This window comes from Dioscorea cayenensis, chromosome 9, assembly GCF_009730915.1.
Source record: "Dioscorea cayenensis subsp. rotundata cultivar TDr96_F1 chromosome 9, TDr96_F1_v2_PseudoChromosome.rev07_lg8_w22 25.fasta, whole genome shotgun sequence".
In the NCBI taxonomy this organism is placed as follows: domain Eukaryota; kingdom Viridiplantae; phylum Streptophyta; class Magnoliopsida; order Dioscoreales; family Dioscoreaceae; genus Dioscorea; species Dioscorea cayenensis.
In genome coordinates this window covers 1,185,041-1,317,825 of record NC_052479.1, presented here as the reverse complement: position 1 = coordinate 1,317,825, position 132,785 = coordinate 1,185,041, and the positions used below count along the sequence as shown (strand labels likewise).

Here is a 132,785-nt window from a genome sequence, read left to right as displayed (position 1 = left end):
TTATCACCACTACATAAGTGGATTTTTAATTTGAAATTAAATATACTAATATCTTTTATAACAAGGTTAATCGTTGCTGACTAATAACTCATTAGCATAATCAGCTAATATGTGAATCCCATTTGACACAGTGTGCAGATTGATAAAGAGTTTCAAATAAACATTGCAATTATTACTAAAGAATTTTTAAATGTGGATTTTTATTTTTTATAAATAATTAGTGGAAATATTTAAAAATAACATAGTTTTAAAAATTAATTTCACCAGCCACATTCTTTGTTCTAAGTGAGTGCATATAATTGAGAATTTAGATGCCAAATGAAAGATTTAAGATTGGCATCTTTGAGTTGATGGATTTCATTAAGTGTATGATGTGGTGCTTCCTCTGCTTCACATTCCTTATCCCTTTCACAAATATCTATATTTATATTTATATAAAATGAAATTTAAGTATATTCAACTCAGGAGGGTAAGTGGTGCATTCACATTTATAAAAAAAATAAAATAAATAAATAAATAAATATATATATTTATTCATTCTCATTAGAAAAAATTATATCATATTCATATGCTAAAAATTGTTTTTATGATTATTTTACATATCCATATTCTTTTTAAATTGAATACATATATACATACATACATACATATATATATATATATATATAAAATTATTTTTTAATGTATTCAAAACAAATAAAACACTAGGAGAAAATGGGTAATTATTAATATATATTGATAAAAAAGTTTCCTTAAATGGCCTTATAAAAAAGATTTTATTTATTGTTTTAAAACAAGATGAGTGAATTGAGAAGGTAAAAGATAGTTAAATTTTTTCATAAATTTTTTTAATTGATTTTTAATCAAAGAGTTATATAAGTAAATAAGAACCATTTATAGAGATACATAATTAAATATTATTTTTACAATACAATGTTAATAACTATCTATTTTTACAGAGGTATGCAATTGCTTATTCAGTTCATATTTTTGTATTAATTAAATAAAAACTCTGCATAAAATTATAATTAAAATCAACAACATATGTTTCTTTAGAAACATAAAATTTGGAAAGTATATATGAACAAGTCATCACACACTTATTATTATACAATCATGCATTTAAGGGGAAGTTGAATTTTTAATTTTCTGCATAAAGTCAAATGTGTTACCACCTAACTATTTCATGATTGAGCTTAAATTGATTCTGAATACATATGTGTGTGAATATAAATTATGAATTAATGGAGAAGCACAGAAGTTAGAAGAATGAGGACAGAAACAGATACAAAATAATGCATGCAAAGCATATTCATACTTCAAATTGATGAATGTAAGTGTTGGAATCCAATGAGGGTAAGTGAGGAAGTGAATGGATGTGATGGAAGTGATGTATTTTTGTTTCTCTACTGGGGGACCAATCCCACTGGCAAAGAAATAAAGAAATAAAGTCATTAATGCCTTTACTATTAAACTATGATGATTGATTTATATATATATTGTCTAACTATATATACATTATATTTATACACTCAGAGAAGCACTGAAGAAGAAGAAGAGGAAGAGATTGAGATATATAATGAGTGGTCTTGAATCCATTCAATGTCTCACTCTCTTTGGCATTTGAATTCTTCACCATATAAAGAACCTTTCTTTCTAAAGTGCTTATCTTTCTATCTTTCTATATGTTTCTGTATTTGTGCATATCTTTTTGAAAGCTTTTTTAGATATTGTCTTATGATTTCTCTCAAAATTCTTTTTTCATTTTCAAAGCTTTAATTAATCCTCTCCCTATCCCTTTGTATGGCTTTCATAATATTACTTTATATATAAATATATTTCATACTATTGTTATTGTGCAACTTGTAAATGCTCTCCTGGTTGGAATAAGGCCTACTGGTTTATTTAATTATAGAGGAACTTTTGAAAAGAAATGTTTCACGGTAAATTAAGTGTTTTTTATTTTTATTTTATGTTTTAATATATTAATATAGAAGTAATTTTATATTTGTGAAGTTGTTTGGATGTGCATTTCTATAATGACTTTTTTGGTAGTAAATTCTAAAATTAGTATTCATTGAATTATAATATAATCATAATTGTTATATATTTATCACACTGGACGGTGACAGGAGCGGACGGGAGGAGTGGCATTCAGATCTTGGAGGTAGAGAAAATTGAATAGGGATATAAAACGTTTGGAGAAAAACCTTAAAACCTAAGGCAATTAAATAATTGTGTAATTCAAAACTGTTTTTCACAAGCATCACATTACCAACTTATGGAAAACAGTGTTTTTGTTTTTTTAGCTTCTGCCTTTTCAAATAATTTAATCTAAATAACTTTTTTTTAGCTTAGAAATACTTAACTTATAAAAAAATGTTTTTAGTCTTCGAAACCAATCGAAATAAGGCCTAGCCTTTTGTTGTAAATGTAGTGCTTCTTCTTGTTAAGTTCCTTTTCACTTTTTTTTTGTTCTTCCCTTATTCTAAATAAAATTAATGGTACATCTATTTTTTAAATACAAAAAATATAAGTGATTTAGTGATTAACTATAATTTATTGGATGAATTTGATTGTAAAATTAAAATTATATATATAATACAATCCTAAATTGCTATGATTATGAATTGAGACTTGCTAGATTTTTTTTGTTTTTACAAACCAGACAAACAATGTCAGGATATGTGCATGAATCGAGAATTGAACATTCAGCTTATGCATCTTTATTTGGTTTGCGAATTATAAACCCACATCCATAACTGGGGACTTATTATCACTACTGTGTTTAGTGGGATTCGAACTTGAAATTTTTTTAATGTCCTATATCAATATTTTTCGTAGTGGGTCAATATTACTGAGCTATGAACACTTTTAACAAAACTGACTAGGTATAAATAGAGAGTTTGATAAAAAAAAATTAAAAATATAGCTAAAATAATATAATCTCAAAGTTATAAAAAACAACTGGCATTGGTTTTCTCAATTTATTTTTTTAAAGTAAAATTTATATAATATGTAACATTTTATTTTGAAATTCTCAAGTTTTTCCAATTGGTATAAAAGACATATTTTTGAACCACGTAACTCTTGGCATTTTATTTGTGATTATTTACTCATTTTTAGACGCTGAATCCACAAAAGAGAGCAAAATACTAAAAGCTTTGTAATAGATAAATATTTTTCGGTGAGTGTTTTTATAAACATAAGTATTTGAACTCAAAAGCACTTGCTTAAAAAATCAAACTGAATTCTCCTTTTGTCCCCTTATAAATGTTCATTTTTAAAAAAATTTTAAATCTCAAATTATTTATTGATATAACTAATATAATTAAGTGTTAATTTTTAAATTTAATCTTATCAATTTATTTAAATATATTATTCTCCATCATTATTGTCTTAAATTTACAACTTTAGTGAATGTAGAAATAAATGGGCAAAATAAAAAAAAATAAGTTAAATGTTTATAAGATTTTTAATTTTGATTAGTTTTCTTATTTTTCACAAAACGGTTCAGTATACCTTTAAAAGCCAAAAATAAATAAGTATTATAGTGTTTTTCCCCTTCATGCATTTATGGTGGCATTATCACTTTAATAAGCAAAGAGATTCTAAAGAATTGTCTCTTAGTTGATGAAGCAATCCATTTTAACTTGGAAGATAAGAACATGATAAAGATTTTAAATAAAGATTGTCAAGGCTTTCAAACTAAACTTATTTAGAATGTTTGTCTTTATTGAAACTTCTAGTTTTGGAGACATACATATGTGTAAAGTTTTCTAAAGATAGAGACAGCCCAATATAAGTGCATTTTAGATAAGAGTCAGTGATGATGTTGAGAGGCACATTGAAAACTAATAAATAAAAAACATAAACTATAATTTTAATGAGCATGTGAAAAGTGAAAACTACATGTCAAAAACTCAATAAATTGAAGAACTAAAAGCTTAATTATATTGTTGTTCAAATAATAATAATTTACACAAAGAAAAGAAGCATGATATTGTATATTATCTACGAAAAGAAGTTCATTGTATGAAGTCTTTTGCCAATTTTTCTTTTTGGCTAACTTATGCTTTTAAGAGAATAAGACTTGAATGGTTGAATTTCAAAGCTCTTCAATGGAGTTCATTTTTTTTCCAAAAAAGTGTTAAATATGAATTAAAAACTGTGGTTCTTTCTTTCTCTTCTATCATGCTTGTCCCTTTTATTATCATCTTTTACTCCTTTATTTTCAATTTCTTATCACCAACAATATTCCCACTGTCCATCTATCTATCTATATATATATATGGCCGTGTCGCTGTAAAGCATCTCTTCTTATGAATAATGACTATATACAGTGCTCAGATCAAGTATGTGATTTGAGTTCTATTTATGCTACTGTTTCTGCACTGCTTTATGTCTATATCTTACTATCTCTATCTTTTCCCCAACTGCGGACGTTATGTATGTATAAAACATTTATATTTGTACCACTACAAATCTGATATTTTTTTTTATGCATCTTAGTTGGTGTTTGGTAAATTTTTATCGAAAATTTTCTAAAAAGACTAATTGATAGAAGAGTGATTCATATGAGTTAAAATCTTAAGAGAGTAAGATGACAATGTTTAATATAGAAAGTGTTGATTAAAATTCATGGAAAGTCATATTCTAGTGTTTAATTTTCTAATTTACTCTTCAACTATTTAACTAGTTAATTTAAACAAAGTTAATATTTAACCATGTCAAATAAAATGGTATATTTTTTTTAAATCGCTATCTCAATTCTAAAAGATGAAATATCTTTGATATTTTTATTAATATTTATTCATGTTTAGTATTTCATATTAATATTATTTATGTTATGGTATTTAAAAAAAAAAAAAAATCCTAAAAGAAGATAGAAAACACATGCAGAGGAAGGCTATTTTTTTAAAATATTATATTTTTTTTAATTATATATCAAAATAAATATCTCTTAGGTTAATTACCAAAATGAGCAAAAAGTGTACTTGTATGATACTTTTTGCACATGGGTTATATTTAAATTTTATTTTTAATTTTATAATATTTTTTATATGAAATTTTACATTTACAACCTTACAAATTCTTTAAATTATTTTTTTTTCACAACTCTATTTAAATTTTACAATGGTTTTTATATAATACTTTACGTTTTAGTCCTTATAATTTTTTTAAATTAAATTTATTTCTCACAACCCTATTTAAAATTTACAATGGTTTTTAATATAATATTTTACGTTTAAGTCCTTATATATTTTTTAATTTAAATTCTTTCTAACATATATCATTTGTAATAAAAAAAGCTGATATCAAACTCTAAACTGATGAAAATGATAACATATATTATAAAAAGATTACGACAATCACATATTACGAACGACTACTTGGACCAGGTGATTTGGGACAATTTCGACGACTATGACAATCAGAAATAGAGCTGTGAGAAAAAATTTTAATTTAAAAAAATTATAAGAACTAAAACGTAAAATATTATATAAAAACCATTGTAAAATTTAAATAGAGTTGTGAAAAAATTAATTTAAAAAATTTATAAGGTTGTAAATGTAAAATTTCATATAAAAAACTATTATAAAATTAAAAAGAAAATTTAAATATAACCCATGTGCAAAAAAGTACCATGCAAGTACACTGCATGGTACTTTTTGCGCATTTTGGTAATTAATCTAAAAAATACTTATTTTAGTATATAATTAAAAAAATTGCAATATTTTTAAAAAAAAGCAGTAGAGGAACAAGGGAGAGAGAAGAACAGGGAAAATAAAAAGGTAAATTGAAGAAAAGGAAAAAAAAAGAATTTTCCTTACCGATGAAGGTATTTTAAACAAAATGTATTTTTTTTTTTTAATTTTTCTTCTCATTTGAGAAAGTGATTCCTAGTCCAACCCAAAAAAAAAAAGTTTTTATTTTAGATAAAAAATAATAATTTTATGCGCCCAGTAACTCTCATTACAAAAAAGTATGCCAAATTTTGAAAAGTGATTCTATATAGTGTTATTTTTCTAGCAAAGTTATAATTTTTCGTCGTACCAAATGTGTCTTTTTGGTAAAGTTGAGTTAATAAAATAGATAGTAAAAACAAAAACAATAATGGTTATATGTCACTGGTTATGAGTACGGGTTTGTAGCCAAATTCCTCTTTCCTAATTGAGAGTACTCGGATTGAAAGCTTAATTTTTAGTCTGTGCATACGCCCCTGATATATATATAACATTTATCACTTTCAGAAAAAACAATCATGTGATAAAATAGTTACTTGGAACAATATAAATAAATATGTAAAGTATTTTATTTGGATAAATTGTGGTTCGGAAGACAAGTAGATTTTGTGTAAATGATTGTTTTGATTGTCTTTAGGGTGATTCCTCGTAATAAAATCAGATTTTATTTTATTTTATTAATAACTCTCAACCAATGAAATGAAATGAGTGTTGATAAATATATATTATGTTAATACTTTTTATATTATATTAATACTTTTTAAAATATTAACATAATACATATTTATCAACTCTTATCACACATAGACATGATTTTTTCTATACAATTATGCACCTTTAATCATAGAGTATTTATGTAATTATCCTCTAAATGAAAACATATCAAAATATAGCATTATTATCATGTGATTTGCTAGTTATACAAGTTTCTTTGTTTGAGTAACTAAGAAAAACAATTTTAAAAAAAAAAAATTAAGTTGCTTTGAGGCTTAAACCTCTCATTGTTTGCCTTCTAAGCTCTTGCAATTCCATTAAATCATGATCACATAATGAGAAGTGCAAATGAATGCAAACAAATATAAAGTCATATTTTTTAGGGGTCTTGGGTTGGGCCCCTATTTGTTCTATTTAGATTGAGACTCTTGAATGAGGAACCAGAGAAAATTAAAAATTTTTTTTTTGTGAAAATGAAAGCTTGTTTTTACATGAGATTGATATTTTAATATAGTTCTATTTTGGTGGAGGTGAAGGTCTCCTCTCACAACATCCATGTTTTAAGGGTTAAATTGCTTGTAATATTAATTTAGTTAATATTTTTATGCTATTAATATAATATTTCTTATTGTTTATTCTTAAAAATCTTATTTATTATATATTTAAAAAAAAATTGAGAATATAAGGGTATGAACAAATGTCATGACAAATCCAATGATGGTTTAACAAGTGATAATTCTAATTTAAAACTATTGATTGTAATTTATAAATTAGTCTTAAACTTGTAGATATATATATATACTATATATAGGGTAGATTCTCTATGGACGTTCATAGGATATAAATCTATGGATGTTTATTCTCAGCCGTCCATTTTAATCTAACGGTGACGGAGCCTTCCTAAAGTGTGTGCGCGAAGACTAAGCGGAATCCAAATTCCTAAACCCCAAATTAAAGACGAAGACCAAACACAAAGACGACCATCACCCCCGATCCCGATCCCATCAAGTCCGATTCCTCGGAGGATGGAAGTGCTAGCCCTTTGATTCGAGAGAAGAAGAGAGCGCGTCGGCTTTGGGCGGAGTTTGAGCATGTCGTTGAGGATGAAGGGATTGGTTCTTGAACTCGAAGCTGAGCTCCAACTCCTCATCCTTCTAAGAAGAAGATGAGGAAGGAGGCCGTGAACTCGGAGCCTTGCCGAACTTTGTAGAGAAAGAAGAACAAGGTTTTGGTTTAGAAATACTTGGTTTTTAATTCAAAATGAAATTTTTGAGAGATATTGTTGCAAATTGCAATGCTAGGGGTTTTCATTCAAGTTTTTGTGAATTTGGTGTTTGTTTAATTTTCAATATAGATTTTGGATCTTGAGTTTTTAGTGAATTTAAATTCCTAAAAAAAATCTATGAGGAATCGGTTTTCTAACTGTCAGTGCTAATAAGAGTTTTATTGGTGAAGGTTGTAAACATTTCATCAGTTGATCAATTTTAGAAGCAGAACTTGAAGCAATTCACACGGGGATGCTAGTTGCATTAGAATGGAGAATCCCTATCGCTAGTATTTTCACGGATAGTTATGAACCTAGACAGATATTGGAAAACAAGAACCGGATTTATGATTACAAATCTAATTCAATTCAAGAAATTCTCAGCTGTAGTAATGCCAGTATTGAAACCATTAGCAAGATTGGAACTTTGTAGAAAATTTGCAGCTATTGCCTGGACGAATCACAAAATCTCTATGTTTCATTATGGCCAAGACCTCCCACGATGGCTTATGAAAGCGCTTAAACATTTTGGTGATGGTGTTTGATTTTTATTGTTTCCTTTTAGTCCTGAAGTTGTTCAGCGGTTGTTGTAGTGGTAGTTGATTAATCAAAAATCTCCAAGCAGTTGTTGCCCAAAATTCATCAAACAAGGGCATGTAAAGAGAAGTTCTTATGAAAAACAATATTAAACCTGACAAGACTGATTGTTACAAGTTGTATTTGATTAAACAAGTTGTATTTTTGCAGCTTAACAATTTCAAACCTGACAAGCAGCTCATGTTTGCTTAAGAAGTACCTGCTTAAGAAGAACCTAATTAAATGCAGATAAAAGCTACATAACTTTTAACTCCAAGCAACAAACAACAAGGGAACCTAAAAAATTCACGTTAAAAAAAAATGCAGCTTAATAACTTCAAACCAACCATCAATTTCTGAACATTAATTGCATATCTCATTCAACATTCTCTCCATTAGGTACAAATGACATCTAATTCAACATATTCATCCAACAAAAAATTATAGATGAACATAAACAATTCATCACAAATTCAATTGCACCTACAACAAATTAAGAACAAAAACAAATTTGCAGCTTGATAAATTTTGTATCTTAACACATCTGCAGCTTAACATAAATTAAACATATAAAAAATGACAAGTAATGACAAACAAAAAATCTGTAACTTAACAATTTCAATCTAATTAAATCAGTTCCAAATTAGTTCTAAATTAAAACAACATTTTTCAAAATCTTCAAAAGGGCAATAAGCAACAAGAAGTGACTGAATAACTGCATCAACAAGTGATTATTTCTTACAACTCAAGACACATTTCCATATAAAAAGTCTCATTAATAAAAATAATGATCAATTGAAAATATGAATTAAATTAACATAACACTTCAAAGAAATTGTCCTACTGAATGTGCATGTAGACATGTATTGACCCCTTGTATTCACGTTTGGCTGACCTTTGCTTTTAACATGTTTTGGATCAAGAATACTAATGTGTGACCCATAAACATCATCTCCACCTGAGGTGGCAAGGAAAGAAGAGGAACCAATAATCTCCTCATTTGCCTTACTTTTCTCCGTGCACAAGCCATGTTCTCATGCACTAGAAAATTCACCAACCATTTTGAAGATGTCATTTAGCTTAGGCATAATTTTTTCGTACATCTCTAAGGATGATATAGACTGTACAATATGAAAACACATATTTTTTGCACTCCACTTCATCAAGGGCAAGGGTGTAAAAGCATTGTTACTTGTATCAACCATCATAACATTTGACCTATATCTTGCAACCATAATCTAACAATGAAGAATATAATTTTTGGCAATCTTTGCAACCTCCTTTTTTAAAAAATATTTTCAATATATGACAACACAACACACCCTCAATCTCAAACTTCTTATAAGTACATGTAGCTGTAGGTTCCCTATCTTCATTGCCATCTCTCCTAAATATAACAATGTGATTGCAGATTTTATATTTAGCATGATCAGTCCCATCACAAATGCGTTCATCTAGCATACCATCACTTTCTCGCAATTATGCTTGGAAGGTATTGAACACAGCTCTTGTATATACTTCTCTTGCATGTCTCTCAATTGGATGACCTGTGTGAAAGTTAGGTATAGAGTTTAAAGCCTTGATTTCTTCATTTTCTTCATCATTTCGATGAGCACAAATTGCCTTATCATACTGCATAACAAACTTATCCAATGGAGTTTGTGAATTAACAAAGTCATCAAAAAATAAGTTGATACTTTCACTGCGTTGTGTAGAGGTCATTCCAGCTGTGAATATATTTTGCCAATATAGAAAATCCCATTTGTGTCGAATTTCATATATTTTACTCAACCAATGTTTATCATCAATGTTGTATGTTGGTTTAAGTTCACCTCATTTACTCTCAAATGCTTCAATTGATGCACTACGGTGTAACCAATTATTGTAGTCCCCATGAAGCCTTCTTTGCTCTTCAAATCTACTAAATACTTCATCGAATTTCTCCCAATGTGCCACAAGCACAATCAATGACCAGAATTTGGAAAAACTTTTGCAATAGCTTTCCCCATAGTCAAGTCTTGATCTGTAATAATGGTTTGTGGATGTCTTCCTAGCATAAATTTCATCCATGTTTGAAATACCCATAAAAAGCTTTCTTCTTTTTCATCTGCAATTAGAGTACAACCAAATAAAATTGATTGCTTATGATGATTGACTCCAACAAAAGGAGCAAAGGGGAAGCAAAATCTATTCATTTAATAAGTAGTATAATAAACAACGACATCTCCAAATTCTGAATATGCTATTCTGCATCTCCCATCTGCCCAAAAAACAGATCTAGTCTGACCGAACTCATCAAGATCCATATTAAAGAAAAAAAAAATCATCATTGAGTTTTTTTTCCTTGAAAAACTTTACAATAGCAATGCATTCTTACCCAATATTATTACTTCGAACTGCCCTTAAATGATTTGAGCAATCTTCTCAAGTAATAGACCCCATATTTGAAAGTGTTTCATTCAATATTTGAGACATTTGGCTCGGTCCCACTCTACTTTTATGCAATGCCTCCATCAAACTTCTACATGTATCACTAATATGGCGATAAGACAGCATCTTCATCACCTTAGAGGGACTAGTTAGTAAATCATGGTTATGTGCATCACCAAAGGTTTTTATAGTCCATAGTCCACTCTTCATGTTTGCACTATTATTCGAGCTTGGCAATTTATCCTTGTATCTCTGTGACTATGAATAGTTTTTTCTAGTTGTCTTTTGTCTTTCATACACTTGCTTCCTTCCTTATCACAAACAAAGTGTCGGCATATAATTAATTGAGAATGAGACGAACGATATATGTGCCCTCTTCTTATCCCAAAACCTCTAGACTTTGCATAATCTAAGTAAAATCAAAATGTTTCCTCTTCATCGTGGAACTCCATACAAACAAATGGAATTCTTTCTGATTTCTGTTCATCTTGAGGCTGTGGACTTTTTGCAATTCCTGTCCATCTAAAAGTTGTTGGTTGTCACCACTTTCTTGATGTTGAGATAACTCAAGCTCATTTGGATCTATTTCCATATCCTCAAATATGAAAGTGTCTTCTTTGCATATTTCATCGGTGATATCCTTCATCCTATATATCCTATCAAGAAAAATACAACAAATTAGAATGTATCAAAGCATATAACTAATGGGATTACTTGTCATTGCTTATCATTTTCCACATTGATTGTTGTAGACAAGACCAAGAGAAAATTTTTAATGGTAATTGAGTACTAATCAAATCATCATATTCAATAAACATTAGTCATGTTGATTCAGGGTGCAAAATAAACACTAATCAAACATTTGATTAATAATTAAATGATCAGATCAGTTATTATGCATGCAAATATGTAATGTTGTGATTTGTAGGCTTCCAAGGAAGGCTGTATATATCTATGTATGACTCAAAGTGTTCAAATGAGACAACAAAACACAGGGATAAAAAAAAAAAACAATAGTGTTCAAGTTGAACAATAACTTGATCACCAAAATGAACATGCAGTTAAAAAAACAAATTATTAAATTCTATCTATTTGTGAGTAATTTTCAAGTTTTAATTGTTATTTATTTATTTATTTATTTTTCAAGTAAAGCTAATACAAATGTCATGATTGCATGTCCTGCTTATTTATTGTTGTTATAAAACTATCTTTAATAGCTAGCTCAATGGCAGAATTAGGCATCATCTTAATAATATATGTTCAATTGTCCAAGGTATCATCGGTGCGTGATCAAATTACTGCATTTGAGAAGTTAAAGAATGGCTAGTTATTAAAAACCTTTACCTTAGAATAATTATAACTAGGAACCCGGTGGGAACACCGGTGGCGAAGACAACCAGAAGGTGACCTGGGCGTTGGCACCACAGGGGAAAGAGAAGAGGAAGCTGTGATGAACGACGATGGGATCCAAGGCCTTGTCACAAGGACGAGGAAAGAAATGGGAGATGAGGAGAGAGAAAGGGATCCAAGGCATGGTTTTCATCAACATTCTGCAACTGTTAAATGATAATCTAATGGTTGCAAGAAACGTCCTTAGAATTGAATTCTAAGTATATACATAGTTGATGAATTTCCATATATATATATATATATATATATATATATAAACAAATAAGCAATAAGTGCTCTTGCTTAAGGGAAATCATGAATGTGCACATGTATGGAGCAAGTTTAACAAACACTTGTGCCTTTACTTTGCATGGGCTTTGAAGTTCGATCTCAGATTTTCGGCAAAACAAACATTCTATGCAAAGAATCCAGTGCCAATAGGCTAATAGGCCGTTGGCATATATATATATATATATATATATATATCATGCAATATAATCAATGTTAAAACTATAAGTTCTAATCTAATTTATATATGAATTCAAAAGCCGAATAAATTATACTAAAACAAATAGTTTTAGTATAAAGAATAAATCTATCAAGAAATTCAAATGGTGGTTATAGCAAGTAATATAATATGAAGCAAAAACAATTGGTCTTAAATAAAAATAAACTAAAATAGTCTAAATATAAAATATAAAATAATTCAAGAAAAAAAAATGTTAAATGGGTTGAAACTATCTAAAATTTCATTTTATTTTTTAATATATATATATATATATATAAAAGTTTATTTAATTGATGGAGATTTTGACTGTGAGCCACAAAAGTGGTGACCTTTTTAAACAGTGATGATGCCCAACCAACCATGGGCCATAATTTCACTTCTCTGTCCAATTTTAAGCCTGCATCTTTTGAAGCTTCCAAGTGTTCTCACATCTCTCTTTTTCTTTTCTATTTTTCTTTTTTTTTTTTTAAGGGTTAGGGTTAGGGTTAGGTTTTGCATAAAAAAGGTGTAACCTCATTATCAATTTTCAGGTTGGCCTGTCATTCCAAGTTGGATGGATCTCTATTTAATTTTCAAAACTCCAAAATAAAATATTCTTAAATTTATTATGTTCATAAAATTTCAAAAAAAAAAAAATGTCTCTAACTATTATTGAGTCAACATCAAATGTTGTATTTATTTAATTAAATTATTCGATCGGGCCTATTGTATATGTCTATCAAAGAAATCAACCTTATTTTTCTTTTGAAAATGTAAATAATAAAAGGTTCATATATATATACACATATACAAACACATATAAAAATTTATATATCAAAGAAATCAGCTTTTCTTGTTTGGAAGAATATTATTAATAAAAGGTTAATATATATATATATATATATATAGATATATAGATAAATCAAAATGTTAAGAATGAAATCAGATTAATCTAATAAGGGTGGTGCAAAACATTTGGTAGGCAAAGTTTCATTATATCATCACAAGTAAGACAATGTAATCATCATCATCATGTGAAAGACAAGGCATCTTTATTAAAATAAAAAAAAAGAATTATTTTTAATTAAATAAATAAATAAATAAAATTTTTAATTCCCATCACCATCCGGTGTCACTAGCAATTAGCAGAAAGCATTTCTCAAAAGCTAAAGATACATTTAATAAAAAAAAAAAGAATGTTTTTCACAATGCAAGATTTTATAATTTAATGTTTATTATTTTGGTGTATGTTTTGTTTGGATTGGGGGGCTAAAAAGGAAAACAAAAGAAGGAAAAAGTGGAAAGTGAAAGGTAAAGGAAGCAAAGAACTTGAGGTCCTTCATAAGCTTTAACACAACATAAAAAATTTTGGATTTTTTATAATACAAATAATTTTTATTTAATTAATTTATCTGATATTATTATTTAAAGGTGAGATTGCCCACAGCTGGAAAATGAAGAAAAAAAATGATTAAATAGTAATTTCCTACTATAACATTTTTCATAAATTTTTCAAAAATATTTAATATATGAAAAAAGAAGCACTCGATCATCTTTACTCAATAAAAAAACCCCATAAAAACTTTTTTAAATAATATATATATATATATATATATATATATATATAAAAATGCCAAGGGAATACAATCATTTGTGCCAACATTTGATTAGAGCAAGTGGTTAGGCTCTTAAGTAGTTTGTATAGGCGAGTGTCTGGACACCTTACACTTACATATTATATTACTACTGTTTATACACTATTTATTGGAATCCTCAGTATTGTAGAGCATTGTTTATTTATTATTTATTTGGTGATATTGTGAGTTCCATCCTTCCAAAGTTACTTGATATATCACGTTGAGCGCACATGATGGGTCTTTATTATCTTATGTATTAGCTCATCCTATATAATAAATCTTTAAAGAATCATTAAGCCACTATATCAGGTACATCACTGTATTTGTGTATTTTTTTTAATACGGCTTATAATTTTTGATTAAAAAAAAAACAACATATTTGGTCCCCTTAACTCATTTAATACGTGAGTTCCCCCCACAAGAGATACAACCAAACCTTTCCCAAAACATTGACAAGAGTTTCACATTCATGTTGTTAATGTAGGGCTCTACTTATTTGTCTTGTATTCTTGCACATTATTTAATCAAAGAGTTGCCAACTAAGGATTCATTCAGCATTTAATGTATTAGTTCTGAAAAAGGGGGAAATTATGTCTATTTGTGTGCATTCAAATGTTGAATACAGCTATGTATTTTTTTTTTAATTGTTATTTTATTTAATTGTTATTTTATGAGAGTAATTTTACTGACACTTGCCATAAAATTTGCATTATATGATATATACACACATATAAATTTGAATGAGATGCTGATATGGTAGAAATTAGTGTCTAGATACTTAAAAAAAATTAAAGACACTACTCCATTTGTGCCATTTGTAATGTTTAATGTTTAGTTTTCATTTTTTACATTTTTTATCATTCTCTCTTTATCTACTAAAGTTATTGAGACGCCTTGAATTCCTCGATAATCAGTTTTAAATTATGACTAGACCCAAAATTTTGGTAGCTCTATCCGGAAAAAAAAAATTAAACGTCTGTAATGGTAAGACTTAATTAAATTTTCTCATATATTATTTGGAGCAATTTGAACCAGTTTTTCTGAGAAGGGTTATATTATGATTTTTTTGTTTTTTTTATGTCTTTTGTATCAATTTTTCTCCAAAAGAATAAAGGATCTCTTCTATCTGTGGACATAGTTCCCATCAATCAAACCACATAATTGTGTTGTTTTAATGTTTTGATTATTGTACAACAAAAGTTGTGCATTTATGGTAACAACAGTAGAAAACATATTGTTGGTAAAATTAAATTTAAAAATTAATCCTTACATTAAATATGCGGATTATTAATTTGAAACATAAAAAAAAAAAAAGTTTTTAGAAATAGATATTTATAATGGGAGAAAGGGAATAATTTCACCTATTTATGAAATATCACATATCATAAATGCACTCATATACGGAGAGTACTCTTAAATAAAAGTATATACTTTTGAAACGAAAATAATTTAATAAATATTTTTTTTTTTTTTCCGAAAACTTTTGAGTTTTGAATGAGATAAAATAACAAATTTGTTATGGTAAAGTTGATTGACTTCCTAAAACTATTTTCATAAACTTCTTTATACTTTGATGGTGGTATCATTGAGAGATAAATGTCACAACTCTTTGCTATGCTTGAATGGTAGTATTATCGAGAAGTAAACACCACCAACATCAATAAACCATTAATTTTGACTATTTTGGATCGACTACATAAAATATTTCGTTTTTATGTTATTCTATCAAGAGTTAAATAATTTGATAGATAAATTCAGTCATATTCATAAAAATTTTACTAAACATTTTTATAAGTTTACCTCTGTGTCTTCTACAATCTTTTATATGGTCGTCAAAACATATATTCATATTATATTTATCAACTTTTTTTAACTTGTTAGTAATATATGTTGCTCAAAATCTATTTTTAATTAATTCTTTGTAATATTTCATATCCATCTGAATATTCTCATCTCTGCAACACCTCACCACGCTCATCTTAGTGCAAGGTAATTTACACATAAACTTATATACTAGAGCGATGCTATTTTTATCAAATAGATTTGCAGAATGAGGTGAATGCCGACCTCGCCGCACCCACCCTAGTGCAAGATAATTTACACATAAACTTATATAAATAGAGCGATGCCATTTTTATCAAATAGATTTCTCAAATAGATTTGCCGGATGAGGTGAATGCCAACTTGCCATCCACATCATCATCCACGCCATTTTTTTCTATATAAATTTTAAATTTAAATCTTAAAATTATAAAAAAAAAAATATAAAATAATATCTTAAATCTTAAACCCAAATGCTACAAAATCATATACCCAAAAATTTAAAAACTTAAACCCTAAATAATAAATACTAAATCTTAAAACCCTAAACCCTAAATCCTAAGCCCTAACCCCTAAATGACAAACCATAAACCTTTCTATTTAGGGTTTAGGGAGAGAGTTTTCGGTTTGTTGTTTACGATTAAAGGTTTAAATTTAGGTTTTAAATAATAAAAAGAAATAATTTTTTTTTTTTAAAAAGAGAGAGAAAGAATGACGTGGATGCTAACATGGATACCAACTTGGCATCCACATCATTGAAGAAACCTATTCAGAAAATCTTTTCGGTAAAAATATCATTACTCATATTACATATATATGATACAAGTAGAACACAGTTAAGGATAGTAATAAGGTACAATAATATAATAGAGAGAAATAAATCGGTTTCGAAATGGGTAGTGAGTTAGTGTTTTGATTTTTATAATTTTTCTGTAGGTGCTAAGAAAAATAGGATTTGATGTTTAAAATTGATTCAATTACTATTATAATCAAGCATCTAAAATTAAATTCGTTGGATTTAAATTAAACGACCACTTGTGAACTGTGAATATTTGTAGATGAAGAATCTCGTAGATGACACAACCTCTTTTATATATATAATTAAAGACGCACAAACTTTTAAAAGTATTATTATATATAATTATAAAAATCCTTAAAGAATACTTATAATACATGTTTAAGTAATAAACGGCAGCAACTTATTTCATAAATTTGTTTGTAATCTTGGCAGGTAATTGTGACCGGGCGGTGACTGTAAACTAAAGGAGACAAAGACAGCAGGGACAGTAGTTGTTACGCGGACCAACCGCCACAAGACCTCCTACCAACTTGGGAAACGTTTCCCAGATCATGCTTTAGTTAATTAGTAATGCGAAGGGAAACGGTATGGGAAACTCATCATTTGAATATAGTTTTTCCTTTTTCCTCTTTTCAATTATGGGACCAGTAATTTAATTTAATTTAAAGTGGAAAAGATATGGCCAAGATATCACGAATATTTTTTTAAAAATATTCCATAATACTAACCTTTTCCTTTTATAACTTTTAGGGTATTTTCTTGTCTATATATATATATAACAAATCATCCAAAAATTTATTTAAATTTTAAATATGAAGATATCTATAATAGCAGTTGGATTTGCATCTAACGATTATAATCCGTTTATATACAATCTTTAACAATATATAATAATATTTATACAGTGTTTATATAAATAATAATATTTAGATTATGATTCAATCGTAAATATCTCTAATAAACAATGCATCTCTGGATGTCGACTGATGACGTGTATTGTTGAATAATTTGGTTTTGTGAGAGGAGGGTGAAATGTCAAATCTAAATGATGGGTTTTATTTATCATATTAAATAATAATAAAAATAATAAAAATAATTGGTCTTACAATAAAAAAAAAACACTTAATTAAATGTTGTGTCCAGTGGCTAATAATGAAAAGATGCTGATTAAAGTTTGTGTCTCAAAAATGAAGAGACACATAATTTCGTGTTAAAAAAAAAACATTTTGAGATTTGAAAAAAAAAAATCATTTAAATTATGTCCTTTTGCTTAATAACTAGTATTCACACAAATATCAATGTTGTAAATAATCAATTTACAGGGTTATCAAAGCCAAAAAAAAAAGCAATAAATAATACAAAACTTTTCAAAGGGGTAAAAAGTAAAAACGCATAAAAAGACAAGGGCCCACCGCACGATAATCATAGTCCACGTAAGCATCAAATTCACTCGTGGGACCCACACTCCATCCTACGTGTCATTCTATTACATTTACCATTTTGCCCTCACGTGTTCTTCTTCATCGCGACGAATCCGATCCCTTGTTCTTCAAAACCATGTCCTTCTTCCTCGTTGCCCTCGTTCCCGCGTATCCCTCTTCTCGTTTCCCCGTTTCACTGATGCCGTTTCCCTCTCCTCCTTGACTCGCCTGAGCTCCGACGACGACGGCAACGATGGCGGAATCCCCGCGGCTGCGGGAAGTGCTCGACTTCCTCAACGCCCGAGGCTTCTCCCTCGCCGCTGCAGCACTGAAAGACGACGTGATCGCACTCGGAACCGACCTTGATGTGTCCCGCCCTCCTCCGGTGCGAATCACGCCGGAGAATCGCGCTGCTAGCTCCACCTCCAGCTCCGGTGATGCGTTTGTTAGCATGGGTTCTTCTCCTTCGGGTATGGCTTTGAACTCGTAGCTGTTCGTTGGTTTCAATTCGTTTGGGGTTTTAGGGCGGGCTGCACTGATCGGAGAGTAAATACTTATTCAATCCTTGGAGTTTTAACTTTTAATGCTATTTTATCTTCTTTTTTTTTCTCTGTTTGAGAACTTTGTGAGATTAGTTGAATGGAAAGATTCAAACTTTTGGCAACTAGAAGTTATTTTTTGAATCAATTGTTAGGATTATTAACAACTTCTGGGGAGCATCTTAATTTGTACATTAGAGTTTGGCTTTCTCTTTTGTATTTTGTGAAGAATTTATAGGATTCGATTGAATTGCTGCAAAGTTTAGCTTTTCATCAGCTCTGGTTGTTGGGTAGATTATATAAATGGTATGTTTTTAGTGTTTATCAAAGCAAATCTAAAGCTGAAACATTTTCATTTCTTTTGCTTAATTTCCAGTCCAAAGGATCAGTGAAAAGTTTCTTATTTTTCAATGCTCACCAGCTCATTCTTGCAATTTGGGTTGTTGGGTAGGTCTAGAAATGACAACTTGTTAACACATTGTGATTGTGATTGTCATCTTTTTTTTTCTCAGAGTTTTTGAATCCATGTGCACTCTGGTCTCCAGTTCGAGCTGGATCTGAGGATTCATCGGGTAGGTATTCAGAATTTCAAACTGCTCGTGATTATCATAGTGTGAACCCCTTTAGTGATACTCATTGGTATGATGATCCATTTGAGTATCACCTTATTGATTCACAATTCTTGACCACAAACTCTGCTGGATGGCATGGTGAGGATAAGTTTGTGATGTCTATTGAGGCCGAGGAGAAGTTCAGGAAGGAGAACGATGTTTCTGTGCATGATAAGAATGGTCATGATAAGGATGTGAAGTGTGAGGGTTGCACTGAAGTTTATAGCTACTCATTCCCAATTTGTGATTGCTGTAGTGGACTGAAGAAAGCACATGATTTTGAGAGAACTGGAAACCCAGATTCAACTGTGTATGAGCGCTACTTGATAATGGATGATGAGACTGAAAGATTAGAGGAATGTGGGGTTACTGAGTATCAGTTAAAGCGAGTAGATGGTCCCCCTGAAACTGTTCACCTGGTTGAGAATTCAGTTCATGATCCAAAACTGGAAGGAGAGAAGAAAAGTTTAGAACCAGGTTAGTTGCAATTGGGTTGCTCCTCATTTGCTGTTATAATTGAGTGTTTTTACTTTCTGATTTCTGGTTCATTCTCATCAAAACATGACATTCTTTAATGTTTGATATTGTTCTTGTAGAAGCTTTCCTTGAATTTAGTTTTAGTGGTACTTTAAGTAAAATAAATATTTGCTCTAGACTTATATTCACTATTAGTACCTGAACGAGCATAAATTGTAAATGTCATGAATTGAATGGTGTACTCATTTTGCTTATTATATTTTTTATGTAGATTGAAATTGCCTATTTCATCTAGTATCAAATCTTTCCTCAGGATTGCGATTCCTATCTGAATTAGTTTTCAGCTGTTAAAAATATAGATTTAGCTTAAAAGTGTTTACCAAAAATCTCTGTCAATTTTATTCCTGGGTTCCATTTTTCCCATGTAGTTTCACTTCACTACCACATAGACCTGATGTTTCTTTTTTACTTAAGCACATTTCAATCTATGATTCTGTGTTCTTCGCCATGTCTGTATCCATCCTTGCTGAGTCTTGGTTCTGGTGACTGCAGGTAATGACCCTACATCTTACAGGAAGGATATCATAAGCTCAAAGTATGTTGTAGAAGGATGTTTTACCAGTACACATCATGAGGTTTTGCAAAGCAAAGGCGTCGATATCCAAAATGTAAAGGGGAAACCTCGCCAACCTGTTAGAAATGATGCCTTTGATATAATTGACTATGGAACAATGAACGGAGAAATGAAAGATTCTGAATCTGTTGAGGTTGGTGATAAGGATCATGGTGTCATCGATGAGCTTCCCGCTTACAACTCTCTTGAGGAAGAATATGAAATCTTTGACCTGAGAATCGTGCATCGCAAAAACAGGTTAATCTAAATTTTTCCTGTTCAAATTTTTCATGTGATGCAGTCAATGCACCTTATGTTCTGGTGCTGACATTTTTGGCAACAAACAACAGAACTGGCTTTGAGGAAAATAAAGATCTGCCAATCGTGCTAAATTCTGTTATAGGAGGGAGGTATTATGTCACTGAATATCTTGGTTCAGCTGCATTCAGCAAGGTTGTTCAGGCACATGACCTTCAGATGGGTGTAGATGTGTGCCTTAAAATAATAAAAAATGATAAGGATTTCTTTGACCAGAGTTTGGATGAGATCAAGCTTCTCAAGTATGTGAATAAGAATGATCCTGCAGATGAGCGTCACTTGTTGCGTTTGTATGACTATTTCTATCACCAGGTAGTGATTCTAATCTTTCTGATCTTTTGTTGAACATAGTTTGCTTCAAATTCTAAAATCTTTCGTTTGATACATGGATTTATCTTTTGACGCAATTGAAGGCGAGTTTCCCCAAAGATGTCTTCCAAAATTTTCTTTATGAAAAATGTTATACAGTTAGAATTGAGAGCTTGACGGTGAACCACCCCTATAATAGCAAAGTTGGTGTTTCATTTCCCCCCGAATCAAAGGTTGAGGTTTGAATCTGTGGGTTGTCCACATTTCCCCAAAAAAAAAAACAAAAAAAACAAAAAAAACAAAAAAAACAAAAAAAACTTGATGTTGATATGAAACCTTTGTGGCCTTTGTGGCTTGATTTCACATATCCGGATGTTTTTAAAAGCAAAGTTGTAGGACACCTAGTCCTTGACTAAGAGGGTGTATTTGCAAGAAGCGCCAAGGTGCTATTTTCTTGCTTGTGAATAAAATGCGGAGGTCTAATGTAGGCAAGACATTGATAAAAAGAATAAATAGGGATTGGCCATATTTAGTAGAGATCAGCAACTATTTTCCTCAAGGTGCAAAGAAGAGTGTCCCATCCCTATTTGGTCGGATGTTTTATGCACACACACACACACACACACATATACATCAGGAAGTTATTTATAGATTGCACATTGATAGAAATAAAAAGTTGGCAATACCTTTCTTGGTTCAATGCCACTATAGAAGTTTATACTGTGTAATATTTTATGGAAATATCAGAAAAGAGAATCGTCCAATATGCTTTTGCTTATTATAGTCAGAGAGATGAATTTTGCTAAGCTAGCCAAGAGAATAGTTGTGAACATCATTATATAATATCACAAGTAAGACTTCCCTTCTCGGCAAAAAAGCTAGCTCATATCTCTTCCTATGAGAGCTCTGATATGCTACTTTCTTTGACAGCAATTTAATTGTGCCAAGTAAGCTATCAGTATAGTAAGAATGGTCTGTCATATCTTAATGTGTTTGAACAAGATCGCTTCAGTATAGTGCAGGTTTCTTAAGCTTATTACCTAAACTGATCTTTGTGGAGGTTGTTGCATGCAATTTAGTCTTCTACTAAAATCAACCATATGACTAAAAGGTTTACTTTAAGTTTTTGTTTTTCTTTCAGAACTTGATCATGTTGCTGTGCTGCAGGAACATCTCTTTATTGTTTGTGAGTTATTACGAGCCAACCTTTATGAGTTTCAGAAATATAACCAGGATTCTGGTGAGGATGTATATTTCACATTGCCGAGAATACAGGTAATCTTCCCTATTTTGTGATGAATTGTATTCCATGACTCAACTTTGTATGCTAGTTCGAACACATCTAGTTAACAGAACATGATTCTGAATTTCATCCTAATATATTCTTATGCCATTTTTCTATGTTTAAAATCCCAGAAATGCATATGTATTCTCTCTTGAATGGTTGCATTACGGCATTACCTAAGAAACATTAGGATGAAATTTTATTTTTGTTGACTAAAAGAGCCTATTTAGTAACAGGAAGAACCTTTAAACATAGTTCTCACTTCTAGTGGTGGTTTAACATACAGTTTTCCTTTATTCAGGCTATAGCACGCCAGTGTTTGGAGGCCCTGGAATATTTGCATCAATTGGGAATAATCCATTGTGACTTGAAACCTGAGAACATCCTTATAAAGAGCTACAGTCGATGTGAAATTAAGGTCATTGATCTGGGAAGCAGTTGCTTTCTGACAGACAACTTATGCTTGTATGTACAATCACGTTCTTATCGGGCTCCTGAAGTCATTCTTGGTCTTTCCTATGACCAAAGGATTGATCTTTGGTCTCTTGGTTGTATACTAGCCGAACTTTACTCTGGCGACGTAAGTTGACTTTCTTTTATGTATCCATAGTCACTCTTGTTAGTAATTTACATACTTCTAAATGCCCGGATCTATTTTGTTTGCTGTTGCTTTACTTCATCAGCTAGATTATTAATCATTACATGCGACAAAATATAATGTCTGATTCTTTTTTTCTTGTCTGAAATCAAATACAGTGGATGATGTTATTAACGCACTTTTGTACCATAATAGGTTCTTTTCCCAAATGATTCAGTGGTGATGATGCTTGCCCGCATGATTGGGATAGTTGGCCCAATTGACATGGAGATGCTTAAGATGGGATTGGAAACACACAAATACTTCACAGATGACTATGATCTCTACTATACAAATGAGGTTAAGATTATGTTCTTCTTCTTGTGAATTGAGTATATTGTTGAAATTTCAGGTTATTCCTCTGTATGCATACTGCAGTTAACTGTTTTTCATATACTTGCAAATTTAAAAACTTTACATGAACGTAGTACTTTCACTCAACCCGATTACAATGTTTATAATGAGATAATCTGTTTAACTCTGTGCTCTTCTGCTCTCTATACTTTTTAAGTAAAGATCAGTTGCCTTCTTTACTTTCCGCACATATACGCAAACTAGACTTCTTATTAGCAATCTTTACATGAGGCATTGAATTCATTTGTTTCAGGAAACCGACCAGATTGAATATTTGATACCTGAAAAATCAACTTTGGCTCGAGAACTGCAAGTATCAGACAAGATGTTTCTCGATTTTCTCGAACACCTCCTTCAGATAAACCCACAGAGAAGACCAACAGCAAAACAAGCACTACAACATCCATGGCTTTCCTTCTCATATCACTGAACTGAGCCAGCCAATTTTCACCTGAGTTTGTTTCTTTTCGGGATTTTTGACTGTTTGTTTACTACTTTTGTGTTCTTGATTTTATCTGTATATATTCATGTATCAGTCTTGTAAATGTACCATGAGTGTCCTTTTCTTCTGATTATTGGCTCAAACAGTCAAATTTATGTCTGTATTGATGTGTGTTTGCATTGAAGGAAAATAGGCAAAAGGAAAACAAGCAAAAAGAGGAAGTTGTTTAACTTGTTTTGTTATGACTTATGAATTGGTTTTTATTTTCATATACACCCCTTAGAATATTTGTATTTGTATTTGCATTTGCATTTGTATCGAACGGATAAATATGAAAATTTTTTAAGAAGATTTTCTTCTATACCTGTAAAGATGGATATTTTCTAATATGATTGCTCTTGTATGAATTATATTTATGTGTCCATGGATAATATCAATTAACTTGAGAGGTAGTTTGGTTTTTTTATTAAGTAAATATAGACAAACCTTGTCTCAGGTGTACGTCTGTTTTTTAATTATATCATATCACATGTCCTCGTTTTATAGCAGTAGCCAGTAGGGAATTTAACTCAGGTGTCAGGTTGTTGGCTCAGTCATAAGAGTTTTGCAAGCAAAAAAAAAAATTTAAATTAAATTTATGGTGGATATATTTATATTTATATTTATAGAACAAACATCAACTGCGGATGCTCATCCGCAGGATTTAAAAAGTAAAAGATAGAGAGTTAAAAAAATAAAAAAAAATAGAGAGTTTAAAGAACAACTTGATATATAAACAGTAATTATAAGAGTGCTAAGTTATGTACCGGCAAAGAAACAGATTGATATATGTCTAGTGTTTTTATTAATTTTTCCGTAAGTCTTACAGAAATAGGGTTGGGCAACTCTGATTGATTAAGTCACTATAATTATTATGATTAAACGATTCATATCAAAATATTGCGTATCCCATTTTTTTACTGTATTAATATTTATAAGCACAATATCACTATTTGTGTGAACAATGGAAATGAATAAGAATTTCTTATGTAATTCTCTGCCTCTGATGGAGATCGTTGGATTGAAATCCAAAAGTAGACAATGGATAGATGATACAGTGTATATATATATATATATATGTAAATATAATTTTTAGAAAGATATTATTTACTTTTACTAGCCACTATTGAGATCCCTTCATCACCAAATATGATTCCATGGTTCTTACTCTCCTCTAGTTCTCTCAAATAAAAAAAAATTTATAAATATATAATATATATATGGAATGTAGAACAATTTTTTGATACTGTTTATAATAATCAAAACGATCCGATGACAATTGTAGATATATCTAGATTATCGGTCATATATATATATATATATATATATATATGAGCTTCAATCATCTACGGATGTTCACATATTAAGTGAACGTTGCTGTGGGCCGTTGGATTTCAATCCAACGGTTCTTTGCTATTCGATAAACAGTAAATAATGGGATGTACTCAGCACAGTAACTGAAACAATTTCAGCCGTCCAACCCTATTTTTACTACTAGAGCCACAAAAAACCAATAAAAATCTAAGCCTAACCTAATTAACCCAGTTAACCATTTATTATACCTCAGTGTAGCACTGTATACGAATGCCCGCAGATGATTTATTGCCTCTCTCTCTCTATATATATATATATATAAATTTTTATTAGGATGCTAATTACCTATTTTTGTGAGGGTATACAACCAAAAAAAACCCATCACTACCTTGAATTATCTCTCTTTTGTAGATGCTCGCACTGAGAAGCTCTCCGCTTGGAATCCCCCGCGTCTCGTCTTCAACCCTAAGATCGAAGGTAGGAGAAGCCATGAATGGTTGTAGTTTTCCTTGAATTTGTTCTTTGATTGAGCTTCTTGCTTGATTTTGTTGTGTTTCAGATGAGTTCTTCTTGTGCTATTGATTCTAAGCCGAGAATTGTTAAGCTTAAACCCATCGACGCCACGCCGGAGAGCTTCGCAGAGTTTGGTCAGGTGGTGTTGTCCTCCTATGATGGCAAAGGGTTTGGCCCTGATGATGCTCAGTTGGAGCTCCACCGTGGTACCCCAAGGTCCAATTTTTACAATCTTAAATTTCTTTGTTTTCTTAATTTTGTGATGATTTTTTTGTATTTAGTAACTCCATTGTAGAATTTTAGCTAAGATCTCCTCACTCATGTGAATGAAATTAGAATGCTTTACAAATCCATTGATGTACTTGATTTTTCCTAGGATGATGAATGTGATCTCATAGCAGATGCAAACAAGAGTTCCTACATTTACAGAGATATGGAACAGTATACAAGTTATCATGCATGTTTATAGATCATCTTAATTTTTGTGGGGATGATGAACTGTGAACTCATAATAGATGCAAACTGAAGCTCTTAGATGCATAGAGATATATAATAAGTTATCATGTTTGCATATCGATCAATTGGGTCTTATACCATTCTAAATTTTGCTATGGATGATGAAAATGTGAATGTATAACAAATACAAACCAAAGTTCCTAGATTCGAATATATGGATCATTTTAAGATTTTTTCTCTTCTAAATTCAAGAATGATGAAAAAGTGAACTCGCAACAGATGCAAACAAAGTTTTTAGATTCATATATTGTAAAGCATTATGTTAGTTATCATGCTTGCATGACAATCATTGGAGTTTTGTTCAATTCTACTTTGTTTGTGGTACTCCATTAGGTTTAGCTTTACTTTATTCATCCTTTTGTTCATCACAACTTTAATGATACTGCCCTCTCAAAGAGGCTACTCTTCTCAAAAGATGCTGAGTTGGAATCCTCCTATCTTCTCGTAGGTTTTATATCATGAATTTGAAAGATCGAGCTCTTAAATTTTCTAAGATTACTCATCATGCTGGTGTGACCCAATGCTTGGGCTCTATTGGTGGTGAAGAATGGTATCTTGGGGTCTCTAAGCCCACTATTATTGATGAGGGTGAAATAAAGACTGATAATGGTGGGAGAGTAGTTCTCTCATCCTGTGGGCATTATTACACACCTCCTCATCCAGATGATGTGTATGTTTTTCGAATAGTTGGTCCAAAATTTCTCAAGCTAAATGTAGGGACATGGCATGCTGGTCCTTTGTTCAAGCTGAAGACGATGGATTTTTACAATCTGGAGTTGAGCAACACCAATGTAATAATCTTGCTCTCTTTCCTTATATTCATCTTTTCATCATGTTCCTGCCATTTCCATTTTACTTTCATATTATGATGCACATGAAATTTAATGTAGGACCTAGTTTAGTTGCTGTCCACTGCATCCCCATAGTAATTGACTTTGAATTTGAGGTCTTGCCCGTCACTAATTATTCTTTCATTTGTTTCTTCCCACTGCTGCAACACATCTCCAATGTTCTAGTCTTGAGAAGTAGTTTTATATTCAGTTTGTATTCTAGGTAAGATAACAAAACTTTTTTCTATCAGTTCATATTTGCTACAAATTCAAACAAATGCAACATGAAGTTGTATTTCTCATGCACAATGAACTACGAAAATAAAAATTTAGAGATTTCAGTACAATTAATGTTTTGTTGGAAATAAACTTTGCTTGATTGTCTTGTAGAACTGAAAGCACTTGCTATTACTGATATCAGTTGGTTATTTAAGCATAGAACCATTCCTACACTTTTTTCCCCTTCCCATTGTTTCTATGTCAATAAATGAATTTTAGATAATTACATATACGATAAAAGATTAAAACTTATTGCTGACATCTTTTTGAATTTCCCACTTGTTACATTCACAATATGCTCAATTTCAATTCTGCAGACATTGTTTCTTTGTAATATGATTATGCATAATTGTGCAGGTGGTGGATCACACAACACACAACTTCAATAAAGATGGAGTGGCATTTGTAGTGGAGGAATAAGCTAATATTATTCATGTTTTTCCTTGGAGAGTAAAGTAAATAAGAACAAGAAACATTGTTCACATATCTTTTCCTCTGTTTTCTCTCAAACCAAACATTTCCTCTGAGTACATATTGTTTACTTTTTAACCAGAATTACTATGCTCAGAAAATCATGTTGTAATTTATAATGATGTGTGAAAGCCACTTTGTTTTATCAATTTTTATGAATTTGATACTTTAGATTGGTTGAACTATGTTTCCAGATACATATATCTATATTTTTTTTTTTTCTGAACTATATCTGAAAATTTTTTTTGGTCTCTTTAGAATCTTTTTTTTGGTTGAATAAAGATAAAAACTGTTCATTTTTTTTACTAGTTCAGGGATTAGTCTTTGTCTTAATTCAATAATCAAAATAAACATGTCTTGAGTCAAACAGGAAAATGTATACACAATTATAATTTAATCAAAACAAATAATTGTCATTTGTTTATACGCAGTTTATTTTTGCCTTGAATTTTAACATGAAGTATGGAAAAACTGAACTTCTTTTTTTTTACTCCGAAACACCACCAACATTGGTTCTAAGTATGGAAAAACAATCAAAAAGGGAGTTATACCCTTCTCCTCCATTGATGAGAGTAGGTTCTCAGTGAAGGATGAGCTGAGGTGTTTTCCATTTTTCACAGCAAAGAACTCTCGAGGAATTCTCCGGCGGAGGACAAAACTGCTCTGTCGAAAGTGCGGGGCAATAATCGGTATTGCTTATAATATTGCTTCATCTCAAGTGACTTCTGATATCACCTTAAGCTCTAGTTCTTCGAATGAAGTTCGAAAAAAGTATAGTATCAGGATCAGTGCCTTGCAGCCTTCTTCCTCTGATGAATCAGGTAACCGGTTCAGATATTCAGATAAAGAGTTTGACCATAGTGAATTTATTTGCATCTATATTAAGATTCTCCTAAAAAAATTGTTGTAGTCTTTTTTTTTTCTTGTTTTCATTGCAAATTATAGGAATTGACACAAACTCGAATTATTAATTGCCTAAATCTTTGTTCTTTAGGTTGTTTAATTTGATAAATTGAGTGATTAGCAGTAAGCTGAAAGAGAGTGGGAGCATGGAGTGTATATGAAGATGGTTAGTGGTGCTCTTTGTACAAAAGGTTAGTTAAATTTTGTTTTATGTTCTTACTCCTTTTCATATGATATTTTGTGATTGAATGTTGACTCTTGATTGTATAGATTTGTATTCTCAGTTATAGTTTGCAAATTTATGTACAAGATTCCTTTCTAAATTGTATTAAAATTTCGCCTTTTTTTTTTTTCGGTCTGTTATGCATATGTCTTAATGCCAACACTGAATTAGCATTTTAATCATATGCTCTGATTGTCATGTTAAATCTGTATAAAATTAACTTCTGAAAACTGTTGATCAACAATAAACTCACAAAGAAAGAACTCCAAAATTAGGGTATGATAAGTTAGCACACACATGATATAATTAAATAGATCAAAGTAAAACATTTACATAATTAAAGTGAATAGAATTTTGGCCATTGCATGACACTGATAATAGAATTTACAGAGAGAAATTAACACAATTTACATGCACATGTTTTGGAAATGTTTGTTGAGCCACACAATCTGAAATTACTATACAAGGACAGGAATCATCGGACAAACATCGATGTCAGGAAGTGACAAACCCCTTCAAGCATGCAATAAGAATTTCCCAAATTTCAATCATTTTGCCTTTTTTTTTTCCATTGAGACAATTATCATGATCAGATCTGGAGGAATGCAATTATTTCTCCAGCTTTATCCTAGAATGTGTTATTCATGGCTTTACAATGCAATTGTTGACAAGTGGCCTTAGTATGCATTTTGAAGTAGCAGGCCAACCATATGCAGTAGTATTCTTTGGCAGCAAAATGCATGATGAGATAAATCCCATTCAGCTTTCGAGTGTTTCACCACCATCAACATAATGTTTGTGAACCATTTTCTTGTAATCTGCCAGGTCAGTTACATTTAAAATAAGTACTTATTGTTCAAGTTAAACCAACAGAAGTAATTAAAAAAAAAAGTGAATTATAATCTGAAACCCAATAGAACAAGGGATGGTACCAGAAGAGTTAACATGCAGAAAAGAAGCCACAAATGGTGGTTGATGTGTACTGTAAGGTCAGTTTGAGATTTACGACACAAGCCCTCAGGCCTAACTATGGCCAAAGGTGGGGAAAGAAAATAGACAAACCCTATTCGATGAATATGGTTTACCAAAATCAGATTGTTCAGTCTCGGCTTGCATGTTTTAACTATCTTGTTGTTCAGGCCAACCATAAAAGCCTAACTATGCTAATGCTTGAGATGAAGTGATCAACCATAGATTATAAAAGCAGGAATGGCTAGAAATAGCTAGAAGCTGTGAAAAAATCCGGATTAGTTTATTTGTTAAGGAAAGCATAAAGATTGCAGACTAAAAAGAGCAATGCTAGTTGTACAAACTAGAAAATACAGAATTACCTTCTTGGTTGCTCCATAAAGTTGCAGCATATGTGTTCAATGGACTCTCGGTATTAGGTTCTGCATCAAAGACTCTATTATGTCAAATAACAATTACCTGAATAACAAATATGCAACCACTCGAATGCAGAGTAAAGGAGCCAATTCACCTCCTAATAAGCTCTGGATGGACAAGAGAACTGTTCTGCAATCATAGGCTGAGGACCACATATCCTATCACAAAATAAATAAGATTTAATTAATGCTAATAGAGATTGTAGCATTTTTAGTCTTCTCTGTAATTCAATCAGGCCAAAGAGTACCTGTAGGATGTCTAGACAAATGTTTCCATATTGATCTACATTTGGATGGAAGCATGGTGTCTCAAACTTAACCTGGGGAGGTTTGAAGGGATAGTCCAATGGGAAGCGAAGTGAAAGCTTATAAGATAAACCTTCATAACAAGTTCCTTTTCCTCCTTCGATGGTACCAATCCAGGAGAAGATATTTTCAGCTTCAGGAAATGCAGATACTCCAAAATCTCCACTCATCTAAGATGTGCAAGAAAAATAAATTAGGGCAAGAACAAGAACTAATACTCAGAGAGTAAAGAAAGGTATCAGTGAAATAAAAAGAAACATATTTACAAGAGATCTCAGAACTACTTCAGAATTTGACCTCCCCTTAAAAAACATACCAAATGCATAAATTGACAGTTCTGAATGTGCTGCTACCATTGTCAACATTAAGAAGTATGCATATTAACCAGCATTTGAATAGCATTCGAGTACGTTTCCTAGCTGCACTCACCAGGGTCTAACAATCTTCAATACAGCTACAGTTATCGAACAAAATCAGTTAAAAAACCCCACTTCACCACTAAGTCTTATGTCATTTGGTTCCTGTTGACAGCCAATATGTGATGCGATAAATTGTGTATGTTGCTGTACCAAGAATTAAATGGAAAATAATATGGGTAGAAACAGCTTAAAATCAATTGGAGTCTGACTTCCAATTTACAGTGACCATATCAATCGTGCACAATAGACAAATCTCATATTTGTGGCAAAAATGGGTAAGCTCTGCGGCTTTAGACAGGCAGAGAATGGATTATCTCATTGTTCATGTCAACCAAAACTACATATAGACCTTGTCGATTACAAAAATACTTCCATAATCCTCCTCCAAATAACGTATCGTGAATCAGAAACAAATACATTTGATTATACTGAATTTCAGATGAGAGAAAAAAACTAGACTATGAAAAAAAATAGTCTCTACGCATTTGTTACAAAATAAACCATCACTGACAAATCCAGCCTTCAACATCAAAATAACAGGTCGGGGCGGATCAATATATAGAAACGAAACGAAACAAATACCAAGTTAATTCCCATGAAGTTTGTTTTTAGGTTATCTGCTTTACATAACCTGCAAACAATATCATCAACACTTTGAACCATCTTCAGACAAATCATCAACAACACAACACTAAACACTTTGACATAACCTTAATCAACAATTTTGTAGATGATACTTTTCTCAAGCATATAACTTCACAAGGTAATTTCTATTAGTTCACTCAATTAGTTTCTGGATGAACAACAACTAGTTCAAACATATGAAAAGAAACAATCAAAAGTTTCATAGAATTACAGAGGTTAAAACCCATCTCCCTCTTGATTTCTCTGAAGAAATTCCAACCCAATAATCATGATCCTTAACATTCAAAAAATCCAAAATTTCCAATTTTTGGCAGGCAATTCCTCCATTTTAGCCAAGAATTCCCACTTACTGCATCAATTGAAATCCTGACCACTCTTCAATTCACTTCAGTTTAACTAAAATAAGATCAGAAAACCAAGATCCACACCCCAAATTCCATTGAACAACACAAGTAAAACATCAAAACAACAAGAAATCGAAGTCCAAATCATTGAAAACAAACCATCAGATGCATCAATTCCTTCTGGAGCCTGCCCCAAAAAACAAACCCAGATCGATGAAAAACATCAAAAAGAGGGGAAAATCAAAAGACGAAGAGAAGAAGATGGCGAATCGCGATCCTCACCTCTGCGAGACGGAGGCGGAGTCTACGTGGTTGGGCGGCGGCTTCGGTTGCTTCGACGCCGTCGCCGGCGGCGCCGAGCCGTTATCCGCGTTTCGGACTTCCATTTTCTCGGATCCCAAAACCCAACTCCGATCCGATAACTCTTTTAATAATATATATATATATATATATATATAATTTTTGTGTATATACCCCTTTGAAATCTTATAATTTCATATATTAACGTGTTTTTCACTTTTTTGTGGCTTGAAAATCCTTTAATTTTATTAAAATAAAAACTCACAAAGAAAATTTTTCATTTTCAATGAAAATATCAGAAATAATATTCAAGCAAACTATAGTCTATATCTTGTTTTGAATTATTATTGTTATTGTTATTAAATTAATCATTTTTAATAGTTATTCAATTGTTTTTGTGCGATTTTTTAAGGGTTTTTTTATACATGGATTAATTCTAAAAATTTTGTTTTAGATATACAATTTTTATTATCATTTAATAATAAATGAAAATTAAATGAAACACTTTATGTCTCTATTTATACATTTCCAAAATGTTGGGCTTTATTATACACAAGACAGTTATATATATGCCAACGATTTTTTTGATGTATTTGCACCGAATTCCCTGTATAAGATATCTGTTTTTTTTTTTTACAAAAAAGGTGAATTCAAGTTCTTTGATGTACGCCTCTAGTTTGGCTTGTTCACTTTATCAATGCATATATATATATATATATATATATATATATATATATATATATATGACAAACATATAACAAACACCCCCCATTTAATGAAAATTAGGAATGTGCATAAGTGTGAAGTAAGCTCAATAAATACATGTGTCCTCACCTTGTTTGGGCTTTGAAGTTCGATCTCAAGTCATCTCCGAAATTAATACTTTAAATAAAAAAACTTTACCAATAGGTCAAGCGGTAGTTGGTTGTGTCTATATTTATATATCAACTTTGCATAAAAAAAAAAAAATTAAAAGTATGAAACAAATATGAATAATTATATATCAGAGTCTATATGTATGCTAGAAGTAGAAGATTGTATAATTTTTATATAAAATAATATTTATATTATAAAACATATTTTTAAAATAAAAAAAATCACAAAGAACCATTAAAAAAATAATAATTAAAAAGAATTGCAACAGGGTGCAGGGTCGCACACTAGAAGGTGGTAGCCCTTTGCTTGGTTGCACGTCCATTGCCTTTTGATTGAAATTTTTATCTTATCTTTGTTGTAATGATTCCTTTCTTTCTTTCTTTCTTCCTTTCTTTTTAATATCCAATTCATCTGTTTTTTTATTTTTATTCTTATTTTTGCAATGTTTTTGTCTTTTTATGAAGACAATGAGGTTCATTAATTATATTGATAAATTGTCAATTTTCATTACAAGAATTATTAAGTTGGATGGTGATATTCTAGCAGTTTTGAAAAGTTCATATTTGAGCAAGGCTTGAATTATCTAAAAAGTTATCCACAATTAAATGTGAGAAATTAAAAATAATAATATTAAAGGTATTGAGTTTTTTTTACTTTGCGAGAAAAAGAGAGAGTAGATTTTCAATTAAGTTTATTTTTTTATACCATTAATTATTAATTATTTGTAGTTTCATTAATGGAAAAAATAATAATAATTTGATTTATATTTATTACATATGTAAATAAATGAAAAGGCATGTTTGTTAAAGACATTATATTTAATCAAAAAATAATATATATATATGTAAAAATTATAGAAAACAATATAAGATTATCAATTCCTCTTAATTATACCAGTATTGTATATTTAGATTTTCTTAAAAAAATATATATATAATTTGTTTCATAAAAATGACATGTTTATTGAGAAATTAAGCTATTTGGTTGGTGGTATTTAAATATCATACATGAATCAAAAGTCAATATCTCAATTTAAGTTTTAAATAATAAGATTTAGAGAAGAAATTTCAAAAAATAATTTAATAAAAAAATTTATATGACATCTATTTTTTAATGTCATAATTTAATATATGATGTATAATAGTTCAACAACTTTATATAACATTTAATTTTTATCATTTTTAAAAAAAAATTAGTATTTTATGAAAACAAATAAAAGGTTTCCCGGAAAATAATCAAAAGGGGGACTTCAAGATAATAATTTTTTTTTAAAGGACTAACTGCAAATTTTCGTAAAAAAAACAAGGACTTTTATTGAATTTCCTCATTTTGATCGAACAAGCCCTTGTTCTCCCTCTCAGAGATCGACAATGGCGCGTGGGAGCTCGCAGTCGCAGACGACCTCCTCAGCCGGCGGCGCGGCGAGGCCGGGAACGGTGGGGCCTCGTGGCACGCCGGCGGCGACGGCGGGTATGAGGCGTCGAAGGCCTGGCGGTGGGGGCGGAGGATCGAGTGGCTTCACCGGCGGCGGGGGCGGGAGCAACATGCTCCGCTTCTACACCGACGACGCTCCGGGCCTCAAGATGTCTCCCACCGTGGTGCTCGTCATGAGCCTCTGCTTCATCGGCTTCGTCACTGCCCTCCACGTCTCCGGCAAGCTCTACCGCTACCGCGCCGGCGGCACCTCCTGATCCGCCACTCCCGATCTAGGGTATACACTACACTGTACTGGATCAATAGAAGATCTCAGTTTATCTGCTTGTTTTGGTGATTTAGGGTTTAGAAGAAAGAGGATTTTTTTAGTTCATACTTCATATTCTGATTTCTGGAATTCTTTTCATCTGTGTGATTTTGTTTGCTTGGATATTTTTTCATTGTTCCTGAAAGCATTGATTTATTGCTAATTTTTTATAGGATTAATGAATATCAATGGTGATGATAAGATGATGATTGGACATTTGTTGACATTTTATGGATGTTTTAATTTGCTTGGATATGGTTTCTTTGCGTTCATGATGCCTTGATTTTATTGATTTTGTTTTGATGGTGTTAATGTGTTATCAATGTCATGTTGATTTGCATATGGAGCTTTAGGTGTTTAATGGTGGCAATTACTGAAAGTATTGATTTTTTGCTAATTTTGGATTGGATTATTGATTGCATCCCTAAGTGTAGATGGGGCTTTAAATGAATATTAATGATGGTGATAAGATTATGTTTGAGCATTTTTTGATATTTTATGGATGTTTTAATTTGCATGGATATGGTTTCTTTGCATTTATGATGCCTTGATTTTATTGATTTTGTTTGGATGGTGTTATTAATCTTGATTTGCATATGGAGCTTTAGGCGTTTAATGGGGGCAATTACTGAAAGTATTGATTTATTGCTAATTTTGGAAAGGATTATTGATTGCATCTCTATCTGTAGATGGAGCTTTAAATGAATATCAATGATGATACATTTGTTGGCATTTTATGGATGTTTTAATTTTCTTGAATATGGTTTCTTTGCATTCATAATGCCTTGATTTTGTTTTGATGGTGCTATTAATGGCATCTTGATTTGCATATGGAGCTTTAGATGTTTATGGTGGCAATTACTTTTTGTGTTACTGAATGTTTTGAAGAAACCCTAAGTTACAACTTCATTAGATTGCCTAGAAAAACAAAAACTTTGAAAAATGGTCCTAAGCACTCTCCCACTGTTTATGCAAGATATTTGTGAGCTCAATTCCTTTGTGATATTTGGTGTTTTGGTTCTCTTAGTTACATTGTTTTTTAAATGAACCTTTGGCCTGAGGCCTTAGAAGAAGAGTCTGGCCGCTACTCTTTAAATTATGAATCTTGAACCTTTCTAAACATCACTTCTGGTTGCGTGTGCTCTTCATTGCTTCCTATCTGCAGGTGACCTTTGAAATTTTCAATTATGAGTTGATATTTTGCCATCAGCTTGACTAATTGTTCCTGAATAGAAAGTGCATGCTGACGTAGGGTTTGTTCTGAGAAGTTTTTGTGAGTTCAGTTGAGTTGAAGGATTGGTTGCCACTAGGCATTCAAAAAGTTTTTGGCTTCATTATAAGGTCTCATATTGCCAAACCCCTAACTGATTAGGTTAGGCTTGCTCTTGTGACGTACATGGTTGTAAAATCTGAAAGTCTGTATTATTTAGTTCTTGTTATGGATTCACAATGGCAAACATATATGCAAGGCAAACTTGATTTCCCAATGAGTTCTCATCCATCTAAATGACCTTGACATGTGCTCTTGTACATCTCAGGGAGAAAGCAACAGCCTTTACTCATTGTTGAAGTTTACATTTGTAAGAATAGGCTTAATACATTTATCTATGGTTTTGAAGTACACTGTTATTTTCTGAATGGGTGTAAATTGTTTCTTCAAATTCACCTGTCTATTTCTCAATTGGAAAGTAATTATTTTATGAAGTTTGTGCATTTGTATTATTTGCAAGATTCCTTCTTAGAATACTTTGTTGAAGCTTATAATTTCATGTATTACTCCCCTAAACACATAAGTTCTTGATGTATTGGTGCAATAGAATATTATCCTCATGCTTTGTATTCTGTTGTCCTTTTCATGTCATATTAACTATTTCTTTGATTGTGCTATCTGTGTTGGGTTTCTATAATTGCACTTAATTTCATGTATAACTCTGCAACATACACACAGAGACAACCCCACACATGACACACCCACACACAAACATATTTGTACTTGAGTGTGCTTGATATTTACAAAATGTACAGGTGCAATAACATGTGGGTTTTTGGCATAATGGTGTCAGTGTTATTGCATATCAACTATGTGGCCCTGGCATGTTGTGTTTTCATAACTGTACTTAAATATGTTTTGTTTGTATATACACATGCACTCTAGTGTTATGTTATTTCAATAAAATTGCTCCATAAAGTGGATATTAGGGGATAAATGTGTCTATATGCATGCACACAATGTTTAGCTCTAATTTAATTTTATTTTATTTTTGACAATCTTACTACAAAATCATAATTATAAAAGGACCAAAAGTTTCATATGTATAAATGTCACTGTGTTTTATGTTTTGTTATTTTTTTATAAGATTGTGATCTATAAACTGGTTATAACCTACAAGAAATCAATGAATATGTTAGATAAATTTTTTTGCATATAAAATTGGTTGTGATATTTTATAATTTTGGGTAAACATCAACTGTGTATGTTCATCATTAAAGTTACTGTTCTTTATGGATGTTCTCAAAGATGTCTTGAAGTTTCATCTAACATCTATTATTATATAGAGAAATGTGCAGAATTACTGTTGTTTATGGTGTATAATTAGTGTTTAACATTGTTTAGTATGTGTGTGGAATGACAATAGCCATTGGATGTAAATCCAAGAACATCTTTAAATTTGAAATCTAGAAATCTAGGGACGTCGTGCTCTCTAAAATTTTAGATGATATTTTATATAACTCCCTAAACATTTTCATGTGCCTATATCAGTTTTTGAAAAAAATATTTATTATAACTTAAATTTTATTAACAAAGGAAAACAGATTCATTCTTTATTTTATTTTATTTCCATTTAATGGATGGTTTGATCTTTAATTATACCTTTTCAGTGTGTATACATATATATATATTACTATCTTAACAATAAACAATGGGTTATTGTATTAAATTGCGGAATTAATTTATTAAAGAACAGTTTTTCCCATCAATTAAATGCCTTCATTTCTTGGGTGTGTGAGTACAATATAAATATATAACTCAACGTGCAATAATAATCATGTAAAAAATTGTAATATATAATCCATAAAGTGTAGATAAAATTTCAAAACTTAACATTTTATTTTTCATTAATATTTAAATATATATATATATGGGTTTAAGTCAGTGTATGATTATTCATTAGGGATGTTTATTTTTATTTACAGTAATTGGATAATAATCTAACGGTTATTGTTCACATATAGATACAGTGCAAATTTACTGTACATGATTAATGTGTAATACTATGTAATATTATTTTGCAATGTTTAGAACTATTTATAAATAAATTGTAGTCATTGGGATTAGAATCCAATGATTACGGTGGATTTTCTAAATTTAAAATCCAGGGACGTGTAACTATATATATATATATATATATATGGAAAGGTTTGGGCCATAGAGAATCTAGTAAAGACCCATTAGCGTTAATGGGCCGAAAATAGAAGCCTTTTTAGATCCGAATCTAGATCCAAACTCTAATGCGCGTGCTTCGATCTCTAGCTTCTCGAAATCCCCCCGGCGAGACCCACAAGTCTCTCTCGATCTCTCGATCTCGCGGTAAAATTCATCATCTTTTCGTCTCGATCTCGTCCTTCTAGTTTTGATTTCGATTCGAGCTTTTCTTTGATTCTATTTGGGGTTTTTGTTGTTGATTTTCGGTGGTTGAATTTTGATTTTTGGGTTTTAATTTCTTGAAATTTGATCTTGGATTTTGCAGAGGAGGAAAGGGGATTTGGACGCCGGATCTTCCAAAATGGCCAGCCAGTTCACCGACGGCGGAGTATGATCTCTATTTTTATCTTTGATTTGATGATATTATTGAGAATTAGATCAATCTTGTTATCATTTTGCTTTGTCGTCTCAGATCGGATGTGGGTTCATGTTTAGTTTTACTTTTCAAAATGTTGGTTTGAATTATTCTGGCATTCATTGATTTCGAGGTCAATATATTCTTTTCTTTTTTCTCGATCGCTGATTTTGATTTATAATCGATTTTTATGTGGATTGTTCTTTTTTGTAATTTTTTTTTCCTTCTCTTTTAATCGATTTTCCCATTAATGGATAAAAAATCGACGTTTTGGGATATATATATATATATATATATATATATATATATATATATTTATACCGGATTTAGGTTCCCATTTTTTTCCCAAGTCTTAGATTGCTTTTGGTTACGTGTAGTTGATTATTTAGATTTTTAATTATAGTAACTGAAACAAGCGGGCATTGTTTACTTACTTGCATGTCAGTGTTGTGAGATCTTTGAACTCTTGTTTTCAAGCTCAATTTCATTCTCATTACAACTTCTCCTTGTTGCAGTTGATACTCTTTCCTTTTCAAAATCAAAATCTTTAAATTTTCTCCCAAACAAACACCAAAATCTTTAAATGCCAATTTACAAAACCTCCGAGCTTAACTCAAGATTATCAAAATGTGAATTTTTAAATCCATGCAAGATAATTGCATGTAACTCAAAAGGAAGAATTACGGTTAAACTGTAGACATATTTGGTTTTGTCTAGGATTAGTCCAATCCTCATCCGAAAATCATTTTCTATTAATGCTGCCTTATTGATTTAATCTTTTAAATAAAGATGATTTTATAACCTTTGCGAGCTCACTATGATGTAACTAATGCTTGCTGTGAAATGATAATGTGAGTTTGTTCAGTTCATACGAATGTTTTTTTTTTTTTTTATGAAATTAATATCATAATTTTCATTTACGCTATGCTTTATGTGACAACCAAAGCCAAACATTACCACTTTGCAGCATTTTAAGGATAAAAACTTTTTTGATGTTTAATATCAGTTTTGTTTTCCCATTGATTATGTGTTGTTTCATTTATCTTTTTCCCTGTCTCTTTCTTTCTTTCTTTGGTTTTTCTGACCAGTTTTACATTTGATTAATAGTTTGTTTATCTATCATCTTATTGTGAATTTTGTGGTACAATTCAAGCAATTGAAGGTTAGGTTTTGCTGTCACCATAAAGGCAATGTGCCTTTCCCCCTTATTTTTCTTTTACTGTTTTAACTGGTTGTGGTTTGTGCCCGTCTTAATATACTTTATTTTGGATTTCAGTTCTTGGAAATTTTACATAGATCTTGCGTCATTTGAATCGAGATCCTGCGGTGATGTACAGATTGTATATTGTAGCTTGCTTTATTGCATTCCATAATTTCCATAACTACTACTTCATTAAGTTGTCTTTCTTTGTATGTTTGAGGATTTTGTGAGTAAATATGCCTTGAGAATTCTGTTTAAACTGCTAGTTTGATAATTTAAATTTTTGTTTTGTCCTCATACTGGATGTGCTTTTTGTTCAATTGACAAAACACATCAATCCTCATGAGTTGGTTTCAAGTCATCAATATTTCCCTTAGTGTTAGTACAATTCTTCATCACACACGCCCACACGCACACACAAAACTCTTTTCTTTTGCCCGGAATATTTGTGTATTTAATATTTGACGAGAGCTCCTACAACAGGGAAATGTGATTGTAGAGGAAGCAAAAGGGTTTAATCCCGGGCTTGTGGTGCTGCTGGTTGTTGGTGGCTTCTTGTTGCTTTTCCTTGTCGGAAACTATGCGCTCTATGCCTATGCGCAAAAGACCCTTCCGCCGAAAAAGAAAAAGCCTGTTTCCAAGAAGAAAATGAAAAAGGCAATGCTCAAGCAAGGTGTTTCTGCACCCGGAGAGTAAGAAGACGACGACGTCTCTGGAAAGGTTAAAAAAAAAAAAAACTCAGCTAGGTTAGATTTACTTAACTCAAAAACCTGGAGAGACTTTCCCTTAGGGTTTACAGATGTGTTTAAAGACTATTTGTTGTCTCTTTGGTTCATATACTGTGATGTTGTCTTGGTAGAGTCCGATTATCGGTTAATCCTTGTTCTTGTCATGGACATGTGCATGTTGGAAGACCATCATCTTTTTAAGGGCATTTTTCCATCATTGGGAGAAATTACAGTCCGGTGCAATGCCTTGATTACATTGTATTGCTGAGAATGAATGAAATCTTTTGAGGGGTTGATTTAATTTCTCAGTTATTGTTTTACATTTTTATCCTTACAAAATTAGCAATTGATATATATATATATTGGCAAGGAATTTTTAAGTGCAGTAAAGATATATTAATAAATACTAGTTTTATAAGTATAATATAATATATTAGCAATGAATCATATGGGGGATATGCAAGAAGCTTTCTTGCTTATGTTTGATACAAATCATTTTCATGATGAGCCTTAAATTTTCCTTTGATAAAGGGCCTGAACATTAGTATTCTAATTTTAGCAGGCAGTTAATAAACATAAGTCTTGAAAATACAAAAGCATGAAAAAAAAGGTCGCCTGCCTTTACGAAAGGTAAAGCTCAGCGCACCAAAACAAACATTTTACATCTGGTTATCCGATGAATAATTTAATAAAAAGAATAAAAAAATTGTATTTTTATATATATATTTTTTACATATGTCAAAAGCTCATTTAACACTACACCTATTGCACAGCACCTAAACCTCGAGTGCAAAAAAAAAAAAAACTTAGATGCATGGGCCCCGAAAGTGCCATTTGGTCCTAAAACCTGAAAAGGTTATGTGATGAACCAGCCCTCTGTGCAAATTGAAACGCTTAGCCTCATGCAATTGTGGCTATATCATTGACAAAGTTGAACAAAATGCTCAATTTGTGTAGCATATAAGAACATAAATCCATGGATAAAGAGGTTACATCATTTTTTTTTAATTCAGAGACCGAAATACACTTTCAGGTATATTGATTTAGCCTGACATTATATGAAGCTACATACAAAACTTTGAAAAAAATAAAAATAAAAAGCAAGACTTTGAAAGAAAAAAAAAGCACAAAATTTCAATAAAGAAAGCAGAGAGAATTTAACACACCACACTCATAAGTCAAAAATTAACTCAACTATCAAGAGTAGTTCAGGACCATTAGTATTAGTGCACACACACCTAAAGTCAATGACATCCAAGACTCTACGAAGCCAAAGGTTCAACCACTTGACAAAAAGATAAGGGCCCCATTAGAAAAAACACTCTATATTACACATCAACTAAGATACTCTCAAGGATTTCATAGGGCAACACTCACTGTAGCAGCCACACAAATTCAATGTACACAGCTCTTTTAACATTCCAATTATATAAGGCAGGCCAACCAGGAAACTAGCTGGCAAACAGGGAAACCTTCTAGACTGAAAATTAAGTCATTTGTGCATGCTGACCAGTCCTTGCATTAACCAAAAGAAACAAAATGAATAACATGATGCACTTTTTAATAGTTTTATGGCATCACACCTGCTTACGATTTTAGGATGACGCAATGGCGCGGCTGCAAAAAATAATTGGCACCATTTTGCTGGCAATTATTCATTGATCCCTGCAGATATATATATATATATATATATATATATATATATATATATATATAGCAGATGTGCAGCAACGGGGCTCCTCCACACAAAATGATTCCAGTACTCTCCTGTCATTAGCTCAAACTGGGTGAAGTATTGATCAATAACAAAGTTCATGTGCGAGCCAGTTTCCCTTCGCAGGAGAGATGATGCCGCCCTCGAGTCCGTAACGGAACCGTTATGCTTGGGCTGAGGACAGCATCATCCGGCTTCTGCGGAGGGAACATGGCCACACACTATACAATTTCAACCGATTTTCAGGTTAGTTCACATACCTTAATGTCTTGGTTGAAACTGGTGCTTCTGACAATGATGAACCCTGCCTGCCTTGCTAGAGAAAACACATTCATTATCATAAACATTGACCAGTTTGTTACATAAACATAGAATAATTCACATCTATCAATTGTTGCTGGTGTAGGGTGATAAAAAGGATTGATATATTAGTACTGCCCCGGAGTCATCTTTAGACGGGGACTAATCATCTAGCCCGTAGTCCTCCCCGAAGTATTTATCAACTAACTCATTTGCCATGTTTCTCATAAATTCATTTTCATGGAACTGGAATATTTCCATAGCTGCAATTCCGTCCTCTTGCTCCACAAGCTTTGGTCCTTCCCCATTAGGCATCCCTCTCAGTACCTATAAGCATAGATTATATGCAACAAGTCTGAGGAAAGGCTGTTTTCTGTGCTAATATTATATTTGGATTTCACAAATGCATAGCAAATGACAGGAAAGATGAACATGCCAAGCCTCAGAGAGTTATTTTCATTTGGTAGAAGATAGTAGACAATAACTTCACTGCAATACATGAAATCAATCCCTCAGCCTACAAGCCCAAATTGAGAAGATTTTGGTTTAATTGGAACTAAAATCAACTAAATGAGAACAAAACTGACTGATCGAGGCTGTAATCACCCCAATTTATCTAAATTTGATAAGACCCAAAATCAATCTAGTTTCACATTCACCACAGACTAAACAGTGACAATTCAGTGAGGGAAGATATGAACACAAAAAAATACAAGAGTACGACTGACCAAAAGTACCCTCGATGTTCAAAATTCACAGTTGAAATTGGAAGGGCTACAAACTGATCTAAGATAACAAAACATGCTGACTACCTAACAAGCTTCACTAAAAATGACAAAAGAATAGCAAGCAGCATATAGAAAACTATCATTTGCAGCCATTTACAAATAAAATAAATGTTCATCAACAAAAAAAAAAACCAATAAAAACAGTCCCTGACCCAATGAAAATATTTTTCAGGAATAATTGCTTTAGGTGATTGAACTTGTCATCAATTGAGAGAATAACAACATGGATTAAAGTAACTAGTGATTCCTAAAGTCATTCATTTTGGCCTCTAAAGAAAAAGAATATCAGTAGTGGCTCCTAAAATGAACCTTTCCAACTTTAAGGGTCAAAATAAAAAATGGTCCCCATTTTAGGAGGCCACTTTTGGCTTTCATCCTTAAAATAAATGCGATAAAAGAACCCACAAAAAGGAGACGGATAAAGCACGGAATATGGATAAATAAATTCTCTTACCAGCTCCAAAAACTGGAGTCCCAATCTAGCACTCTCCGTATCCGGAGACTTCAGCAAGTTTATAATCCCTGGCAGGCATCCTTGATGGACTATAGAGACTAAGTGATCCAGAATGATATTTGAATGTCCAATAGTTTCCGTTGGTGCAACACAAAGGTTACCCAGAGCATATGCTGCTTCTTTTCTTACATCAAATGGGGCAGACAATAAAAAGTTTATCAACAAAGGTGTAGCTTCACTAGCATATATCAACCTTTTATGCTCAACTGAACTTGCTGCTAGGTTTGATATAACCCATGCTGCCTCCTGCCAAATTGTTGTAAACTCTAATAAGAGAACTATTAAATTGGCTTTCACATAAAGTATGTCAAGATAAAGAAAAAAAAATGTACCTTCTTTAGGACTCTATTCTCATTATTCATACACTTCACCAATGATGATACAGCAAAATCTGAAAATCGAGTTGTATAGTTATGCAATACATATATATTGAAAAAGTTGATCTTTCCCTCAATATAAGTAGCATTGTTAGGCCTACCAGTAATATCTTTTCCAACACAAAGAATGTTATCTGTGATGGAGGCGTCAGCAGCCACAATGTTACCCAAGCTTCGGAGAACCTGCATAAGATGATTTGATAATCTTCAGCCAAATCTCTAATTCATGCCAAGACTTGATTTCATCCATGAGGCCATAACCAATTAACAACCGCACAAAAATTAAAGCTTAGTATAACCACAACAGTTAAGGTGAAACAAATACAAGAGACTCGATACAAATAACAAAGAGAGTTTATGAAAGATAACATCACGTACAGATTCTGCTTAAAAGTTCATTAACCATTCTTTCACGCTAACTACTATCTAATTTTGGAATAATCCTCAAACTCCATTACAAAAATCTTACATCAAGGAGAGTCTTTGTTTCTCTGCAGGATTCTTCAATAATGATTGGACATGTCAACAAAGAGCACCCTTCTAAAATTCTAGACTTTGTTTCATAGACCATCTTAACCACAGCATTATCTTTACCCATATATTTAAACTTGATGGACTCCCTTGATATTACTTAATTGTTGGCAAAAGCACTGCAGTTTGAGGACAGTGATAAACCTAACAATATCGTGGCTTATATATAACAATATGATAGGTGAAATGTACTTCAACTCCATCAAACTACCCACTATAGCCATATTGAACACCTCTAGTCTTACATTGACTAGGTTCACCAATAATCTCATGAGCTCACTCTTCGAAGGGATGATGTTAGAGAGCTAAATATCAAATAAATGCATCCCTCTTACAGGTGAAACTCAGCACTGAAGGATGATGATGCTGAAGAAGTATGTGGGCCAACGCAACTTTGATTCAATTAGCCACCTAACCATCCATGCCTATATTTTCCATCAGTCCGCTAAACCCATAATAGATCTCCCAATTCATCGGAAGGCTTTGAGCATATATCAAACTTCTATCAAGTATAGACATGACGGCAAACTCACACTAAGAACGTGAAATTCCTACATTTCCTCCAAAAGCAATATCCATATTATTCATCAGCAGATCATATAACATACACGAGCACACAAGCATTCTCTCTAATATACCAAGTACCCAAATCGACCCGACTTACATAAAAATCAAGTCTTACAGAGTACTGCATAAAATTTTGAAATAACATTTTAAAAAAAATAGAAAGGAAACAAAATAGTGAGTAAACATATAGCAGAGAAGACATACATCCACGAAAAAATACCATCAGAGTCCACAACTTTTAATAGTAGGAAGGTAGAAAGATTAATGGTAATGTACAAGTGGTTTGCAAAATTGGGGGTCTTATTTTCATTTATTAGTTGTTGTCTGTATTGAGAGAAGAACAGTTTTATTATCAGTCAAATAGAGAACATTTCAGTTCATAGAGGCATACAAATTCCCAGCATACAATAAAGTACAATTCAGTTCATGAAAATAAATTATTTATTTTATATTTACAGACAACTTTTCCATAAGACAAAGCAGAAAAAATAAGAACTAGGCCCGTCAAACATGACAACAGAAAACTTACAGGCCGGTGCAAAATCAATTAGTTTACAGATAGCAAACACAATTGAAATTTAATGTAAGGCACATGCTGTCCTACAACATCTGATAAGGAAAAAAGTAATCTGCTAACAATGACAAAATTCTCAAAGCTTGTAAGTTTCTACAGTCTGTAATATCCAAATCTAGAAATTTCTAGCTAGAAATTAACACAAAAGAAATACAGGATAATCATGACACAACCATTACCGTAATACATAAATCCTGTGAGTAGCTCATGTGAAGTCAAGCATATAACATAATTTAGTAGGTATTAGTATATACCGGAATTAACAATGGCAAACTCTCAGAGGCTGTCAATCTTCCAACAAGAAGCTCAATGATATTACTTTTTACCATCACACGGACAGCAGTTTCTGAAAGGGCTGAAAGATACACAACTACCCATGCTGCCTCAGTTGCCAATTCATCATCCCTAAAATCAATGACAGCAATCAATCATTTATTCACTATCAACCTACATGAATAGATAAACAAGGAAGCAATAAGATTTATGATATTGTAATTCATGATTCAGGACCCTAAACATCTAATACAGATATTATGCTTCAAGAGCGTATAACCCACATGAAATGGTATCCTGGGAATTATAACCTACACAATCCACCTACTAGTCCAATTGCTAATTTAAAAACAGTAACAAGGCTTCCCAGTTTCAATATTATGCATGGCATATTTACATCTAAAATAATTGATGGTTTGAAGCTTTGAATCTATTAAAATTTTTTGCTTCTGATGCAACAAGAAGTCATGCTTTAGGCTTATTTCCATTGGCTTGGCAAAAAAAAAAAAAGATATACCAATATCCTAAGAAGCTACCATCTTGCTGCCTTTAAGAGTCCCCAGTAAAACAACTCTAATGTCTGAAATGCTCTCTTGGATTGTTAAGACACCAAATGCTTTTATAGTGACTCATCTAAACACAAAACTGCCTAATTCACACGATATGCACTTAATAAATAAATAAACTCCTTTAGAAGCCAATCCATATAAGGCCCTTAATTTGATCAGGTATAACTAAAAATACTGCCATGTCCTCAAGGCAAAAGTGCACAAATTAGAGCAACCTAGCAACTACCATGATTATCTCTACACAATGCTTAAAATGCTTCAAAATTTAGCAAGTAGCACAAATCAACCATCGAAGACAAGAACTATTCACATCCCTCATAACAAGGGGCATGTATACGGAGTTCATCAGAATAAAGATGTAAGCAATAAGTAAGACCAAGATGCACTTCGAACATACAAAATAATAGAATAGTCAGCTTATCTGATGGGGATAAGTATATAAGCAATTTTGGGAGGTTTAGGGGTATATAGATAATTACAATAGAAATATATACACACAAAAAAGGCAACACCTCCCCTCTAACCCAGTCAACCACAAGGAGTGGACCACCAGCCACAGCCCTAAAACCAACACTGTATAAGGACTTGGTGATGGAAAACATCAGTAATTCATAAAATTATGTGAGAAATAACAAAAATGTCCCTGGATACTTTAGAACTCCCCCAACACACACCCCCATAATTTTGTTATCTTCCAGGAGTTCCTGCAAAAGAAAAAAGATGATGGGATTTGGAGATGCTTCTCTTAAAAACAAGAGCTACTTTTTGGAATTTCACATGAAAGGGTGACAAAAAAAGGATGCTAGGAAGTAAAAGACAAAAAAAGTCTGACAGGCCCAAAAAAAAAGAGTCAAAAGGCTTTTCAGTCAGAAAAAAAAAAAGAAAAAAATTCCAAGGACCAAAAATTAATTCGCCTTAAAACTAAAATGAGAATTTGTCTACAGGAAAATCCCTAAGCATCTGGTGAGAATGACTATGGAATGCATGGTACCTAAATCAATGTGGAAAAAAAAAAGCACGGCATAAACTAATGCATACTATAACATAAGATATGTTATCCACCTAAACGGCAAAGAAAATAAATGAATTTACAATAAACAATTAGACAACACAAACCCTTTCTTTAAGTGTCGTACAATTGCATCTGAGACCCCTTCAACTTTAATGAGCTCTGTTGCGGCTTTAGGATCAGGTCCCTGCAAGTGAAAAATATGGTAATCACAATCTGCAGATATAAACGAAATAGTTATTTTCTTAATATAGAAATCCAATGTAAAAGTAGGGCCGCAAACAAACCAAGCCGCTCGAGAGCTGCTCGAGGCTCAAAAAAAAGCTCGTTTATTAAGCAAACGCGCCGAGCTCAAGCTTGACTTTCAAGCTCGACTAGATAATCGAGCCAAGCTCGAGCATCAACATGCTCGGCTCATTACGGCTTGTACTGTACCATATAATACTTAACAATTTAAATATTTTAAATCATTGTAGTTATACTATACATGTTGAAATTACTGTAGCACATATACTGTGTATGCATTAGATCATCGAATATTGTAACAGTATGTACTGTAGCTATCCAAGCCGAGCTCGAGCTTAACAAAGGAAGCTCAAAATAGGCTCGACTCAAGCTCGGTTCAAATAGTATCGGCTCGGCTCGATTATAACCCTAAGCGTAAGAATCATCAACTGCATGATGATTGAAAAATGAGTAGGAACCTTCCTGTAAACCATGCACATATATCCAAACACAAGTAATTGCTTTTAAGAGCGACACATAACACTTTCTATGTACTATACAAATCCCAAAGCAGAAACCTAGCAACTTGTGAACCAAAGAATTCCACCATCTAATTTCAACCATTGATTGAATAAGAATTACCTTTCAAAAGATTGAAGATTCTAAACATGGAAATTCATAGAGTTCAAATAGTCATGGCCACACCCAGGGCACTCTCCATTCTACGATGAAGGAATAATAATGAAGCTCTATACAGTCCACAAATTTTTCACCTCCTATGCAACTCCAAAACTACCAAGCAAGCAATTCACATTTTATACCCCTTGAAGTCTGGAAAAATAACTGCAAGAACTTCAACAGACAGCTCTGAAGAAAATTGACATTATAATGGCTCATAAAGAGAAAACATATAAAAACTAGTAATTCCAAATTCTTGCCATCATCTGCTTAAAAGAATATAGAACCAAGAGTTGGGGAATAATAAATCACAGAGCCTATGACAAACAAATATAACCTGCAATTTGATAAGTATTATAAGCTCCTATTGTCATACACGGTACGAAAGATTACTTCATCACTAAAAGAAATGCAATATAAAAATTTCTTGCAGAAAATGGTCATATTTCAACCTTGATCATATTTGATAATGTCCAAGCAGCTGTTCTTGCTGTTGAGCTCTTATTAGACAGCATCAATCGCGCAAGAGGTAGGAGAGCTCCCTGTGCCAACAGAACACTTCTCAATTCTTCTCCTTCACCAGCCACATTTCCTAGTGCCCATGCACACTGCTCTGCAACAGGCAGAGAACTCTTCTCTACCCAATGTACACATATTAATGCAAAGCATTAATGTAATAACCAGAAAAAGAGAAGCCAAATTATATTCTGAATTGAAAAGGCTAGTTAACAAACCAAGAAACTGTTCATATTTACAAATTTATTATTCCCTTCTGTCCTAAGTTGCCGTGATATAACCATTCAATAAAATTCCCAGTATAAAGTATGGACTCACCTTTTGATGACGATTATTACATCTTATGTGATTAAAGCTTGAACCAGATATTTGAAACATTTTCTGGTGAAAATCTAAAATGGTTCTGTTTGCAGGATTCTCATTAGGGACAGCAAGGGATTTAGTTGAGACCAAGATTATGGCAAGGTTATAAATCTTAGAACAAAAAATCAATTTCATGCTTAACTAGAAACAGCTTATCAAGCTTTCACTGCCATCGGCAATTCCATGAGTGCTTGAATTAATGCCACATCAAGATGGTGATGTGGGAAACACTTTCATTTTTAAAGAATTAGAATGAATCTCCCAATTTTAATTAAACTAAAGGCAAAAGTTGGGAAACCTTTTAAGGGATAAAGTGAGAAACTATATTTTCAGTGATAGTAACCAGCAATTGCCAACCAAACAGATCATCTCTATAAGCTAAGTCAAAGATAACATCATAACATATAGCAGATGTTTAGTTCACAGGAGTGGGCCAAAGTGATGGAAGTGGTGAAATTACACTTCCACAAAACTCCCACTTTCACTAATATATGTGACTTTTGACTATTTGGTAAATCAAGAAGGTGGGAAAATAACAGTAACACCTCAATCACATTTGTTGTTCAAATGGCGAAAGTGATATACAAAAGTGGGATATGATTATGACCATAACTTGTCTATAACTTTATCAAAAATCCATATGTACAAAAAATATTTGAGAAAATTGCATAAAAAGTTATATTTGCATGTATCATGATATAAAATATAATTATGTACATATCCCATAAAATTCAAATTTTTCCATATATGGTTATTAATATAATTATTTTTATAGCATTTAAAACTAAAGCACCTAAAATATCCATCTTTTCTTATTCTTGCCTTTTCACTTCTATCAAATTTAGATTTTTCTCTTGTTTTCTTATTTTTTATAAAAGAAAAAACCAACTAAATAAAAGGAAGAAAGTGACCTCTGTATAATCAGATTGAATTACATTAAACCAAATAAATTTAAAAAACCAAATTTTCTACTTTTCTAGGGATATGTGTGCAAGTGTTTTTTTTTTTTAACTACAAAAAGGGAATGAATTTGATCCAAAGTGGAACTTCTAAAACAAAAAAGTGAGACTTATACAAGGTCCCACTTTGACTTTGAAAGCTACTCTCACGAAACAAACATCACAAAGACTACTGAAATGATACACTTCTGATTTCAGTGGCTTCACTTACATGAAATAAACACACAACATAAGGAAACAGACATTGACAACAAAGATAAAAGATCATTTGCATGCTAGGTTCATTGAAATATATTTTACCAACCTCCCAAGTGAGCAATGAGCAAAGGCAGAGCAGGCAACAATGACTTTGTTGCCTCTGATTCGCCAGCTGCTATATTAGTAAGACACCATGCAGCTTCAAGTAACTGCAATTTTGAAGAACATGAGTGAGAGCAAGTACATCCAGAAAGAGATGAAGCTATGAAGGAATTCAACATATGAAAAAAAAAATTAATGTTCCAAAATAAAGCAAGCAGCTCTGAAAATCAAAACAAAGCAAAAAAAAAAAAAAATGGCACATACTTTCAGAAGAAAGGGTTTCCATCATATGTAAAGCTCATCAATCAAGATCATGAATGACTGACTACCTAGAACTAACACTACCAAGCAAAAATGAAGGTTAGATGCTTCCATATGCAGCAAAGCTTTGCAATTTCCAGAATGAAAACAAGATCACAATGATTGAAGCCAAATATTATCAAAATGTTCAACCTGCTCATCAGGTGTTCCAAAATGCAGGCACTGGACAAGGACAGGGATAGCTCCAGCATGAATAGCTGCATCAATAGGAGGTGCATCAGACTTTGACAACAAACGCCTCAAATCACGGAGAATCTCTCCTTTCTTCTGAGCAGCTCCTTTACCACTATAAAGAAACCACAAAATGTACATTTACATCAACATCAATAAAACAAGCAATCAAACAGGAGTGAGTGAACACCATGTGTGACCATACTAATTGATCCAATTCAATAGGTATATAACTGAAGGTGACTGTATGTGAATGAGACAGAGGGGACTCACTGCAAGTGAACAGAAGATTTCAGAGCTTCAACTAGCTGCGAAGCTTGTGTATCCAATGTAGACTTTTCTTCATCGATAATCATACTACCCTCCAATGAATCCCCTATATCACCACCAACTCCAACTCTACATAAGCGTTTTGTGCGTATAAGTGCCTCCCTCCTTTCCTTCCCTATTGTAACTGCATGCTGCCTTCTCTTATGTGCAGCACTAGTGACCACTGAAAACATAATGACTCATGTTATCTCCATTCAAAAGAAATAAATCTATTAACAACATAAAATTCCCAGAAATTTTCTTCAGAGATGACTGCATAATGCTAACAAGCCATCACAAAATTTACATTAAACTAGCCCAAATTGCAGCAATCCCTGTAGACATAATTGCTAAAGATAAAGAAATGTGTAAAATAGATTGAAAACAAATGGACAAAGTTGTCCTCTAACAGAAAATTTACACCTGATCTTGACTTCTTTCAAAATCTGGTGTTCTTTTCTGAAATGAGGCTGGACATATATAACCTACTAAAATCAAAATAACAACTGATTTCTCCAAAGCAGTGAAAAAAGAATGGGAAAATCAATAAAGTTCCAGTAATTTGGGATCATCAAGGAGGGTTTAGATGAATCTGAAACCCTAAATAAATCACTTAATTTCTTCTACTTTTCTTTTTCATGAGTGAATAGAGAATCTAGGGTTCTATGAAGAAGGATCCCCTCTGAAAAGAGGATCAGGAACAGTGATAGAACTAGAAAGAAAGTGACAAGAAAGAGATAATTTAGCATCCCTTCTACTGCAGCCCAACTGACACCAAAATACCTATCAATTCCCAAAACCCTTAACAAAAGAATAAGAAATTCATCTGATCGCTTTCTAGGGTTCTAGAAAGTCCTAAAGGGATCACTGAACTGGTTTCTTTTTGTTGAAATCAAGAATGATCCAGGGAAGAAAGAGGCCCTCTTTTGAAAAACAAATCAATAACAGTGATACAAACAGAACGAACATGACAAGCAAGGCAGAGAAAGAATGCCCTGAGATCATGATCAAATCACTAAGCTTTGTAGTTTGTCATTCTCTTCTATTGCAGCCCTATTGATATCAAAATACCTATCCATTTCCAAAACCCTTGACAAAAGAATGAGAAAATCATCTGCGTTCCATCTAGGGTTCTATATAAATCCAAAACCCAAATGGATCACCAAACTGGTTCGTTTCTTTTTGCTTGAATTCAAGAATGAAGGATCTAGGGTTCCAGGAAGAAGGCTCTAATCTGAATAACAAATCCAGAACAGTAACAGAAATAGAAATAGAAAAAACAAGCCAAAAAAGAGGCAGAGAGCGTCAGAAGTCATGATCAAATACCATTCCATTCTAACGCAGCCCTACTAACATCAAAAACCCTATCAATTTCCAAAACCCTTTCCAAAGCCTAAAATCAATCACTCAACTGGTTTTTTTTTTTCCCTTTTGAACTCGAGAATGAAGAAGAGGTAGAATGATCGGATGCCATTCACTTCAACTGTAACCCAAAAAACATCATTAAACCTATTTATTTTCAAAATCCTAAACAAAAGAATGAGAAATCATCCGAGTTCCATCTAGGGTTCTACACAGAACTCAGTAAAACAAACCGAAAGAAAACATCAAACACGAAGAAAGCAAGAAAGAGAGACAGTACCTGAAGCCTTGATCGGATCTCTTGGGAGAAATGCCGATGGAGAAGAAGAAGCATCGTGCTCCGCCATTGCCTTCTCCTCCGAGCTCCGCTCTCTCGCCAACAGAGATCGATGAGAAAAAAGTACTCAATTTTTCTTTTTCAGATAAGAAAAAAAGAGTTTTTTTTCGTTCATACCCCTGTGATTTCGTAAAATATTACTGTCATAATATATTTGTTTATATAAACCAACAAATTATTTATAATTAATCCCTCGCCAATTTTTGCACAGCAGTAAATTAAATAATTTTTTTAAAATTAAAGTCCTAAATTACTATTTATTATTTTAATATAACTTGGAAAAGCTACACAAGAAAAATTATGTTTTTTTTAAAAAAAAAATTAAATTACTTTTAAAGGATATAATAAAGAAGTAAAAGAACACTTTATTAATAGTCTTTGCAACTTCACTGCCACAAAATTACTAAAATCTACCTATCACTTCTCCAAGTCAAAATTAGTTACATATTGAGCAAATGTTTTTCTTTCTAACAAATAGTATAAAAAGAATTTGCCTGCAATTGAACTCAGTATGAATAATGTAAAATAGCTATATGTCCGGGAAGATCGACGAACTACTACAAACAAAAACTCGCTTCGATATATCAACTCTCGGATTTCTCAGAGCTCTCAGCAACAGAAGAAACTTCGCTCTGTGCAATACTTGTAAGGCTGTTAAAAATGATGGAAGAACGATTTCTCCTTTCTTCTTGTAGTGTTCGGCACAAGGATTCGAGCTTATCCTTCTGGTTTTTAACTTTCTCAATCTGCATCTTCATAAGCTCGCGCTTTGAACAAAAAAAGGAGTATTAATATGATATTATTCCGCTGAAAAGGTTTCATAAGTTACAAATCAAAGAATCAAGTAATTCTATGTCTATCAATGGCAGCATATGCACATTCTTATTAGCACAAGTACAGTGCCAAGTTCTTGTAAATCATGCAAACAACCAATGGCTAATTAAATTGAAGGTGGACTTAAACAGCAAAGCAAATGCTCTCCTTTCAAAAGTTGAAAGAGAGAAGTAGTTCCAATATGGAGGCAAAAAAGTTAGATTTTTGTTTTCCTAATCATGAATTAAGGAGGTTGAACTATTGTTTCAACTGATATCACATATTAATGGGTTGCATACATTTTTCTACTTGATGGCATGAATTCTACTAGTTCACTCAATGTGCACACCCATGACAACATTGATTCCGATGCGCTGTCCATTTGGCACTAACAATCTTATATCCAATATGCATAATCGATAGCCGACACCAAATGGTTGGGAGTAGCATCTTCTTGTTGTTGTTGTCGTCCTTGTAATATGCATAATCGTCTTATGAAAATTACAAACACTCCCCAAAGTAAACATGTTCCAAGATTATAAGCCTATCGAGTATCAAGCTGTATCAAACAGTATATTCAATTTTTGAGGTTGATTACCATTGATTTTTAGTGAAGAAGACCAGAAGATTTTCACAGAATAACAGTCCAGGACTCGGGTTCTAAAATAACTTCATCATTTCAAAGATAACACAGCGTACCTCTTCTATAAGCTTTACAATGGCAACATCCGACCTCTCACATTTGCTCTTCAAAAATTGATTCTCTTTCTTGAGTTCCTTTATTAACTTGCCCATCTGAAGATTATTCGAGTAAAGCAAACATCCTTCGATTTCAGCTTTTATTCATCTTAAAAGCAAATAAGAGTAAATCCATTAACATGTATTGCCTTATCCAAATAAATGCATACCTTTTCCATCTCCTGCTTAAATGTTTCAAAGACTTCATTGCTTTTTAATAATGCATCCTGAATAGACAATTTCCATTAGTAAATCTGCTTGAGATAAAAAGTCATTTTAGGCATAAAAAGCCAAACTATATTGTATGTAGAAGGGCTACAGATGGAATCACAAGAAGATATAAATGTGATGGCTAACATTACTTGACTCTTCATCTAGAAATGCCAGGGTGGGGTTTTCATACAAATTGCCTGAGTAGTTCACTTCTGTAGAACCACTGACTTGTTCAAAATACTCGTACAAGATGATAAGTTAATGACCAAGGAAAATTTAAAATTAGATGTTGGATGTATTTGGTGAGGCTTGCATGTTACAATTGCTTTAATAACAGTACTCACTTATCACAGTTAAAAAACATGAGTGTTAACTGATATCAGGGAAGAATGATATTAAGGGGACCTTGTTATTTTTTAAATTTGAACTCAAAAGTCACAGAGAAAACAAGTCTTGATTTATCAAGGGGAATTAATACATTTGTAAAACATGTCACTCTAAAGAAAACCCATCATTTTGTGGTTGAAGTTCAGCTTCAGCTGTGCCTTTTACAACGCTTGCCCTAACAACGGTAAGTGATAAGCATATCCTTTATTTGTTGGCAATAGTATTCATCAAGTTAATACAATTCTAAGAACATAATCAATAAACAACTTTAGCTAATCCGCCATGCTTGAAAGAAATACAAACTGAATCAACATACTTGGAATTGCTGAAATTTTTCCCCATCAGCTGCTAGTTGTGATCGCAAAGTTTTCTCAGTGGCCAATAGTTGTGAAACTTGTTCAACATATAATTGCATCTGAGTTTGCTCATGAGATGCTCTCTCTTGGTGTTGTTGAAGCTTTAGATCAGCAAGTTGAAGTTCCAGCATTTTCTGTTTTAACTGCAAGTAAAATTTCATTAAAATAAAGAAAAGATATTAGCAATAAAATAATAAAGTGGTCCAGATTCCACATAGATACATCTAAGAAAGATAAGAACTCATCTCGAAACATATATCACTGGAGAAGATAATATTAGCTGAGCATGTTAATAAACTAAACCTTTTGCTCAAATTGTTGTTCCGTAATAGCATATTGATCAGCAAGATGTTTCAGCTTGCTCCTCAGCCTACAAGTAACTTTGACTAATAAGCGTCAAGTGATATAAGTATGAAATATTGAGTGCCATTGCTGATATACATTTCAATGGAAAAGATAAATTAATTTTGTACTGAGTAGGACGACAGTATGCATTCCTGAGCTTTAAGAAAACACTAGTCTCAGGGAACACATTCTGCATTGAAGAAGGAAGCATCAAAACCCTAATACAAGATTATGGTTGAATTCAGAAGCACAAGCAATTCCGCATGCTTAAATTTGGAGAATAATGGCATAAAACTAAATAGATCAGAAATCAGAATGAGAAAGCAGGCTCGCATTGGTACTCGAGTGAGATACACCCTAACATTGATAATTACTCCCATCGCAAGGTCCTTGCTGCAGTTGCCAATCCACAAAATGAAAAAACGAAAGACCGCTTTAAAAAGCGCCACGATTAAAATCAGAAATACTCCTAGCTGGGCCCATGCAGGTCACATATTAGCAAAGTGAAAAATTCTCCTAAAGGAATAAAGTATCATAATACATTACACTCCACAAATAGAAAAAAAAAATTGAGGGAATATTGTTGGAATGGTGGCATTGTAGAGCACAGGACAATATATAAAGCCCTTTGGCCATTGCTAAAGTATGTGAACAAGACAAAACACAAGAAGCCAAAGGGTTCATCAATTATGCAAGAGAATGAATGATTTGTAAAACTCTAATTCCACCTTGAAGAAACAAACCATCATGTATAAAAATTATAGATGGAATTCCCCTTCCATATTATTGATAGTATTCACTTTAATGCTTATTACTACATGTTAAATGAGCAGAACAGAAACAAGAAGAAAGGTGAGCCAGAAGAAGTGAAGATGTATTGTTCTCACCATTAAATAATGAAAGTTATTCATACACTGCTAATTAGTAGCACAAGTCTATATAAATTTTCCTCAAAAAAATATTGTAGTTGTGACACAAGATCATGATACGAGCAAATAAGGGCCTTTACTAGACAAAAAAGACAGAGAACTTAACACTGAAGCCAAACAAGAAAAGATATCCTTGACGGAGATGTCAAAATAAAAAAAGATCAGCAATTTTATATTTTCATTTAAAGAGCCTTACATCTCATTCTCCTTGAATTGAGAAAGGCATTCATCCTTCTGCTGTTCAAGCTTGTTGCTCACATCCTAGAACAACACATACGAAAGTAATTGGAAAATGAGTATGAAAAACATCCCAAATATAGCAGACATGTGGATGAAAAAAATGCGAAGAATATCCAATAGGAGACCTTCTGAAAATGGGCACCAACCATATGAAAAGATAATTTATCCTAATCTACAAAAGCAATCACCAATTAATTGATGTAGAAGAAAATCTAATAGCCACCAAACAATTGACCTTGATCTTCATATTCACGTCTGCGACCTAGAGGTAGCATACTTCATGAATAAACCCTACCAACAAGAATCTATACAAAATATAGCATTATTACACTATTCAAGCATTCATAAATAAATAAATGTTAATGGATAGAAAGATATAATCAGTAATCTTTGCAACATGCCAGCACTTTTGCTGAGAATACACCAGCATAATTTACAACAAGAGTAAGCCTAGAGGCAAACTGTTTTACTAGCATTACATTTCTTCTTTAAAATCTATCACAGAAAGGCTAGAAGTAGTAGAAAAGTGTAAGATCAAGTTCTCACTTTCGCTAAGTGTCATATTTTGCATCACATCAGTTATCATAATAACAAGTGAATTGAATTCATTTTCTTTCTCCTTTTTATTTTCTACAAAGAAGACCATCAGGAAAAGTAGCTTTCTATCCATTTACAATGATGGCAGCATACAATTCGAAAAATAAATGAAGGTGGCCTCTCTACATGACAAATCCAAATCAATATACAAATTACATTAAGCATGACATTTGATATTTTGATGGAGCAGAGTTTGCTTTCAGTGCTAATATGGAGTTTGGTTGTGATTGGAATTAAGAGTTTGGAATTTGAATTTGCATTTGAAGAAAACCTTTATCCTAATTTATCCATGGGGTTCAATTCAGTTACATGAATTAAAACAAGTTTTCTTTATTTTTTTTTAATTCAAGTTGTACTAGTCTAATTAATGATTAATGGTTTAGTTAATATTAATTAATGGCCATAATAGTCAAAACAATAATGTTGTGTAAAAAGACTTATTCCAATTCTAGCCTAAGTCCAGTTTAATCTGTTTGTTTCTTATTCCAGGATAAATCAAGATTTATTCCCTAACTAAACAACAGCTAGATGCCCTAACTATAGCATGTCCAAGGACAAAATTCAGCATAATTGCATAGTGAAGAGCTGATTGTGTAGTATTTGATATTTTGAACAGGAAATGGAAGGAAAAATAAGCATTTATCATATTACTCAAAAATAAAATGAAGACCTTGATTGCATCACTAAATTTTGTAGATATGTCCTGTCTAAAATTTTGACCCTCCGCTGCAACCCTTTGGCATTCACTCTGGCAAGACATACATAAAGTAGAAACATTTAACACCTTCAAAATTATATATATATATATATATATATATAGAAAGAGAGTATTATAAATATGTGAAAATGATGAAGGAATCACATCCGCAATACGAGGTTCTTCTCATCAATATAAGTAGTAATACAAAATTAAAAACTTAACTTCTATTTTATTCCATCAAATTTAAAAGACTTAATAATCCAAAAGAAAATATTCCAAAATGCCAGAAATATGCTCATAAATAGGGACATAAGTATTGGCCATGCCTTATAAATTAACAGTGCATTTACTTGATTCAGAGAAACTGCTCAGCATAAAGAGTATACACCTGGGAATATATAGAATATACATTTTACGTTAAATTTTTTTTTACATATATAAAAAAAAAAGAACAAGGTTTAATAAGGTTTTGACCAATTATTCAGTGCTCCTATCTACGACAAATGCCTGCATTATAAAGGAAAAAAAATCCATGCATTTACATTTTTTACAATAATATCTAATGGATTAAAAAATAAATTATATTAACCTAGGATGATGGTAAGCAAACATTTCCTCCATTTTTACTGCAAGAAGTAAAATATTTGGCAAACAGGCAAAACATATTCATTAGCTCTGAAAGAAGCAAAATACTTGAATGCTCAACAAAAACAATTGTGAAAATTTATGCTGGTGGTCGGTGAATTTTTTTACAGGTGTAAACAGTATAAAAACACCACAACATCTTGAATTTGGAGAAAGTACCATGAGCAGCTTATTCTGACGTTGCAGTTCCCTACAAAGAGATTCAAGCTTCTCTTTAACCGTAATAGCTTCACGAGAAGAATGAAAATTAAGCAAAAGAAAATACATAAACATAGAAACAAAGTGAAACTGGACAAAACATCTATTATTAAAGAATGTATCTCTTCCATGAAGATTACTAACTGCGCAAATAAGAGAACATAATCAAGTACAGTCAGGAAGGCACAAAAAGCCTGATCGAACCTAGTGTCGTGGAGCATCACCCCTTATGCAATCACACATCCTTGTTGGTTACTTTTTAATAATGTAAAGCTTTGGAATATAACCAATTTCACTTACCTGCATCTCTTTCCACTATAACCTTCTGATACTTGAATGTTAATTCTAACAACTCTTTCTCTGACTTTGTGTTGCGCTTTACAACTTTTCGTTTCACTTCAGAACTTTCCTAAAATTTTGAGGAATACGAAAAAAAAATGTCTCATCAATAATCAACAACCAGATCACCTTTAACAAAGAAAAGGCAGAAAATACAAATGCTTGAAGATAATAAAGTAGGATAGGTTAACCACAATGATTCAGATAAAGGAATTTTCTAGTGCACCATCACATACACAACCTCTCTAGACTGAGAACAATTTTAGAGCATTGATATGTCCAATATTCAGAACAATCTTATATCTTAAAACTCATTGAACAAAATCACAAGAAGCAAAATATAGCCTTCCAAATATACGGTTATCAACAGGGAACTGCATTAGCTTTGCAGTTTGAACGTTGGCTGTAATGTTTATAACATTAGACTTAGTTTGAAAGTACTCACTAGAATGAACAATTCAATTTTGTGTTGTGAATGATGACCTAAAAAACATGTTCTTATCTATCTCGACTAGTCAAAAAGTATCAGTTTGATGAAGAAAAGTCAGTAGTTGCCAATCCACTAGTGTGTCTTCCTTTTTTCTCAGACATAATACAAATATAAGTTAAAATTTATAATCATAAATTTTACTGACTGGCTTTTGAGTTTTTGATCCTTCCACTGGATTAGTGCTAAGCAACTCTGAGCAGCCTTCTGTTTCTGTAAAACTCATGTGAGAAAAATATTATTAAGAAGAGGATTCAAAAAGTTCAGCGCCTAGAGCTAATAAAATATTCTTCCTAAAACTTGCAAATAATACTGTTCGAAAAGTACTGCATATCAAAAGACTAAAGAGAGTTGAAAAACACATACAACTACACAAGGATGTCTGCGTAGACACATAAAACTATAATCATAAATAAACAGTGATGCTTGATGCAAATTTGAAGACTTCCACCATTCAAAATGCCATTGATGTAAAACAACTATCATAAATTTCTCATGCAATGTATCAATCTTATAAAGGAAAATTATGCCTTCCTCTTGTATATTTTACAATCACAAACAAGGTCATCAACTTCTAAGAATCACAATAATGAAAGCACTCGCCAGTTAACACTTAAAAACCGTAAGTCGGGCATAGATCAAGATTTGTACATAGTGGTTCAAAATGGGAAGAAAACAAGAAGGTGCAGCACACTCCATCCAGCAATGCCTTCATCTAAAGTTTATACCGTACCCTGAGGAAAAGGCTTCCACTTAACTACATAGAACTACCAAGCTTTCATCCCACCTTCATTTCTCTACCACAAACCCTAATATAAACAAGAAAAGAATAGATTCCTGGCACAAATATCTTCATAAAATCAAATATCTTCCACCCAATATGATCGAATTACAAGAATGCCTAGATTTTTCTCTTAAATTTCCGCTCCTATTCACTAAAATGGATTAAAATCAGGACTCCAATCATCAATCAATATGAAAAAATTGAAAACATAGACCAAATACCCAAAAACGAAAAGCAAAATCCATACCAGGGTTCCGAGAGAGGTGGTCTACTCGGCTCTCTACGGAGGCTTCTTGAGGAGCAATGCCAGACTCCGCCAAATCACAAAGAGTTCCCAGCTTCTCTGCAGTCTCTGATGCGGCATCAGGGGATGGGGCTCCTTCAGAGATGACGGGAGGGACGGGTTCGTCGACATCGAGCAACGGAGCCTTGTAGTCCGATTCAGAGGGCGTAAGAGGCATCAACGCTGCCTCGCCGGGGCTCTCAACGAAGCCGTCCGGCAAGGAGTTCGCCGCCGGCAGCCGGCTCGTCGGCGAGGCCTCCATCTCGAGAGGGAGAGATGGTTGGGAGATCGACGAAGAACGGAAAAGATCCGAATTGGGTCTTATCAGTGAAATGGGATTTATTCAATTGTTAATAATAAACCAACGACTGACGTCGGGTCTTTTACGTAGGGTGTTCGTCTCGAATGTCAAGTGTGGCTCTCCGAATTCAATCTCCATCTCACGTAAAATGAAAGTGAGGGCACGGTTCGGTGGTGAGCGCGGCTCCCCACGTGTTCGTCCCTGGGTTCCGGCGTTAATCGTCTTTCTAAAACAAAAAAAAATGTTAATAATAAATATTAAAAAATAATAATAATAAATTAAATTCTTGAAATAAAATTATTTAATAAAACAACCTGTGTTTTCCCCTGTTTTTTTTTAAAAATAAAAATAAGTTTTGATTTTTTTAAAAAAAACAAAATGAGATATAAAGTCTGAGGAGTTTATTTTATTTGCTTTTATGTCATTATAGTTGAACAATAATTCAAAAAAAAAAAACAATTATAAAAGTATAAAAAAAATTTAGTTCATTTTTTATGTTTTTAAATATGAATAATCTAGAAAAGATAAAATATATATATATTGATAACGGGGTAAGTTACTCCACATATATTTTATTTTATTATTTTATTTCAATAATCATATAATGGAAAAAAATTAAACTGTCAACCTCTTAGGAGTCAAATGTTACTGCGGTGGTGACATAAATAATTTTTTATTTTTTATAATTATATGCAACTAAAATATAATTAATTTTTTTCTTATAAAATTTTTTAGATCTATCTTAATTTTTAATTTACCCATCCCTCAAACTTTTTTAAAACACTGATATCATATTTTAAATCTTTTATTTTCAATATTTTGTATTTGTTAATTTAAATAATTCTTTTAAAAAATTATTTTTTCACTCTCTTCACTCTAGTGGGTGAGAGCTCGGGACTAAGGAAGAAATAGAGTAAAGAAAAAAAAACAATAATTTTATAAAACCAAGAATATATGGGTATATTAGGAATAAAAATGTTTACTATTTATATATATATATATAGCGACCTAATGGTGCTTGGAAAGTTAAAAGGGATCTACAAGTAACTTCCTCTATTTTAAATTCCTATTTGAAATCTACAACATGTGATTTGGCCCTATGCAAGAGCCCAACCTCTTAAAAACTTCAAGTTAATTATTAAGTTAATTATTATTATTATTTGATAAAATAGACCACAAGTACCTGTAATCCTTTTTAAGGGAATTCAAAGAAGTGCATAATTATAAGCTAAACAAACACATAAGACTTTAACTTATGTGAGCTTTGAAGTTTGATCTAAATTCCTCTCTTACGGAAAAGATATAATATTAATGGATTAAGAGGCTATTGGTGTTAATTATTATTTAAAAAAATTAATTTTTTACTCTTATTTTTCCACCAAAGCCTCTTAAAGACTTCTCTAACACAATTTTAGAGTTAAAACAAATCACTAGATTTTTAGCAAGGAACTCTCCAACCCGGTGCTAAATTACGGATTAGTTACAGTGACGCGCAAATAATTGCACGTCATTGTAGCACACTTGTTTTTTTTTCTTTCTGTTTTCGTTGTAAAATTTGTATTTATAATTTTATATTTTAATCAAATTAATAATTAATAATTAATAATTATATTTTTTTAATAATTATAAATAAAAAATTGAAGAAAATAATAACAAAATATAAATTTATTAAAATTAAGAAAAATTACATGAACAATAAAATAAAAATATAGAAAACAATCCTAATATAATTATTATCAATAGCACTAAAAAAAACCCACTACACCCAAAATACAACTAATGAATTAAAATGGAAAAAAATAAAATTGATTAAATTTGTTGATGGTAAAAATATATAAATTGTGAAGTGGAAAGAATATTTTTAAAATATTTTATTTTACAGTTAAAAATAAAGATGCTAGTTGGAGAAAAACTCACTCTAAAAGCTCTATTTTTGTATATTGAAACTTCAAATATATAGTTTTGGGTTAGAGACGGCCTAATTAAAAAAAAAAGAAATTAAAATAATAATAATATTAATATTAATATTAATAATAATAATAATAATAATAATAAATAGCAATTTTGTAAACACAGGGTATATATATAATATAATAATAATAAAATTACAGTTTAAAGATAAAATATATAAGGATATAAAGGTACTTTTGAAACTTATCAGGGATCTGCAAGTAATTTTCCTTAGCTTTGATATGATTTGGGGCCCATGAGAAAAAGCCCAACCCATCGAAGCGTTTACGAAGACCCGCTTCTTTCGCTCCATCTTCACGCGTTTCCTTCTCCGCGAAGACTCCACTCTTTCTCTCCATAAAAATCTCACCTTTCTCTCTTCGAGTCTCTCAAGCTCCGAGATCTCAGCCCCCAAATCCAATGGCAATGGCGAACCATGAAGAAGAGGCTCGCCCTCTCCTCTCCGGAACCCCTGCTGTCGCCGACGAGAAGCTTCCCAAACCTACTCCTCCAGTTGCGGCCTCTGCTCCTCTTGTGAAAGCGAACCCGGCGCCATGGACTGCCGATGGGTTGCCGGTGTCTCACGGGAGCGTCATTGGCGAGCCTGCAGCCCGTGCTCAGTGGGACTCCAGCCTCTTCGCCTGCCTTGGCCGTAACGATGAGTTTTGCAGCAGCGATCTGGAAGTTTGTACGTTTTCTATCCTCCTCCCTTGCGGATCTATTTAACTTTAGATCTCACTTTGAATACATTTAATTAGATCCTGAGATTATTGATTGAAAATTCATTTGGTTCCGTCGCAAAATCGGGATCTCGAATTTTTGTGACGAGATTACATTCTGGTGAATAGTTTAGTTGATTTTTTTGAGTTAGATCTGAAATTATGTCGTAAATTAACAGTGTCTTCAATTTAAGATTTGAAGGTGAAGTGAATGAAGAGTATCAGAGATTAAAATGCTCTGTTTTGGTCTGTGAGAGATTCAAAATATGTTTGTTCCTGAAAAATAAAATCAAGAACTAACAAAAAAAATTTGGGATGATGGTAAAATGCTGTAAATGTGAATAATTGAAAGGTAGATATGGCGTTGGTACAGCTGGAACCATGAATTTTTTGCTGTTTTGTTTTCTGGTTTCTCATGTTATAGTTGCTGATTTGCTAATGTTTTGTTTGCAGACATGATCTAGAAAATTAGACCTTGTTTAATTGTGAAGAATCCTTTTGAGAAGTCTTGCAATTTCTATATTTGATTTGCATTGCTTGGTGATAACAACTGATTTACTATGGTGATAATTAGGCCTTCTTGGAAGCTTTGCTCCTTGTGTTCTGTATGGCAGCAATGCAGAGAGACTTGGAGGAGGCCCAGGCTCTTTTGCAAATAACTGCCTGCCATACACTGGGCTGTACATGCTTGGGAATATGTTCTTTGGTTGGAACTGCCTTGCCCCATGGTTCTCTTATCCTAGGCGTACTGCTCTTCGCCGAAAATTCAATCTTGAAGTAAGCCCTTATAGTTTTTTTTATTTCAATATGCTTTTTATTTTGTTAATGCCATATTGAATGGAGTCACTTTGTTTCATTCTTGTGCATTGTCTAGCACTCTTCTTTCTAGGTTCATGTTCATGTGGATCCTCTACCCTCTCATTTCTATTCTGCTTCTGTGTGGTATGCATTAATCAGAAATGGCATTCACTTGTAGTTTTTTGTTGTGACATGCTCTTTATGAAGATTGAAATTATATGCTTTTATTTTTACAATTTCATAATGAGATTATGAATATGATACCTGAGTGAAGCTCGGAAGAGTGTAAGATTTTATATTTTATGAGACAGCACAGTTCTAGAAGTTGCTTGATTCTTGAGTGGAGGAATCGTTTTCAAAATAGTTCCTTGAAGAAATCTGCCTATAATTATAGCTTGTATATGAGAAGTTTGTTTAGGAACTTGTTACGCCTTGGAGTTTTGATGCATTTCACAGGCAGTACCATGAGTCCCTTTTCAACTATTATTTAATTTTATTAGGTTCATGTTTCTATCATCTTTTTCTAATCTTGTCGTAGTGGTGGGTATTAAAGACTTGTTGGTCATGATTTAATTGTGAAGATATTCAATTGAATATGCCTAGAGTGTCTCAAATGACAGAATCGAATCATCAATGGATTAAATGAGCTAGAATCATCAAATCATTCGCCTTATAGGATTCCATATTTTCTATTGCTCATCAAACTTCACTTTATTGCTATAGTTTGGTGGCATCTATCTCCATTTATTATTATTTGTCCATGTCCTTCAATGGCAATTAACTATCATTTGTTCATCATCTCTTATATTATGTTCATGTTACTGTACTGAGTAGTCTGATTAAGTTTTCACTTTCGATCTATTTGTTAATATACTCATTAATGATTTGCCTTCATAGATTTCACAATAAACATGCTAGATTCTGAATTTCTACAAACCATCATTATGTCTGAGCAGGGGAGCTGTGAAGCATTTTCAAGATCATTTGGATGCTGCCATGGCATGCTCCAGGATGAAGTAAGACGCGAACAATTGGAATCGGCATGTGATCTTGCAACCCACCTTCTTTGTCATCCATGTTCCCTCTGCCAGGAAGGGCGAGAGTTGCGCCGCAGGATGCCTCATCCCGGTTTTAATGGTCGGCCCATTCTCGTTATGATGCCTCCGACCGAGCAGGCCATGGGCCGTGGAGCCTAAAATCTCTCCTTTTTTCTCCATGTAATGAATATATGCATATGTTTGCTGGGCTGTGAGTACTGAAAAAACTATGTTTGTAGGCATATATATATGAATCTTAAACACAATCTATATTTGTTTGGTATTTGTGGTTTGAGTGATTTATTGTGTCTTACTGGCTATTGAGTATATAAGATGAGGCACCTGTTTTGTTAGTGGCTCTACAGTTATAAGCCTTTTCTTAATTGTCTTATGTTTATATGTTAGTCTAGTAAATTTGGTATGTGGAGTGGAATCAAAATTAGAAAATTAAATTTATGATTTTTTTTAAGATGGATATTTTTGAATAAAATAATTCTCAAATGGACTTGTCAAATCCAGGATTACTCACTGCATTTCACTTGTAAGATTATATGATTTTAATGCTTTCACAAGGAAACATTTCATTTGGTTCTTGATTGTAATCTCAAATGAAGAATATAGCTCCATGAGCAAAGGCTGAATCACTAATTTTGGTTTTTTTTTTTTTTCTTTTACCCCATGTAATTTTCATCGAAACTGTACATATAATTTTCATCTCATTCGGTTTTCCGAAGAATTATGTATAAAATTCTGCATATGCTGGTAAATATGGAATTCAAGCTTGGAATGGCTTCCAGCTTACTATGACAAGAACAGATGCTGATCTTATTATTGGAATCAGGTGCTCATGTGTTTATTTTTCCTATAATTGTTTCTTTAACTCAATAAAGCTATCGAAAATTTCATTTAGAATGTAGTTTATTAAAAGAAGACATTTAGCTTTCCATTGCTGGTCCAACATTTATCATCCACATTGCCAACGACCTTTGGGTCTATTGGTACACGGGTCATCAATAGAGCTCTCACCGAGTGGTGAGAGTTCGATTCTCGGCTGAGGGCACATTTCTGGGAGTTATGAATAGTGGTTGTGTATGGGTGGTTCCAGCGTCCACGTGAGCGCGGCTCTATCCCCATTTATTCCACCGAGGCTTGTACACGTCCCTGGATCTCTAGTGGGTTCGTCCCGCTCCTCTTTCCCAAAAAAACATTTATCATCCACATTCATCCTGTTCCATTCTGGAATCTAAAACCAGCTCATTGTGGTGCTTGAACTAAAGAAGAAAAGTGAAGGAATACTCCCTAAACTAAGAAAAATGTCAGCAGTTTTGGCCTGTACTTTTTCTTTTAAATTCTGCACCCAAACCCAAATGAACATTTGGGCAAAGTGATGCACTTGCCTTTAAAAAAAGTTGGCTTCAAAAGCACCTTTGCCCAACCACCTCTTCATCTACTTGCATGACATTAGATCGCCTGCGTAGAGTGTTTGAGTCCTGCAGAAGAGACGAGTTCGACCCTCAAGCTCAACCTTATATGCCAACATAGCTAAGGTTTGAGCATGTCATGGTTTTCAGCTAGAAAGATAACTTAGAGGCGGATTCTTTTCCAATTTGGCTTCTTCTTGGTGTGCTTGTGGTTGTTAACTTGAATGAATCTTTGCTGCAGTTTTAATTGAACTCTCATGACACTGGACAAGGTGAAAGAAGCACACAAGGTCATGTTAGCCAACCATCCAGATGCTGTTTAATTACCTTGCTTCTAAAAAACATATAGCATGCTGTCGATGTTTATTTATTAATACATTAAGAAGTTCTGCTTATTGCAGATTAGCATAAACCAGTCAAATTAATTATCAAAATTATACACAACCAAATACATGCAGATGAAGAAGATGGAGAAGATGAAGAAGAAAAGCTGTATTCTTTGCAACCCAAATGTTAACCACACACACACACACACACACACACACACACACACACACACACACACACACACACACACACACACACACACAAACAGAGACCTTATTTAACAAACACCAATCTCTGCAAACTCAGTTGAGGTACTAAATCATGGCACTCAAACTCAAACCTTCATACAAACAAGTTAACTGCTGTGAATAAAGCAAACAAAAGCTCAGTGCACAAAAACAAAAGAAAAATTCCGACTAGCCGCTGCATTTGCTTGTATCATGCTTGTGGGTGAGTAGGCAAATCCTTTTTCAAAGTGTTGACGTCTATCTTAGGAGGCCCGGAGTGTCGCCGTGGCTGTGAAGGTGATATGCTAACTTTTTCTGCAGCGGTGAAAGATAGTCGCTTCTTTGCTGATGCCGGGGACTTATTCGGAGATTCTGCACGCTTGACCAATGGGCTCTGAAGCCGAGACCTTGCCTTTGTTGACTCTGTGGATGCCATGTAACTTCGCACTGATGAAGAACTTGCAAGGCTCTCATCGTCCCTTGCAGACGACGCTGTCAAGCAGTATCGTCTGTGTCGCTCTGAGTTCATGCTGAGCACACTCCGTGAATCATCATCGGGAGTTTTCCAGCCGCCTCTTGGGCTTGCTGGCTTTGTTTTCCTGCCCACAGTTGATGATGCCTTCGATGCGGGAGTAGAAGGTGAGTGGCGATCGAGAGGACGGACTGCACTTTTGGTCGAAGCAGTCTCACTGCCTACTTCCTTATCTGTTACATTCCGACTCTCCCATGGCCTTGCTGCCATCCATCGTTCCGTCCAGCTCCATCCCCAGTTGGGATTACTCGGGTCTGCAAATGTTGATTTTACCACTCTCGATCCTGTCTTCCACTGTATTCAACAATAGTTTAATGTATAATTGAGAGAAGAAGAATGATAAAGTTTTATTTTCATGAATGTTGTCGGTACCTGATGAGAAAATGCATAAGCCATTGCTCTCTCTCGTCTTATAGCAGCTTCTTGCTTACTCACCAAATCAGCTTCGAGTTTCTCTTTCGATTGCGTACTGACATCCCATTCCTCGCCCAACTAGAACGACGACACATGAGAAGTTGCAATCAGTTATATTAAACACTGACTAACAAGAACAAATTAAAGACATTGGTGACATGTGTACCCTTAATTTCTCGAGTTCTTTTTCACGTTTTATCTGCAGTAACTTCTGCGAAGCCTGTTTTTGCTCCAACATCTGCTTTCGTCTAATATGAATTTCTGATTGAATTCGTGCCATTTTCTGCGTACAATGTATGGTATTGGTGGTTTGACGCTTGAAATTATCCCCTTCAATCAATGACTTCAGCCTAACTAGTCCTCTTAATGACTGCAACGCTCTTCGCGCCTAAATACGAATCTCAAAATTAGAATGTATGCAGATATAGAAAATATACTTTGATAAAAAATATCTTATAAATCACTGAATTTGTCAGCACAACAACCACAACCGAAGATGTGATTAACCGAGCAAAGAACTTCCAAAAACAAATTATATAAACATTCTTACTGACTTGGCATAATCAATACAAGATGATAATGTTAATAATAAGAAAGGAAGAACAGTTGGATGAGTTTGTATACCAAATGTCCTCGAAAGGCAGTTTGGATCTTAATTGCGGCAAGGCCCTCCTTCGATGGATCAGAGAACTTCGCTGAATTGGTGAGGCGAACAACCTCCGCAGCTGCCTGAGCAGCAACGGCAGCAGCCTCAGCCGCAACAGCACTCGCAAGTGCAACAGAGCGGGCATGCTGACTCTGATCTTGTCCATTGATTGGTAGTTTAACATCCTGGGCAGGAATTGGAGGAGGAGGAGGAACAGCTGGATCATCACTGACAGAAGATTCATCGAAACCTTTGCTGCAGCATGCCTTCCATTTTCTTCGTTTCTATTTGGAATCACAACAAAGGTGAGGGTTTATGTTTTGTTTTGTTTTGTTTTTATCAAACTGAAATGAAAATAATGGAAACAAATCTAAAACCTTGTTGTTCTGCTCTTCTTGTGATTTAGAGCTGAAGACCTTCTTCACAGCAGTCAACAACTTAGTCCTTTTTCCCATCTTCAAACACTTGTTGCTGCTGCTGCTGTTGTTGTTGTTAATTCTTCTTCTGCTTCTTCTTCAATTCATTAAATAAAAAAAAAAACAAGGAAAAATCATAAAATTCAGATCTTTTCCATCAAGCCATGGGAAATTATCAAAATTCCCTCAAAACAAAAGAAAACAAGAAACCTGAGAGGCCTTTTCTTTCACAAAGAACAACCAGGCACAAAGAATGAACATAAAAACCAGATCCTTCGAATACTTGATTTTGTTCTTCTTAATTATGGATTCAAAACCACAAAGAATCACTGAAATAAAAACTCAGAAGCTCTTTTCCTAGCCAAGCACAATCCAACACAAAGAATGAACATAGAAAGCAGACCCTTCCATATTTTCAAGTACTTTATCTTCTTCTTCTTAATTTTCAAGTCAAAACAACCAAAAAAAAATTTTTTTTTTTTTTTAAAGGAAATATCATAAAAATCATAACTTTTCCACCAAACAAGAAGAAAAGAACAAAATCCTCCAAATTTTAAATTTTTTTAAAAAAAAATCAGCAGCTTCTTTTCTCACCAAGAACAATCCAACACAAAGAATGAAACCTAAAAACCAGACCTTTCTCATCAAACACAGCTTTACCAAAGCCTAGAATGAATCCAAAGCAAAACCAATCCCAAATCAACCAACCAAAACACAAAAACTTAAAAAGAATGAAAGATTTCAAGTCCATACCTGAGTCCCCAGACGGTGAAACAACAATCAATAAATGATCCAAAGATCAAAGCTTTATGAATCCCTGAATCCAATGAAACAACAAGGAGGTATACGGTGATCAGAAAAAGCGAGAAATAGAGAGAGAGAAAGAGAGAAAGAAAGAAATAGCAAGAAATCCGTGGTTCCCAATTGGTGGGGTAACTAGGATTGCCCAAAAGAACAACAGCGGTACCTCTCGCTTCTCCTTGCCCTTTCCCTGCGCTTAGGCCCCACAATGGTGGGGCCAAAGGTGGGACCCACAGCTATGGGAAGGATGGGAGATGGTGGGGGTGGGTGTCAACGAAGACGAAGAAGAAGAAGAAGAAGAAGAAGAAGAAGAAGAAGAACAAAAACCTCTTCTTTTTTTGGGTTTTTTTTGACAACGGAATGAAGCTTGTTGTTTCTTTTCCAAAGTAAATATCGCCCCGATGTGTTTTTCCATCCCTGCCCTTGGACCGAGTTTTCTCACTTTTCAAATTTTATTTTTTTTATTTTTTTTATTTTTTTTATTTTGGGTGGTAAATGTAAATATATATATACACGCACACAATATACATGTGATTTTTTACTTTTAATTTTTGGATAAACGTCTTTTACGTTGTTGTTTTTATAGTTTCATCCTTATCTTTAAAAATTACGATTGTATTTTTTTACTTTTAATTTTTATTACGATTTGGTCATTCAAATATGTAATATATTTTTATTTAAAGTTAATATACATATTTTACATATGATCATCGTTAACAGTGTATGTTTAGGTGACTAAATCATAATAAAAATTAAAGATAAATGACCAAATTATAATTTTTTAAAATTGGTTCATCGAAATAAAAATACACACAAAAAAATAAAGGACCATTTAAACTATTTAATTGAAATTTTTTATAAAATTTGAGACATTTATGATATCATAGTATATTGGTATTTAAGCTGAGTGTTAAAATCTCAGCTGAGTTAAGGGCTCAATTGAGTTAAAATTTGCTATTGACATTGTTGTTCCTTTTGTTAAAATAAATTAATTTGTGTGTTAAAAGTATTAAAAGCATTAAAAGCATGTGTTTGTTTATTTTTTAAATATATTATTTACTTTAATATTTAATATGGCAGTTTGGAAAAATTAAAGATGAATTAAAAAATAAAATAAAAACCTATAACTGCTGTGACTTGTTCTCATTGATAACTGAAAAACGCAAGAAGTTAGTATTTCACACGAAAAAAAAACAGATTTATTAATTTTAATATATATATATATATATATTCATATATAAAAAAATACATGAAATAAAATGTTGCAATGATATGCTTACATAACATTAAAATTTCATTGTTTTGTGGGGTTTTATGCACCTGTGTGTACCTTATACTTCATTAATTATGCAAATTATATGTATAACATATAAAAAATTAAAATGCTCATGTCTCCTTACATAACATTAAAATTTGTTAATTTATCACAATCAACAAAAATTCCTTTAAATCTTATATTCAAAATGAATAAACAAGATAACATAACACATCAAATTCAAGTCGGAGATTCACTATCAACAATCAAATGAAGTTTTAACTTTTTTTGGCATTTTTAACATTATTCCTAGTGGTTAAACCTTCAATAGTGTGGCTAAATAAAACAATTAATCTCTTAATTAATTCATATAGGATGGATGATTGTCTATGACAATCATCTTTTGAGTGTTACCAATAATTTTTTACAAGAAATAACTTCATTCAATTCCGCCTCACCTTCATAATTTGTGCAATTTTAAATATTATATTATATCGGTTATTTTTATTTTAGATTTTAATGTTCTCTTCCATTCTATATACACGTTGTATTTACCTTATATATATTATAAATAGGGGACGAACGCCCTCCATTTAAATTGCACATATGTGAAGTTAATATCTTAATATAATTATGTTTTCACCTTATATGGTTTTTTCTGGTTTAATTTTAATAAAAAAGATTCATTTCCAATAAGTTAAGAGGGTATTGGTTGTTGTATTTTTCTAATAAAAGCATGATTTATTTATTTTAAAACAATCGATGATTAAAATTATGTTAGTAATAAATAAATAAAAAGTATTGGGCTCTAAAATAATAATGTTATTTGGTGGGAGTCAAGAGGCAATACATTAAAGCTATCTTAGGCGCTTTTGATGATCATGGTGAGATTATATTAATTTTTCAAATCATGACGAGTTGCGATGAATTTGATGACTTCTAGATAAATTTCTTTATATATATATATATTATATATAGGTTAATTATTCCATTAATAATTAAAAGTTGATTAATAAAACATCGAAGTGGACCTCACAAGAGATTAAAACATTATGAAAAAAAGGACTCTAAATAAAAAAGTTTGGATTTTTTGAGTGCATTAATTTTATAAAATTTAGTTTTTAATTATTACTTTTAGTTTTTTGTAGGTATAATCGAATGTAAATATGATATCAGTGGGGGTGTATATGTAAATTTTTCTTTATGCTTCTCAAGAGACTATTTCTTACAAAATTTTATGAATTTGATGGGTTTTTCTAGAAAGATGTTATTGAAGGCATTACTGTATATATATATATATATATATGAGGGCCGATATTTTTTCTTATTTAGTTGACTTTTTTTATATAAAAATTAGATTTGACAAAGTAATTTAAATAAAAACTAATGGAGTGGTTTATCCACTTTATTTAAAAATAAATAAATGGATTTTAATAAAAAAAATAAAATTTGAACTATGGTTTATTAAAATAATATATCTTAACTATCTTAACTCTAAATTAAAACAAAAATTCACAGGTATTTACATCATATATGAAACATAATAATAAAACTATGTTGTTTTTTTTTTTGTTATTAAAAAGTAAAAGTTTTTTTTTTAAATCTATGATGTTAATATTCCTTTTTATTATACACAAAACTTTTTAATATTGTGGATTTATTGTTTGATTTTATATCGGCAGTTGACATCTCATTAAATATAATTTATTATGCTATAAAAATTAATTTAATAGTGATTTTTTTTAAAGCTTAAGTTTCAATTGATTTTTAGCTAATCAAACCAGGTACCATTAAATGAATATCAAACATAGCCCAAGTCTATGGTCTATTTCTTACAATGCTCTTATAATATATATATATATATATATATATATATATAATTGATGACAACCTATTAATGTGTAACACCAAACAAAATTATTTCGTAAGACTATGGATATGCATGAAATGGTGTTATTTGGACAACCACTAGTTAGCCGAGCAGTAGCTGCCAGCAGTGGATGGGCAAGGTTGAAACCTTACGAAAAGTACTACTACACTACTATAGAAAACACTATTCATATTACATAGCAGTACTACTTATGCACTATTTTGAATCTAATTATTGTTTACTAAATGAGTTCGATGTGTCTTTGGTAAAAAATATTGTATTTCTCTGTTCCAGAATTGCATAATAAGTGAAATATATTAATTTGATTTAATTTTTAAAAATCATATAAGGTCCTGATGATACAGGTGGCAAAACTTTCATAGCCTCATACAACATACAATCAAATTAAATTTTGTTTAGTATATACATGTCTTTTGACAACTTTTAATGAAGTCATGGCTGGCTTAAAAAAACATAACAAAACTTTTTTATTTTAAAAATAAAATAAAATATTTTAATTAAAATTAATTACTCTTGATATAACCCATTATTTAATGCATCATAAATTACCAGATAAAAATTTGTACAAGCAAAATAAAATTATAAAAACATGAGATGTTTCTTAAACAATTTAAATATTTTTAAGGGATGATATGTTAAAAAAGGCAAAATTATTATTATTATTTTTTTCAATTTTATATTATCGTCACATGTGGATAAATCATTAGTGTTTGAAATGGTCCACATGTGTGATTGGTCAAATACAAGAAACTTAAAAATTAAAACCATAAAAAACCAAAATGCCGGACAAACTACTCAAACAATTTTGGATTTATTAATAATAATAATTATTATTATAGGGGAAAAAAAATGAGTGATTGTTAAATAATTATGAACTTTTCAAGGGGGTTAATTGTAAAAAAAACAAACCCATTGGATAAACACCAACTTCAATGCCACTAAAGTATGACGTGGCACTCGCTATCCATTCGTATTCTCATACGTGAAACCCAACACAAGATCCGACCCGATAACACACAAAACGCACCCAAAAAGAAACCCATCGTACCCAACCCACCTGGAGATCATCTCTTGTCATTATCGACGTGGGTCCCATTTATGGTCTGGTTTTCAGTCACTTTTTGGGTCTCTTTAAGATCTGAAGATAAACATAGCCCCATCTCCTCCGCTGCCGTGCATTCTTTGCAGCCATTTCTCCGCCGCTTTCTCGACTGTGAAACCCTTCGCCATTAGAGCTCTCTTGAGCTTTTCTAGGGTTTTTCCTTTAGAGCAATGAGAGCTGGCGCCTGAGAGCGTGGTTTGGGGATTGTTGTCTGGTTTTTGAGATCTCGATCGATGGTTTCCGGCTTTGATCCGGTGGATTCGTTCCTCCGCGCGGTGAAGGACGTGATCTCGCCCATTGAATCCGGGTTCTTGCATGCCGCGAAGAGTTTTGAATCGAAGAACTTCGAGAAGTTTGATAGGGTCGGCCGATCGGGGAAGGAGAAGCCTGGGTGTGACTCGGGGTTCGTTTTGGTTGGGAATGAAGAGAAGAGGAAGGAGGCGTTTGTAGTTAGGGTTCCGATTGTACCCATTTTTGAATCGTTGTTTCCGAATTCGCGCAAGAATGAGCTGGAGAAGAGGACTGAGAAGGAGGTGGAGGAGGATCGGGATGCGTTGCCCGCCGCGTGGTCCTTTCATATCAATCGATTTTTTCAAGCTCTTCCCACCCCGTTGATGTCCGCCGGGCGGTGCTTCAACAACCATTCCGTGAAAGACGATGATTTGAAGTCCGGGCGAAGAGGATCTGATCGGAAGGACAGCACCCGGAGCTCGCCGGAGGAATTTAGAAAGTCCGGTTTGGGAGTAGGAGAAGCCCTGTCAATTGAATTGCTGCTAAGCTGTCTGTTCTTTAACGTTGTGAAAAATCTTCAGTTTTTCCATCAGGAAGGTAGTGTAGAGGGTGGTGAACAACTCTCGCATTTGGATCGTGTGAAAATAATCACTGGCATTATCAAAGGGAAGAAGGCGGATGTTGACGGCTTCTTCTCCAGCTTGATGTTTGCTAGGGTGGGAGGGACGCCCCCGAGTTTGGTCGGGGCGGCTTCTACAGTGAAGGAGGTAGGGGAGGAGCGAGGGCCGAGCGGTGATAGAGAGGAGGTGGAGAATACCCCTCAGAAGCTTGCTAGTGGTTTGCTGAACATTCCCTTATCGAATGTGGAGCGGTTGCGGTCCACATTGTCCACTGTCTCGTTGACGGAATTGATTGAGTTTATACCTCAGTTGGGGAGGTCGTCTGCTGACCATCCAGACAAGAAGAAACTGTTCTCCGTCCAGGACTTCTTTCGGTATGCTGAGGCCGAAGGTATGGATTCTGTCCCGCTCCTATGAACTTTGATTTGAATTGCATTTTGATTAGGCTGACAATAACTGTGTTTTGCTGTTTCTTCTTGTTTAATAGCTCTATGTTGGCATTTATCTCATGAACTTTGATTTGAATTGCATTTTGATTAGGCTGATGGTAACTGTGTTTTGCTGTTTCTTCTGGTATAATAGCTGTATGTTGGCAATTATCTCATGTTCCTGTTTGTGTGTTTGTATGTGCTCTAATGGATTTGAGATTCTTGATTTTCTTAAAATTGATTGAGAAAGTTTGGTGGATACTTGGAATTCCATAACTTTTGTCAAGTGAACGGATGCAGAAATGCCTAAACTATATTGACAATGGCTAAATATCTAACAATTTGATTCAGCTACTGCTGGTTAAAAAGTTACTTTGAACCATCATTCTTTATGAAATCTTTAGATTCGCCAAAGGATCATAGATGAGTTTATGCCCAAGCAGAACTGGGCATAATGTTAGTTTGGGTTTCATCTGTATGATTATTGGCATCATCACTTTGTTTTGTTGATACAGGAAGACGGTTTTTTGAGGAGTTAGATAGAGATGGTGATGGGCAGGTAACACTTGAAGATCTTGAGATTGCAATGAGAAAGAGAAGGCTGCCAAGGAGGTATGCAAAGGATTTTTTGCGTCGAACGAGGAGCCATTTGTTTTCTAAGTCAATTGGGTGGAGACAGTTTTTGACATTGATGGAGCAGAAGGAGCCAACCATTCTTCGAGCTTATACAACCCTGTGTTTGAGCAAGTCTGGCACCCTTCAAAAGAATCAAATTTTGACCTCTCTCAAAAGTGCAGGCCTTCCTGCCAGTGAGGATAATGCTTCTGCTATGATGCGATACCTGAATGCAGATACAGGAGGGTCTATTTCCTACACCCATTTTCGGAATTTCATGCTTCTTCTTCCATCTGAACGCCTTCAAGATGATCCTCGGTATGCTAAAGACTACTAACTTGATCTTTTAGTAGCTCAAGTGAAATGCCAGTGTCACATTGATGCTAAGCCTGGATGATTGAAGGTTTGCATGATTTGAGATAATTTAAGGTCTATCTGTTAGATGTTTAGTGATTGTAGGTGCATCTCTGCTTTGTTTCCTGATTATGACTTGGAACAGCAGAGGTTAACAACTTAACTCAATTGCTTGGTGCCCTTGTCCATATTACTCCAATCATAAACTTGACATCTGTAGATTTTGAGCATTTATGCTGCTTATTAACAGAACAATCACTGATATGGGGCTAATTTCTGATCTAACTTCACTGTCAAAAGGAGCATCTGGTTTGAAGCTGCCACCGTTGTTGCTGTTCCTCCACCTGTAGAGATATCTGCTGAAAATGTTCTAAAATCTGCTTTGGCAGGAGGTCTTGCAAGTGCGCTGTCCACATCTTTGTTACACCCTATTGATTCAATGAAGGCAAGGATCTCATTTTCTCTCTCATTCTCTCTTGATAAGACTGGTCTCTTATTGTTTTAGTTAATCCTACTAGTTCCTTGTTTTTTCAGTTAATTCTTTTCTGTGATCTAGGAATCTGCCAATTGAGGTTGTTTCTTGAGAATTTTGCTTTGGTCTTTGTTGCAAGAACAAGTTATTTGGATATAGATGACATCATGTCAGCATGTGTTACTACCTTTTTAATCTTGCTTCTTAAGTTCAACCACATGCTGTTGCTTTGTGAATACTGCCTGTAGGAATAAACATGTGTGTATTTATTTATTAATTTTATTATTATTTATATTACTATTTTGTTCAGTGCAGCTTGAACTCGGATTTTTTATTTTATTTTTTAATAAAAGAACTTAAGATATTAGGCATGTAGTTGGGGTAATTGAACATCATTTCATAAATAAGTTATATATCTCAAAATTTTGGTTTGCTAATGCATGAGAATTTCAGTGAAAGACCTAAGATCATCATGGTATTGTAGTTACTACATGATTCAGATTTAAGCATAGCCAACCTTCTGGTTTCTCCTGGCTTAGCTGTCAGTCGTAATAATGCTCAAACTAATCTGTGGATTGTAATTCTACTAATCGCATTATAAACAGAACTGCTGTAATCGAAGAAGATGCTGTTTTTTTTCTCCCTATAGCAGCCTCAGCCAAAACATTTTTTTTCCTAATACAGATCTATTTCTGATACAAAGTAGTGAAAACCTTATCATGATTATTTTTGGGATATATTCAGTTTTTCAAATGAGATAAACAAATTTGCTATTGTTAAAAATAGAGGTATATTGTTGAATTTAGGGTTACTTTGATCGAAATCTGGTCATTGCTTCAAATTAATTTATGATCTGGGAGTTAGGGTAAGACATCATTTATCTTGTACGAGTTGTTTGTGGTGTTTACATAAACAAATGGTGGATGCATGAAGCCGTTGCAGCCGGTTGGTATATAACTTTTTCTAACCTTGACATGCTGCTTCAATCATAGACATTTTTTTCCAATAACTTCCTGATTCAATAAATTATTGGTATGAGAAATAGTTGGTGTGCATTGCCATTTCACAAGCCATTTTTGATGCTGCTCAGAACTTATTGTTACCCTGCCAGGGTGTCTCTCTATTAGTTTGTATTGAAGGAGAATCTGTTTCACCATTTCTTGTTTGAAATGTTAATTGAGCCCTCTTTCCTCAAACCACTTGGTTTCTTACGTGTTTTCCTCTCTTGTCCTTGCTGTGGCCTTTTTGATGTTTTGTCTTCATTTTCCAGACACGTGTCCAAGCATCGACACTTTCATTTCCAGAACTTGTATCAAGACTCCCGCAAATTGGGATTCGTGGATTGTACAGGGGTTCCATCCCAGCTATCCTTGGGCAATTTTCAAGGTTCTTTTTCTTTGTCCACTACCATTGTAGTAATTTTCATGTCCTTGATCATCATCTTTCGTTTCTTCAATAGTCACGGAGTTCGTACTGGCATCTTCGAAGCAAGCAAGCTTGTCTTGGTAAATGTTGCACCGACACTTCCAGATATTCAGGTAGCTGTTGCCTTCTTCATTTTTTGGCATTTGGTTGTTCCAAAATTGTCTTATTAATTGAATTAGTTTTGGTTTTTTAATTTGTATTTGGTATAAACATGTGCTACCTAGCCTTCTATCTATATTAGTGTCTCTACTTTCTCATCATTTTTTCAAGCATAATTGATCATTAATTCAACCCTTGCACATTACCTATGAGAATGGCAGTTGTTCTATATCAATCAGTAGTGTCTAATGAAATTCTTATACATCCTTGTATGGTATAAACAGTTATTAGGTAGCCTTCCATCTCATTTCGACCCATGTAAACCATGTATTATATTACCAGTTACGTGGTATCAATCAGTAGAATGCTTTCTGAAAATCCATGTGAACTATATATGACATTGCCAGTTACTCTGCTTCAATCAGTAGATTGAGTTCCAAAAATCTCATCTGTTGTTGTTCTTTTGTGTTAGCATAGCCCAGAAATTCTGATATGATTGTGATGTGCAGGTGCAATCCTTAGCATCATTCTGCAGCACAATACTCGGCACAGCAGTCAGAATTCCATGTGAAGTATTGAAGCAAAGATTGCAAGCAGGTCTATTTGACAATGTTGGTGAGGCAATCATAGGCACGCTGCGTCAAGATGGTTTGAAAGGCTTCTTCCGGGGAACTGGTGCTACACTCTGCCGTGAGGTTCCATTCTATGTTGCCGGCATGTGCCTCTACGCCGAAGCAAAAAAGGTACTTTTCTACACGTCACCGCTTCATCAACAAACAACGAATCACTTGCAATAAACCTTGTTTACATTTTCTGTTAAAAAAGGCTGCTCAGAATCTTCTGAACCGGGAATTGGAGCCATGGGAAACTATAGCCGTGGGAGCATTATCCGGTGGTCTAGCTGCTGTTGTCACAACTCCTTTCGACGTGATGAAAACAAGGACAATGACAGCACCTCAAGGTGTGCCGGTATCAATGGAAATGATCGCATTCTCGATTCTCCGGCAAGAGGGGCCTCTTGGTCTCTTCAAGGGTGCTGTGCCCAGATTTTTCTGGATTGCTCCTCTCGGAGCAATGAATTTTGCCGGTTATGAACTAGCAAGGAAAGCAATGGACAAGAGTGAAGCTGCATCTGCTGATCAGTTTCAGGAAAAGAGAACTACCACTTCCAGGTGATGTTTCTTTGTCCATAAAAATTCAATGCTGTGCAACTCATCCTTTTTTTTTAAAAAAAAAGTGATACAGCCTCAAGAAAAAAAAAAGGAAAAAAGAAAAAAGAAAAATGTTAATACTTAGAACCAGAAAATCAGGGTATGAATGTGTGGCCTTGGTGAAGAAGCCCTAATTTTTGTAACCCCAACCTTGGCCATTTCTTTTTCATCTTCCTCCAAAATTTTTTTTTTCCTTCTCTACCTATTCCACTGTGTAGAGTCAATGCTTGGATTTCCATTTCATTTTATTAAATCTTTTCATCTATGTACAGATAATCCTGCATTTTATCATCCACTGCTCTTCTTTCTGTGAATATTCTGCAGCTTGTTGTTAGCTCACACATTTTGCAATGATGAGATGGATTCCAGGTTATTTATTATTCATAGCTTAATTACCAAATAAATTTATTTCTTTTTTTATTTTAAGCTCTAGTTTATTTCTTAATAATTTAATCTTAGATAAACTCTGAATAACTTTATGTAAGGGTTAGTGTATGAATAGGTAGTTTATTTCTGGATAATTTATTCTTAGATAAACTCTGAATAACTTTATATAAGGGTTAGTGTATGAATAGGTAGTTGTGTTTGTTCTATTTTGTCTTATTTTATTTTCAAGTAAATAAAATAAAATAAAATACAGTGAAAAATTATTTTCATGGAATGATTACAAGTTGGACTCTGGATATGAGTTAGACACAATTGGGTCCCTTGGTGTTATTAGCTGGCTGAAATCTATCCACATGTATATAAAACCCTAAAAGGGAGGGTCTAGTGAGTAGGGTTAGTATGGTACTACTCAGAGAGAAAGATGAACTCATAAAAAAAATAAAAGAAAATGAGTGGGAAAAGGAAAAAGGGTAGTGAATCATTGATCACTAATAAGCTTGCAATGCGTGTGGGGGCATTTCATGCATGGCATGCATCATCTCTATAATTTTTGATTGGACATCATCACATCATCATGATATCACCATCAATTAATTTCATTCAATTTTCATCCCAAAAAAAAATTAATTTAATTCAATCTGAAAAATTTAAGTTTTAATTGTATGTTTAATTATATATATAGAGAGAGATTTAAAATTTAAGAAAATTCTAAATTTGGAGTTCTTCAATTTTTTAATTTTGTAATTTTGTCATTATTTGAAGTTTAATGAATTTCTCAATTTATTTATTTATTTTTGTTTTTTTAAGATTATTCAATATTTTTAATTTTTAGAGAATATTTGTGTTGTTTTTATCTTTTATATATATATATAAATTTAACAAGATTGACAAACTATGTGACAGAAGTATGCACAAGCTTTTTAAATATACCACACATCTTCATTCTATGGCAGATAGTCGATCTAGCCACTTTGACTCATAAGTTAGCATTATTTTTAATACTTAATTTCTCTAATTTATTTAAAATTATTTTTAAGAATTAATAACTAAATGAACACTATTTTAGTGTGTGTATATATATATCTATATATATATTTTATCAATTCTTTATTGTTCAAAAGCAATATATATACATATATATATATATATATATATATATTATCATCAATGAACTAGGTTGTCTTTGAACTGGAAAGCTTTTATTTTAAATTTTATACCATTTTTTTATTTTCAGAAATTAAAAGAAATATTCACGTCCTCAAAATTTTTTTTTTCCTAGATTCTTATTTTAGGTCCACACGGCAAGATAGAAGAATATATCATAGAGGAGGGGCCTCAATGATAATGATCTCCAGAGCGTATACCACTATTTGGATTTTATATAATATAAAATAAAATTTAAAATTATTTTTATTAAAATTAAAAAATCACATATATATAACTTTATATTTCGCTTTTTTTTTAATGACATTTTAAGTTAAATTGTTTACTAAATTAAAAGAATCTCAATTTTATAAGGGTGCAAGTGTAATTAAGAAATATATGCATAGAACCCCCTGAAAAATAATAAATTAATTTTTTCTTTAATTAATCTCAAAAATATCTAATGGATTTGGCCAAGATTCTTAACTAGAAGAAAAAGAGTGTGCCATTGACTTAAGAAACACTAACTAGTATTAGTTAATTGTCACTCATATTTGAAAGAGATGGACTCAAAAGTCATGAAAAAGAAAGAAAAATAAAATTAATAATAATATTTTATTTATATAAGAAGTAGAAAAAAACCTTGTTTTTATTACTCAAAAAAATAAAAAATTAAAAAAGAGTTGCTTTCTCGTGCTCAACGAGCAGGCCGGCATTGCACCAACACTTTGACCCATGAACCAAGTTTGGTTGGTGAGTCACCATTTTAGGTATCATCTTTCCATATTTCAACTTAAAAAATTAATTAATTATTTATATCATTATTTATTCAACTAAATAATCTAATCATATTTGCATATCTATATACATTTCTTCAAATTCAAATTATTCAATGAATGAGAAAGTTCCACAAGGACTAAATCCCAATAAAAATAACCAAACCAAGGCTTGTTTGAACATATCTTAAAAGTTCAAAGGACTAAAAATAAATTTTACCAAAACAAGCGGGAAACGCGTTTCCCTCCCGCCAACTCTATAAATTATCCTCATTAGTTCACAAACAAAGCTACACTTTCCATCTTTCATTGTTTAATTTCAATGGATTCTAATGAAACAATGACAACATTCTATAATCCATCATCATCATCATCACCATCACCGGCCACGTCTCCTCCGCCACCTCCGGTGATACAAAGCCCGTGTGCCGCTTGCAAGATACTCCGGCGAAGATGTGCCGATAAATGCATCCTCGCGCCGTATTTTCCTCCTACCGATCCTCTCAAGTTCACTACCGCTCACCGTGTTTTTGGAGCAAGTAATATAATCAAACTCCTTCAGGTATTTTTCGTATTATATATATTACATTTATCATTCATAAAAAAATTTTCGTATTTTTTGTTTGTATTGATATAACCTCGCATTATTATATATTGATCTCTTTACTATAATTTTTAATAGGAACTTCCAGAGAGCCAAAGAGCAGATGCAGTGACTAGCATGGTATATGAAGCTAAGGTATATATATTTATAATTTATCTACAATTTATTATTGCTAAAGTTGTGATTTTTTATTTTTAATATATATATATATATATATAGTGTGAATTTAATTTTTATTGTTATTGTTATTATTGTTTAGGCAAGAATAAGAGATCCAGTTTATGGTTGTGCTGGAGTGATATGTCATTTGCAAAGGGAAGTTAGTGATCTGCAAGCACAATTAGCAAAAGCTCAAGCTGAAATAATTAGCATGCAAGGTCACCAAGCAAATCTTATTGCATTGGTGTGCATGGAAATGGATAAACATAAGCAACCTTTGATCCATAACTCCATTAATTTAGATCATCAAAGCTTTGAGGATGATCCTTATTGTTTCCTTGATGATATTAGTCTTTGGACATGATCATTATGATGATGAAGAAGGAGAAGAAGAAGAAGATGATGAAGATGATGAAGAGCATGCACTTTGGAGTACTTGATCAGCTAATTCATAATTTGTTAATTTCCAAGAAGATAGTAATCTTATAAGTTATAAGTTATGTAATATATATAACCATAAAAATATATGTATGGAATTTTGTTTAACATTTTCTTTTGGTCTTTCTTGTGACATTTCTGTTTATTTTTTTTTAATGATGGTTTTTAAAACATTTATTATTAAGTGTTGGAACTAATTAAATATATCATTGGCTAATCCTTCTACATGAGTGTAGGGAAATCAATCATATAAAATTGAATGAATCATTTATAAAAAATATATGGATAAATAATAAGGTATGGACACATAAAAGAAAAAAGGGAAAAAGAGGGTGTAAAGGCTGAGGAAAGCATGTGAGTGGGTGTCATGAGTCCATTTGTTTGTGTTCTTTGTTTGATAAATTTAAAGTCAAATAGAAAGACTGTGAGGGAGAGAATGACAACTTGAACTTGTGGCTTTGAGCCATTTGTTTGGCATATATTCTCATTTCTTAAGTTTCTAGATCAGCACTTAATACCTAATTTTTCATAAATGAAACAGCTGTTTTAATTAGACTTTGGAATCTTAGGCTTGCCTTATCCTATCTATGTTAATAGTGTTCACTTTGTTTGGTCAATTTATATCATTACTTTTTAGCTGTTAACATTAGACCATGATGTTACTAAGGTTCACATCTAATTATTATTAAAAAAAAAACTAATAACACAAAAAAAATTCACAAATAGCTCGAGTAAATATTAATATTTTAAAGTTTTTTTTTTCCAGTCTTTTGATCATATGCTTATTTAAAAACCTTTAGTTTTAAACAAGCCAGGATAGTGTACTGAAAACTACTACTTAGACTAGCACCGTTTAGTGATTTATGAAATTCTTATAAAAAAATATAAAATGCTTTCAAACTTTGTGATTAAAACTCTTAAACAATTAAGACCTCGACCTCAATTGTAAATCAATATATATATATATATATAATGAATTTCATGAATATATTTGCTTAAATGTGAGTGAAAAGGTAATAAAAAAACTCTATATAAATCTTCAAATTTTCCTCATTTTTCTCTTGATTTAAAGCAATACTAAATTATTTTTAAACTATATATATATATATATATATATCATAGTTTTACATCTTTGATTTTTATATATTAGTTAAATATTATTTTTAGTAGTTTGTGGAGAAATCAAAACAACATTATAAATAAAAATAATAAAAGTACTCTATCTCAGTGACTCATTCCAAACCTAAAAAAAATCTATAAAAAAAAGGTTAGTTTAACACTAAAATAGAAGGATTGGAACTACAAATTCTTGGACTAATGATGTTGTTCACTATTTATGCTAAGCATGTAAACAGTATTTAATGGTGCTCATTTCAAACAATGAAGAAAATATTTTGACTTGTTTCTTTAATCATAATAATAAATAAGTTTAACAAGTCTTCAATGTCATTCAAAATATTAATGCTAATTAATGTAAGAAAAGTAGATTAGTTGGTGTTCATCTTTGAATTAAAAGAAAATAATAATATTTATAGCCATTAGAAAAGCCGTGAAATTTGCTTTTAATGATTCAAGTCAGTCATCCAAGTCTTCTGTCAAATGTTTGCTTTCTCACTAGCAAAAACTTAATTGTCAATTTTTATTTTATTTTTTATTTTTTATAATAAATAAAAAAACCGTCAACTGTCTCTTAGTTTATTGAGACCTAATTTTTGTTATGAGGATGAGGATTTAAGGCCTTGTTTGGATTGGTTTTTAGAAAACCAAAAAGTGTTTTTTTATAGGTTAAACACTTCTGGGTTCCAAAAATATTGTTTGTATTGACTTTTTTGAAAAAGTAAAAGGTGTAAAAAACGCTAAAAACAGTTTTTTTTCAAAAGCTAGTAAAAGTTAATCCAAACAGAAAATACAAAAAGTGCTTAACTTACTCGGGAGAAGCACTTTTTTTCAGAAGCACTTATATTAAATTAAAAAAAAAGCACTTTTTTGATAAGACAATCCAAACAAGGCCTAAATCTCAATTCAAATAGAATGAGGGTACAAAGTGCGTTGAGGGATTAACTCATGACTTAGCTTATCTATCTTATCTCAAAAACCCATATATATATATATATATTTAAGTGGAAATTGCCAAAAAAACCCTACAACTTTGCTAAAATTGCCAAAACAAACCCCCATAGTTTTGGAATACCCAAAAAAACCCCTTCCTTTTCAACTCCATGATTTTTGAAACCCCCAAAAGTACATGTAACGGCATTAAAGCGGAGTGTATTTAAAAATTTTATGGACGAAAATGCCCTTGTACGGGAAGTCGTGGCTGCACCCATTTCGGCGGTGTGAGAGGAAGTGGGTGGGTTTTTCTTAGGCATTACAAATTGCTTGTCTTCTCTCAACTCGCGACTCAGCTCAACTCGCGTCTCCAGCTCTTCTCTTCCCACCGGCACTCTTCCCTTTCCACCGGCGTCTCGAAGAAGAAGTCCCGTGCAAGTATTCGGCATTTCGTCACTGCGAGTCTAAGGTATTCATTATGGTTTTTTTGTTAACTATTACATTACGAAGAGACATTTTTTTCGGTTTTGGTTTGTGATTTTGTTTTTTGTTGGAAGACATTGAAGCTTTCGAGGGGATTAATCGGGTCGGGGTTTTGTTAGTCTGCGAGGGAGATGTCTCGGCTAGGGTTTTTGTTTTGTTTTACATTTTCGTCTATGTACACGATCGAAATGGTTTTCCGATTGTTGTGCTTTGTGTAATGTTTATAATCTACGTTTACCCTTTCAGTTGATATGGTTGCGATTGTAAAAAAATGAGGTCTCCGTTTAAACAATGAGCTTTTACCGTTTAAGTTAGTTACGTCTCCGTTTAATTATTTGTATCTACGTTTAATAGTATACGTCATCTGCTTAAAAAAATAATATCGGTGTTTAAGAGCCGAGTGTTTACCGTTTAACAAATTACATTTCCGCTTAACAATGTGCTATTATTGTCGCGAGCTTGTGATTATGGCGGTCAATCTAGTTAATGGGCGATGCTACTTGACACCGTGAGTGGAGACCGTGGGTCGAATTGAAAGTTCACATGATCCCTCGACATCGGGAGATCATCCGAAGGACACCGTTCACGAGCATTCTTGAGTTGGAGTCGTATACCAAGAGCGGGCCCTTCTTGACTCTCTTGCGGAGATACGATAACCGCGCTAATAAATTCGGGATCGGGGAAAGCATGCGACTTTCGAGGGCTCGAAGATGTGGCAATCGTTCTTGGCTGCGTTGCGATGGGGAGGCGATCGTGTTTCGAAGAAGAAAACACGGTCGACTTTCGAGAGAGGTATTTATCGAAGACGTCACGAGAGCACAGAGACTCCATCAGGAGCACTCTTCAGCAACTCGTTGGACAGAGGGGAGAAGAGGAGAATTTTGCCAAACTACTGATGGTGTACCTCCTGGGTACAATCCTCTTCCCAAATACCTCCCCGCTCGGTTCCTAGCGGATCGTTGATTATGTCGATGATCTACACGGAATGGGGCGCTACGCATGGGCGCAAGCGACGCATGAGTGGCTTATGGAGGACATACCACAAGCCGCTACCCGAGTGCAATCTAGATGCTGCGGGAAGAAGACCAACACCGGGTATGTTAAGGGTTCGCAGTGGCGCTTAACATCCGGTTTTTACAAGTGAGCCGGAGCCGGAAAGAAAGTCCGTTTTTGCAAGATCCCAAGGATCTTTGTGCTACGGTGAAAATACTTACCGGAAGCAGCTGACGATAGAGACGAGTTTGTCATCTCTCGAAGGAAAAGAGGTAATAATTCAAAAAAATATTTTTGTTTTAGCGTAGAGCGTTAACGTTTAACCATATCATTTACCGTTTAACTTTATTCATCTATCGTTTAACATTATAACTTACCGTTTAACTTTGTTCAACTACCGTTTAAACTTTTTAGTTTAATGTTTAATTTGTTTGTTTCTTGTTTAACACAATAGGTTATAACGTTTAAATATCACGAGTTACATATGTAAATATAGTTTTAATTGTTTAAACTAAATAATTTACGCTAAGATTGTTTGCTTTTACACATGTTAGTTTCTCGAAAGTGGTTCCGTGAATCTTTCGATGAAGAAGTATTTGTTCAGACTGACCGTCGGTCGGATGCTATTGCTCCCGGAACCGCTTGCTCAAAGGCAAGATGAGAGGCGACCTCTTCCTTGCTGCCCTGGACGCCTGCTCTCCCGCTTCGTGTCAAAAGCGCATTCGTCGAGGCCGAGAAGCCCTCCCCCACCCCGCCCGACCGTGGCTTCCCCCGACCGTGTCGGCCCCCGAACGTGGCGGCTCCCTGCAGGCACTAGGCGAGGATGTCACTCGCAACTCTCATCGCGAGGCTTGCCCGATTTTTGATGACCGAGGTTCCCTCGGCATGTCGCTCGGGTGGAGGCATTGGAAGGCGGTCGCGATCACTGATCGATCGCGCCTTTCCCTTCGAAACAAATGAAGCACCCGGGACGGATACGCCGTCGGAGTTCGACAGCGAGGACATCATCGGGGTGGCCCTTCAAAGACGGCCTCATTCGAAGAAGCTTGCAAAAAGAGGAAAACAATAATGCCTCCGTCTCCACCCGTCTTGCGGTGACGATGAAATAATAGCGACACCATCGGCAGTGAGAACCATCGGCGGTGATGTTGTTAACGTTGATGACATGCCCATCACGGTGGAGGAGATTGAAGATGGCGCCGAGTTTGCCTGCGGTGGAAAAAAGATCGTCGACTCGTTGTTGACGACATCATGCATCTGGTGGAGCCGTGGCGTGACGATCGCGGCATCAAAGATGGACACAATCCATGAAGAAGAACAACCAGACAACGTTGTGTCTCCCATTGATCTCTAGCTGCCGTGGAACTCACGGTTGAGAAGGTCGTTGAGTCTATCCTCAACGAAGTGGAATTCACGGTGGAACCAACGGTCGACCGCTGCCGCATCGGCGGACACAATCCCACAAGAACAAGAAGCATGTAAAGAAGTGTCTCCCGTTGATCTGCTGCGTCGTGCCCCCCATTAAAGGAAGCCCGATAAAAAAAGTAGAAGAACTTCGGGAAAGTCTTCATTCGAAGAAAAAAAATACGTTGCTAATCGCGCCTCAATAAGTATGAGCGAGGAGTTGATAAGGATCTTCCTCAACCGCCCCTATGGACAAGTAAGTTTGAAGTTTTTATGATATTGTTTAAACTGCTTTTAGTTACCATTTAAGTAGGAGCGTTAACGTTTAAAAATTCTGAGTATAACATTTAACTTATAAGTGATACCCTTTTAAATATTACTGATTACTCGTTTAAACATTCAATATAGAATTTAAAAGTTTATACTTTAACGTTTAATTTTTATACTTACAACATTGTTTACATGTCTTTGTTCCGTTCAACCACAGACCGATCGTGTGGAAGAATGACTCTGTCAGCACCACACGGGCCAATCTATTCGACCGCTCGAGGGGAAGGAGATGGTCACGAGCGATGTGATGGACGCGATTCGTATGTATCTTGCAAAAGACGATGAGCGTAGTGCCATATCGTTATAAGAGGCGCGCTCCATCACACTGCCACTGGCCTTGTTCATGTCAAAGCAGGGCGACGACGCACATGAATCCACGATGGCTATGATTGGAGATGCCGCGCGCAACTTGCATGAAGTGGACATCGTCATCCTCCCGATAATTATGAGTGGCCACTTCCATGTCGTCGTCCCTCGACAATGAAAAAAACAAGAATACGTGCATTATTCTTCATGCCAAAGCGAAGAATACGATAAAAAAACGCAGCTAGAAATGGTAAGTGCTTTAATAATTTGTGTTTGTGTAATAGTATTCGGTAAATAATCGGCATTCTAATATGAACTTGTATATCTCGGCAGTGGAACCTATTCGACATCCGTATCGACATGGAGTTGGGCGAGTCGGCGACCATGAAAGTACCCGCTTGTTCACGACACTCGAAGCCCCACGACGAAAAAAAGGAAGTGTCGATCGCAGCGTCTATGTCATGCGGTTTATCGAGCGATTACTCACCCGGTGAGAAGCTACGGGTACCGCAGACTGACGTCCCTTATCTGCGATTAAGGTATGTTTCCCGCATACTTAGGGAGGGAGGCGCACGGCATCACGACCCAGGAGGAGTCTTCGCAAGCGGGTTATTAGTCATTCTTTCTATATTTGTATACACGATTCTTTCTTTAATAATCCAGATTCATTGTTTAACATACACTTTCGGTGTTTAAGTATATAGTTCATTGTGTAAATATCAATGTAATTGTTTAAACTCCGCTTTTCTCGTGTAAAAGCGAACCGGAGGAGTGTACGCATAGCGGGGTCATAGTCATTGTATAGGTGTAATAGTTTTCAAATGTAAACCGGTTTAAATTCAATTCATTTTTTTCGGAAGAACATGACAAATTTTTGTCGATGTAAATGTACATGTATCTAAATTCAATTAAATTCATTCATGCTTTCGCTTTTGAGGTTACGTTCTTGTTGGATGATATTGTAGTCCCATGAGGTACATTATCGGGTAGGGTTCTGTTTCATTTTTCATTTTCATTATCGGCTAATATCAACATTCATTTTAAGCGTATAATGATAACTTTTTGCCCTTTAACTTTTCATTTTCTCTGTTTAAGTTTAGGTTTCTCTGTTTAAATTTAATATTTTCTGCTTAAAAATATCCTTATTATTTAATAATATCAATGTAATTACAACAAAAAAATATACTTAATATTTTTACGTTTAAAATATCCTTATTACTTAATAATCTCTTATAGAGTGTAATGTAATGTTCCGATTTTTTTATGTGCGACGGGAGTGGAAACGCTTGGGGAACCGAGCGTGTATTAGTCAGCTGGGGGAACCGCTAGCACCATCCCGTTAGTACATTTTTAAGCGGATACAAATTTATTTTTAAACGATAAAAAAATAACGAGTTAAACAGAGAATAAAATATTTAAAACATAAGAGATATATTTAAATATAAAGTTCAATATTTAAACAATAATAAGAAGTATATACACAATGCCTAGTCGTGACATGATTCATTCCACGATCCGCGATTGTGACTCGAAACGCGTGCAATGGCTACAACGCAACTTGCGGACCTCGGGACGCTACGACTCGATCCTCTATCGCTCTAGGACACCCGGGTTGCCTTCGTCACAGGCGGTCGCATAAACGCAGATTCGCGATTTTTCATCCATCGACTGTCGTTTGTCCCGAGTATGGGGAATATAGCTTCCTTATACGCCATTTTTTGAAGTCGAAGCTTCCTTCCACGATCACTCGGTGTTTCTCGTTCTTCAGAATTTGAAGTCAAAATTCCTTTTTGATTGCAAAAATTCCTAAGTGCGTCTCGAAATGTTCAACGCCTTCAAAAACATTGTCAATATCCAACGACAACACTTCGACTTGATCGGATGAGGAAGGAAGGCATGCCACACCCTCGGGCTCACCATGATGTGGAACGAAGCTGCCCGGATTCCGAATTTACGCCAACACTTTAGTTTAAACGAACACGATCAATATTTAAACAGAGACACAAAAATATTTAAACGATAAACATAAATCTTAAACGTTAAAACAAAAAGTTAAATAATAAGTTAATAAGTTAATGGAAACTTGATAAATGTAAACAGTGACAGGGATAATAAACAATAATTAACTTCTACAACTATATAAACATAAACGAGAAGAACTCGTTTTCAGTAGGATACGATGCCACATCATCTGTCTCAACAACAAGATCAACAACGTAACATTTGAAGATGGAGTGCACGTGACACATGCGCTGGAAGTCAACCTCGTTTTATATGAGACATACTGCTTTTATGTCCATCGGGTGTGATAAACTTCACCCTCGACACGGAAATATCGAGCCCCCATCGCTCACATATTTTCATCTAACATCGATTCCCAAGAAGTCGTGCAGTGAACATTAGCACTCGTCCCCTCCCCGTTGTATCTATGAATAGCACAAAAACTCTCCATAATTTAATCGGAAGAGCTAAAATTGAATACACCAAATGAGAAGAAGAAAAAGAAGAAGAAGAAGAAGAAGAAGAACAAGAACAAGAACAAGAACAAGAAGAACAAGATATGAGCCTTCTAAAACTTTGTTTGAGAAAAAGCAAAGGGGAGGCATTGAAAAAAACTATGCATAAAAGAAAGTTATGATTGGGCGCCATTTTTTTCCCACCTTTCGAGGGCAAAAAAAGGAATTTCATATCGTGGACCCACTTCAACTTACCGTGAGGGGTTAAAAAGGAATGTAAAAATATAACAGAGTCGTCCGGGTGTCAAAAAGTTGGAGGGGGTTTTTGGGAAGTTTTGAAAATTACGAGGGGTGAACAGTAATTTTCCCTTTGAAATATATATTTATATAACGTGTGTATTATTTGAAATTTGTTTTATTTGTGTATATATCCCTCTACATCATATATATTATAAAAATATATTAATTTTATTTAGATGTAATGAATAAAACTCTTTTAATTTTTTTAAGTTGTATATGTAAAAATATTAATTAAAATTACTATTAAAATTTTTAGTACTTCTAGATTTTTTTCATCATTTAATACGTACTAATATAATTTAATAGTGTATATTGGGTACTGGGTAGGAATATATATATATATATATATATGGTATTTATTTTTTATTAAAATATAGACACATAAATTAACTGAATTTTGTGTGATATATAGAGAAAAAAAAACCTTAGTTACATATTCCCATGCTAAAAATTTAAAAAGCACATATTATTTAAAAAATAATAATAATGAGAAAATTTAATAGAAAATTTTTATTTAAAAAGAATTCTTCTTTTTTTTTAAAAAAAATATTTTTCGAGATAATATTGCCAATTATTCTCCACTTCCAAAAAATTTTGCATTTTCATCCCTTTATAAACATTATATCGCTCTTTATAAATAAAGGACCGTTTGTAATAATTATAAATTTAGGGTTATTTCTGCCAAAAAAAGTTTCATTTTTACGGCCAAACTTCGAACGGAAAAACTGGAGAACAAAATGTACAGGTCGCCGGGAGAGATGATCGGTGTGCCGGCGTCATCGTCGGAGCCGGGCGCGGTGGTTAGGGTTTGGCCGAGTTACTTCCCCGATGTGGAGTTCGCCATGGATGATCGTAGGTCCAAGCTGGTTACTGAGCTCGCGGGCTTCTTCTCGTCTCCCCAGGCCAATCATCTCATCTCCCAGGCAAGGGTTTGGTCCCATTCTTTTTCTTTGAAGATTAGGGTTTATGATTTGTTAACCTTCGCGAATTATTTCAAGCAATGTAGAAATAAATCCCTGTCCTGATTTCAAATTTCAGTGTTTTAGTTCACTTGCAATGGGCTTGATCTTTTGCAATATTTTTCCAATTTGGAGCATGAAAATGTGGATTGTTATCTAGTAAATATGGACTTGATTTTATCTATGCACTCATTGTCAATGAAAGATCAAACCTTTCTGTGAATCTTGTTAGTCAATGATATTCAATTTGTCAATGGCTTCACTTTAATTTAATTGTGTTTTGTTGAATATTAAAAGCATTAGTTTTTAATTAGTAGTTTGATGTTTGTCTCTGTGTGATGATTAGTAGTTATAGTTTGTTGGGTAAATTAGGTGCAAGATGACTGTGGTCTCTTTTTTCTACAAGTGGATATCCAACAATTCCGAAAAGTATGTGGAGTTGAAGAATTCTATGCAGCTTTAGAGATTGCACCTAAAGAAGCATTGTTATGCATGGGTGCCGCAGTCCACATGGTATATCTTTGTCTAAGTTTGGTCTGTATTTCTTTAATGATTCACTAACCATTTCTTTTTATTCACTTGTATTGTAAACAGTCCCTGTTGTTGAAGGAAAAGAATTGTCCATTGGAGTATACGGAGAAGATAAACATTCGCTTATATAACCACCCTGATGCGATGATCACTTTGAAAAATTTGAAAGCTGCATATATTGGTCATAGTCGAACTTTTCTTTATAAATTTTATGGTTATCATTCGCATTAGTTTTAAAGAAATTTTGGAAACCAGATAATGACTACTAAGTTTGTCCTATGGCAGGTAGGCTTGTTTCAGTGCGTGGGACTGTTGTCAAAGTGAGCACCGTCAGGCCTCTGGTGATGCAAATGAATTTTTCATGCGGGAAGTGTGGATCTGTCATTACGCGTGTATTTCCTGATGGAAAATTTTCACCACCAATGATCTGCAGTGTTCAAGGATGTAAAAGTAGAACTTTTACACCAATAAGATCTACTGCAAGGCCAATTGATTTTCAAAAAATAAGGCATGTAGTTGTACATTTCATTTTGATTGCAAATATTCCATTTTATAGAACATAAATTCATATCTTGCACCTCTACTTAGGCTTCAGGAGATACTTAACTCAGAAAGCCATGAAGAAGGTCGGGTACCTCGAACTGTTGAATGTGAACTGACTGAAGATCTTGTTGATTCATGCATCCCTGGCGATGTTGTGACTGTTACTGGGATTGTAAAAGTAATCAACAATTACATGGATGTTGGTGGAGGTCTGTATATGTATAGCTCTATGCTCATAATATCCATATTTCCCTTTTTGAGTTTTATATCTGGCTGGTATGCACAGTATCTCCACTGTTTATCTGAATCTTTATGTTATCACAAAAACTTATATGTGCTTTGTTTTCCGAAATAGGTTCTTCTATCCTTGCAAGAAAGTTATATGACTAACTGTAAATCCTCGATTTTTCTTGTTTTATATGAAACTTTTGAACCTGTTGGTGCTTCCTACTATTAACTCATAAGGATCTAGTGAACTAAAATTAGTGGTGGGCTTGATATACAGGATTAACTAATTATATCCTTTGTTTCCAGGTAAGTCCAAAAACAAGAATCAAGGGTTGTATTACCTATATTTGGAGGCAGTTTCTGTACGGAACTCAAAATCCCAGTCTGCTTCTGAAGATATGCAAGCTACCAATTCTGAAGCTAGGGCAACAATGCTGTTTGATTTTCATTCATTTTCACCAAAGGATTTGGAATTTATTGTTAAGTTTTTTGAGGAGCATGGCTCTGACATATTCCGTCAAATAATTCATTCCTTTTGTCCCTCCATATATGGGCATGAACTTGTTAAAGGTTGTTTGCTTCTTCCTTTCTGCTAAGAATGCGGCATACTAGAGAATCCTTTCATAGTCTACTTTCACCTACACTTAGGTGAATTAGTTGATTAACCATGCTGGTCACATGCTTCCTTTGAGTTTCTAAAGTATACCTTCCAGCGAAAAACAATTTCAATATGTTCATGCATATGCATTGTTTTGACATCATCTCTCTATCATGTTTAAACTGAGCTAATTGTGAGGATGGAACATTTATCCTTACCCAAGCTATTGCATTTTCTCAATGGTTTGAATTATTTGTTTCATAGGGGCATGCCAATCTGATCATTATATTGCATCGAACACTTGAGAAACTTTGCTAACTGGTAACTTTTGACTGCAGCTGGGATCACACTTGCACTATTTGGCGGTGTGCAAAAGCATTCAATGGATCAAAACAAAGTACCTGTTCGAGGAGATATCCATGTAATCATTGTTGGTAATAATACACAATACTTTTTGTTATTGAAAAAATTTGCTCTGGTTGAATTATTTGGTTCTATAATTATTTCTGCATGCTTGTTTTAGGTGATCCTGGATTAGGTAAGAGCCAGCTTCTACAAGCAGCTGCCGCAGTTTCTCCCCGGGGAATATATGTCTGTGGCAATGCAACCACAAATGCTGGTCTAACAGTTGCTGTTGTCAAGGATTCTATGACCAGTGATTATGCTTTTGAAGCAGGTACTGATTGCAGCATGCTGAAATTTTTCAACCTGTCAGTCTGGGACATTTAATTACTTAAGTACCAACTTCCATCATAGCCGAACATCTACTTCAGAATTTTTTTCTTTGCTTTCTATATGAGGCAACTTGAGTGAGTTCTTTTTTGAAATGCATTCGTGTGTTATTATAGTGAAGCGTGAGAAGCTTGTGGTGTAATGCATGCATAGTCTTCTCTCCAGTTGTGATGGTTTAAAAGTATGGACTGTGTAGTCTTTTAGTTTTTGGCTCGGTGTTTACTTGAAGTCTCGTAACATATATTATTTGTGTTGTATGGATCCTAAAGTGATATTAATTTTTCTTTCATTGTCACCCAATTTGATGAGGATTTTGGATTAAATGCTTAAGAAATGAACTATTCCACAATCCACAGTGTTTGGTTATAGTTATGATTTTCAATTCAATTCTCAGTGATTTGTGTAGGATTTCTTGTTTTTTTCCTTGCACCATATATGCTTTTGTTGTTGACATGAACTATTTTTCTCTAATAATAAGGAAGCAAAATGCAGTTTCATTTTGTCAGATAATAACTTTCTATAGGTTTGCAACAGGTGCCATGGTGCTTGCAGATCGTGGATTGTGCTGTATTGACGAGTTTGACAAGATGTCTGCGGAACATCAGGTATTTATCATTTGACTAACTGTAAAAAATTCCATGAATAAATACTACGGATTTCCCAAATCTGGACTGTTACACAGGCCCTGTTAGAAGCTATGGAACAACAATGTGTCTCTGTTGCAAAGGCTGGATTAGTAGCTAGTTTGTCCGCACGGACTTCTGTATTAGCGGCTGCAAATCCTGTTGGCGGTCATTACAAGTATTTGCCTTTATTTATTTATTTATTTTACATTGTACAATTCTTTTATGCATGTCATAAATAGCAGTTTGTTCAATTGACAGCATTGTAGTATGCATTTAAAGAATAAGGAATGAGTGGGTTAAAAAATCAACCAAATGACATCAAGCCTATGAATTGAAAAGATGAACTTTACATGCTAGATTAAGAAATTCTATGATCTCCAAGATACTATTGCATTGATGCTTTTTATCCCATAGCTAAAATTTCAGGCACGTGTTTGTTTTGCTTATGAAGTTCTTTGCGTATATTTTATATCAAATTCCTAATTGTCTCGTCGGCCTACAAATTGATGTAGATATCTCATTATTTGATGCAATTTCATTTATTTAGTGAAACTGTTCTCCTTTTCAGCATATATAACTCATCGAATTTCTAACACAGCCATTTTACTTTTGAAGTTGATTGTTGACTATCCCTTTGTTTTAACAGAATTTGATGAAGTAAATGTTTTCTTTTGCTTTGTTGGATATATTAATTATGACTACAAATTGTTCTGCAGCCGTGCAAAAACTGTGAATGAAAACCTGAAAATGAATGCTGCTCTTCTCTCAAGATTTGATTTGATCTTCATTTTGGTAGATAAGCCAGATGAACTACTGGATAAGCGATTATCTGATCATATCATGGCAGTGAGTCATCATATTAGTTTAAGTTTGTATGCCGTCTTTATTATTGTCATTATTGATCAATGGTTACCGTAACACATCAATAGTTTTAACAGTAATTAATCTCATGCAGTTTCATTCAGGAAATGAGAAACATCAGTTGCAGGCAAAGAAGCTCCGAAGAGGTTCTCTTTTCTTATTGTATTACTGTATATAATTACTATGCAGAAAAAGATACTGATTTCTTTGTGCATGCACAGTGTTTCAACATGATAGAGGTGTGGACTTTGGAGTGTCAAATGGTTCTCTAGCTTCAAAACTGAGACTTCATCCTGAGAAAGACAAAGACTTTGTTCCCTTACCGGGTTCTCTTCTCCGCAAGTATATTGCATATGCAAGAAACTTTGTCTTCCCTAGGTGATCATAATTCTCAATACCGTCGATAGAGTTCTTAGAATTCGTGTGGCAGGCTTATCTAATAATATACTTACTTTTTAGGATGTCAAGACCAGCATCTGAAATTCTACAGAAGTTTTATTTGCGATTAAGAGACCATAATACTTCTGCTGACGGGACACCTATAACGGCACGGCAGTTGGAAAGTCTGGTGAGGTTGGCGGAAGCTCGTGCTCGGTTGGATTTAAGAGAAGAAATCACTGCCCAAGATGCTATGGTATACCGATGATTCTGATTATTTATTACGGTGCTTTCTTAATGTAATGTTATGTGTTTTGCAGGATGTGGTCGAGATAATGAAAGAATCATTATATGACAAATACGTAGACGAGCATGGCCATGTGGATTTTGGTCGGAGTGGTGGGATGAGTCAACAGAAGGAAGCCAAAAGATTTTTAAGTGCCCTTCATAAGCAATCTGAGTTGCAGCAAAAGGATTGTTTTTCGATTTCAGTAAGTTGCCTCTCTGTTCCTATTCACAGTAATTTCCTAAATCAGAACTATGATCCAATTTTAGGCTTACTATTTTCTGATATCAGGAGATATACAGTTTGGCTGATAAAATTAGCCTTCGAGTTCCCGATATTGATACTTTAGTGGAAAACTTGAACAGTGTTGGTCATCTACTAAAGAAAGGACCAAGGATGTATCAGGTATGCACCGGCATTACAAATTCCGATGAAACGATCAATAAAAATGTTTTAGTTAAGATTTCGTAAGAAGAAAACTGTTGGAATACACTTCAGCTCATATAATTTCTCTACTTTATTGTATGGTTTCATCTTATTTCCTCAATATTGATATCTAGCTAAAGTTAGTTTGGTATCTGAAGAAATTTTATATAAAAGATCACCTTCAATGAAGTTATTTAGCTAATGTTTCATGATATGATGCCTAATCTGCAGGTCTTGTCATCATCTTACAGTCAATCATCAAGATCAAGATGCTAACATGCCTTATCCAACTCCTCATGATTTTTAATCTGTTTAGCCTCATGAATGTATGTCATCTTGCTGCAAGCTGATGATAGATGATTCCTAACTTTTAAAGGACTAAAGATATTGCAAAATAATCGGCACCAGAAATGACATTTCTGCAAGAATTATACTCACTAGCCAACATTGTACATATAACAGCTGATACTTTTGAGAAGACAATAGATATATTGTTGTATTTACTCTCCAGATTTATACATGAATCTTTCATGGATGGTTTTGATCCATACTCTTTACTTTATATCATAGTACTTTCGAAGCTGTAATTGAACCCTATGTTCTCTTTTTTTTTTGTTAAGAATAATCAGAGAGTTAAGATTACAACAAATTATACAAATTCTAGCCTTTCTTTTGATGGAAATAACACAGGACAACACAAACAATAATCACAACATTGCGTCAATTGTTGTAAGTGCAAATACTGAATGAACAAGAGGAACAAGGAAGAACAAACCTATGATTCTGATGAATCTCCGAACTCGAACTCATCCACAGCTCCATCTCCATTCAATGGCTCAAGCCTCCATTCACTCCCATAGTACTCATTCGGCAACCCAAGCCAAAACTTAAACGCCTCGGCCGCCCTCTTCCGCTCAGCCCGCCTATCTTGTCTCGCCCTCGATGCATGCTTACTCGTAAACATCCTTGAATGCATCTCCACATATATCCTCTTATACTTTGCTCTATTCGGCAATATCCCACACTCCTCCATGCATGCTACTATCTCCAACGCCTTCTTGAAAAATGCCGCTCTTACACAAACATCAGCCAATGCATCAAGCAATCCTTCATCTGGTTTTAAAGCCGGAGATCCTTCACGCCGTTCTTTCACCTCATTCCATAACAACAACGCCTCCCCGGGCTTTCTTGCCAATGCAATGCCGTTGGCCAGGCTTCCATATGTTGCCACATCGGGTTGCAATCCACTCTCCTTCATCTTCTCGACAACTCTCTTACCGTCCTCTATCAATCCTAGTCTGCAGTATCCTTCGACTAACATGTTCCATGCAACTCTATCTACTTTCACTCTCTTATCCTTCGCCATTTCATCAAACACTTGATGAGCCAACTTTGGTTGGCCCGACAACGCAAACGCCTTCATCAACGTCGTGTAGCTAACTTTCGACGGAGCAATCCCCCGCTCCCGCATTTCATTAAAATAAGCCAACGCTCCGGCGCTATCATCCAACAAAATGCACCCATCGATCAAAATATTATAAGAAACCACATTCGGCTCTAACCCCTTCCGCTCCAACATCTCCTTCGCCAACTCCTTCGCCTTGTCGAGCTGAAGTTTTTGGCAGTATCCTTTAAGCAACACATTGTAAGTAACACGATTAGCAGGAACTCCGGCTATCGACATTTCATCGAGCACCTTCCGTGCTCGATCCATCTCCCCGGCTTTCATAAGAGCTGAGATAACAGTTGTATATGTGACATGGTCAGGATGGCTGGCCGGATCATTCTCACGCTGCATTGCTGTGATCATTCTAACGACATCGTCGACATGGCCCTTGTTCATGTATCCTTTCATCAATGTAGTGTAGATCCTTGAATCCGGCTTGTAAGTCTTTGGCATCAATGGAGGATCATCACCATCATCATCCTTGTGCTCAAAATTCATCACTAGCTTCTCAAGATGCCTGTGAGTTTCACCGGGAAATTCGTCGAACAGGTTGTGAGCATGACTCGCGGAGCTGAGAATGGCCGGGATATCAGCCCGACCATCGCGCATAGCCTGCACAAGAAGCTCAGCGGTGTTGAGATCGCCGAGACCGACGTAGGCGGCGACAAGAGAGTGCAGCGTCGTGATGCAAGGCACGAGCTTTGAGCGAATGATGCGGATTAACACAAGGGGCAAAAGGTCCCTGCGCTCAGCGCGGGCGCAAAGCTTGATGAGGATGTTGTGAGTGAGGATGTCAGGGCGGGCGGAAAAGTGGGGCATTTCATCGAATAGGTTGAGGAATTTAGGGATGTCGCCGAGATTGGCGGCGGCGTTGAGGGCGGCGTTGAAGGCGGCAGTGTCGGGGAGGGAGTCGGAGGAGAGGGGAGAAGGGAGAGAGCGGAGACGGTGGAGAATGGAATCAAAGAGGCGGAGGGCGGAGGAAGGGCCGTCATCGGGGGAGGAGGCAAGGCGAGCGGCGACGGCAGACCAGGCTTTGACGTGGGGGAGAAAGCCGGAGCGGAGAATGAAGTGGATGAGGGAAAGAGCGAAGCGGAGGTTGCCGGAGCGGGAGGAGGCGACGGCGAGGAGGCCGAGGGAGTTGGAGTCAAGGCGGTGGAGCTGGTTGGAGGAGCGAAGGCGGCGAACGATGGAGAGGGCACGGGAGAGGGAGGAAGGGGAGGGTTGGTAGGAGAGTTGGGCGAGGAGACGACTGAGAGGGATGGATCCGGGGAGGTGAGTGCACCGGAGGTAAGCGGAGTAGGCTTCGTCGGTTTTGTTTTGGCGGAGGAGAGAGAGGAGTTGGGATTCCGTGATGTTGTTGTTGTTGTTGTTGGTGGTGATGGGAATGGAGGAAGAGGAGGAGGAATTGAGGGGTTTGAAGGAGGAAGAGGATGGGAGGATGGAGGAGGGGATTGATGGAAGGTGATGCATCATCATCATCATCATCTTCTTCTTCTTCTTCTTCTTCTTCTTCTTCTTCTTGATTGATTATTATTTTAGTTATTTATTTTTTTATTTATCTTATTATTGGTTTTGCATGGAGATTTCAGTGAAAGAAGAGTGAGGAGGGAAGAGCGTGTCAGTTTATTATCCTTGTGTTGATTGAGAAAATAAATTATTTGAGGGACTCAACTCACTGCTCCCTTCGGTCCTTTTTTTTTAAAAAAAAATAATTTATCATAAATCCATATATATATATATATATATTGTAAAAAAAATATTATTATTTTTTAAAATTAACCTCAATTCACTATTTTTTTTTATAAAATTTTATAAAATTTTTAGTATGTGAACTTCAATTAATCATGTTAAAAGTTTATGTATTACCAATACCACCTCCCTCATTTACCACTCTCTCAATTGTAACTTGTCTAAAAAATAATTAAAAAAAAACTTAAAAAAATTATGAGTTTATTTATTTAGTTTTCTTTTCAAATTCGTCAACCTCTCAGATAGGTTTATGTTATATCTATTTTATTTTATGATTAATTGAAGGGATGAATAGAAGATAATAAAATTTTATTAGAATAAATAAACTATGATTAATGAAATTAAGGGAAATTAAAAATTTATTGCATTTAATTGATTGGAGTCACCACAGTAAGCTCGTACACCTAACACCTTAATATTCTTTCTAGTCAGGTGATTTTAAAATGATAATTTTAAATTAAATTGTAATGCCTATTTCCTACTGGATATTGAAAAATCCATCCTTGAATACCATTAATCAAAAAAAAAAAAAAAAACACCAGTTGGTTCTACAAGAGCTAGAATAGAAGAAGATGTTGATGGCTCTAGTAAACCACAGTGATCCAATTCTACGCTTTTTGATAAGATAATATGGTCTCTGAACAAATATAGTGAAAATGAGAGTGCAACAAACAGCAAAATTATCAGTGTCAACTGTCGAGAGATCAAAACCATAACAACAGTTCAATTTCTTGAATGAAAAAACACTAGACCTGCATAATTTGAGATGATAAAAAACCACAACACAAAAAGCTTTCTTAAGACCTAGGTTTCTCTTTCTTCTCCTTAAAAAGGGCCAGCAAAGACACACCGGAGACCTTCACAACCTTGAACCTGACTCCAGGAATATCTCCCACGGCATGGCCCTTCCGACCGAACCCGGCAATCAACACTTCATCCTGCAAATGGTTGAAAAAATATTAGCTCATTAGATTAGAGTATAACACTCAGAAAATACATCCCTGTTTGGGTAGCAAACTCACATTTTCCTCAATGTAGTTTAAGCAACCATCATTGGGCACAAAGGCAGCAATCTTTTTTCCATTCTTGATCAACTGAACTCGGGCACACTTACGAATGGCAGAGTTAGGCTGCTTTGCCTCAATGCCTCTGATTGAAAACAATTTATCACTTGTGAGAATCACATGTAACTCAAAGCATAAAAGAATATCTGCCTCCAAGAGCTATGCTTACATTTTTTCAAGAACTATGCCCTTAGCATGGGAAGAACCAGCAAAGGGCTTCTTCCATTCGTTACCAAGGTGACTTTTCTTGTATGCTTTATCAGCCCACCTTTGGTTTCTTCGGTGGGTCTTGAGCTTGCGCCCAGCTCCCATACCCCTGGTCTTCCTGTCATGATAATTCAATTACAAGACAATCAGATGTGAGAATTGATTTTGATTTAATCCGTTAAAAACATTCTGCATATTCTATAAACACAAATAGTTTAGACGCTACGAAAGTAAACATCAATTGGAGCAATCAACTAGAGCCATGTCCATGGGGCCACACCAACATATTAAGAGATCTACACAAGGAGTAGATATGAGGGAAACACAATAAAATATGAGAAGAGCTAAATTAGACAGACACTGTACTGGAAACGAAAGGAACACAATCACATCCTCAACAAAAGTGTTTTGATTTTCTTAAAACAAACACAAAGCATGACCGCTGATTGGGTCGTAGCATCAACCATAATTGCCCCGAAAGTTGCATGTCTACAACCAGGGGATTGATCTTCATCAGACAAAATAACCAAAGTCAGAGTTTCATATTAACCATCATCATGTGTAATATTGCTCAGAATTATTATTTACCACTATGAATCAAACTTCAGCACCATACAAACTAGAAGTGAAGGTAATAGATAAGTTACAAAGATTTTGCATAAGCCAGAAAACAATTCATATCCAACACGCCATCTTAAAAGACTCAACCAAAAAAAGAATTTCTCACAAATCACATCCCTATGAGTTATAACAGTCAGGGAAGAAACACAGCCTTGATAACCAATCAAACTAAACAAACACCCATGCCTACTCCTAAAACATAAAAAAAAAAACCTTAATAAAAATTTAAGCCATGATGACACAGCCCCCATCCAGATAGACACATGGACGAGACAATAAAAGACCATACTGACTTGCCATTGATTTAGCTTATTATAATGTTAGGTGCTAACAAGAGAATCAAATATGCACCGGACCGTCAATAAGCTCAAACCAAAAGTCTATCGCCACCCACATCCCAGAGAAACTTTGACACCAATGAACCAAACCAAAAGTATATATATATATATATATATATCCATAAAACCTTGAGAAACCTTGATTGAAATATAAACCACCATGGCCCAGCTCCAATCCACAAATACGGAAGAGGACCATGAAAGACCACAGCTGTTTGCAGTTGATTTAGCTTATGAAAATGTTAGGTGCTAACGAAGTATCGAATCAGCACCGGACCGTCAATAAGCACGTCAAATAAAGTTACAGATTCCAGTAATTTTCCATTAAAGCAAAAATCTCTAATGAACTAGACACAGTGCAGTGCAATCCATCCAAATAGTAACCATCTAAGCAGCATCAGACTATTGGGAATTTCATACCTTCCAGCAGATCAAGAGCCCTAATCAATAAAAAAGACAGTTTGACATAGCACCAGACTATCATTACTCAAGCTAAAATTCTGACAATTATTACAAATTCATGAAATTTCCATACTTTCTAGCAGGCCAAAAATCCTCATCAATCAAAAATCAAACCATCAAAATCATGTCCAAACATCGAAAAAGGTTCACGATACAAATGATTTTCCTACTTTCTAGCAGATCAAGAACCTCAAACAATGGAAAAACAATACAACAATGCATAGAAATGCGAAAAATATATCGAAAAACAGAGATAGAGATCGGATCTTACCCCATTGTCGCCTTGAAGGAGTGATCTCTTCGCCGGACGGGGAGACGAAGGAGAAGGCGGCGAGGGTTTAGGGCATCGCTAAGAATCCTCTGGTATTTATAGAAGTCTCAGTGACCTGATTGATAGAACCAACGGCTGTGATTTAGATTACAGAGCTTTTCTTGCAAATAAGACCCTCGGATGTTTCATTATTGCTGATTCAGTGTAAAATTCATCATTTTGTCAAATAACCCCCTTTTAAATTCGAAATCTATGAAAGGGAACTTATTTCAAAGCTGGAAATAATAATTAATAATCTTTAACACAATTTTTAATCCAAAACTTATCCTAATTCAGTTCTTATTATATAAAAATAAATTAAGTGTGACTTTTTAACAAACAAATGCCACATCGAGCACACACATAGAACCGAAATCAATCATCCATCACATATTTTTACCTAGTAACACAGGGTTCATACAATAAGTTCAAACCTACAATCGAGAACTCATTACTACTCACTATTGTGTCCAATTAAATTTAAATTTGATACATTTAAAAATCTCACACCACATCTTTTACAATAATAAAATTAATATCACTAAACTCTAAACATTTTAAAAATTAAGAGTGACATAATACAAATTTAAAATAAATTATATATAATTGTTAATAAACAAATTAACTTGCTAAAGACAAAATTAATCATTTTATGTTAAACAAAAGGGCTAAAAATGAACAACCTTCTCCTGCAAGGACTAACAAAGAATTTAACCCCTCTAATTTAAATTTATTCACATTTACTTTTGCATTTAACTCCTTGTTAATTCTCAATATTCCCAAATAAATAAAAAGGAATCCAAGGCCAATTAGGAGGCCCAAAACGTCATCAACACGTAAACGGGCCCAAATTCTCCGTTCCGTTCCGTTCCCGAAACCACCGGGCCCCACACCCCTCCCTCTCCCTGCGGACAAAGTCTCCTTCTTCTTCCGACCTCCCCTCTCTCTCTCTCTCTCTCTCTCTCCCAATCCCCCAGATCTCATGCCTCCCTCTCAGATCCCCTTCTCCTCTCCTCCCCCCAAACCCTAACCCTACTTCCTTGATCCCTCCCCTTCTCCTCCCCCCTTTCCCCTCCAGATCCCCCTCATGGGCGGCCCGCCGGCGGCGCCGCAGCTCAGCGGCCGGTTCTTCACCATCGGGCTCGTCGCCTCCTGGTACTCCTCCAACATCGGCGTGCTCCTCCTTAACAAGTACTTGCTCAGCAATTATGGCTTCAAGTACCCGATCTTCCTCACCATGTGCCATATGACCGCCTGCTCGTTGTTCAGCTATGTAGCCATCGCCTGGCTCCGCGTTGTGCCCATGCAGACCGTGCGCTCGCGGATCCAGCTTTTCAAGATCTCCGCTCTCAGCCTCGTCTTCTGTGGATCCGTCGTTAGTGGGAATGTCTCGCTTAGGTACTTGCCCGTCTCGTTTAACCAGGCTGTTGGCGCCACCACGCCCTTTTTCACGGCTGTCTTCGCTTATCTCATGACTGTCAAGCGGGAGGCTTGGATCACGTATATTACCCTCATTCCTGTCGTCACCGGCGTCGTCATCGCCAGTGGGGTTAGTATCTCTAACATTTCTCGGATTCTGTTTGTAATTGGACGCATTGTATCTATTGTTACGGAATCATTTCACTATTTGCCTGTACTGTGTTGGATGATATGGTTTTGATTGAAATTAGGCATGGCATTTCATTGTTTGGTTTGGTAATGTAACTTATTGCTGAATCTTGTCTATAATCATTTCATTGATTGTTTGGTCTTAGTGTGTTAGATACATTTATTAGATTGAATTTTGGACCATCCATCCGGTAATTTGTTTAACAATTCAACTAGTGTAGAAAGAAATAATCTTTCTCAATTTGTTAGTACATTGCTGTAAAACTTGCATATCGCTCATTGGATAATGCTGCAATTGCAAATTGAGCCTTTAGCCAATACAACAAAATTAGATATATATACCTTCTGCTTTTGGGAGATATCCACATGTGATATTATCTTTCTTACTTTCTTGTACGTGCATTGTCGGACTCATCGTATCATTCCACGGTTGTATAGAAAGCCTTTTGATGGTACAGCAGCTGGAGATACGACAAGGCATATAAAATGTTGACTATATGTGATAAGTTGTACCCGTACCATGTCCTTGTGTGGAGCTATTTGGTATATCACAATCATTTAAGACATGAACCAACCTTAATCGAGTCAAGGAGCTTATCAAAGTCCTACTAGATTAAAGCAAACAGTCAGTATTGAAGATAACAGAGTGTCAACTGGGAGAACAAACTAGCTTTCTTCATGCGCCCTTTGTTGTAAACTTTTCAGATTGAAACAAATAGTAGAACATATCACTTTCAAAGTTCTCATGGACAGCAGCAAATGGACAAATGATAGGAAGGTGAGAAAGATTAGCCAAATTTAAAGTTTTCTTGTTGAATATCCAACTTTTCATCATGTAGATTAGCTAATGTAATAAAACATTTTGATGTTGTGGAGCTGTTTGTTTCTAACTGCATTCCTTCAGCCATAGTAATGGTAAGTTGAAAAAGTCCTTGTGAACGCAACTTGGAAGAATAAGGCAGGTTTGTAGGTTAACTTGTACTAGAGCTAGAAGGTGTGCTGACTAGTCAAGCCAAGAAGCAAGTCTCTATATTACAACTTTTCATGGAGGAGGCATGATTGACCATGGGAAAATAAATATATATCATTCCTCAAACTCTACACACCTGAACACTTATCTCCTTTGTTTATCTTAATAGTTTTGCTTTTGCTTATTTTTTAAAGCAGCATATAGTTTACGACAAATGCACCATGCTCTAGCATGAAATGCAATGGAGTGTTGGTTATTGTTGCCAGATTTCGGTAACATCACTTATGTTTTGCACATTCCTCTTAGAGCATGCTAATAATGCTTCTGATGTTAAAACACATTTATTAATTATAAAATTATTTTTCTCCTGTTGTTTAATTGGTATGATTGCATGTGTTTCTATATTATGTTTAATGTGGATTTTTCCTTTGTTGTTCAACCACCCATTTTCTTCAGTCTGTGGTGCTCAAATAGAATTTGGCTGCTTTAACTATGTAACTTATCTTTTTATTGCTTGTCTGTAGGCTTGCCTTCTATTTATTTTGGATGTATGAGTCAGTTGCTGGGGATCTTTTAGGTGGTTATTATTGCTTAGATAGCTCCTTGGGCATAGGATTAGATGTTGGCATAAATTAGTCATCTTTAGTTTTAGTTGTGATTCAATCTTAGACGTTACTATGTGAGATTTTGTTGTACTATTACCATCGTTATGAGCACCTGTTGATATTCTATTGTTCTTCTATTGTAGGGGGAACCGAGTTTTCATTTGTTTGGGTTTATTGTGTGTGTTGCTGCTACTGCTGCAAGGGCACTCAAGTCTGTGTTGCAGGGAATTTTGTTATCTTCTGAGGGGTAACGTTCTCATTTATTTTCTTCTATCACAAGTATTTGTTATCTGTACTTCTTCCTTTTTAAAACTCTTGTCTGTTCTTTTCAACTAAGAAGTTTGTTCATAGATGTCTTGATGGATTGACACCACCATAAATTTACTTATGATCAGGGAAAAGCTCAATTCTATGAATCTCCTGCTGTACATGGCTCCAATAGCAGTGGTTCTCTTACTTCCTGCAACACTGATTATGGAGGAAAATGTTGTTGGTATCACACTTGCTCTTGCTAGAGAAGACATCAAAATTGTTTGGTACCTACTTTTTAATTCTGCTCTGGCATATTTTGTGAATTTGACCAACTTCTTGGTCACTAAACACACGAGTGCATTGACTCTCCAGGTAGATTCCCATTTGAAAAACACAGTTGCTTTCTTCTTCAGTATTTTTTCCATATATTTCCATCTAGATCGTTCTAGCAAGAGTGCAACCTCTGATTTTATACGTGCTTGACCTAAGATTGTTTATGCTGCTTTGCGCCCCATTATTGAAGTTCGTTTATTCTAATTATTGCTTAATAGTCTGTAAAGTTCATGTATTATCCCTCTCGTCATTCGTATGCACATATTTTTACCTATAATAGTCACACCTTATGTTCAAATCCTATAAATGGGATCTCTATTCATGTTGTGATCTGATCAAATATATTATGCCGACATGATTTTATCGCGTGGATGCGTAGTTGTCAAAGGCGCGCCCGAGGCGCCCCTTAGGTGCAAGGCACACAAGGCTCGAGGGCTTGCGCCTAAGCGCTAGGCGACAAGCAAGGGCTTAGGCGCGCCTCCGTAGCATCTACCGATTTTGTTATATTTTCTTATTTTACTTTGACATTTAATCTTGCCACAAATCTTGGTGACTGAAAATAAAAAAGCCTCCATAAAACTAGGACATGCAATGAAATTTTACTTAAAATTAAGGCAACTACGACCAAGTAGAACACAAAGCTCAGCACTTCAATTCGAGATGATCAAAGGGGAAAGATAAGACATCTGCTAGTTTGAGAAATTGCTTAATTCTTCGAGTGGTGATGATGAGGAATACAATTTCGGAGATGATTATTTCAATGAAGAGAATGATAAATTTGAAGAGAATATTGATGATGTTGGGGGTGATGATAATGATGATAGACTCGATGATTTTGATGATAGTCACTAGATTTTATTATTTGATTTAGGATTTAGGGCTCGATACATGCATTATATCATGTAATTGCATTTTGTATTGAACACTTGAAAATTATTTTGTATGTTATTATGTATGTTTTTATGTCTTTTAAGATATTAATCTTTAGGACATTCTAAAAATTTAAAACATATAATATGAAAACTATATTTTAATTTTTTTTTTTAATTAGTGTGCCCAGTGTCTCTTAGGCGCGGATCTACGCCTTGCGCTAGGCCCCAGGACCCCTTGCGCCTAGATGCACCTTACGCCTCTAACAACTATGCATGGATGTATGTTGTTCCGTTTCTTCCACCACCATAGGCACTTAGTGGCCATACATGGCTTACCATCATTCTTTCCTGCAAAGTTCATCCCCTTCCTAGCTAACATTATCAATTACCTGCTATCTATTGGATTCTAGGAGGAATATGATGTTAGAGAGACTAAAGAATGCTATTAAAAAAAAAGGTCTGAAATACCAAATATGAAGAGAAGATGAACATTAAAATAGTTTAATCACACACACACACTTCACCAACTTCTGTGCTATTTTAAGTCAATAAATTGTTGCATGTGCTTATTGGAATAGGTTTAATTGATTAAAGTAATTTGAGTTCTAATTCCAATCAAGTTGGAGAATCAATAAGATGAACAACACACTATTCAGTTATGGCCATTGATTCATTATCCTCATATCATAATAAGCATTTATGATTCCAGGTTCTGGGGAACGCAAAAGGCGCTGTGGCTGTTGTGGTATCAATTCTTATATTCAAGAACCCTGTATCTGTAACTGGAATGCTTGGTTACAGTATGACAGTCATAGGAGTCATTCTTTACAGTGAAGCGAAGAAACGCAACAAATGACCATTCCCTACATCAAGCTTTCTGCCTTTAAATTCTCAGGTGCGCTAACTTCGTTGAACTCTGGAGTTGGCAGAGTCCTGCATACCTGTGCATTGGTTGTGCACTATACTTTTGCTGGCGACCTCGAAGCGTTCCTGCCTGTACCAAGACCGACCAAGTAGTGAGTAGGGAGTAAAGGTAATTTCCATAAACTACAATGGCTTTATTTTTTTCCCCCTCTTATTATGGCGATACTTGCCACGAATTTTATCATGCAAGGATTATATATGCCTACAATTCTTTGTTATAGAGTTGAGCTCGAGTTGATTTTAGTTCCAATCCTTGTTGATTAATCAATGTAAGATATTTCTCTTTTTCTCTTCTTGTGTATCATGGACCTTATTGTTGCTCTTTTTTTGAATGTATTATTATTGATCACCTCTTATTATCTACTTGATATCTTGTGATTTGATCCTGATAAAATCTTATATTCCTGCATTTGTATTTTTATAAAAGTCAAATTAGAATGTTTTTTAGGGCATGCAGGAAATTGTTTAGCCATGACTAGGTCAAGAGTTGTCTATTGACATTTAATGGCAAGAGTATTTATTATGAACTGGTATTTATACAGGACCACACATACATACACAAAATTAACTCTCTAGTCAACATTCTCCTAATTGACCTTTATTAGTGACACAGACTTCAAGGGTTTGATGTTGAAAGAGTTAAAGAGGCAGATAGGTAGCTGTTAACTAATCATTTTGACCCAGTCTTGAGAATTTTAAGTCAATTTATTTACAGTAAATTCTATTTTGACAACCAGGTTTACTAAATAGACTTCTTAACTACCAATTTTTTTTTTTTTATTATGATCATTAGCATCTTAATTTCAAGAAGCATTGAAATGTAATCAATGAATTTGGGAAATTTGGTTAGCATTATTCATCAATTTGATCTCAAAATTCAAATTATTATGTTTTTTTCCTCGCCCGCACACGTGCGAGGAACATGGATGAAGCCATGGATTTGAACCTTGATTTTTGACTTGGCCGGAAAATGAAATACTAACTTTTCAATTGTCGAAGATGTTGTCACTTAGTGTGGTATCTTTATATATATATATATATATATAATTTATTGACAATAAAAGAAATGCAACATGGGCATTGTCAGGACAGTGAATAAACTTATCAACATCAATAACCTCATTTGCTTCAAATTGGTGCCAATGACAAATCATACTAAATGATATTTCTATACTCAAAACCCTAGTCTCATATAAATGATAAAAAAGAAACAAAGATAACCACATATAATAACAAAAATGTTTTATATTATAGATTTGAACTAGAACTTGGACACTTTTAATTTTTATCATTTTATTTATGGACAATTGAGTTCAACCACAATACTGCATTCCATCACATCTGGTCCTCATGAAACCCTAATCCATCCATCTTAGAAAATATATATATATTTTTAATTATTTATTTAATATGATATATATATATGCCCCTAGGGCTCAATTAAAGCCCATCATAAGTTATGTAAGGACATTAATGGCATCACAAGACCACATTGCATGAGGACTTTGACTTACTTGCATTGTTGTCTGGACAATTCAATCCTTCAAATTGTCTTTGTATTATGTTATGTCCCCACAACAATCAATTAGAGGAGACAATTCAGTGCAAGATTGGTGGTAGTACTAAAAAGAGATGTTCCATCTTTACATAGAAATAAAATAAAATAAATAAATTTGTGACCATTCCATGTAATGACAAATGGTGTGTGTGTGTGCTTTTGCTTCATCATGATTCAATAGGTCTTTTTATCTGGGTGGTTAGATGGGACAAAATTTACAAAAATGTTCAACTTTTTTCATCAATGGAAAGATCAATTCATTTTGAATATTTTTTATATAATGTTTGGAGTTCTCATTATATATATATATATATATATATTCCATTTTATCTTGTTTCTATGTTTCTATGTTTAAATTATCATATATGTATATAAATCATAAAATTTGGAATAAACAAATAATAATGAATAATTTTGATCATTATAAATATTATCATGACTTGATTTTTTTTTTTTAATGAATTGTTTCAATATGATAATCTTGAAAAATTGTAGAAGGTGCTTCAATTGAGTCAGAATTGTATAAGAATTCTAATGAAAACAATAATAATTATATCATGAGTTGTGATAATGCTGAAAATAAATAAATAAAGAGTGAGGGAAAAAGTTTAATAAACACATGCTTGATTTAGAGTAAAATAGACAAAATGTTAATGTTATTTAATAAGGAAAATATATGGAACTTGGTTTTCTTCCAATTAAATCAAGTACCAATGAACTGTGTCAATAAGATTTTACTTATATAGAAAAAAAAAATGCATCAACTAAACTCTATTTAATACTAAAACTTAATTAAGGTCTCTCTTGTTTGCCTTATCTTCATATCCACAAATTTTTCTACTCAATTGATAAAATTAATCTTAAAATAACTCTTATATATATTAACAGTTGATTTAATGTTGATAGCTCATGAGAGTTAAAAAAAATAAAATAAAATAAAATAACATCATCACATAACACACCAATTAATTAATTAAGAAGATGAAATCACAAACATTACATTACATACAACAAGAAGATGAAGAAGAAGATGATGAAGATGAAGGACACGTGCAGTGCATGCAAGTGGGTTTACAAAGCACATGTTGTTATATTCTCCACTCACTCAGTGCTCTTCACATGCTAACATTATCATGTTCATCTTCTTCTTCTTCTCATTATCATTCTCAATATATTTCCAAAGAGATCTCACTCTATATAAATTCAGATTTCACCAAAACATTCTCTTACTACCTAATTTAATTTTATATATTATATATATAAATAAATAAATAAAGGTTGATGAGATGCATAGGTAAGGTGAGCTAGAATTGTTGTGTGTGTTCTTTTGTGTAGACAGTGGCAAACAAGACTGCACAGTGGAGCAATCATGAAGAGAATTTCTTGGGAAGAGCAATTCATTTTTAATTTCATTATTTAATATCATTTCACTTCATTCATCCCACCAATCTTTGTCTATCAATCATCCTCTTTGTTTTCTTTTTACATCAAATTAAAAATAATAATAAAATTAAACCTTGATCAACAACCCAATTCATATCATGCATTTCATTTAATTCATCTCAAGCTTTTGAAATGCAATATATATACATCAAGAGATCCATTGTCAAAAAGATGAATCACTACTCACTATCTTTAAATGGATTCCATGTTTGTGAATGTTTTTCTAAAGCATCTCTTCACATGATCCTTTCAATCAAGAAATTAAGAACCACATATATAAAAACAAAAATCAAAACAAAACAAAAAGGTAGAACAACTATTTATATAAAGTTGATAAAACATTATCTCTCAAATTCCTCATATTAATCCAAAGTATATGACTCATAATTGCTTAAAAGCACACATAAACAACAACAACAACAACAACAACAAGAACTAACAAGAACAACAACATTACAAAGTAGAACTTCAAAAGAGAAAAAGAAAATGATGAAAATTAAGAAAGGCCTAAACAAATGTAGTACTAGTACCTCTACATGAGAGAGCTATTGATGAGCCCATGCCATGATGCATAATCAAAACCCATGCTCACATCTCCATTATTAAACTGCCATGGAAGCCCCATCAAAACCTTGTTGTTGTTGATGTTGTTGTTGTTGTTGTTGTGATCTTCTCCATCAAAACTCTTGCAAGGAATTAAACCACCTTCAAATGGCACAACCATGTCCATGTCTTGCACATTCCCAAAGTAGAAGTTGTGATGACTAGCATTAACATTACCACCTCCACTTAAAATATCAAGAAACCCATGACTAGGATTAGGGTTAGGGTTTTGAATAAAGAAAGAGTCATAGAATGGTGGTGGTGGTGGTGGTGGAGGTGGAAGAATGGTAGTTGCTGTTGCTGTTGCTGTTGTTGTTATAGTTGAAGAAGAAGAAGAAGAAGAAGAAGAAGGTGAAGAAGAAGAAGAAGTTGAAGCAGAAGATGAAGAAGTTGAAGTAGAATTTGAAGAAGAAGAGGAAGAAGAGTTGGATCTCTTGTTTTTTCTACAACCACCACCAACAGGGACATTCCTAAGAGAACCACCATGAGTCCAATACCTTCTACAACCTTTGCAGAAGTATCTTGGTTGAGAGAGACTATAGTTGTTGTAGTAACAGAACTTAGTATTGATTGACTCACATCTTGGACACTTCAATGCTTGTTCTTGTTGTGGTCTTGGCTTCTTCTCTTGTTGTTGTTGTTGTTGTTGTTGTTGTTGCTCTTGTTGAACATGATGATGATGATGATGATAATCACCATTAGAGCAAGCACTAAGCATCATGTTTACCTACAATATATATATATATATATATGAATATATAATTAATTAGGAATTAAGTTTAGAGGATATATATATATATATATATGATATTGAAGATCATGAAGTGAAGGAGACTTACTTGGTTGAAGGGATTAGTGGAGATGTCCATCATCCATGCAAAAGGTTGAATGAGAGGTTTTGGTTGGAAGGAGAAGGAGGGAGTCAGGTAATGAGAGGTTAATGTTGGCTTCTTGTTATTATATAAAGATGGGAAGGGATGGGATGGGAAGGGAAGGGAGAAGGATGATGAATAAGAAGAAGATGGTGAGAGTTTGTAGAGAGGAGGAAAAGTGGGGCCCATGCATGGCGTGGATAGCAATATAGGGACACCACACAATGTAGGTCCCACTTCTTCTAAGTCCTAGCTACTACTATATATATATATATACTCCTATCATTAATTACTAGTTTTAATAATAATAATAATAGTAAATGGTATGTAATCTATGTATGTATAAATTATGCATGTTTTGTTATAGAGATTGCTTTCTATTTTGTTTTTTTTGTTTTGTTTTGTTTTTGTTCTCTTTGTGTGTTGTATATATTATTAATATTATATTATGTTATATTATATAATATTATGTTTATCTTGCACGTATTAACATGTACAAATCTAAAAGATTACACATATTTTTTTTATGATTAAATTGACTCATCGATTATTCATATCAAATCCGAATGAAGTGTTTCAACCACTTGAATATTGCTGTTATGATCATATATATATATATATACATTTTATGATTATATTGATTCTCTATGATCACATGTTTGTGACATACATATTATTATGTGGTATATTTCTAATGGTTTTAATATAATTTATCTTATATCGAGAAAAATAATTTATTATAATGAGTCATCGATAAATACTTTCATATATTTATGAGTGCATTAGGGGCTATTTTTTAATGTACGGTAATATTTATTAGTACTTAGTTTTTTTTGTTAATGTTAATTAAATATTGTTTAGTGCTCAATTTTTTTATTGCTTTACTTTTCGGTGTATTATATTTATTCCATTCATTCATTTCGTTAAAGTGCATTTATTTTTTAAAATAAACATAATATCCTTAATTTTCTGTTTGATTATTTTACTATGGATGATAATAATAGGTAGTTTGACAATTTGCATTCTTAAAGATAATTAAGGGAGTATATATACGGTTGATTAATATATAGTTCCCCCATAATTTTTATTTATTATATTAATATATTTATAGACACTAATATTCATAAATACCTATTGCATTTTTCATATGGTTTATTATTATTTTTTCTTTATGGTATCGTTTTCTTTTATTAACAAAAAGTTCAAATGATGGTCTTTCATGGTATACGATATTTGTACTTTCTGTAAGTGTATGTATGCAAAATTCTCATTATTACATGGTATAGTATTCTATATGAGCCATTAATAGCTCATTATTGGAATAAGTATTAATGAAAAGTTAGTCAATATATACAATTTAATGACATAAATAATAAAGTAATGGCAAAAAAAATTATTATTATTTTATAGTGATGCAAAAAATGATCATGCAAATATTTATGGTCATTTTATTTATTTATTTATTTATTATATTTCAACAAGAAGCATTTAATGTACGTTATGCTTTGAGTGATACTAATGATATTATAATTTAATAATGCTTCTTAATTATTTTCCTCTCAAACAAAAGTTTTAGTTTTTTTATATTATATAAATAGATATATTTGAAAATCACCCGTGCTAAAAAAAATATAACAATAAGAATGAAATATAATAGTTCATTTATTAAAAATAATTCAATGGATAATAAATACAAACAACAAATTAAAGATTTTTCCTAATTATTTTTACTTTGAAAAAAACCACCACACCCCTTAACTTTCTCAAAATGATATGATAATTTATTTATTTTTAATATACATATATATATAAAATAAATAAATACGTGAACGTTAGTATTGAACATTATAGTCAAAACTAGATATTTATGATGTTCCACTTGAGATGTGTAAGGTGTTGTACTTAATGACTAGTAATTGGTTACCTAATCACTCTATAAAAAAAATGTGACAATCAAGTCAAAAGTAGAAAGTTCAATTAATGTCACTGTAAATCTCTCATAAATGATTCATCTCATTTTTCTCATTAAAAATTGAAACAAATAAATAAGTTAATAAGTTAAATAAAACTAATAATATAAAAAAAAAAAAAAAACTTTGAAGAATGCACACATATTTAAACAATATATTTTATTACAGTAAAAAAATTCTTTCTTAGCCAACTATTTCTTTGGTCTATTGGTACTGATCCTATATATTGATTTAATATTTATATTGTAATACCCTGAACCTGTGGATAACTGTTAGAAAATATACTCAGGGTATTACTATAGTGGTAGTAAGATTTTTCTACAGATTAATCTTGTTGAGAAACCCCAAGTGAAAAGAATAAGGACCTTTTGAGAATACTATTTCATAAATCAAGGATGAGATTGCCGGAATTACTGTAGCAATTACTGTAGCAACGAGATTAGGGTTTGGTTTGATTAATTAAGTTGATGATTATGATGATTAAGGTGTTAATGATGATGGTTGGATTGAAATTGGTTGGGTTTAGCCAAATTGATTTGGTTGAGTTGAATTGAATTGATTGAGTTGAGTTTGATTTGGTTTAACCAAGTTTATTTAATTGAATTGGAATTGGGTTTGGATGAGAATTGAAGTGGTTGGGTTTAATTGAATTGATCTGGTCTGGGTTTGATCAAATCAAGTTGAGTGTAGTTGGACTTGAATGGTTTGGTTGAATTAAATTGGTTGAAGTTGATTTGGGTTTGGTTTGGATGTTGGGCTACGGGTTTTGGGCCGAACCAAGTTGGTTCAACAGAATTTGTATAAGAATTAAGTTGGTTCAAGGCTAGTGGGTTTAATTAAACCTGGTTCAGTGAATTTGAGTTTGGTTCAGTGAATTTGATCTTGGTTCAGCAGAATTGAGGTTGGTTCAGGTTGGTTCATAATGGTCTAGCCCAAATTGAGTTGGCTTAATTGTAATTGGAGACCAATTTGGTTATACAAGGTCAGGTTTGAACCGATTGGAGTGAGTGGGCCAATTAGAGAGTCAGTTATTGATTTCTTGTATTTTCTGTTGGGTTCAATTATGTTTTTAGTTGTCATAATCGTTAATTTATTTTATTATGTTATTCTGCTAGGTGTTGATTAGGCTTGGGAGGAGTTCCAGGTCTAGCAAGGAACTCAAGGACACCAGGTGAGTTGGTAGTGGCTATTATTTTAAATAATTGATTAATTATTATTATTTTGAAATAATTGTTTAATGGCTAGTATTTTGGAAATAAATGTTTAAGTATTTCATTTTATCATGTTTGATTCCATATATAGTTGAAATATACGTATATTTGTTTGCCATTGATGTTCATGATAACCGTATTGATACATTCGTTTTGTATAATTATACGTGATTTGTGAATAGTGAAAAATACATGTATATGTGATTTAATTATTCAATTCTTGTATTTATTTTTTTGATGGGTATATATGCTTTGATTTGGAGTGATTTGCGAAACCATGTGAGCATATTAAAAGATGTTTTATCGGCATTATTAGTAGAATTGGTTTTCATTCCCCGGTATAGGAATGGTGTCAAAGTGAATCCGGGCTTTTACTTGGTATTATGCATTATTATACTTTTTGGCAGTTGGCTTTTGTGGAAAATAATGTTTATTTCACGTGATGTGAATACTTGTCCCTGGAAAAAGGATCATGTGTTATGATTTATCGAGATGGTATTATTCTTTGTATTTACTTGATGGTTTTGATGGTGACGGGCTAAGGCCCGACTCATGCGATAGTGGGTCCCCCACGGGCCGACCCTTTAGAGGTGGCGTGGTGGACACAGGGTATTGATTACTACGAGGGCGATTCGGTGGGAGTGTAGAGCCCTGACCTGGATATTCATCGGGTAGCAGGGGTCACCGAGCCGGTGAGCCGATGGGTCAACGATGAGGACATGAGTTCCTCGACGGCTCCGAAACCCTAGCCCTGCCACGGCGAGGGTTTAGAGAGTTTTCTAGACCATGTTATCTTTGGGTGAGTGTTGGGTATTCATTTGTATTTTGAATTTGAGATTTATGTTATTTTTGAATTGTGATGAGGCGATCTCTCACAAAAATTGTGTTTTCCCGAGAAAATCAAATTGATGTTGATCTATGTTGAATTTATGTTTTCGAAAGTTCTTTTAAAAGATTGTATTTTTGCTAGAATTACGGTATTTTTGGAAAAATTGGAAAAATTATTTGATAGATTGGTATTTATATATTTTATATATACTCGTATTTAAGTATTTGAAATTATTAAGCCACTACCGACCAACTGAATGTCTCTGTAGACTGCAGGGAGCGAGGACCCTTGATTGCTCGATTGAGTATAGCGCTAGTCAGGGTTGAGTCCAGGATTGCAGTGGGTCCCCCTTCCCTTTCTTTCTATTTATTGGTGTCGTGATCTTGTAGCGGTTGTAGACTCGCAAAATTTGAGCTATTAGTATTCAGTAGTATTTATGTATTTGAACCTGTAGTTGGTGTAAAGTTGTAAATTGTGATTTGTAGGTCTGATTTTGTTTAAAACAGGGTGTCAGTTTCCAGTTAAAAGGGAATTTTAACTGATGGGTGCCACATTTACCTCGGTAGAAGGGGTGGGTGTGACATATATTCCTATCAAAGAGACTAATTCTGATCTCATCTCATCTCAAGCAAGATAAATGTACAAATATATTCAAATATTAATATCATGTATGTACATATCTCTCACGTGAAACTTGTCCATATTTTATTTAAAAACCCCTTCTTTTAAAATATTTAAATTCATGTTAAAACTTAAAAATATATTAAAAAAATTCAGTGTTTAGAAATACCAATTAAAAATAATTTCACAATCATAATATATATATATATATAATTTATTTTTACAAATATAAACAAACTATGTATCAGGGATGAGCACACAATGAAAAACTAAGTTTTACAACAACTATGCTCTCCACGTGCACAAGCTGCATTTGAAATCACTACCTCAGTAACATAAATATTTTGTACATGAGACCCGATAGTAACAGATCAAACAATCTTTACCATATATATATATAAATATATATACTTCTTATAAATTTTATTTAACATAATTCTTATATATATATATATATATATAAGTTCGTAGACGTTGACGGGTCAAAGAATACGAGAGGAGCAACCGCCATCATATGGGCGGTGGATCCTGACCCTTCATTGATAACGACACTTCCCTCCCCCTCATCGTACGGTCACAGTTAACTCTCTCTCTTTCTCTCTCTCAATCTAGAAAGGTCCTAAACGCCACCGCCCGTAACACCGTCGTTAACGTCACCACCCGCTCGGTAACCTCACCTCCAACCCAAACAAGCACGCGCCCGTACCACTTGGAAGCGGGGACGCAAAGCAAAGAATAAGAGAATAACCGGGCCCCCACCAGGCCCACATACACACACACACATACATACATAGCGGGGCCCACATCCACATTGAATGAGGGCCCCACCGGCAGGTTCGACCAATGGCAGGCGTTTGTCGGTGCCCCGAGTATGTGGGTCCCACATACAGTCTTCCATTCAGATGCCGCTGACGTGGCGAGACTGAAGAAGGCCATAAGGCCCAGCCCGGAATATCTCGGGTTTCGAGCGGTCGGGTTCTTGTCGGCCCATTTAAACAGTAGTGCATCACCACCGTTTGATTATTTTTTTTTGCCTCAAGATCCGTGTCCGTAGCCGCTTTTTTTCCCTCACTACTTCTTTGCAGAGATCTCTGACAAGGTATCTGATTCCGATCATACTTATTATTATTAATTTTTTTAAAATTTATTTTCTTTCTTTTTTTTAATTAAAGTTATTATATAATAACTCATAATCACATGGTATAACAAAATAATAATAATAATAATATATTTATTTAAAAAAAAATTAAAATGGTTTGCAAAGTACGAGGAATTGCGTGAATATTGGGAAGAGTGTGGAACATTTTAGAAATGGAATGAGATTTATGTTGGATTTTGGGCACCAAACACAATGAACACCATAGATTTTTTTTCTTTTTAAAATTTTAATATTATAATAATTATTATTAACATTAATAATATTATTATATATATATATATATATAATAAGAGGGAAGCTATGAAAGGGCTGACACAGTGTGATGAAATTGCACTTGATAAAGAGATGAGAGTTGTACCATCTGGTGCTTGAAAGCAATTGAACGAGAGTGACTTTTGCTTTGACTGGAATAGCACCTTCATTAATTAATAAAATTAATGAATTTGGATTTGGATTTAAGATGATTATTTTGACATGTGTTTCTTTCATTTTGAATTTAACTTATGTTGCTATTTTAATTATATATTTTTTTTCAAATAAATGGTTACCCGTGAGTGTTGATCAATTGTTTCTTATTTTATGTAATTATTATGAGGAATTTTTTTTGTTTTCATTAGTTTGTCAAATGTTTATTATTATAAGAAAAGAATATTTGACAAAAGAAGTCTAAACTTAGGTGGTTCAGATACTTTCCTCATTAACTTAAAAAAAATGTTAAATGTTGTAATTATTATTAATTAATTGATTAATTATTCAAAGTAGTGTGACCCATTGGGGGTGGGGAATAGGATTCTCCACACAATGCCAGCATTATGTGCTCGCACGTGCGAGCACAAACATAAGAGTTCATTGGACCGACAGTCAAATTCAGAGAATTTTTATTTACCACACCTTCAAATAGCTAATATATATATATATATATATTATTTTTACTTCCCTCCCTGATCGGTTTCTTTCTCATCAAAGATAAAGGTTAAATGTTCATGTTTTTCTAAATTAAAATATAATAATATTTTAATTTTAATTAAATTAAATGTTCAAAATGGATCAATCACCTTTTTAATCAACTGGTATTAGATCCTTTTCATAAAATACTCATGTCTTTACTTTACATGCATAAGTTCCACATTTATACCGTTGTTTATGTGACTTATTCATATTTATATAAAAACATATTAAAAATAGTTTTTACGGTATATTTTTTTTTAATTTAACTCATTTGAGTTTGTTTTCAATAGATTGGGTTGAAATTACTAATTTTTATTTGTTCTTTTTTTTAATCCCCAACAAGTCTTTATTTAAAAAAAAAAATAGTAAACTGGTGTTTTTTTCTCCTTCACGTTAAAAGCACTGATAAAAATACGTTTTTAGAAAAAATAAATTAAAATACAAACGGTAGTAAACTGGGTCAGAATTATAAATTTTAAATTTAATTTGAAAGAAACATGCTAAAATTTGAATTAACTCAATTTAACCTAATTAATAGTAATTTATTATTATAACTTTCATAATTGATATATATATATATATAAGATTATTTTAAAATTAATTAAAATTTACGAGTAGAACAATCCATACCAATAGATACACACATTTACATAATTAAAACTACATACCTCTTTGTGTGCAGGTCCAACAAACAAGCCTGGTTTGAAGCATGAAATGGTTGTGATGATAAGTGTTCACCGCGCATGAATTTTGGCTATCATTCCTGACAATGGCTGAGCAAGACTGCATTTCTGACAGAGTTGCTAGTTGGAAAAATGATGAACAGAAATACATATCATTCATCCAATTGTGATAGTTTCATCTTCATCTCATCGATTGAGATAATTTAAATTGCAAATAAAATATGTACTTTCGAGCTTAGGGCAAACTTATCGGTGTCATGTAGTGATTAGCGAGAAGGACGATATGGATTCATCGTCTTCAGTGGATTTTTACAGTTTTTTTCTTTTTTATCTGGTCAAATGTAACATGATAATGAGTGAGATTGATGAAGAACTAAAGATTTATGCTAAGGGAACATATGAAGAAATGGCAAACATTACTTGTCGTTAGAGAATGTTGCTTGTTTGGCAGCAACTGGCTCCGGCTCTTTTCGTTATTTCCCTCTGCAAAACTAGGAAGTAAGTTATCGAGAACCTTCTCAAAATAATGTTCGCATGAAAGATGGAAGAAAATGAACTACTGATAAGAAGGCTACTCTACAAGTGGTTACTTATTTCCCATTTGCCATGGCATAATCATAAACAATCACTGTTTCACAATGATCTCTTTCTAAAGGCAGATTAAGGTTCTAAGATAAGAAAAAAACAGTAACATGTTTAAAGATGATGAATTATGGCACATAATTATCTCCTTTTGCCGAGTAGTATTAGCATTATATAAAATGTATTAAGTTCTAGCAATTGGCTAGTCAAAATTTCCACCAAAAAGAGCCAGTTCTAGGGATGCCCATGATTTGGTCAAGTACTTTCAGGTATAAGAACAAGCAACGGAACCAGACAAAGGAATTTTCACCTGCTGCTTAAAAGTGAAATCTTTATTTAGATTAGAAGTTCAATGGAAAAGCTCTTTTTTTTAAATGAGGGAAAGCATATGCTTAAAGTCATATATAGTGTTTTCTATCCAAGCTCCAAGTAACAATAAAGGTGGGGATACTCCCAAGGAGTAACTGACAGTTATTTCGTAAAACCCACCACAACAAAATAAAAGCATATCACTAAGAATGGCATGCTGCTTATTTGATACACTTGAACATATGGGCTTTTACCAGCAGCTTGCACCAACTCGGTAACCTAGATCATGTTTTGTTGTCTCCCATATGTCCTCTATTGCATTGATACAATAACAAAACATTATCTACTAGGTTTTACCATGCCGTGTTTTGGGAAACTCTTTGCGCGAATTACTAACAAAGAGGCTGATCTATAATGATATTTTATTGTTCAGTTAATCAGTACTGGATGATAGATGCCACTAAACAGATGCTTGAAAAGTTTTAAGCTTAACATACAAGAGCCAGGAAGAAATAAATGAAAATTATTTAGCATATAGTCTGTCTGAAAAAAATTAGATCTATTTTCTGGAAAGAAGAATATATAGCTGTGGCAGTCCATTTCATACCTGTATTTTGGTGGTGATGAGCCCTGCACCCTGATTTGAATTGCAGAATAATTATTTTCTTATATAATATTTTACTATGAAGCAAGGAGGTAGAAGAATATGCACCTCAAATCGTTTTTGGACCCATGACACATCCTTCCAGGTTCTTGACTGCAAATCTTCACATGTGGTTGGAGCCTGAATTGTCTCGACAAACTGTACCAACCTTAAGCTACCTAACAGAGATCCCAAGCTAATTTAGAAGAATTTTCATGTCCCAGGAAATAAGTCAAGAGTTCTGAACCTAAAAATTTGTTAGTGGGAAAATGAAGACAGATATAGAACTTGTAAAAGTCCAAAGCATAATTATTGCTTATAACAAAACCTCTGCAATTACTCAAACAACTTACACCCAGGAAAAACTATAGTCTCTGCAAATCAACAAGCAATTTGCAGAAAGACTTGCTCTAAGAATCCCCTTCCTATATATGCATTAATCATAATTGTATTTGCACAGCGAAGGTTTTTGATTGCTCAGAACCATACATACAAGAGATTTAAATCTTTTCCATAATGATAAGATCCAAAAGCAATATTATAATTGGCTGACACATCCAAATTAAAAGGGAAATTGGAGAATAATTGCCTTAGAAACTCGGAGAACAGAGATGTAGTGGATACAATATGTTTACCAAAGAAAAGCTTAAAACGCAACAACAATGGGATTAAGATAAGGCATCAAATTATTCATACTAATGCTTAACAGATAGCTGAGGAAAATATAACTTCAACTACATCAAAAGGGTATTGCTAACAAGGCAATCTACCTGCTATATATATATATATAACACAGTCATGATCCAGAGTAATTATTCCTAAAAAAACTTGACAAATTTCCTGGAACCTAAAATCTCTAAAGATGGTTCCAAAGTGTTGAGTAAGAAAGATAGTAGTACAGAGATATCAAAATTTTGAAAATACACTTCACATGTAAATTTTTGAACTAGTAGCCATTTATCCTAGATTTTACACCTACATGTGTAAGTGCATGCACAAAAAGGAACATAACTTTTCAACACTATAATTTAACATACATGATGGATAATAAATGATTCGATAGACAAAGTAGTATGGCATACTTGTAACAAATGCCTCCTCCCAAAGCTCATGTTCTGACCATGATGGTGCAACTTCCTTCACTGGGATTCCCATATCCGAGCAAACCCTACAAAATTAAGCTGATTGTCAGGAAGTTGAATGGATCACGTCATTAATGGCTGAACTTGGATTGGATACCATCAATGGTATTTCCTTGTTGTTAAAGCATGAGTGGCTTTAAGTGATTTACTCAATGAATAGTCAATTTACTAAGTATTTAGGTTTATGTTTATTATCATAATTTATCCTAACCACTGAATTTCTCATGTGCAGCCATTCTCATAACTTTCACACAATGTATGAAAAGAAAATCAGTAACTTATAGAGAAGAAAAAGTTCTAGCGATTTGCAACAACATAACTGTTTTTACACTAACAAAGCGCAATGAAAATAAAAATGTAAAGAAAAGAGAAAAAAAACTTGTGATTGAGAATAAAAACTCACTCAATTACTAACTGACGTATCACTCCTGGAAGTATCCCATCACATATAGGAGCAGTCTGTACCTCAAACATAGAATCCCTCTCTACATCAATGTGAGATCTATCCCTAGAAGCACTCACCACCTGTATGAGTCCAAGAACATTGAAAGCTTCATTGAATTGAGACTACAAAACATACATTACCAACATGGTATCAGATAGAAAAACCCCAGTCGAAAGGTCAATGTTCATTCCAAAACTAAAAATTGGAAACAAACATTTATACATACATTATCATGAGAAAGCAATCAATCAAAGTAATGGTAAACAAGGGAAACCCAATTTATAATTTTGTTACTCCAAAATTACATTAAATTCACAAGCATTTGACATTTGAATGGATATGAAGAAGAGATAAAAGTTTGCATCCATGCTTACTTTGCGAACCACAATGAAGAAATTCGTCAGACTTCCTTCAAGAATGTGATCTCCATCATTGGACAACAAGAGCTCCGTCACCGAAGGCGGCCTCATCTTCTCCAATTGCTTGCGAATCCTGAAAGCAAAAGCAAAAACTTAGTTTCAATAATCACAACACCAAAATCACCATCCACGAAGCAGCAACACACCGAGCCCAATCCGAATACTTCGCTTCAGCAACCTCTCTCCCCGATCCGGCAACAGCCAGATGCGCCCCGATTCCGAACGCCGGCGGAACGTAAAACCCTAAATGAAGGTAAACATCGAGTTTTCCCCCATCGTCTTCTCGCCCTCGGACAAGCGCCGTAATCGCTAGTTCATCCCTCGAACCAGCGCGGCTCCGCTCGCTCAGCGCCAGCCGAAGTCCCACCCGCATCGATTCGTGGACCAAGGATTCAAGCCCGGAGCTCGACGGGAAGGCCATAGTTCTCTTACCGCCGGAGTTGAAGAATTCCGGCTTGGAATCAGCGAGAATCCGTGCTGATTCTCCGAGACGGCCGAGGTGGCGATCCCAGAAGAGAAGAAGCGAGGCATCGGCGTGTGTGCGGGTTGTAGTGTAAGCGCCGGAGAAGGTTTCGAGGAAAGCGGTCACCGGCGGCGCATCGCCGGCGAAAGCAGCACCATTAACGACGAGGAAGCGGCCACCGGTGACCATTTAGCGCTGTCCAGAGCGCCAATGAAATCTATATATATATATATATATATATTAACTTTTAAGTTTTAACCCCTATAAAATTTGCTAATTTTTTTTCTTACTTATAAAGGAGTTTATTTATTTATTTATTTATTTCGTGTTCATGTACATCTCTGAAAATCTTTTATTTGAATGTATACCTCAAAGCACTGAGAGAATATATATATATATATATATAGTCTAAAAATAACAAACACATGCTACTCTTTATTCATAAGTAAATCATTCCAAACTCCAAAGACAAAATTCAGAAGGAAAAAAGAAAAGATAAAAAAAAAAAAAAAGAAAACAAGAATACGGTTTTTTTACAGTATAACGATTAGCTCAATGGAAGGACTAGTTATATCGACTAAATGGTGACGTATCAGTAGGCAGAAGACGACGACGATGATCTCCTTGAGTTTTGTCATCTCTCTTCTGTGTGTTTGTAAATGATCGAACCAACGTACCGATAATATTTGACTTGACTTGACCTCGCCTCGGCAAAGGCTTTCCTTTCTTCTCAGACTCACCGGAAACCACATAAGCCATTAATTGTACTCTTAAAACAACAACAACAACTATGGCTTGTTTTCTCTTGAAGTGAATGAAGAAGAGAAGATGATGCATTTATAAGCTGGGAAAAGGCAAGCAAAAAGAGCATCTTTGAAAGAGCATAATGGTGGTCATCAGGTAGGGTAATGTTTGCAACCATAAAAACTAAAGTATTGAGTGTGAATTCAGGAAGACTAAGGGCATTCAAAACTAACTTTTAGAGTGAGTGCGGTATAGAAAAAGAACAACAAGTGAAAACATGCATTGGTTGCTAGTAATCGAAACACGTGGTTCAGAATATCAAATGAATCAAAGCATCTTCAAAAAGAAGTCAAGAATCTGGAATTCAAATCTCCTGCTTCATTCAATCACAGTGCAAACAATATACTGAAAAAAAGGAGATATTCTTCAAAATATCTTAAGTCTTTTCTTTGGTAATCCAGGCTGTGCAGCAACTTAACCACTCCATAATGAATAAAAAGAAAGGTAGAAAAAGATACCCGATGATCTTCGCTTTTTAGTAAGAATCCACTGATGAACCTTTCCGAAAAAGAATGGCTTCTGGTGAGTATTGTAATTCCCGATCTTTCAATCATAAACAAAAACGACAATCTCATCGCTGATGTGAAAGTCGTTCAAATGGCTGCTGAAAAGGTGGACATAAGGAAAACCCGGAAAATTAACTGATATTTTTTTACTGAATTATTTACAAAAGTCTTGTATCTGAGTATATCTCTGTCTTCAGTCACATTGAGCTTTCCTAATTGTATCTTATGGTTTTGAACTCATGGTGTACTAATGATGTGAATAACTTGTGAAAAGCTAATCCACATAATCAATGGTGAACTCATTTAACAGCTTCTGGAGCTGAATTGCAGTAAGGAGTGTGCAAGCAAACCAGTCTGGTGGATGTCAAACACACTGTGGCAAGAACAAGCCCCATCAGGAGCCCATAAAGGCTTTTCCGCATTTGTAATTTCAGTGACCGCCTAAATACATTGCCAAAACTCGGGATCAATGTTCCACATGCTAGAACCAACCAATAGTCGAGCCCGCTGTAATCAATACCAGTGAGTATGGCTCCAATGGCAGAGACAGGACCAGCGAAACCAGTGAGGGTAGCGGCTGCAAGAGCAGCTCTCCAGCTGTCTGTGGCACCAAGGATGCAGCTTGCCACTGCAAAGCCTCGTGGGAGTCCATGAAGTGAGACGGGAAGAACCATATGCCTACCTAACCCGTAGGCCTTTGGAGCTGCCACTCCTAGTGCTAGGCCTTCTGCCATTGCATGCAGGGCAATGGCACCACAAGCAAAAAAGGACTGGAGGGTGAGAGCACTCGGAAGATCTGGAGCATGAGCGAGAGCATTGAGAGAGGCTTTCTTGCGATGTGATAGTTTCAAGATGTTGGAGGTGGTGAAGTGATACAAAGCAGAACCAGCAGTGAGCAGCCCTACAAGGGTAAAGAATCCCATTTTGGAAGAGGAGACAAGTTGTAGAGGTCGCCATGCAGCTAGAAGGAAGGAGATGCCGGAGGCAACACCAGTGAGGAAAGAGTGCTGAAAATTGAAGGCAAGCGCAAAAACAACAAGGATGATGCCACCGAACAATGGCCCAAGGCCAAATAGTAAAGAAACAAAGAAACCAGAGGCATCATCTGAACTGCAAAATGAACCAATACATAGTTTGCCATCAGATGTCACATGGATAATGGAGTTAAAAAAGAAAAAAAAAATCATCACTAGAAAATGGAAAAAGGTTGTTTGTGGGTCAAAGCATCAATGCTAATATAAGGATTACTAAAACATATAAAAACTTTGATTGCTTACCCATATCCATGACCTAGATTCTCAAAAACAGTGCTCAAGGTCTCCATGAAGGCTACAGCAACAGTGCCTGCAGAAGCAACCTGAGAAGGAGTAGCTTCCTGAAAAAACAGAAAATTCCTTAGCTAAGTAACTTTGGAAAGGATTTGGCAAAAATGCAGGACTCAGCAAACTCAGTTATCTTCAGTTCCATATTCCAGAAAACTCCAAGTATAAACTGGATTCCAGTTATTAACAGTCATTATTTCTTCCTGATAGAGGGGAATGCATGTGCTAATACTATATGGTAAAATATTACCTTGAAAGCATCAGGCAGAACCTCGGCAATTACCATCCATATCATACATCCAGCAGCAAAGCCCGTGCAGAAAGGCAGAAACTTGTGGAATGTGCCCGCGCAAAGAAACGCGGGGACAGCTACAATTGGCTGCAATTTCAAAAGGATTAGATTTGCAGTTAGCATAACAAGTAAAAAGCAAATGGAGAATTTTAAGGTTCACATGTTTTTTGAGAGAGGATATAATCAACGATCCGAAAGAACATGACATAAAAGCCAAAACTGACAGCATTGACAGAAAAAGCGCTAACCAACTTAAAAATATTGTTTAAAACCAGAAACAAGACTTTCAATCAAATTTTCACTACAAGTACAGCTGTGGTTGGTTGGTAAAAGCAACAGTTCCATGTTTAACTGAAAACAACATAATTCCCTTCTAGTTACAGTTGCACACAGCATATCACAGGGAGAATGAAAAATTTGTTGATTTTGTCAAGAAACTATGAAGAAACAGGCAAAGAACTCCAGCATGTCTGCATAATGTCAAGAATTTCATGAAATGAATTTCATAACAAGTGGCAAATACACAAATGATCGAGCGAGGGATAACCTCATACAAGATAAAAACTCTATTAGAAACAGCATAATCTTGCCCTATTACAAGGGCGAAGCAGTACAAAGTATGCCTAAGCTGACTGATAATTTTTCAAAAGTTATCTTCTTGTTAATTTAATGAATCTCAAACCAAGAAGATCAAAAACAAAATGTGAAACTTGTAAGATAGATGCCATAAACTTATAAGACACAATCTAAATAATCATGGTGACGAATTTTCATTTGAAACCAAGTGACCACAGCAATTGTATTTAGCATGGATCCAAAGTGCGGCTTAAACCACTTGGGTTTGTGCATTATACAGGAAGATATTTTCCAAATGCATTCAAGCCCTTTATCCCAATATTGCATTGCAATGAAGCTCACCAAAGACATGATAAACACTGAGCAATACCTGAGGCAAAGATGTAATCACACTCCATAGCATAGCATTTTGTGGAGAAACCCCTCGAGACGAAAGAACCATGCTAACAGCTAAACCTTCAGGAATGTTGTGTACAGCAATAGCAATTGTCACCAGAAGACCTTGAGAAAGACCTTTTGGACCAGCAAAGGATACCCCAACCCCAGAACCCTCTCCAAAGGAATGAAGGGTCATTATGCCAATCACAAGAACAACTTTACTTGCATCAGCACCCTTAATGTCCAGCATGCTTATATCTCCATATTGCTCAAGGAACTGTGTAAGAAAGCAATCATAAATTTACCATGCAGCAAATTGGCACACGCCAAGAACAAATAAATAGATAAATAATATTGAACTTGCTAATTAACAAACAGAACAATTTCATAATATGCATCCCAACTACTTGATAAGACCTACGCAAAACAAACAAACTGCCAAAACGGAATGACATCGACCTGTCAGGTCAGTGAATGACACAAGCAAGGTTCACTCATTCAGGCGAACATATCGAATATTACAACTACCTGGGTTTCTCAGTTATTGAAAACTCAACTTCTATTACATTAGGAGTAAATTAGTACAGCTACAAAAGATGACATCATTGCTCACCAAAAAAGGGTTAAGATTTAAAATGCAGACTTCATAAGAGTCGCCTCGCAAATTTGTAGATAATGTTTGATTTCAATGACAAAAAGAGATAAACAAAATAAAAAAAATCATGAATACCTTTTTACAGAGTATAATGAATATCCCTCCCGTCAATATGCCAAGCACAACCCAATTTCCACTCCCGTAGGTTTGTCCTTCCTGTATCAGATCAAAGCTTGCAGCCAACATCACCCCAGCAGCCATGCCATTGCAAACACCCGCCCATTGTGGTTCTAGCTCAACAAAGAAGAATGGCACAGCACCTAAACCAGTTGCCGCAGCCATTGCAAGTGTAAGCCACAAAACTGCTGACACAGACACCTTGCCATTAGCAATCCTCCCCTCATTAAAACCCTGGAAACTATCCTTGGAACCATCAAAGCTGGCCTCTTTCCCAGATCCATCTATAACAGCACTGCCTGAGTTTCTATGGGGGGCTGTCCTAACCTTTTGACCGACCTCAATCTCAGACCCCGCAGTCAAACCATGAAATAATGCAAAAACCAAGAGAATCAGCAGGAAGGAACTGAAATGTGAAGCCATCTATTCAAATATCATTCACCATCCACACATCCAGTCCTTCTGCACTCATTAACACCTATAACTTCATTTCAATTTGACAAGATTTGTATCCATGAATAAGCAACAAATCAACTCTTGCCTAAATGTCACGCAATAGAAAGCAACAGCATCGAGCTCCCACAACTTACAATGTTAAATACCTGACAAGATAAAAAAAACAAAGCTTCATAAGTTTTTCTTTTTCGAATGATGCTACCACTGGTGAAGCCAAGAAACTCCTAAAAATCAACAGTTAGCAAAACAATATCAAATGTTATCAGCTCGAAAACAATATCCACAGAGAACGTTGTTGAAAGGATCACTTTTAGAGCAGAATTCTATCAGATTGAATAAACACAAGTAAAAGAAATTATCCAAGAAATACAATTTAGGAATCAAATCTTTGATGCCAAATCTTCAACAATGGTCACTACCCCAACGCCTAATCGCCGAAATTACCCCAAAAAATAGCCGCAATGAGAGCAAAATGGGAGAATCCCAACCCAAGAAATCTTTTTTTTTTGTAAAAAAAAAAGGCAAATCAATCAATCAAAACCCTAATCCCAAATCTCAGAGAAACAACACCTCCCCAGAACCCTAATCCCCAAATTACCTAAAAAAATCACACAAATAAACAGCGAAATGCAAGAACCCCGTCACCAAATTAAACATACAATGAATCAACCCAAACCCTAATCCAAAATCCCCAATAAACAACACCTTCCCAAAAACCTAATCCCCAAATTACCTCACCAATACATTCAGAAAGATCACAAAACGCAAGAATCCCCCTCGATCACTGAATCCGAACCATAAAAGCGGGTGATCTCGATCAAATCCCCTCCGACGAAGAGGATCAATTGAATAATCAATCAATCCTCGAGGAAATTTCCACGATATCAAACAATGGATGGATCCAGATCAACGTACCGTGGCCAATCCAGAGAAGGATTCCACGAATAAACCCTAAAAATTCAATCTTTAATAAGAAACGAATCAATAAAAAAGAGAAATTTTTAAATATAAATATATATTTTTTAAATGGAACACGGGTTTGGTTGAAAAAAGGGGGCGGAAAACAACGGCGATTGGGATGTAATTACTAATTATTATATATTTATATAAAATAATTCTTTGTTTTTGCTAATACCCCCCTGTAAAACTATTTTATCATGAGAGCATTTGTGTGTG

The 132,785-nt window shown here is 33.9% G+C and overlaps 19 protein-coding genes and 1 long non-coding RNA gene across 25 annotated transcripts; 10 read left to right on the top strand and 10 right to left on the bottom strand.

Moving 5' to 3' along the window:
- The first annotated feature begins 18,409 nt into the window (after positions 1–18,409).
- Positions 18,410–23,993, top strand: LOC120268906 (homeodomain-interacting protein kinase 2-like). Its single transcript, XM_039276166.1, has 8 exons — positions 18,410–18,755; positions 19,337–19,912; positions 20,465–20,783; positions 20,876–21,155; positions 22,320–22,427; positions 22,739–23,017; positions 23,231–23,374; positions 23,682–23,993. Exons 1-8 carry the CDS (start codon positions 18,539–18,541, stop codon positions 23,856–23,858), a joined length of 2,100 nt encoding a protein of 699 aa, XP_039132100.1. The 5' UTR covers positions 18,410–18,538; the 3' UTR covers positions 23,859–23,993.
- Positions 23,994–25,560: 1,567 nt separating this feature from the next.
- On the top strand, positions 25,561–27,981 carry LOC120268403. The gene is made up of 4 exons (XM_039275827.1): positions 25,561–25,700; positions 25,783–25,952; positions 26,701–27,043; positions 27,719–27,981. The coding sequence occupies exons 1-4, from the start codon at positions 25,635–25,637 to the stop codon at positions 27,779–27,781; spliced, it is 642 nt and encodes a 213-aa protein (XP_039131761.1). The 5' UTR covers positions 25,561–25,634; the 3' UTR covers positions 27,782–27,981.
- A 335-nt stretch (positions 27,982–28,316) lies between these two features.
- Positions 28,317–28,911, top strand: LOC120269068 (uncharacterized protein At4g08330, chloroplastic-like; the record flags this gene model as incomplete). The annotated part of the gene is made up of 2 exons (XM_039276355.1): positions 28,317–28,653; positions 28,827–28,911. Coding segments are annotated over 2 exons (351 nt in total), but the record flags the coding sequence as incomplete, so codon positions are not given.
- Positions 28,912–29,259: 348 nt separating this feature from the next.
- On the bottom strand, positions 29,260–32,467 carry LOC120269443 (probable ubiquitin-conjugating enzyme E2 C). Its single transcript, XM_039276772.1, has 6 exons — positions 32,340–32,467; positions 32,217–32,244; positions 30,592–30,819; positions 30,439–30,502; positions 30,290–30,349; positions 29,260–29,776 (listed from the first exon to the last, which is right to left on the bottom strand). The coding sequence occupies exons 1-6, from the start codon at positions 32,441–32,443 to the stop codon at positions 29,718–29,720; spliced, it is 543 nt and encodes a 180-aa protein (XP_039132706.1). The 5' UTR covers positions 32,444–32,467; the 3' UTR covers positions 29,260–29,717.
- A 2,098-nt stretch (positions 32,468–34,565) lies between these two features.
- Positions 34,566–35,159, top strand: LOC120269224 (protein transport protein Sec61 subunit beta-like). Its single transcript, XM_039276567.1, has one exon. It carries the CDS (start codon positions 34,604–34,606, stop codon positions 34,922–34,924), a length of 321 nt encoding a protein of 106 aa, XP_039132501.1. The 5' UTR covers positions 34,566–34,603; the 3' UTR covers positions 34,925–35,159.
- Positions 35,160–38,422: 3,263 nt separating this feature from the next.
- On the top strand, positions 38,423–40,972 carry LOC120268242 (DNA-binding protein S1FA-like). Its single transcript, XM_039275678.1, has 3 exons — positions 38,423–38,563; positions 38,724–38,786; positions 40,498–40,972. Exons 2-3 carry the CDS (start codon positions 38,760–38,762, stop codon positions 40,708–40,710), a joined length of 240 nt encoding a protein of 79 aa, XP_039131612.1. The 5' UTR covers positions 38,423–38,563; positions 38,724–38,759; the 3' UTR covers positions 40,711–40,972.
- Positions 40,973–41,946: 974 nt separating this feature from the next.
- LOC120269151 lies at positions 41,947–42,426 on the bottom strand. Its single transcript, XR_005539093.1, has 2 exons — positions 42,334–42,426; positions 41,947–42,257 (listed from the first exon to the last, which is right to left on the bottom strand). It is a non-coding gene; the product is annotated as an uncharacterized LOC120269151 (long non-coding RNA).
- LOC120269149 (importin subunit alpha-9) lies at positions 42,427–53,583 on the bottom strand. Of its 2 annotated transcripts, none has more exons than XM_039276466.1 (12): positions 53,443–53,583; positions 51,765–51,984; positions 51,453–51,606; positions 51,004–51,106; positions 49,314–49,498; positions 48,066–48,145; positions 46,362–46,512; positions 44,537–44,618; positions 44,391–44,449; positions 43,999–44,304; positions 42,717–43,083; positions 42,427–42,509 (listed from the first exon to the last, which is right to left on the bottom strand). In XM_039276466.1, the coding sequence occupies exons 1-11, from the start codon at positions 53,507–53,509 to the stop codon at positions 42,919–42,921; spliced, it is 1,572 nt and encodes a 523-aa protein (XP_039132400.1). In that variant the 5' UTR covers positions 53,510–53,583; the 3' UTR covers positions 42,427–42,509; positions 42,717–42,918. The 2 variants fall into 2 exon arrangements, with proteins under 2 accessions (XP_039132400.1, XP_039132401.1); XM_039276467.1 differs by having other exon boundaries at positions 42,447–42,525.
- Positions 53,584–53,841: 258 nt separating this feature from the next.
- LOC120269150 (alpha-taxilin) lies at positions 53,842–61,874 on the bottom strand. The gene is made up of 11 exons (XM_039276468.1): positions 61,518–61,874; positions 60,635–60,699; positions 59,961–60,069; positions 59,622–59,689; positions 58,788–58,865; positions 57,477–57,541; positions 56,310–56,376; positions 55,967–56,149; positions 55,221–55,277; positions 55,012–55,107; positions 53,842–54,266 (listed from the first exon to the last, which is right to left on the bottom strand). Exons 1-11 carry the CDS (start codon positions 61,813–61,815, stop codon positions 54,084–54,086), a joined length of 1,269 nt encoding a protein of 422 aa, XP_039132402.1. The 5' UTR covers positions 61,816–61,874; the 3' UTR covers positions 53,842–54,083.
- A 2,239-nt stretch (positions 61,875–64,113) lies between these two features.
- On the top strand, positions 64,114–66,720 carry LOC120269166 (cell number regulator 8). The gene is made up of 3 exons (XM_039276489.1): positions 64,114–64,492; positions 65,098–65,300; positions 66,278–66,720. The coding sequence occupies exons 1-3, from the start codon at positions 64,225–64,227 to the stop codon at positions 66,515–66,517; spliced, it is 711 nt and encodes a 236-aa protein (XP_039132423.1). The 5' UTR covers positions 64,114–64,224; the 3' UTR covers positions 66,518–66,720.
- Positions 66,721–68,412: 1,692 nt separating this feature from the next.
- On the bottom strand, positions 68,413–71,464 carry LOC120269294 (protein IQ-DOMAIN 1-like). 3 transcript variants are annotated; one of them, XM_039276628.1, is made up of 7 exons: positions 71,309–71,464; positions 71,095–71,158; positions 70,303–70,438; positions 69,904–70,209; positions 69,446–69,667; positions 69,238–69,357; positions 68,413–69,159 (listed from the first exon to the last, which is right to left on the bottom strand). In XM_039276628.1, exons 3-7 carry the CDS (start codon positions 70,378–70,380, stop codon positions 68,545–68,547), a joined length of 1,341 nt encoding a protein of 446 aa, XP_039132562.1. In that variant the 5' UTR covers positions 70,381–70,438; positions 71,095–71,158; positions 71,309–71,464; the 3' UTR covers positions 68,413–68,544. The 3 variants fall into 3 exon arrangements, with proteins under 3 accessions (XP_039132562.1, XP_039132560.1, XP_039132563.1); XM_039276626.1 differs by lacking the exon at positions 71,309–71,464 and having other exon boundaries at positions 71,095–71,284; XM_039276629.1 differs by lacking the exon at positions 71,309–71,464 and having other exon boundaries at positions 70,303–70,435; positions 71,095–71,284.
- A 3,990-nt stretch (positions 71,465–75,454) lies between these two features.
- On the top strand, positions 75,455–81,225 carry LOC120268973 (mitochondrial substrate carrier family protein C). The gene is made up of 7 exons (XM_039276249.1): positions 75,455–76,632; positions 77,185–77,602; positions 77,939–78,083; positions 79,381–79,496; positions 79,570–79,648; positions 80,144–80,377; positions 80,460–81,225. Exons 1-7 carry the CDS (start codon positions 75,624–75,626, stop codon positions 80,808–80,810), a joined length of 2,352 nt encoding a protein of 783 aa, XP_039132183.1. The 5' UTR covers positions 75,455–75,623; the 3' UTR covers positions 80,811–81,225.
- A 2,240-nt stretch (positions 81,226–83,465) lies between these two features.
- On the top strand, positions 83,466–84,441 carry LOC120269274 (LOB domain-containing protein 1-like). The gene is made up of 3 exons (XM_039276606.1): positions 83,466–83,713; positions 83,834–83,890; positions 84,015–84,441. The coding sequence occupies exons 1-3, from the start codon at positions 83,474–83,476 to the stop codon at positions 84,276–84,278; spliced, it is 561 nt and encodes a 186-aa protein (XP_039132540.1). The 5' UTR covers positions 83,466–83,473; the 3' UTR covers positions 84,279–84,441.
- An 8,928-nt stretch (positions 84,442–93,369) lies between these two features.
- LOC120268852 (probable DNA helicase MCM8) lies at positions 93,370–99,323 on the top strand. Its single transcript, XM_039276110.1, has 17 exons — positions 93,370–93,596; positions 94,005–94,145; positions 94,227–94,344; positions 94,449–94,671; positions 94,752–94,915; positions 95,241–95,504; positions 95,871–95,966; positions 96,056–96,208; positions 96,799–96,869; positions 96,947–97,065; positions 97,607–97,736; positions 97,846–97,897; positions 97,973–98,129; positions 98,211–98,385; positions 98,450–98,620; positions 98,707–98,820; positions 99,073–99,323. The coding sequence occupies exons 1-17, from the start codon at positions 93,411–93,413 to the stop codon at positions 99,115–99,117; spliced, it is 2,379 nt and encodes a 792-aa protein (XP_039132044.1). The 5' UTR covers positions 93,370–93,410; the 3' UTR covers positions 99,118–99,323.
- A 102-nt stretch (positions 99,324–99,425) lies between these two features.
- Positions 99,426–101,889, bottom strand: LOC120268853 (pentatricopeptide repeat-containing protein At3g09650, chloroplastic). The gene has a single exon (XM_039276111.1). The coding sequence runs from the start codon at positions 101,771–101,773 to the stop codon at positions 99,617–99,619; it is 2,157 nt and encodes a 718-aa protein (XP_039132045.1). The 5' UTR covers positions 101,774–101,889; the 3' UTR covers positions 99,426–99,616.
- Positions 101,890–102,635: 746 nt separating this feature from the next.
- Positions 102,636–105,151, bottom strand: LOC120268856 (40S ribosomal protein S23). Its single transcript, XM_039276114.1, has 4 exons — positions 105,001–105,151; positions 103,271–103,426; positions 103,060–103,186; positions 102,636–102,975 (listed from the first exon to the last, which is right to left on the bottom strand). The coding sequence occupies exons 1-4, from the start codon at positions 105,003–105,005 to the stop codon at positions 102,835–102,837; spliced, it is 429 nt and encodes a 142-aa protein (XP_039132048.1). The 5' UTR covers positions 105,006–105,151; the 3' UTR covers positions 102,636–102,834.
- Positions 105,152–106,023: 872 nt separating this feature from the next.
- On the top strand, positions 106,024–110,954 carry LOC120268854 (probable sugar phosphate/phosphate translocator At5g05820). Its single transcript, XM_039276112.1, has 4 exons — positions 106,024–106,588; positions 108,366–108,469; positions 108,618–108,846; positions 110,389–110,954. The coding sequence occupies exons 1-4, from the start codon at positions 106,127–106,129 to the stop codon at positions 110,533–110,535; spliced, it is 942 nt and encodes a 313-aa protein (XP_039132046.1). The 5' UTR covers positions 106,024–106,126; the 3' UTR covers positions 110,536–110,954.
- Positions 110,955–113,934: 2,980 nt separating this feature from the next.
- On the bottom strand, positions 113,935–115,196 carry LOC120268855 (dof zinc finger protein 4-like). Its single transcript, XM_039276113.1, has 2 exons — positions 115,047–115,196; positions 113,935–114,934 (listed from the first exon to the last, which is right to left on the bottom strand). The coding sequence occupies exons 1-2, from the start codon at positions 115,077–115,079 to the stop codon at positions 114,137–114,139; spliced, it is 831 nt and encodes a 276-aa protein (XP_039132047.1). The 5' UTR covers positions 115,080–115,196; the 3' UTR covers positions 113,935–114,136.
- Positions 115,197–122,920: 7,724 nt separating this feature from the next.
- LOC120268380 lies at positions 122,921–126,717 on the bottom strand. Its single transcript, XM_039275807.1, has 7 exons — positions 126,187–126,717; positions 125,996–126,113; positions 125,580–125,701; positions 125,117–125,202; positions 124,104–124,213; positions 123,999–124,028; positions 122,921–122,983 (listed from the first exon to the last, which is right to left on the bottom strand). The coding sequence occupies exons 1-7, from the start codon at positions 126,690–126,692 to the stop codon at positions 122,927–122,929; spliced, it is 1,029 nt and encodes a 342-aa protein (XP_039131741.1). The 5' UTR covers positions 126,693–126,717; the 3' UTR covers positions 122,921–122,926.
- A 201-nt stretch (positions 126,718–126,918) lies between these two features.
- On the bottom strand, positions 126,919–132,668 carry LOC120268838 (putative zinc transporter At3g08650). Of its 3 annotated transcripts, XM_039276096.1 has the most exons (7): positions 132,343–132,668; positions 131,695–131,755; positions 131,112–131,615; positions 130,374–130,658; positions 129,386–129,514; positions 129,091–129,188; positions 126,919–128,923 (listed from the first exon to the last, which is right to left on the bottom strand). In XM_039276096.1, exons 3-7 carry the CDS (start codon positions 131,574–131,576, stop codon positions 128,113–128,115), a joined length of 1,788 nt encoding a protein of 595 aa, XP_039132030.1. In that variant the 5' UTR covers positions 131,577–131,615; positions 131,695–131,755; positions 132,343–132,668; the 3' UTR covers positions 126,919–128,112. The 3 variants fall into 3 exon arrangements, with proteins under 3 accessions (XP_039132030.1, XP_039132028.1, XP_039132029.1); XM_039276094.1 differs by having other exon boundaries at positions 131,112–131,755; XM_039276095.1 differs by having other exon boundaries at positions 131,112–131,755; positions 132,348–132,668.
- Positions 132,669–132,785: the final 117 nt, after the last annotated feature.

Bases quoted from the DNA above. Each gene is read 5' to 3' on its own strand.
- LOC120268906 (XM_039276166.1), top strand. From the start codon at position 18,539: ATGGCGGAATCCCCGCGGCTGCGGGAAGTGCTCGACTTCCTCAACGCC. The intron at 19,913-20,464 runs GTTAGTTGCAAT...TGGTGACTGCAG, and splicing joins GAAGAAAAGTTTAGAACCAG to GTAATGACCCTACATCTTAC. The intron at 20,784-20,875 runs GTTAATCTAAAT...AACAAACAACAG, and splicing joins ATCGTGCATCGCAAAAACAG to AACTGGCTTTGAGGAAAATA.
- LOC120268403 (XM_039275827.1), top strand. From the start codon at position 25,635: ATGCTCGCACTGAGAAGCTCTCCGCTTGGAATCCCCCGCGTCTCGTCT. The intron at 25,701-25,782 runs GTAGGAGAAGCC...GTTGTGTTTCAG, and splicing joins CTTCAACCCTAAGATCGAAG to ATGAGTTCTTCTTGTGCTAT. The intron at 25,953-26,700 runs GTCCAATTTTTA...ATCTTCTCGTAG, and splicing joins CTCCACCGTGGTACCCCAAG to GTTTTATATCATGAATTTGA.
- LOC120269443 (XM_039276772.1), bottom strand. From the start codon at position 32,443: ATGGAAGTCCGAAACGCGGATAACGGCTCGGCGCCGCCGGCGACGGCG. The intron at 32,245-32,339 runs GTGAGGATCGCG...TTTTTGGGGCAG, and splicing joins TCCGCCTCCGTCTCGCAGAG to GCTCCAGAAGGAATTGATGC. The intron at 29,777-30,289 runs GTAATTCTGTAT...CTGACCTGGCAG, and splicing joins TTTATGGAGCAACCAAGAAG to ATTACAAGAAAATGGTTCAC.
- LOC120269224 (XM_039276567.1), top strand. From the start codon at position 34,604: ATGGCGCGTGGGAGCTCGCAGTCGCAGACGACCTCCTCAGCCGGCGGC.
- LOC120268242 (XM_039275678.1), top strand. From the start codon at position 38,760: ATGGCCAGCCAGTTCACCGACGGCGGA. The intron at 38,787-40,497 runs GTATGATCTCTA...CTCCTACAACAG, and splicing joins GCCAGTTCACCGACGGCGGA to GGAAATGTGATTGTAGAGGA.
- LOC120269149 (XM_039276466.1), bottom strand. From the start codon at position 53,509: ATGGCGGAGCACGATGCTTCTTCTTCTCCATCGGCATTTCTCCCAAGA. The intron at 48,146-49,313 runs GTTGAAATATGA...TTTCACTTGCAG, and splicing joins CATTATCAAATATGATCAAG to GGACCTGATCCTAAAGCCGC. The intron at 44,619-46,361 runs GTATATACTAAT...CATCTTATGCAG, and splicing joins GTTTGCCATTGTTAATTCCG to GTTCTCCGAAGCTTGGGTAA.
- LOC120269150 (XM_039276468.1), bottom strand. From the start codon at position 61,815: ATGGAGGCCTCGCCGACGAGCCGGCTGCCGGCGGCGAACTCCTTGCCG. The intron at 58,866-59,621 runs GTACTTTCTCCA...ATGTCTTGCCAG, and splicing joins GTCAGAATAAGCTGCTCATG to AGTGAATGCCAAAGGGTTGC. The intron at 54,267-55,011 runs GTACGCTGTGTT...TTTTGTTCAAAG, and splicing joins TTGTAAAGCTTATAGAAGAG to CGCGAGCTTATGAAGATGCA.
- LOC120269166 (XM_039276489.1), top strand. From the start codon at position 64,225: ATGGCAATGGCGAACCATGAAGAAGAGGCTCGCCCTCTCCTCTCCGGA. The intron at 64,493-65,097 runs GTACGTTTTCTA...GGTGATAATTAG, and splicing joins CAGCAGCGATCTGGAAGTTT to GCCTTCTTGGAAGCTTTGCT. The intron at 65,301-66,277 runs GTAAGCCCTTAT...ATGTCTGAGCAG, and splicing joins GCCGAAAATTCAATCTTGAA to GGGAGCTGTGAAGCATTTTC.
- LOC120269294 (XM_039276628.1), bottom strand. From the start codon at position 70,380: ATGGGAAAAAGGACTAAGTTGTTGACTGCTGTGAAGAAGGTCTTCAGC. The intron at 69,668-69,903 runs GTATACAAACTC...ATTCGTATTTAG, and splicing joins CTGCCTTTCGAGGACATTTG to GCGCGAAGAGCGTTGCAGTC. The intron at 69,160-69,237 runs GTACCGACAACA...TGTTGAATACAG, and splicing joins CTTATGCATTTTCTCATCAG to TGGAAGACAGGATCGAGAGT.
- LOC120268973 (XM_039276249.1), top strand. From the start codon at position 75,624: ATGGTTTCCGGCTTTGATCCGGTGGATTCGTTCCTCCGCGCGGTGAAG. The intron at 78,084-79,380 runs GCAAGGATCTCA...TTCATTTTCCAG, and splicing joins ACCCTATTGATTCAATGAAG to ACACGTGTCCAAGCATCGAC. The intron at 79,497-79,569 runs GTTCTTTTTCTT...TTTCTTCAATAG, and splicing joins ATCCTTGGGCAATTTTCAAG to TCACGGAGTTCGTACTGGCA.
- LOC120269274 (XM_039276606.1), top strand. From the start codon at position 83,474: ATGGATTCTAATGAAACAATGACAACATTCTATAATCCATCATCATCA. The intron at 83,714-83,833 runs GTATTTTTCGTA...AATTTTTAATAG, and splicing joins ATATAATCAAACTCCTTCAG to GAACTTCCAGAGAGCCAAAG. The intron at 83,891-84,014 runs GTATATATATTT...ATTATTGTTTAG, and splicing joins GCATGGTATATGAAGCTAAG to GCAAGAATAAGAGATCCAGT.
- LOC120268852 (XM_039276110.1), top strand. From the start codon at position 93,411: ATGTACAGGTCGCCGGGAGAGATGATCGGTGTGCCGGCGTCATCGTCG. The intron at 95,967-96,055 runs GTAATAATACAC...TGCTTGTTTTAG, and splicing joins TATCCATGTAATCATTGTTG to GTGATCCTGGATTAGGTAAG. The intron at 98,621-98,706 runs GTAAGTTGCCTC...TTCTGATATCAG, and splicing joins AGGATTGTTTTTCGATTTCA to GAGATATACAGTTTGGCTGA.
- LOC120268853 (XM_039276111.1), bottom strand. From the start codon at position 101,773: ATGATGATGATGATGATGCATCACCTTCCATCAATCCCCTCCTCCATC.
- LOC120268856 (XM_039276114.1), bottom strand. The intron at 103,187-103,270 runs GTAAGCATAGCT...GTTTTCAATCAG, and splicing joins GGCATAGTTCTTGAAAAAAT to AGGCATTGAGGCAAAGCAGC. The intron at 102,976-103,059 runs GTGAGTTTGCTA...AACCATTTGCAG, and splicing joins TAAACTACATTGAGGAAAAT to GATGAAGTGTTGATTGCCGG.
- LOC120268854 (XM_039276112.1), top strand. From the start codon at position 106,127: ATGGGCGGCCCGCCGGCGGCGCCGCAGCTCAGCGGCCGGTTCTTCACC. The intron at 106,589-108,365 runs GTTAGTATCTCT...CTTCTATTGTAG, and splicing joins GCGTCGTCATCGCCAGTGGG to GGGGAACCGAGTTTTCATTT. The intron at 108,847-110,388 runs GTAGATTCCCAT...TTATGATTCCAG, and splicing joins CGAGTGCATTGACTCTCCAG to GTTCTGGGGAACGCAAAAGG.
- LOC120268855 (XM_039276113.1), bottom strand. From the start codon at position 115,079: ATGATGGACATCTCCACTAATCCCTTCAACCAA. The intron at 114,935-115,046 runs GTAAGTCTCCTT...TATATATTGTAG, and splicing joins CCACTAATCCCTTCAACCAA to GTAAACATGATGCTTAGTGC.
- LOC120268380 (XM_039275807.1), bottom strand. From the start codon at position 126,692: ATGGTCACCGGTGGCCGCTTCCTCGTCGTTAATGGTGCTGCTTTCGCC. The intron at 126,114-126,186 runs GTGTGTTGCTGC...TTTTGCTTTCAG, and splicing joins AAGTATTCGGATTGGGCTCG to GATTCGCAAGCAATTGGAGA. The intron at 125,203-125,579 runs GTGAGTTTTTAT...TTAATTTTGTAG, and splicing joins ATACGTCAGTTAGTAATTGA to GGTTTGCTCGGATATGGGAA.
- LOC120268838 (XM_039276094.1), bottom strand. From the start codon at position 131,576: ATGGCTTCACATTTCAGTTCCTTCCTGCTGATTCTCTTGGTTTTTGCA. The intron at 130,659-131,111 runs GTATTCATGATT...TTTCTTACACAG, and splicing joins TCATTATACTCTGTAAAAAG to TTCCTTGAGCAATATGGAGA. The intron at 129,515-130,373 runs GTATTGCTCAGT...TTGAAATTGCAG, and splicing joins TGATTACATCTTTGCCTCAG to CCAATTGTAGCTGTCCCCGC.